Here is a 139714-nt window from a genome sequence, read left to right on the forward strand (position 1 = left end):
TGAAGAAAAACCTGACACTTACAAAGACTTCTTGTAAAGAAACCCACAAAATGGTCATGCTATGTATCCACCGATTTGCATAGACCATTTGCTATAAACAAATTGGGGTTGTAAGTAAAAAATGTGTAGTTGAAAAACAATTTTGCAAATCTCATGGAAGAGGTCATTTTCTGTCATTAAACCTCTTTCCTTGCATAAGCGGACCATTAATTAATGAGGTGATTAAGACAACATGTGGGGGACCATTAATCATGTGATGCTACATTGCTTATTTTTTACTATCTGACATTGCCTGAAAAAGCAGTTACTCAGATTGGTAACTGTTATAAAAATCACATGCTGCGTTTCTGCTTGGTGCTTTCTTTCATACAGTAATTAACATTTAGCATATTTTTCAGGGACATATCCTCACACGACCAAAAGGTTTTAATTCACAAGCTTCCAAAAAAGTTGGTCACCAAATACTCATGTTTATAGTGAGCAGATACATCCCTTGCTACAACTTTAGTCACCAAACACTCATGTTTTGCATCTCGACAATTACATGTTAGCATGTAGTTGAAACAGAGTGATGGCTGACTTCTAGTAGTACCACTTGATTAAATATTTTGTAAACACAGCAAAAACAATTATCTCAGTCAAGTTTTCAAGATCCCTTCATTAAATATTATATAGATAGATACATTATAGATAGTTCCTGTCTATAAATCAGAGATCTAAAACAGTTAGCTCCATAAACTCCCATCGCTGCTTCATTTTCCTTTCTAAAGAGAATCCAGCCAAAAAAAGAAGACAATGTTATGTCATCGTCTCATGTTGCAGCAATGAGGCTTCCCGAGTCTCTGCAGCTTATCCCACATGCAAATCATCTGGCGAGGCGACTGATAATGAGCAGTGAAGTAGTCTTCTATGCATCCAAACTGGCAGAACTTGAGGCTGTGAACCACTGCCACCGGTCTAGTCTCGTTGAACTTCTCCACCCACATTCCCATGCTCACATCTTCCATCTTGAATAACTGCAATAACCAAAAAAAAGCACCACTGACCATATCAACAGATTCTAAAAATATATATAGATAACATTTTTCATGTTTCTTGAACAACTTACTCGTAATCTCTGCTGTTCAAAATCATCGACGATGAACTTAGCTATGTCATATGACAAGCTGTAACCCGGATCATTTGCATAAAGAGGATAATACTCTTCTGGCCATTCCTTGAAAGCCAACGTAAAATGTGAGCACCGCACGTTTCCTATCATATTTACCTCGTATGTCACAGCTCCCAGTGCGCAGAAGATTATGGTAGAAATTAGTGTTTCCATTCATTGTTAGTTCTGTTTTGTTTCTAATCATTCCTATGCCCACCTGAATAATTCGCCTTTTTATTTAGTTGAGTTTCTAGCCGTAATGAAGATTTGAAAGAGTTGTAAAAGAAGGTTTAACAACACCAAAACAAGGTCATCTTAAGACAAGACAAAAGTGAAGAATGAGTAAATGCAAGTACATAGACTAAGCTTTGTTAACTGAGACTATTCATCTCCTTTTTTTATCATATCGTTGAGTTTCTAAGTCCTTGTGTTCTTTCCTTTTTCCTCCCACAGCAGGTTGCTTGATTTGCACTAGGCTTGGAACATAAGACCACACCTTTACGCTACAGTTTCTGTCTGTGCCGCCTAAACGTTCTCCGAGTTTTAGCTTCTTTAAGTATCCATCCTCTCCAACAATGTTCAATGTTTTGGAGTAGTAACTCATTGCCACTTTCTTCTCCTCGTCAATAAAGAAACTATTGCTTACACTCAGATGATAAACTCCAGTTTCCACTGTCAAGAACTTGGTCCACGACACCTTTTCAGCCTCGATCTTAGTACTAATCCATATCTCATAGTCCCTTGGATATCTGTTGTGAGTAAGTAAAACAGCAAGCTTCTCTCCTCTAACACATGACAAAGTCACATCATCCTTAGCATCAAACGGCAGACGCAGAAGAGGACCAAAACTCTCACTTGTAAAATCGAAACAGATAATGTGATCGTCAAGCAAGTCTTTTTTGCTACTTTTTGAAGCAGGCCAGTAAGTGTTTCCCTTGAGAGACACGCCAGGCTGACCAAGGAGTATACGCCAGTGTGGAGTGATATCAAGAGTCTTCCATGTACTAGAGTTGAAATCGTAAATCTCGTAACATGAATACTGGTGCGTAGGTCTATCATAATAATTATCTATAAACCTCAACAATTTGTAGCCACGAGAAGATGAGCTTTTGTCCTCGTACCCGAGAGCGTATGCGGACCTGTACCATCTGTATGAGCGGTGAGAGTATGTAGACTCTATGGACCTAGTTTGACCCAAATATGGATTCCAAAAAATATATTTGGTAACATCATCTTTCAAGACGCATAACAATAAACCATCGCAGTGGAAAACTTGAGATATCTTGTTCTGTTTGTCTAGGCAAGTAAGTCTATCTTGGCACTCTATGATTGGATCTTCATCGGTGCAGCCGAGAACGACCCTCGTGAGATAAAGATTGTAATCCATCATTGCGATCATCAGAGACTCACCTTCCTTTACAGTGCTTAGTTTATCAATATGCATCTTTAAAATGCTTCGACTTTTGGATAAAGCTTCCCACTCTTTGCAAGTTAATCTCACTGCTCCCATTGATTTCAACGGAAGCCTAGACAGAATCTCCTCTACCAGATTCACCGGAAGATCGGAGATCTTCGTCGTTGTCTCGATCTTGATTGACTTGCCGCGCGAAGAAGTAACCATCATTTAACCACTAGGGTTTTGTTAACAAGAATCGAAGCTATTTAATTAAGGTTTCGGTTCCACAATTTCGGGTCATTGTTAGGCCGGATTATACGACCCAACACTGTTTTGTATACATTGTCAACAACCAGAAAAAAAAAAAAGCCCACTGAAATATTATACTCTTAGATATTTAGTAATGATAATATTTAAAATTTTATATTATTTTAATTCAATGATAACTGTATATTTCAGTTTGCTATTGTAGTAGATTTTATAAATAATTCAATAAATAGACCTTAATCCGCAGGCTCATGCAGATGGATTTTTATTTTCAATGTATAACATTTATAAACGATCAAACGCCTTTAATTTATATTTTGTATTTGGATGTTAAGCCAATTAAAGAGATATACTTTATCTAACAAAATTTTTAGGGGGATTAGTGGGAGATAAATTTAGGCATAGTTGATTGATTTTAAGAATCAAGAAATTTGTTAAATTTATAAAAAAAGTTCTAATGATTTTTTTCATATTTTAAAAGTCTATAAAACTATTCTCCTTAAGTATATATGTGCATTATTTGAAAAGTCTTGTTTTATGAGTTGAAATGTTAAAAATCTAAATTCCAATAACAATAGATTTTGATATAATTAAAAATCTTTTTAAAAAAATTGAATAACAATAAATTTTATATGTCAATGAAGAATTATCAAACCAATTACACTTGATTTTATAAGAATAGTAGAATTTATTAGGCAATGACTATAAATTTTTTAAATTCTAACAATTATTATAAATGTAACTCCCAGTAACACTTCCTTTTGACCATTACTTTCAAAACGCATAACTATATTTAAAAAAGTATATTTTTAATAAGTTTGGTTCTATTTAGAATATTTTTTTTATAGATATGAAAGTTTGAGATGTGCTATCAGTTTTATATTTTAGTACAATGTATTAATGGATGACGGTCCACACCTTATGCGGAAGTTATTTAATTAGTTTTAAATATTAAATTAATTAAAATAGATAATTTGATTTATTTTAATACAACAAAATTTAGATAGTAGCTTATTACTTGCAAAATCTTTTCTTTCTTCAATCACCAAACCTCACAAGTAAAAAAGTCATCATGATAATAACTTAACAAGGTTCTATTAATATTTTAAAATCACATAAAAGTATAAATCTATAGAATAAAACCATAATTACCAATTCTTAGTAAAGCCTATGAAAGCAAACCCCTCTTCAACAAAAAAATAATATAGATGATTGAACTTTTTTTTTTTATAATTCCTATGAACATCAGTTTAATTGAATTTTATATAAATTTTCGGTACATAGGAGTTTGTATTAACATTTATTAATAAAATATACAAATTAAAAATATTCTTCTATTTAACTAAAGTTTTATAAACTAAAAGTAATAAATCATATATACTCCCTCCGTTTCAATATAGTTGATGTTTTAGAAAGATAATTTTGTTTCAAATTAGATGAAGTTTTGAGATTTTAAAGTTAACTTAACTTTATTGGAAAATGTTCAACCAATTAGATTTCACAGTCTCTTTTATTATTGGTTAATTGATTTTAAAATATTTTCTTAAAATAATATTTATAGAAAAATCTAATTTTCTTAATCTTTGTGCACTAAGTCAAAACATCAAGTATTATGAAATAGAGGGAGTAAAAAAACTGAATTTCTGAATTATAATGGCAAGAAATTGTATTCTTTGAACTCACTGGTTTTGATTGGTAAGTTAATGAAATTCATAACACTAGATAACTCTTCAATGATATAAAAAATAAGAAATATTGCTTTTAAAAATAATAAATAAATAAAAATATTATAAAATTTAATATTAGTAAAGTAAATATAAGATGAACATATGTATATAATTGCTGCTAAAATTTGATAATACTCATTAATAATTATTCAGAATATAATGAAAAACTATTTATTAAATAATCACTAATTTTTAAAAAAAAAATTAAAATTCAAAACATGTAAATTAAGATTAATGACTAAATTTAAAATCGCGAAAAATATGACACATAAGCCTCTAAAAACTAATAAAACATGACAAATAAGTAAAATGATATTATACGATTTAAAATTACTATAGTAAACATAAGATAAACATATCTATAAGATATTTCTTTAATTATTAATTATTGAATATAATGAAAATTTTATCAAACAATCACTATTTTGTTTAGAAAACTAACTATTCTAAAACTTATTTGTTTAAACTAATGACTAAACTTAAAACAAGGAAATTATGACACATAACCTTCTAAAAACTAACAAAAAAATATGACAATACGCAAAATAATATTATACGATTTAATATTACTAAAATAAACATAAGATGAACATATCTATAAAATTATTGCTAAAATTTGAAAATATTATTTAATAATTATCCTGAATATAAAGAAAAATATTTATTAGATGATCGCTAAAATTATTTATAAACAAAAAATTAAAAATTATTAATTGAAACAAATGAATAAATTCAAAATCATGGAAGATATGAGACACAAGCTTCTAAAGCTAATAAAAACATGAAAAATAAACAAAATAATATTATACGATTTAACATCACGAAAGTAAATATAAGATGAACATAACTATAAAATTATTGCTAACATTTGATAATATTCATTAATATTATCCTTAATATAATGAAAAATATTTATTACATAATCACTAAAACTGTTTAAAAACTAACAATTCAAAAAATTATTATTTAAAACTAATCAATAAACTTAAAATCATAGAAAATATGCACATATAAGCTTCTAAACTAATAAAAATTATAAACAAGCAAAATAATATTATATGATTTAATATTAATAAAGTAAACATAAGATGAACATATCTATAAAATTATTACTAAAATTTGAAAATATTCGTTAATAATTATCTTGAACATAATGAAAAATATTTATTAGATTAGCACTCAAATTGTTTAAAAACTAAAAATTAAAATTTTATTAATTAACACTAATGAATAAATTTAAAATCATGAAAAATATGACACATAGACTTATAAAAATAATAAAAATATGACAAATAAGCAAAATATTATTATACTATTAAATATTACAAAATTAAATAGAAGATGAATATAACTATAAAATGGTTGCTAAAATTTTAAAATATTCGTTAATAATTATCCTGAATATAATGAAAAATATTGATTAGATTATCACTAATTTTTTGAAAAACTAACAATTAAAAATTATCAATTAAAACTAATGAATAAACTTAAAATCATGGAAAATATGGCTCTTGGACTTCTAAAAATTAATAAAATGACAAATAAACAAAAAATATTATATACGATTTAATATTACGAAATTGAATATTTGAACATAACTATAAAGTTTTTGCTAAAATTTGATAATATTCGTTAATAATTATCTTATATATAATGGAAAATATTTATTAAATAATCATTAGAATTGTTTAATAACTAACAATTGGAAAAAAATTATAAATTAAAACTAATGAATAAACTTAAAATCATAGAAAATACGACACATAAGTTTCTAAAACTAATAAAAATATGACAAATAAGCAAAATAACCTAAAACTATAGAGAACATGAAAAATAAGCAAAATCACTATGACACATAAGCTTTTAAAACTAATACAAAGATAACAAATAAGAAAAATAACCTAAAACCATGAAAAACATGACAAATGAGTCATATCACTTCTTAAATAATTACATATACATAGATAGATAGTTTACTCAATTTTGACATGTTATCAGCACATACATGAAATTTGTTTTTTCTTTGTTTTCTGCTTTGTATTGAATATATTTGTCTAAATAAAAATTTGAGATGAGTTAATAGTCCTTTTTGGGTGTAGATAATAACATTAATTAATGAGGTGATTAAGACAACATGTGGGGGAGCATCAATCATGTGTTGCTCTACATACTTATTTTTTACTATCTGACATTGCCTGAAAAAGCAGTTACTCAGATTGGTAACTGTTTTAAAAATCACATGCTGCGTTTCTGCTTGGTGCTTTCTTTCATACAGTAGTTAACATTCAGCATATTATTGTTCGGGGACATATTTCTATTTATAATCATCACACAACCAAAAGGTTTTAATTTGCAAGCTTCCAAAAACGTTGGCCAATCTTCTTAACCAAATAAGCCACTAAACAGCTTTCTAGTGAGAAGAAGATATACATCCCTTGCTACAACTCTTGTCACCAAACACTCATGTTTTGCATCTCGACAGTTACATGTTATCATGTAGTTGAAACAGAGTAATGGCTGACTTCTAGTAGTACCACTTGATTAAATATTTTGTAAACAAAGCAAAAACAATTTGACCTCTCAGTCAAGTTTTCAAGATCCCTTCATTAAATATTATACAGATAAATACATTATAGATTGTTCCTGTCTATACATCAGAGATCTAAAACAGTTAGCTCCATAAACTCCCATCGCTGCTTCATTTTCCTTTCTAACAAGAATCCGGCCAACAAAAAGAAGATGTTATGTCATCATCTCATGTTGCAGCAATGAGGCTTCCCGAGTCTCTGCAGCTTATCCCACATGCAAATCATCTGGCGAGGCGACTGATAATGAGCAGTGAAGTAGTCTTCTATGCATCCAAACTGGCAGAACTTGAGGCTGTGAACCACTGCCACTGGTCTAGTCTCGTTGAACTTCTCCACCCACATTCCCATGCTCACATCTTCCATCTTGAATAACTTCAATAACAAACAAAAAAAAGCACCACTGAAATCAACAGATGCTAAAAATCCAAAATAAAGAAAACATTTTTTCATGTTCTTGCACAACTTACTCGTAATCTCTGCTGTTGAAAATCATCGACGATGAACTTAGCTATGTCATATGACAAGATGTAACCCGGACCATTTGCATAAGGAGGATAATACTCTTCTGGCCATTCCTTGAAAGCCAACGTAAAATGTGAGCACCGCACGTTTCCTATCATATTTACCTCGTATGTCACAGCTCCCAGTGCGCAGAAGATTATGGTAGAAATTAGTGTTTCCATTCATTGTTAGTTCTGTTTTGTTTCTAATCATTCCTATGCCCACCTGAATAATTCGCCTTTTTATTTAGTTGAGTTTCTAGCCGTAATGAAGATTTGAAAGAGTTGTAAAAGAAGGTTTAACAACACCAAAACAAGGTCATCTTAAGACAAGACAAAAGTGAAGAATGAGTAAATGCAAGTACATAGACTAAGCTTTGTTAACTGAGACTATTCATCTCCTTTTTTTATCATATCGTTGAGTTTCTAAGTCCTTGTGTTGTTTCCTTTTTCCTCCTACAGCAGGTTGCTTGATTTGCACTAGGCTTGGAACATAAGACCACACCTTTACGCTACAGTTTCTGTCTGTGCCGCCTAAACGTTCTCCGAGTTTTAGCTTCTTTAAGTATCCATCCTCTCCAACAATGTTCAATGTTTTGGAGTAGTAACTCATTGCCACTTTCTTCTCCTCGTCAATAAAGAAACTATTGCTTACACTCAGATGATAAACTCCAGTTTCCACTGTCAAGAACTTGGTCCACGACACCTTTTCAGCCTCGATCTTAGTACTAATCCATATCTCATAGTCCCTTGGATATCTGTTGTGAGTAAGTAAAACAGCAAGCTTCTCTCCTCTAACACATGACAAAGTCACATCATCCTTAGCATCAAACGGCAGACGCAGAAGAGGACCAAAACTCTCACTTGTAAAATCGAAACAGATAATGTGATCGTCAAGCAAGTCTTTTTTGTTACTCTTTGAAGCAGGCCAGTAAGTGTTTCCCTTGAGAGACACGCCAGGCTGACCAAGGAGTATACGCCAGTGTGGAGTGATATCAAGAGTCTTCCATGTACTAGAGTTGAAATCGTAAATCTCGTAACATGAATACTGGTGCGTAGGTCTATCATAATACTTATCTATAAACCTCAACAATTTGTAGCCACGAGAAGATGAGCTTTTGTCCTCGTACCCGAGAGCGTATGCGAACCTGTACCATCTGTATGAGCGGTGAGAGTATGTAGACTCTATGGACCTAGTTTGACCCAAATATGGATTCCAAACAATATATTTGGTAACATCATCTTTCAAGACGCATAACAATAAACCATCGCAGTGGAAAACTTGAGATATCTTGTTCTGTTTGTCTAGGCAAGTAAGTCTATCTTGGCACTCTATGATTGGATCTTCATCGATGCCGCCGAGAACGACTCTCGTGAGATAAAGATTGTAATCCATCATTGCGATCATCAGAGACTCACCTTCTTTTAGAGTACTTAGTTTATCAATACGCATCTTTAAAAAGCTTCGGCTTTTGGATAAAGCTTCCCACTCTTTGCAAGTCAATCGCACTGCTCTCGTTGATTTCAATGGAACCCTAGACAGAATCTCCTCTAACAAATTCACCGGAAGATCGGAGATCTTCGTCGTTGTCTCGATCTTGATTGACTTGCCGCGCGACGAAGTAACCATCATTTAACCACTAGGGTTTGTTAACAAGAATCGAGGCTATATAATTAAGGTTTCGGCTCCACTATTTCGGATACTCCCTCTGTTTTTTAAAGATACATATTCTACTCTTTTCACATATATTAAGAAATCACATTAAAAATGCATTGATTTTTGTGAATAACAATTTTCCATAATTTTTAACCAATAAAAATCCAATAAACACAATTAATTTTCTTGAAGTTAACAGATTTTCATTAAATAATACATTAAAAAAGTAAAAAATGTATCTTTTTAAAACAAATTTTTTCCTAGAACATAGATCTTTAAAAAACAGAGGGAATATCTTGTCAACAACTAGGAAAAAAAAAGGCCACTGAAAATATTATACTCATCCCGTTAAGATTGAGGCAGACCTCACAAAACGCCCACTGAAATTTTCTTTCTTTTATTTACTAAGATTGAGGAAATTTTCTTTCTTTTACTAAAGAAAATATTATACTCTTTTAGATATTTAGTAATGATGATATTTTAAATTTTATATTATTTTAATTCAATAATAACTGTATATTTCAGTTTGCTACTAGGAGTTTTGCGCCATGCACAGATATAAAAGTTTTAAAAATATTTTTACATAAACAAATTTTCAATTTTCAATTTTCAATATTTAAATTTAAATTTTATTAGTTAAAAAGTAAAACCATAATGTAATTTTTGTAATTTGATTTATTCAAGTTTACTTTAACTTTTTATTTTATTTAAATTGTAATAATAATAATTAAAAGTTTATAGAGTTATTTTATTCATATTATATTTTATTCAATTAAGTTTTATTTTAAATTTTTTCTAATAAATATATACATTAATATAAATAACATATACAAGTTGATAAATATATAATATAACTACACTTATTTTGATAATAAAAATATGATTCATAAATTGATGAAAAAATTAAACTTGTAATTATTATTTATATATATAGTTATATTATTTTAATAGATATAGAAAAATTATTAGTATAATCATATTTCTAAAATCTTATCAAAATTGATATTTGTAGAAAACAATATTTTTGATATAAATTTATTAGTTATTATTATATTACGAAACTTTACCAAAGACATGAATCCGTATATAGAAAATAGTCATTACCATATTTAAGAAATTTTACCAAAAACATAAATTTTAATATAAAAAATTTTACATATCAAAATTAAATCGATGTTATGTCATATTTCTTTTAAACTGTGTCTTTATTTTTGGTTAAGAGTAATTATACTGATAACACATATAGAAATCAGAAATCACTTATCAAATATAGTCTAGGGTATTGTAGTAGATTTTATAAATAATTCAATAAGTAGATTTTAATCCACTGGCTCATGCAGATGGATTTTTATTTTCAATGTATAACATTTTTAAATGATCGAAAAACTTTAATGTTATGTTGTACTATTTGGATGTTAAACCAATTAAAGTGATATACTTTATTTGACAAAAGTGTTAAGGGGATTAGTGAGAGATAAATTTAGATATAGTTGATTGATTTTAAAAATCAAGATATTTATTAAATTTATAAAATTTCTAATGAGTTTTCATATTTTAAAAGCCTATGAACTTGATAATTTATAAAAAAAATATTAATATAAATTATTTTAATTGAAAAATAATGTTTTGTTTAATAGAAATTAATGTTTCCATTCATTGTTAGTTCTGTTTTGTTTCTAAACATTCCTATGCCCACCTGAATAATTCGCCTTTTTATTTAGTTGAGTTTCTAGCGGTGATGAAAGATTTAAAAGAGTTGTAAAGAAGGTTTAATAACACCAAAACAAGGTCATCTTAAGACAAGACAAAGTGAAGACTGAGTACATAGAGTAAGCTTTGTTAACGGGGACTAATCATCTTCTTAACCAAATAAGCCACCAAACACTCATGTTTTGCATCTCGACAATTACATGTCAGCATGCAGTTGAAACAGTAATGGCTGACTTCTAGTAGTACCACTTGATTAAATATTTTGTAAGCAAAGCAAAAACAATTTGACCTCTCAGTCAAGTTTTCAAGATCCCTTCATTAAATATTATATAGATAAATACATTATAGATAGTTCCTGTCTATACATCAGAGATCTAAAACAGTTAGCTCCATAAACTCCCATCGCTTCTTCATTTTCCATTCTAACAAGAATCCGGCCAAAAAAAAAAGACAATGTTATGTCATCATCTCATGTTGCAGCAATGAGGCTTCCCGAGTCTCTGCAGCTTATCCCACATGCAAATCATCTGGCGAGGCGACTGATAATGAGCAGTGAAGTAGTCTTCTATGCATCCAAACTGGCAGAACTTGAGGCTGTGAACCACTGCCACCGGTCTAGTCTCATTGAACTTCTCCACCCACATTCCCATGCTCACATCTTCCATCTTGAATAACTTCAATAACAAAAAAAAAAAGCACCACTGAAATCAACAGATGCTAAAAATCCAATATAAAGAAAACATTTTTTCATGTTCTTGCACAACTTACTCGTAATCTCTGCTGTTCAAAATCATCGACGATGAACTTAGCTATGTCATATGACAAGATGTAACCCGGACCATTTGCATACGGAGGATAATACTCTTCTGGCCATTCCTCGTATGTTACAGCCCATTTACCGGTGCGTAGAGGCTTATGGTAGAAATTAATGTTTCCAATATAAAGGCTATCACTTTCTTTAACCTTCTCTGCTTCTTGGATCACAGCATCCACTCTCACAAACGTATCATCGTCACATTTCATTATATACTTCGCCGCCACTGTGCTAACCTATAACATACAAGATAAATTATCAGACAAGGTAATCAAAATGTACGAAAAAAACAACTTAGTAGGCTTATCACCCCATATTCGCAGATGGCAACCGTCTTGAGCACAACAAGATCATAGTGATCCATGTAAGGTACTATGACAATGTCACCAAAATACTCAGCTTCTTTCTTTAGATCCACATTGACTTCTTTTCTTCCGTGCTAACAACATGAACAAATGCTGTTAAACCAATGGCTATGTTAAAAAATGAGATTCTCTTTCAAGAAGTGTGCTTACCAATGCCACAAAGAACCGTGCGACAACTTTAGATGACCTAACTAGCTTTTGTTGCATCCATGACTTCCTCACAGCCATTCTCTCTGCAAAATGGTTACCAGCAGAGAGAATACCAATGAACAGCTCTACAGGCTTCTGAGGTAACGAAGGAGCTTTCCATCTGCTTTGCATCTCCATATGCTTTTGCGGCGCGAAACTCGGGTTCGTAGAGGGTAAAGATGAAGCATATATCGAATGCACATCAATGTTCCCCTTGACTGCTAATCCAGTAGCATCCTCTAGTACAAACCCCTGAAAGATCCATTATCACCATTACTTGCAGAACGGTTTAAGACCAAAAAAAAAAGTGAGAGAAGAACTTACGGTTCTGTAAGGGAAAGAAGTGATATGTCTTCCGTTAACGCTGATGTGGTAACCTTCCATCCCAGCTCTAAGGGTGAGAACAAAGAGCTTCCCTTCAGCAAAAGGGTATGGCCAATCATGTGTTGTTATCTTCCTCCTCCGACCCATCAGCCTGTCCAACCACCATCTCTTCTTTGATTCATCAGAATCATCACCACCATCATCCCTCTTCCACCTCTCACATTTCACCTCTCCATCAACTTCAACAAAACCCACAAACCAAATTAGAGTCTTTCCCATCAAAACTAGAATAAAAATCGAATCTTTTAAAAGTCAAAGTCAAAGTCAATTAGTCAAATACCAGAATCCTCGTCATCACTAGACTCACGACCATCACAGCGTAAAGCAGAACCCCACTGCATCCGATAACAAGTGTTCTGCTCAATCACTGGTCTCCCACTCCAATCACCTTTAATCCTCGGGTTGAAATGGAGGATCCGAGGCGGGTCTTCACCCTCCACCGCCTTCAACCCCTGAAGCTCCATCATGAACTGCGTCGCCGCACCCTTGCCATCTCTCTCCGCGTGCGCCCAGTGCGGCGTCGCCACCACAGTCACGTGAGATCCCAGCGTTAACCCGCACGGCAAAACCAAGATCCGGCTCCGGTTAACGAACTCCGACCCGGTAACCGAAACAGAGTCAGGACATTTCTCAGTCCGGTTCTTAACCGGTTTTTCATCCGGTTTGACGATTAAACCGGAATCGACCCCGTCCCACATTTTCTTCCCCGTCGAAATCGCGTGCTTCGCGGTCACGTGGAAGACCGAGAACTCGTCGGTGGATCCTCCTCCGCCGCCGCCGTCGAAAAGGCTCTCGTTGGCGAAGATCTCAGAGACGGTTTTGAACTCCCGCATTCTCCTCTCCGGTATAAGACCCGCCCGGTTTACCCGACCCGGTTCTTCTTCTTCTCCGAGCATAGCCCGGTTTGCTTCCCTACCAGCAGCGACCATTTGTCTCGGCAACGGGTCGTCGGACCCGGTTCGGAAGATGAAAGGGATCTGGAAGCTCATGCAGAGGAGGTAAAAGAGGAGAAGAGCTAATAGGAACTGAACAAGACCGAACCGGTTCAGTGAGGCGGAGCTATCGAGCTTAGGCTTCTTCATTTGCTCCTCAAAATCTCAAACTGATTTGGGAGAAGGAAAGAAAAGGAAAAGGGGCTTACGAATTTGGGTAAGCCATTAATGCAGGAATTCAAAATGTTGCTAGAAAGATTTCAAGAAAGGGGCAAAGACTTTTCTTGGAAAGTTTTCTTGATTTTGGGTTCCAACTTTAAAGCAAAACAAAAAATGGAGAAGGAAACAAAACTCTGCTTTGAAACAGCAAAATAATAATAATTTCTGTGCTTTTTTTGTGAGAGGTCGGTAACCGTACGAAGATGGCAAGGCGATTTACTGTAGAAAACTACGTCATTTGAATCGAGTTCACACACACTGGAAACTGGGAAAAAAAAAAGGTACTATTTTAATATTTTACCGTTTGTGTTTATTTGTGTGTGAATGATAAAACTCTGGTCCATTTTATAAAGCTTTGAGTAGCTTTGATATTTTGTCAAGTTTAAGTTATGATTATTGAACGTTCTTTGTGTAGGAAAACTCCAAATGCGAGTACAAAATAACCGCTAATTACGTTATTAGTAACAAGCTTCGGTTATATTTTTCTTGGTCCATGTTCCAAGTTAAGAAATTTATCACATGAAAAGTGAAATCTCAGTTTATATTTTAATGATAAAAAATAAAGACGGCCAGGTAGTTTCGAGAAGCATGCCCACCACACATTTTCAAAAACGGTAACACCAATATTTAACGTATTATTATTTGGGGAGTTTTATATTTGGTTTCACATGAAATCATTCGTCTATGCGGTTTGCAAATTTGCAAAACTAGACCACCGGTGAAAACGTACTTCAATAGCTGTCCATGTCGTCTTGTTTCGTTTTTACCGTTCATTTTTCTAATTCAAATTTGTAATAGTCACGGGACCATTTACCACAGAATATACAAAACACCTTATATACATTTTGTTTTCCACATGCTATAAAATTATGGGTGAATTTGCTGAATATTCATAAGAGGCAAAAGAATGAAGAATATAGTCATACTACGGTAATTCAAGATGGATGGGACAATTTACACAAAACATGACCAAAATCTTCTTCCAAGCGCATGCACGTAATGTTGAAATCCAAAAGATAAAATTGGCATACTATACTACACAGTATATAGTATAGTCACACGAATAATTTCACTCTAAATATACTATATTTCATTTAGAATAATATGACAATTGATGTTGGTTACCAACATAATGCAAACACAACCAAATAAACCTTAAACCTGCTACCTAAACTCAAACTCTAAATTCAAACTCTAAACTCTAAACCCAAACGGTAGACCTTTAAACCCTAAATCCAAACCGTATACCATAAACCCAAACCCTAAATCCAAATTCTTAACCCAAACCGTAAACCATAACGGAGCTACCCAAACTCTAAACCCAAACGCTAAAACTTAAACCCAAACCTTTAACACAAATTCTTAACCCAAACCGTAGATCCAAACGGAGCTACCTAAACCCTAAACCCTCTTAAGTCCAAACTCTAAACCCTAAACCCAAACCACAAACCATTAACCCAAACTCTAAACCTAAATTGTAAAACAAAACCATCGCCCATAACGGTGCTATCCAAACCCTAATCTTGAAGGTCTAAACCTTAAACTCAAACCGTAGATCCTAAACCCAAAATCTAAACCCTAAACCCTAAACCCCCATAAACCCAAACTCTAAACCCTAAACCCAAACCGTAAACCCTAAACCCAAACCGTAAATCCTTAACCCAAACTCTAAACCCAAACCATCTCCCATAACGGAGAGGAAAAATATTATAATATACTATACTATGTTTATAAATAAAATAATAATTTATAGTGTTTACAATATATTATACATGATTATTTTTATGATTAGTTGCTGGAGAAGAAAAATTAAATATCAAAGAAATTGTATATTCCTAAAAATTGTTTTAAGAAACAAGTGTTGATTATAAATTTTCAAAAATATTGTATTCATAATAAAAATATAATTTTATCACAAATATATGAATTTTGTTATAAACATGGACTATTCTATAAAGGTAATATAGAATAGAACATCCTGTTCGTTAACAATAACTTACACATTTCAAAGAAATTTTTTATATCCGTTTGAAAAAATTTAAAATATGGCATATGTAAATTAAATTATATGTTTTTATTATTATTAATATTTAGCTGAATCTAATTAATTTAAACCCCACAGATGAAACAAAATTAGAAGGGAGAGAAGAAAAGGAAAAAAAGAAAATAAGAAAACAAATTAATCAAGCTTTCTAATTGGTCAGGGACAAAAAATGTAATATTACATAAAATATACAGTATATTCTAGCTATGTTGTTATTATGTGCATTCCCTTAATTTTTTTTCTACTATGGACATGCTCCCTAGTTCCCCTAAAATTATCGACACTACAAGAAAACATGCCTATAACAAGGAAAGATTACAAGGAATTATATTCCTCGTAAATGTACGAGTAAATTACTACGACTTTACGACGAAACTGAGTTTCGTTGTAAAGTCCTAGTAAATTTACAAGGAAAAAAGTTCATCGTAATTTACATGTAAATTTACATCGAGTTTATGAGGAAAGAGAAAATTCGTTGTAAAGTCCTTGTAACTTTACAAGGCTTTTACGATGAAACATGTTAACATTATCTTTTTTGGTGAAAACATGTTTCAAGTGTGTTTTACCAAACTGATTTCGCTGTAAGGATTCTCAAGCCGATCAAGTTAACTTCATTCAATTCCCTCGGTTGGAAGATTCTAGAATAATTTGATTAATTGCTATCAAAGTTACACCTCGTGGAGGAATAACTGTTGGAATCACATTTGCAAGAAGAAACTTGTATCATTGAAGTCGAAGTATTTGAACAACAAACAGATGACATCCCTCTTATTGATTCGGATAACCATCAATATGAAAATGTTTCCGACGATATGATAAATATAGAAGGTGAGGACGAGTTCAATGCAAACAATGATGATCAATATTTTGTTGATATTGATAAAATCTCGAATGATTTAGAATGATGTAATATATGTTTTAAATATATAAATCATTTTAAGACTTAATTCATGTGTATGTTGTTTGGTTAAAATAACTATTCATTGGATTTTAAGGATTAAATTGGAGTTTAGAATTTTAAAGAAAATGGGATAAAAAGGAGGATGTGGTAAAAAAGATATAATGTTATAGGTTATAGACTTTGGGGTTTAGGGATTTGATTTTCAGGGATTCAGATATAGTCCTAGTAAATTCGTCGTAATGGAGAACACGGGACTGGTAGATTCCTCGTAATACGTGTGTCCTTGTAAATTCGTTGTAATACATTCCTTGTAAATTCGTTGTAAAAGTTTCCTTGTAAATTCGTTGCAATACTTCCTTGTAAATTCGTTGTAACTAAAAACGCGGACATGGTAAATTCGTTGTAATTCTTTCCTTGTAAATTCGTTGTAATACTTTCCTTGTAAATTTGTTATATATAAATCAGTTTTTAGTATATAAATCAGTTTAAAACTTAATGCATTTCTATGTTGTCTGATTATAATACTTATGCTTTGGGTTTTAAGGATTTAATTGGAGTTTATGGTTTATTGGATAAAGAGGATGATGTGGTAAAAGGGTGGTGTTATATAGATAACTGATTTTGGGGTTTAGGGATTTGATTTTCGGGATTTCATATATAGTCCTAGTAAATTCGTGGTAACTGAAAACACGGGCCTGGTAGATTCCTCGTAATACGCTTTTCTTGTAAATTCGTTGTAATGCTTTCCTTGTAAATTCGTTGTAAATAATTCCTTGTAAATTCGTTGTAATGTTTCCTTGTAAATTCGTTGTAACTCTAAAAACGCGGGCCTGGTAGATTCCTCGTAAGGGTAAAAGGGTAGTGTTATATAGATAACTGATTTTGGGGTTTAGGGATTTGATTTTCGGGATTTCATATATAGTCCTAGTAAATTTGTCGTAACTGAAAACACGGGCCTGGTAAATTCCTCGTAATATATTTTCCTTGTAAATCCGTTGTAATGCTTTCCTTGTAAATTTGTTGTAAATAATTCCTTGTAAATTCGTTGTAATGTTTCCTTGTAAATTCGTTATAACTGTAAAAACGCGGGCCTGGTAGATTCCTCGTAAGGGTAAAAGGGTAGTGTTATATAGATAACTGATTTTGGAGCTTAGAGATTTGATTTTCGGGATTTCATATATAGTCCTAGTAAATTCGTCGTAACTGAAAACACGGGCCTGGTAAATTCCTCGTAATATGCTTTCCTTGTAAATCCGTTGTAATGCTTTCCTTGTAAATTCGTTGTAAATAATTCCTTGTAAATTCGTTGTAATGTTTCCTTGTAAATTCGTTGTAACTCTAAAAACGCGGGCCTGGTAGATTCCTCGTAAAATTACGATGACTTTAAAAGGAATGATGTTTCTCTATATAACTCGAAACATGAATGAGGAATGCCTCATTCATTCCTCTCAAACCACTCCTCTCTTAAGCCTCTCAAGGTATGTTTCTTCTTAAAATATTAGTTTAGGTTTTAGGTAATTAGTTTAGGTGGTTAGTTTAGTTAATTAGTAGGTGATTAGTTTAGGTAATTAGTTTACGTGGTTAGTTTATGTGGTAAATTTAGGTAACAAAATTATATATAAAAATATTAGGTTGTGGTATTTAAACGACTGATTAGATTATTTTTTTAAAAAAATTAAAGTATATTTTATTTTCTAATCATTTTTATATAATTAATTAAATTACTATGATTTTTTTTTCAAAGTGACTCCTAAAAAGAAGGGATGGACGGTGGAAACAAGCTTCATCAACAAAGTCGCAAGGGAGACTTCGTCCTACTCTTCCAGACAGAACCCGTGGATGAAGTACGAGATTCTCCGGGAAAGAACGTCCCCAACAACTACTTCGACGGCGTCATTATATTTTTTTAAAAAATTGTTTCCATTATAAATTTGAATATTACTTTATGACATTTATATAATTTCTTTAAAATAATTTAATTTCCAGTATTTCATTTTATAATTTAAATTTTGAATATCTCATAACATTACAATAATACCTCAATGAGATGTAAATTCTTTGTAATGGTTACAAGAAGTTTACAAGGAAATACTTGTAAAATCCTCATAAGTTTTACAAGGAATTTACAAGAAAATACTTGTAAATTCCTTGTAAAGATTACAAGGACTTAACATGGAAGGACTTGTAAATTCGTTGTAAAATGTACAAGCATTTAAAGACGATTTTACAAGGAAACTATACTAGTCTTTTACGACGAAAGCTAACTACGAAATTACGACGAAATCCTCTCTTTTGCCTTTACGACGAATTTATTTCGTCGTAAATGTTACAAGGAAGTTACAACGAATCTTCCATTACGACGAACGTTTTACAACGAAACGCTATTCCTTGTTAATTCGTTGTAAACTTCCTATTACAACGAATTAACAAGGAATATGGCCCTTGTAATTGATATGTTTTCTTGTAGTGCGAGTGTTTGATTGTATATTTGATTAATATGATTTGTTTGCGGGAATGATGGAAACTAAATTGGGGAAAAATGATATAAACCCATGATTTGCATGTGCTTAAAGGTATTTGTGTTCAATAATATAGTTGAATTCTTCAAATACGAAGCTTGACCAGTAAATATTTGGGTCCGATCTTTCAACGCACATATGTAACAGTGAGTTTATAGGGAATTGGAATTTGTGAAACAAAATTATTTAGACTTGTTGCTTAATTCATATGAAAGTCAGGCTTGGGATTTTTTAACCACTGACAAAACAACTCCCAAAAAGTGTTAGGCATGCTAAACTTCAATAGTAATGTTGACAAAAAAAACTTCAATAGTAATAGAAACTGGGAGCTCATTGTTCTTGAAATGAGCCGATTGGTCTTGAAGTTTCAAGATAAATTTCATATGATAACATTAAAGATATTGTTATCATAAACATAACATATAAAAATCAAAATAACTGAAATATTTTATTAAAAAGATAAAATACATTTATATCATTAAGATTAATTAATTTAGGCATATAGTTTACATTTGAAAGGTGGGGTTATGATTTTTAATATATATTTAAATTTAAAATAATAATTTTAAATAGTTCCAAAAAGAATGTTTGGATTTCAAAATAAAATTCCAAAAAAGTTTTTGAAGAATCAAAAATTCAAATCGGAAATGAAAATGTTTATTTATATTTATATGTCTATAAAGCAGATATAAAAGATTGTTTTAACTCTTTTATTTTTTTACTAGATTCGATCTCCGCGCTACGCGCGGATAATTACTTTTTAAATTCTACAATTAATTTTGTTGTGTGGATATAAAATATTGCAGAATCTTTATAAACTATGTAGTATATAAGATACATAATATATGAGGGGAAACATACTCTGTTTTTGTTGTTGTTTGAATGTTGCATATATTTTTTCTCATTTTTTGTAATGATTTTTTTATTAGATTACCAAACTATCAAAACACTAAGGGCTTGATTGGTAGAGCATTAGCATTAGCATTATGCTCCTTATTATTCAATCAACATTGATAACAAAAGCATTTAGAAAAGCATTTACATGATGCTAATGCTCTCCAAATGCTCTTTGCTCAATGCTCTCATATGAAGCTTTTGGAAGAGCATTTGCATTTAGAATATATATAAATTCAAAAATAATTTTATATAATTAATTTATATATGTTTAATAATATAAAAGTTATGTTTATAATAAAAAAAATTATATTTAAAAAAAAAACTAAAAGTTGTGATTAATTATTATTATTTTTTAAATAACAATATTTCACATTTAAAATATAATAAACTTTTATATAATTACACATATCATTCATTATTTTTAATAAAAACATAACATAATATATATTTATATATTATAAAATAAAAACATTTATATTATTTTTAAATAAATAAATTATATGTCATAGATTATTTTTATGATAATATTATATATGGATCATTTATTGCTCAACCAATAAATAAATAATGATGATTTTATATAAATTATTTTTAATTTATTTATTTTATTTAATTATATCAAATTATTTTTATATCCAAAAATAAATTTTATTTTTAAATATATTTTATTTTTTAATAATATTATTTCACATTTAAAAATTAATTTAATTTATAAATTAAATAAGATTCATTATTTTTAATAACAAATATATTATTAATATATATTATAATTTAATATATATTAGTTTCAAATAAATATATTATATAATAACTTTTATGATAATTTTAAAATTGTATGATGCTACTGTTCTACCAATCACTTTATCAAAAAATTTAATGAGAGCATACAGCTTCTGCAGCATACTGATTCTACAGCATTCTGCTATTTCTTTTTCATCTGTTGTACCAATCAATACAAAGACAGCTTAGATGATGCGGGAAGTTGTTCTTAGTTGTGGTTCCTCAAATATTTTTATGAGCTGTAAATGGGAAATGTAGCTCTAACTCATGTATTGAACTTGTCTATTATCTTTCTTTAGAGTTTGACAAAGAAAAGTGATACTGGCAATAATTTTGATTTCTAGTTATGAAGTGTATTTTGTTTTGGTTTTGTTGATGAACTTCTTTAATTGGATGACGCTGAATTTTCATACTGTCATTTTGTACTGAGTTATTCTTTTTGATGATGTTAATTATGTTGTGAAATAATTTCTTTTACTGGTATTTACATGACTAATAATTTTTCCAAAAAAAATTGATAAGAAAAATAATTATAAATCATAAAACATAATAAGTATTGTTTTTTTATTTTTTATTTTATAAAATTTTTGGTTAATGATTGTTGTCAGAACGACATGATATTTTGATCAATTTTCATTAGAAACTCATAAATGTCTATAACTATATGTTTTTTATTTATATGTTTCGACTCTATTTATAAGTTTAATATGTTTTAGCAGCAATTAAACAATGATTATATGTTTAAATCACTTAAATTTGGGTATTTTCAATGTAACATATTATTCAGGCTAAATAATGTAAATTCTTATGTTTTTAACCTTGTAGTCCATATTATTTCGACTATTATCAACCGATTTCCTTTCACACCAAAAATTACTAATTCTATTTAGAGAGTTTTATTGGAAGTGGATGTTTTGTTTTCTTTGTTCCAAATGCGATGAACTAATTATATTGTTTTCAAAAGATTTACTTGTTGCATGATTTCATTGTACTCATGATTTCTAGAGCTATATATATATTCTTAGACATTCTTAACAATCATGGCTTTTTAGACATCATTGTTTGTGGAGTTCAGAGAGAACGCTTTCCACAGTGAGTTCTTAAGCTTCGACTTAGTCAACCCTTCTCCTCTATGTTATGATTTGTAGTGAACCAAATAAGATCGTTTTCAAGTGAAAGCTACCATCGTCACACTCACTCCAATGTAATGATACCTTCAGTCGGTCAGCAGAAGATCCAGTGGTTGTTGAAAGATAACAATGGCTAAATTAAATTATCTTCTCAAAAAATTCCAAGAGATGCTTCTCTATATATACGGATATACCTCATTTGAAAGGTTGCAGTTTTTTCTCTACATGCCAATACGTAACAACACTCACGTGTTTTTTTTAAAAAAAATTGGAAGCTATTTGGAATAGGCTTTACTGGACTATTCCAAAAATATGCACACTTTTGAACACTAACTTTTCTTCACCTTTTAGTTAGGCTTTACATAATCATCATAATCCCTTGAGATCATTTGATCCCCTTTCTTTAACTTAAGTGACCTTTAAAGAAAATATATATACCACTTCATCTTCCAGCTTGTATTAAAAATTGAGCTTTTGCAATTTAATTTACATTTCGCGATTTACATAACAATTGTATTGTCAAGCGATAAAAAAATGTGCAAGAACTACAACATTATCTCTGTCGTTTGTGAATCATCGCTACTGTTGTGGTAAGCGATTGTAAAAGAGAAGAGCAACACTTTTATTGACAGGAAAAACATCAGAGAGCAGCAACTCTGAAACGAATGCAACTTTAGTCTTGTATCATTGGGAAGAAGAACCTTGCAAAGTATGACCTTAATGTATTTCTACTGTCAAAGAGCTGAAAGGAATCATTGCTACATACATACCACAAATAAAATAGATGTCTGATTGAACAAAGGAGCAATCAAATTGTCATTAAGTAGATAACATGGGAAAAGAGGGTCTAACAGGCAAAATACATGAGCACTCTAATTATAATGGGAGAAGATGGTTAATAAGTCATGCCACTCTCCAGCTGGATCAACGTACTATACTACTATGATGACAACTGTGGCACTCTCACATAAGTGTTGTTTTGGAGGAAAAATCAATAAGAAAAGATAATTTCCAAGTCACAATCAAAACAAAGCGAGCGGCAGTAAAAGAAACATGTTCTCCAAGGTGATAAACCTATTCTCCACCATGAAGTCAGAAAAGATAAGAAAGTTATTTTTCATTTGATTTACGAACCTGAGATCAGATGTGATCTTCACCTTAACCTTTATTCTCTCTCTGTCACTCCATTGCAGGCAATGGTTGCCAGCAAGGCGATGAGACGCTGCTATGAAAGCATGTCACAGATTTTGCTGTTTCTAAGCTTCTCTTCATCCTGCATAAACACTTAAAAACAATCCTTTTTATAAGAAAAAAACAGAGCCTGATCTGAAGGTAAGCATCAAGGTATGGGAGTGATGTGTTGGCACCTGGCACCATACCCTTTCGGAAACAGCCTCCAGAAGGTGTTTTTCATTTAAAACTAAAAACTTTAGATTGTAAGAAATAACATATAACTATTTTATAAGGGAATATTTAAGTACCATGATATTTGTATATGTGATGAAGCTACGTCACTAACGGAAGTCGTCGGATCGATTTTGATCAAAATAACGGTATTTTGGGGATCACATCAGCATCTGTAGCCTTGATTTCGTCTGACACCGAGACAAACGAACAAAGCATCGAGATTTAGACACAACTCCCAGATTCATGTTCCAAGTTTCAAACTTCAGTAATCAAGCTTCTCCACGGTCTCCATTGTAAAAGAGTTTCTTGTTATAATGCAAAATATCCATATAGCTGTTGCCTAGAAAAATGAAATAATATATAGTCGAAAACAGAAAGAGAAAAAAAAAAGAGCAAGGTTGATTGCAAGAAACCAATACGTACAAATGGAGAAGAATCTTCTCCTTGCAGATGAGCCAAACTCCTCCCCTCCAGCTTCCTTGTACAATTGAAGCCAGTGCTCAAATAAATTAAGCTTGGTCCCATAGGGTGCATCACTCTGAGCAACCTGCAAAAAAATACGTTTTTTTTAGGAAGGCAACAACACTTTTGTGCTAGAGAAGGTTATAAGAATACATACGTCAAGAAAATTTTGTCTAGTTCCTTTCCAGCTGCAATTTGGCATGCTAATGGCAGGTGCTTTCCATTTAAAGCTCCAGACGTGTTTTATTAAAGTTTCCACTTCTTCACTTAATAAAGTATGACCAAGGTGCTCGCTAAATGCACTGGTAGATGAAGAAGCAACTACAGAAGATTGGCCATTGGTAAACTCATTCTCCTCGTCTGTCTCAGAGCACTCAGAATCTTCTTCCTCATCATCCTCTCCATCTGTAGAGCTTCTATCCTCAGAAGCACTGTTTTCCTCGTCTTCATCATCCTCATCTTCTTCTGTGTCGCTTCTAACTTGCTCCTCTCTCTGCCTGTTAAAAGATTTGGAAACCCGGATTTAGTATCTCCCTCTGAGGCAGTTCATATGCCACGAAATTTATTGCATATGAACTAATACTACAAAGATTTCCAATATTCAAGTTACCAGTTCACATTAAGCCATGGCATATATAACAAATACTACAAAGAGAGTTCCCCAATACAGAAAAGCTAAAGATTTAAATTTCTACTGTAAATGTACCTTCTTCTGTTCATGTCAGAAACAACCTTGTTAGACAAACCAAGAGATACCAGTAGATTATGGTAAGCTGTCGGTTTTCTGTAAACATTTGCTACTGATTAGTCTTCAACACGGTCTTCTTCAAATGAATCTACAATACAATACGATAACCGAAAATGTTTATTTGAGTTTCAAAAAATCCGAAAACAATTAGAGAATAGCCAAGATCTTAAGATACCTGTTGGAGTATTCGAAATACACCGTTCACACTTCTTCTTATTCAGTTTCCTATCAGCAATGGAGGTTTTCGATTAGGGTTGGACTGAATATCAAACGGAGCACTTTATATAGTAGGAGGAGGGGAGGTGGAACGAAACAATTACAATGGATTAAAGAGCATAATAGATTGATGAAGAGTAGATTACTGTAACGCTGTGACGATTGGAAGAGCCGGAAGATCGAAACTCAACACTATCATATGTCGAAGCCCAGAAACAAAATGCGGTTGAAGCCCATCAGAAAGATCGACGTGGACAAATGCTGTTCTCTGATTGGTCTGAATTAAAGTGGTGACGTGGACATGTTCTCCATTGATCTTATTAGCCTTTTAATATAGTATTGATGTGCTTTTTGGTAAAAAGAAAGTTATTTCAGTGTGTTTTGAAAGATTTACCACAGTTTCAATAACCGAAAAATGAATATGATAAAGGTCAAAAGAAGACCTCAAGAGTAAATAATGAATAGTTTTTGAAATTTTACTACGTTTTCTTGGGGACTGGGTCATGTGATCTCAAATAGATTTTTCATAGCTCTGTTTACGGGAGTAACACTACTATTCATCGAAAAGCCTAAACGACACTGGAAACTAACAGATATGGCCCCAAATGACTGAAATGTTGGTCTCATGTTATAATGCTTACGCAGCATGTTTGGGCTCATATGGAGACAGTATATGTCCAACAATTCTAACATCTTGTTTGGGCTCATATAAGAGGCAGTAAATGTCCAATCATGTTTTGCGTTCGTTGTTTGTATAAGTTTTGTGCCGGTTTAAGTCGGTTTTATATATATTTTAAAGGCTTCAAATTTTAATAATTAATTCTTCATGTAGTATGATTTGACATTTAAAAGTTGTATATATAAAGTTTATAAACTAAAGATCGTGGCAGACTGTTTGACTGATCAAGTAATGCATGTGTTTACCTTGCTTTCACATCCATTTATCTTCCTCTTCTTGTACAATTTGGACAATTCCATATTCAAACAATGTGGTATCACCTCACAGGTTCTAAATGCATAGAGTGGCTTTTGATAGTACAACTGGGCACTGGGTAAAGCTGGATACATTTCACAATCACATGTAGCGCTCCAAGGCCTCAAGTCCCGTTTAGTGTAAATTTCCATTTTGTGCAGATTTTAAAAATGAAAGCAGAAAGCTTTATCTCTTGAACTACGTGACAGTGTTTAATGAAAGTTTTCCTTCCTGAGTTATATATAATCTGGCTCAGTAAATTTAAACAGAACATCTGCTGTGAGAGAGAAGAAACAACAGTTGATGCAGAAAGCGACTCAGGTATCTTCTTGTTGATCCAAACTTATAACTATGAGGGACCTTTTAGCAAAAAAAAAAAGTATGGGGGACTTTTTGAGTTCTTTATGATATCATAGTATCCTTCTTTTTAAGTTTATTTAAATCAGCTTGCTGAACCTCTGTTTATGAAAACGGAAAAGGCAAACTACAAAGAAGCTTTAGAACGGCTCGGTAATGCATGTTCTTACATTAGTAAGATATATGTCAATTGTCAATTCGATACTTATTGGACGAAACAGAAGAAACTATACTATCTCTTTTGTGATCAAATAGGTGATTGGAGCATCGGATTTACAGGTTGATGTTTCTAATGAAATGTGGCTCAAAACGCTCTTATCAAGCATTTTTTATTTACTATGCTAACTCTTTGTTTTGAACACCAAATTACAGCGATCAAATACTGGAAAGGATGATAAAAGAGAGGGATGGCATTCCTCGCTTGTAGCATTTGCTGGTATTCTTTAAGTCATACATATGACATTTGTTGACTCATGAATGTTGCTAACATTACCTTTACCTCATGAATGTTGTTAACAGTACCTCTACCTGGAGATTGATGTTTCTTTGTTAATACGCTCTATGAAATGTTAAAGTTTTGAGGCTTAGAAGAAGAGTTACGCTTTATAAGAGAATTTCCAATCCCAATTTTCCATTCTATTTTGTTGTAAATTATGTAGTGGGATCGAAAATGCTCTAAGGCAAGTCAGAAGCTGTAATGGCATGTGAGAAAGCAAAGGCATTGGAATCTTCACATTTCAGGTTTGTTTGATTGCGCCAAAACAGCACCCGCCTTGCTATCTTCTAGATATGTTGTTGCGTGTTGTTAAAGATAGTTTGAATCATTATGGTCAATGTAAAAGTTGACCTTTCACACTCTATCTAAATTTGCGGTTTGACCAAGAAAATTAACATTCTCGGAACGTCACATTGTCCATTTTTAAGATTAAATCGATTTGTTTTAGTATTGCTTATAAATTGTGAAAGAAGTTGTAGAGCTTCTATGATCTTCGTTCCATCTTGATGCATCACCTAAAAACTTCCAAATGTATAATAGTTTTGTAATTAAAAAGACAAATAAGTCATGCTAAAGACTTGGTATACATCATAACCCTACTGAAATTTAAAGTGTCATGAGCCATATCTGGTGTGGGGAGAACAAACTAAGACCGTTTCTTCCACAGGCTGACGTGGGCAACAAAAGCAAACGATTGGTATTAAGTTATTAACCGATTAAGAAAACTTCAACTATAACATGTTGACAAAATAAGTTTAAAAAAAAAACATGTTGACAAAAAAAACAAAAAAAATGCAACTTTCTAGTATACTTTTCGCTAATGGAAGAAAAGATATGATACACACGTATTATACGGCAATGTTTGTGTCTATCTATGTATTCAACTGTGTTTAGACATGGACGAATCTTTAATATTCATAAGTCTTCTATTGACTTTGTTCGTTTTCTGGAAAATAGATACAAACATAAGCCCACGCGCACTACAGTTACCTCTCCTCATCTCCTCTCATTTTTCCATTGTTTTCCTTATTGGTTCAAAATATATAATACGAACATTATCTTCACAAGATCACAACATATAATACCGACGTTATAATAATTATCGATTCTTCTATCAATATATACTTCCAGTGAGTTCATGAGCAGTTTAAGACACTAAGTTTTCATCAATATGCCACTAGCGAACAAAACAAATCAAAACCTAATGGAGATAATAAATACCCGGTTGAACCGTTGTATACGATGATGACTTGAAGTGTATGCCGGTCTTGTGAAATCTTCACATCACGCAATTCACGCGCGTGAGGCAAAATGTACAAATACAATTACTTACGCAAAGTGGAACCTTCTGCAATATATATATTTTCTTAAATATCACATTTTCTTTCCTTTTTATTATCATCTCTTCAAATTTTCCACTCTTGTTTAATATTTTATCAATAGTTGTTTCGTCATTTGATTTGGGAAATTTCTAAATAATTTCAAGCCGAATAATACTCCGAATATTAACTTCCAACAGTTCCCTTTTATCAAATGCTCTATGTCCCATTTTAAGTCATTAATCTATATAACCATAAAACCCGTCCATTCATAATTCATCAGACATCCTTCTATCCCCAAAAAAAAAACACTTTCTCTGTTCGTTTGATCTTTTGTATCTTCTTCTCTTTTTGAGAAAAATCTTTTGTCTCTTCGAATATCAAAGAAATGGAGTTATTCACCAAAGGAGACGCCGTTAAGTTAAGAAGCCACCTGGATAAGTTTCTAGTCGCCGACGACGACCGAGAAACCATCCGTCAAAGCCGTAAAGGAGATGCCCGGCGAGCTGTATGGACGGTAGAGACCGTCGAGGCTAAACCGAATCTGATAAGATTAAGAAGCTGCCATGGCACGTACTTAACGGCGAGCAATAAACCGCTGCTGTTAGGTATGACCGGTGAGAAAGTGACTCAAACGCACTCGTCTAACAAACCTATGGATTGGCAAACGCAGTGGGAACCGATGCGCGATGGTTTCTCGGTGAAGCTGAAATCTTGGTGCGGGAAATGGATGAGGGCTAACGGCGGGACACCGCCGTGGAGAAACTCCGTTACTCACGACGAGCCTCATACGTCGAAGACCAAGAACTGGTTGGTTTGGGATGTTATTACCGTTGGTGGTTCTGATCTTGAAAACATGTCTGATGGTGATGAGAGCTCTGTTTCTTCTCCGGTTTCTTCACATATCTCCGGGTCGGGTCTCGGGTCGGAGCCTGGGTCGCCCGTTTCCGCCAGGTCAATGAAGAGTATTGATCGGTTCGCTTCTCTTGGTTTGAGTTCAATGTCTCCGAGATGGTCCTCAAAACCGGTAAGTTTGACCAAGTCTTTTATCATCAATTTTCGTTTACATTGTCCATTGAATAGTTCTTAATTAAGTGTACCATAGAAAGTTATTATGGTTAGCTGGAATTGGACAAGTTTTGGTTGGCATGCATTAGATAGAAAATAGAAAAATGGAGGAATAATTACCATATTACTAATATTTAGTGTTTATAGACACTTGGAAAATATATAGAAGTATGATTCTTTTCTCCACTAACATATATAATGCTCCACAGACACATACATCGTTCCACCAACCTAATAGCACCCAAAATCTTCATATTTCTTTATTATATCTTATATCAATTGGATGTTTAGTTTACTTAGAGCAACTTCTTATTTCATATTTCACCATGGAAACTACATCAGTTGAAAATATTACATTTTAAGTCCAGCTAGAGTTACTAACATGTAACTGACAGTAAAAGTTCTTGCAAAAGTTATACGTACCTATATAGGCCGATTAAGAAATAAATTATACCTAATCTTTTTGGCCAACATTAAAAATTATACCTAATGGTTTCAATATATAAATAAATATAATCCAGCTAACTCAAGACACGTGTAAACTAAATATGGGGAAAAAGTTGGTTTAGTAAATGATTTATTTGTGATGGTATGGACTATGGGACCAGGAAGGAAGCAGTTAGGAGAGTCCCACACACATGAATTTCCTTTTTATTGGTCTTTCTTGCGGGCAAGAGACTAGACACTTATTCTATAAGCATTCCTTCAAATCCTCTTTTTCAAATCTATACTTTTATGGCATATACAGTATTACATTTTGGGGCATAAAGGGCCACGTAATATGCTTTCATTTTGTTTTCATTGTTGACCTTTAGGTTAAATGTTTACAAGGCATGATACGTGTAAGTTCTAACCGAAATTTAATCTATATCACATGCTATATACATATATCACTGCATCGTCTTACACGAATAATGGAAGTTTAGAAGAACATACAACACTTGATATAATGGTTTTTCTACATCTAACTGCATAACTAAATATCTAATGAAAACTTAAGAGAATCAAAATGAAAAATGTTAAAAAGTATCATAAACTTTTCATATAAATGTTTATAATAATCCCCTTCTAACTGTAATTTAATTGGATTATATTATCACACCCTTTCTAACTCTAGATTCATTTGATGGTTAAACACTTTAATCAATGATTTTAGATCAACCTTTAATATTCCACGTTGACTCACTATTCTGTTTAAACTTCTCACGAAGAACCTGAATCTAACATTACGAATGATTGAAAGAATATATATAACTGAAAATGTTCGGATAAGGTTCTTCATCTATGAAAATGTTCATCGCATATGTTGTTATTGTTGTTAACTTCAACTTTAAAAGTTAAAAAGCATTAGAATAAATTTATAATCTTGGAAAGTAAAAGAAATGTTAATTCCTGATTTAGTAATGAATACAAAGCAAAAGAATAGTTGGTGTCATGAGATTCTCGTTGATTGCTGCTAATCCAGAAATGTAACTTTGTACTTTGAAATCCTCACAAAATACGAAGTAACAAAATCCCAATCACGTGAAAATTTGAAACAACACCATTGAACTGGTGCTAACGTGGGAATTAAAACGCGGTAAATCCAGTCAGCAAAGTCTGACTTTCAAATTTTCATGCATCTCTATGTAGTCCCGTGTTCTGTCCGCGTTACCACAAAAGCCAATTTAGACCAGACAAGGAAGAGAGAGAGATACACATATAAAAAAGAAACACATAAATACACACCGCATCTTCACTTCTTCGTACATATTCCCCCACTCATTGTTTCTTTTTTTACAGAAAGCAAATAGCTTCAACCCAAAGGAGAAGACGAGCAGCTTCAACCCAGACGAAACAGTATCAGCGATGGAGTTTTTCAAGAACGCTAAAGCCGTTCGAATGCGTAACAGCCACAACAAGTATCTACACGCAGACGACGACGAAGAATCCGTGACTCAGAAACGGAACGGATCAACCAAAAACGATCGATGGACCGTCGAACCGGTTCGCGACTCCTACCACGTGATCCGTCTCAAAAGCTGTTACGGTAAATACCTAACCGCTTCCAACGAGCGGTTCTTGCTCGGAGCCACGGGTAAGAAAGTGATTCAGCTTAAACCGAGTCGGCTCGACTCGGCGGTCGAGTGGGAACCGGTGAGAGAAGGATCCAAGATCAAGCTCAGGACGAGACACGGTAACTATTTACGAGGTAACGGTGGTCTTCCGCCGTGGAGAAACTCCGTCACGCACGATAATCCTCATTTGTCGGCTACTCAGGACTCCATCTCGTGGGAGGTTGATATCGTTGAGCTCTTGATTAATCCTCAAGTCACGGCGGAGACTGAGTTCACTCCGTCTCCGAAGACTCCGCTTTCGCCTCCGCCGCATAGGAGGAGGCCATCGAGGACTCCGTCTTCTCTTTCAGAGAGATCCGAAGAAGAGGTGAGTTACATTATAATTACCAAAATACCCTTAAAGTTTGTTTGAAATTACAGTCGTGACATGAATTTTTATTTTTTGACCAGTCGGTTGTGTCTCCACCGAAATCGGATGGGAGGACGATATACTACCACATCGCTGACGATGAAGGACACGTGGAAGATGAATCAGGTGTTGGATACGCTTTCACGTTTAAAGGAAACAGCGTGGCGGAGCTGACTCAGACTCTGCGAGAAGAAACGTGCATGGAAGATGCTGTGGTGTGCACTCGCAGTCCCTTAAACGGCAAGGTGTTTCCTCTTCGTTTGCAACTTCCTCCAAACAATGGAACATTGCATGTCATTCTGGTACCCTCCACTGCTAGCCTCTAGACTAGTAGTGATTGATTGTCTTCTTGTGCGGTAAGCGTTTGGTGAAGCAAAAAAATGATATGAACCTTACAAAAAGTCTATAAGATAATAAGAGTTGGTAGTTGGTACAAGATTCTTGGTGGCGTCGCATTGGATTAGTCTTTTAATACGAGTTGATGTGTAAAAATACAGTAGAGTTTTGATAATAGAAAAAAGAAATGCTTATTATACATTTATTTTTTGGGATATAGACCAAGTTGTTCGTTTTTGTTGTTGATTGTAAATAAACGATTTCTTTTTGTAAACGAGCATTTGGATTTTTTTGAGTTATTTTGTATGAGCATGCATTCGACATGAACGAGTATTATTTTGTTTTTCCTGTATACATTGTAGTTACCACTTATTGGTAAATGAAAAAGAGTAACTGAGTATGTGTAAACGTTATCATGTTACTCTATGTATACCGGAAATGTTAATTCATATCGGCTGAATTTCCAGTGAGATTCATACAACAACTCCCAAACACATAGACTAGAGAAATACAAATGCGAGCATTACTAACCTGAAAGTTCTAAATTGCACAATAAAAACAATCGAATGCTTATGAACGTATCCACTATGCATCTTTGTAATAGGCACTTAAGGCCTACTGTATGCTAATGTTTCAGCATCGGTCCGCCTTTTGTCCAGTTGCACATCACATGGTAGGATGATATAAGTTGAAAGCTGGAGACGCAAGTTTATGGCCTTCCACAATCATTCAAAAAATGCTAATGACGTTATCCACTATGCAAATATCTTATTTTCTCATATACTTGATTAAAAAATACTCTAGAAAAAAAAGAGGAAACTAAAGTGTATCTATCTTCATGTTCCTCAGAAATAAATTTTGCAACTTTCGTATGTTATTTCCAAGAACCTCCTAAAAGAAATTAATTTGTAAAAATCTAATCCGCAAACAATAGTTTTGTCAAAATCATATCTTTTTTTTTTGTCACACGTCAAAATCATAGTTTAGTCTAGAAATTAGGAGTAATTTCGGTTGATACTATTTTCCCGGATATTATCTTTAATCAATTATCAAAATATATTTAAGAACACAGAGTAAACGCTTCAGCTTATCCCCATCTCTAAAAAAACCCTAATCACTCTCTCTATCATTTCTCCACCGCCGCTGTTCAACGGTGGTCATTTTCTCATCCGATCAAAACCGATCTTCTCCTACACAAACACCAACACCATGGCTCCTACCTCTTCTGCTACTGCTACCGCGATTGCGACTGCAACATCTTCCTCAGACGCCAGCGAAGGACCAGTGATGGGACTCATCAACAAACGCATCCGCGCCCTCCGCAAGAAACTCAACCGAATCGCTCAGATGGAAGACTCGATCTCCCAGGGGAAAACCCTAAACAAGGAGCAACAAGAAGTCCTCCGCTCCAAACCCTCCGTCCTCGTCCTCATCGAAGAGCTCGACAAGCTCCGCGCTCCTCTCTCCTCCGCCGTCTCCGAAGAAATCACCCTCGCCACCACTCACCACCACCACCAAGAAGCTCCTCCTCCCTCCGATCAAAACGACGCCGCTCCCGAGGTGGAAGAAGAAGAAGGGAAGAAGTTGGAGGATTTGGTGAATCTGTTGTACTTTGGCTCCCTCTTCGACGTGAGGTCGCAGAGCGAGTTGGCTTCGATCATGCTGACGAGGACGCACGAGAGAGGTTGCTGTTTGGTTTACGATACGGTTACGGATGAGTCGACTGATCTGCTTTGTGATAAGGATCTGGATTTGATTTCGGAGCTGTGGACTATGATGGTGTCTAGGCCTGCGGATTCGTTCTTGTCTCATAAGAACGCCTTGGAGCGTTGCGTCGAGCATGCTAAGCTTTGGTTGGCTAATTCCGACCAGCCGATTGCTTCCAACTGCAATGTTTCATGTAATGAGAAAAAGAAAACCTAACTTGTTTGTTGTGGTTTTTGGTTTGGTTTTTGGTTATTGAGTTCTTTTTGTTGTGTTTTAGATGCTGGATTGAGAGAGAAGTTGAAGAAGATTATGGGTTCTAATTACTTCACTATCACTCCTGAGATGGTAGCTCCCGTTGAAGCATCTGGTGGTAACTACGGTTCTTTCCAAGTCGCTGCTGACAATGAGCAAAAGGTATTAGGTTTTGATTTGGAGAGGAAACTCTCAGTGGTTATCATTGAAATGGTTTGATTGTCTGAATTTGCGAGACTTTGGTTTAGGCTGCAATGCTGCATTGTTGTTTCCTAACACATTCTTTTTTTAAAGCTAAACTGCTTATTTTTAGTTTCTTTGTTTGTTATCGAATTGGTAGTGGATTTCATATGTGGAATGCGTGTTATTCTTTCTGTTCTGAGATGCTAAACTCTAATTTGATCCGAAGGAAGAGAGTAGTTATCCCGGATCGAGTTTCTTTTGTATAGGAGTCAGAGTTTGTCTAGGCTTTTGCTGTTATACAACAGAAGAGTGAGGTGTGGTATGTGATCTTTATGTAAGCTAAGTTGTTTGGATAGGATAGAAAAGTACATCCGTAAGTTTGTTTATTACGTTGTTGTTATGGTCTTGGAGACGTTTACCATATTAGTTGTTAATATACACTGTTCTGGCTTGATCGTGTGAGTAATGACTAAGAACTGTGACACTATTTTCCGTCACTATAGTGTGAATGCTTACGACATGTTTCAGAGTGTCTCGTTATGTGATGTAGAGAACATACATCCTTCGCTTGAGTTCTCTTTGGCAATTCATTCTGCGGTACTGATGTTCTTCTGGTTGCAGGAAGAAGACGCATCAAACTTTACAGAGCAAGAATCTGCTGTAAACGATCAATCTGAGCAACCAAAGGTAATCATCCTTTGAAATGTGGAGCTCTAAAAACATCTTTATAAATCGGTTGCTTCGAGGCTGTATCTGATGATTTTTTTTTCTTTTGGGTGTGAAGGATGAGTCAGTGACTGAAGGAGAGGTGGTCCAAGAACAGCAGGAGCAAGGCTATACTCAGGTGGAAGGAGGGAGGTCGAGGAGAGATTATCAGCAACAGTATGTGCCTCGTGGGACCCACCAGAACCAGAGAGGTCATAGAGGTGCTCGAAGAGGTCATTCCAATGGCCCCCGAGGAGGTCGAGGTGGCGGTGGTGGCGGTGGAGGCTATTCGAATGGGCGGTATGAATCTTATGATAACGCCGGTGGAAACGGTCACCAAAGGAGCTACTACAACAACAGAGGAAGGGGACGTGGTGGTGGTGGTGGAGGTGGAGGAAATGGTCATTCATACAACAACCACCAAGACTCAAATGTAACAGTTGCGTCTTAGCCTTTTTAGCTTTTGGGTTGCGTCTCTTTGTTTTCCGCTATAACTCATATAAAGCCTTATCTCGTGGTTTGGAACCTTTGTCAATTGCTCTTTTGTTATGTATGAACTTTTGTTTTCTTTTTCTTTTTCTTTTGTGGCCATCAGTCGATATGATCCTTTATTCTCTCCATGAGAGCCATTTCTGATTGTTAAAAATAATTCTTTACGTATTCAGCGAATTTGCGTAGGCTGAGAGCTATATAGGAATGATCTCAATTCTGAAGCGAGCTCAGAAACATTATGGTCAATAATAATAATCTTTGGATAGAAATAGTTTTCACCCTTTTAAAAATGGTATCTCTGAAACAACCCCAAATGAAGTAGTAACCAATTGAGAATCTAAAGAAACTTTAATGGCAACAACATTAATCAACGTCATCTTTGGAATTCCATAAACGTCCGAATAAAGCATACTCCTTTTTCTTTTTCTTTTTTTTCAGATTGAAAAGCTTTGTTTTCTGTGCGGTCACATGACTTCTTCTTCTTAGTTCTTTCTTCTTTCCCTGTACCAAGTTTCCTTATTAGAAACATAGATAAATTTGGCAAAAGCTAATCCACCTACCTACAGACAGATATGAGGAGGAACGGTTAATAGAGAAGGGCACGGAAAGTGTTCGACGAAATGCTCCAAAGATGGTCTCTCTCAACTCAGGCCCCGTTTCTTCTTTCGCTCCACGGATTTCGCTGATTGATTCCGATACCCTTTTGCCTCTTTCTTCCTTCAATCCCAATCGTTTAGCTGGTGATAGGAAAATTTGTGGGCCTGTTCAATGGTTTCTTGAGGTCAAGCTGAGGAATAAAGGTTGTTGCTTTAGGCGTAGTAGTGGGGTTCTGACGATGTGCAATAACAACAACCAAGATTTGGGTTGGGATAGCGATAAGGATCTGGAAACGGAGATTTTGGAGTTCATGACGAATTCTGATAAACCTGGCATGTTTCCGAGCAAGAAGGATCTTATCCGTTCTGGAAGATTTGATCTTGTTGAGAGAATCGTAAACCAAGGTGGATGGCTTTCCATGGGATGGGACTTGGATGAAGAGGAAGAAGAAGAAGTTAAACAAGAGGAGGTCGTGCTACACAATCTTTCCTCGAATGCTTCATCTTCAAGAGAGTGAGTCCTCTGTATTTTACATTGCTAGTTCTTGGTCTATGCCTTTTGAGAATGTTTGTTAAAGCAAAAGCTTAATGTTATTTCAGAGAGGTAGTTGGTGAGGATGAGAGTGGGATTGAAGGTATATTGACTAGGTTGGAGAAAGAGAGGAATTTGAGTCTAGGGATTAACTTGAGTGGGAAAGGAGGAGAAATCAATGGTGATGTTTCTTCAAATGGTTCAGTTCCTTGGGATTCAATGATTATGGTATGTTTTCTTGTCTATTATAAACTTTGCTGTTCACTTCACAAGAATAAACTGTTTATGTCGTGAGGTGTCGCCTACTTTTTTTTCTTTCTAAAGACAGCTAGTGAGTTTCAAGAACTCGACGGTAGTGCAAGTTCAGGTGAATACGGACAAAATAGGTATCAAGAAGCCAAGTCAGTTTCAGGGAACAGAGACTTAAACGACTTGTCTACATCAGAAACGTGGAGAACATGGAGTATGAGGAGAGCTGGGTTTACTGATGAAGATTTTGAAGGTATGGGCAGTGATTTTCTGTCTACTTCCGTATAGTGACTCCAGTAAAACAAATATTAAAGCCATAAACATTTGTACAGCTGCTGAAATTTCTTCCAGTAGCTTGGTTGGTCTGAAGAAGGATGATACGGATAAGGATTCTGGTGGAAAAGATAAAACTGCATCTTACTCCGAAGATATAAATACAACTCATATCAAAAGCCGTCTTCAAAATCTCCAGTCAGAACTTTCTTCTGTTCTTCAATCCCTTAGGTCTCCTCCTCCTGATGAAGTTGTGGCAAGAAAGGTAACGTATGTTTACATTTTTCCGTCGTATGTATGAATGGATGGGACTTAGAATCATTGCTCTCTTTGACTGATCAAAACAGTAGCGACTCTGTCCATGATTAACATTTGGCTTATTTTTTGGTTATGATTTCATTTAGGATAGTGAGACAAATTCTGAGAACTTGGAGAACCTCAATGATGATTGGGAGTTCAAAGAGAATGAAATCATATATGCCCAGAACAAGCTACGGTCTACAAGGGCAAAGCTAGCTGTTCTTGAAGGAAAGATGTCTATGGCAATAATGTATGCGTTGCTCATTGGTTATGTGCAAAATAGATAGGAGTAGGATGCTTACACTATTGTCTCTCACATTGGTTAGCTTCTTTTCTATTCTAGAGACGCACAGAGGATTGTACGGGAGAAACAGAGAAAAATAGATCATGCTAGGAGAGCTTTACGGCTACTCCGGACTGCATCCATAGTATGGCCTAACTCAGCCTCAGAAGTTCTACTAACGGGTTCATTTGACGGTTGGTCAACCCAGGTCAGTTCATATGTGGATAAAACAAGAAACGGATTAATCAAAGTGCTTCACATCTACTTAAATTTGTTTTATGATTTTGCAAACAGAGGAAAATGAAGAAAGCACAGAACGGGGTCTTCTCTTTGTCACTGAAGCTATATCCTGGAAAATACCAGGTTAGATCAATCATTCAATCAAAGCAGTATCTGCATCTAATATGTTTCCTGTTATAAACCTCGCTACATTTTCTTCACAGGTTAAGTTCATTGTTGATGGCCAGTGGAAAGTGGACCCGCTTCGACCCATTGTTACTTGTGATGGACATGAAAACAATCTGCTCATCATCTCGTGAGGTCATAGGCAACAACGTTTTAGAGCTAATCCCACCATCTATGGAGCATGAGCTGAATCAGTAGGGTTTTAGTTTCTTTTGGGATTTCATTTTCATGTAGAGTAAGGAAAGCAGTAGAGCTAGGTTTTTAAATCTTGACAAAACAAGAAATTAAGAAAAAAAAGAATCTGTATATCTCAAAATTTTCATTGTAATGACAATGTTCCTCTGACGAGAATAAAGCAAAAAATTTGACTTCCCGCATTGTACAGTGTTACACATTAGATATGATACATCCATTTCTATGATGAAGACGAAAGCTGTTGTATTCGCCTTACTGCATAGGTAAATCCACTTCCGCAATATACTTTGGTCTCTTTCGTCCGCTTGTCTACACTTCCCAGTCTCACCAGTTGAGGATTGTTCTGATCATTGGTGTTTCCAAGACCTAGCTGACCATGTTCACCCCATCCCCATGTCTGAACTTCTCCATTATCTGCAAGGCAAATTCACAGTTTTGTTTGTTAACAACTCAGAAAGTCTGAAGAACAAAGAGATGAATCTCTCCGCATTTACCTGTTACAGCAGCAGAGTGCTCTGCTCCAGCTGCAATTTGCACAGCTTTAACTCCGTCAAAGCCTGGAACTTTCTCCAAGAGAGGTTCAGAGGAATCTACTTGCAGTTGTTGCTTCTCGGATTGTTTATCAAGAGTGTTACCAAGCTTGAAAACTTGGCCATCCACTGTTCAACAAGCCCCATGAGCAGAGGAAATGAGTTTATGAGCTAACAGAAGGTTAACTGATGCATCTACACAGAAAATTACCGGTTAGTAACAGAGCATGATTCCATCCTAAAGCAACTTCTCTGAAAGAAAGAGATGAAGGCAAACACTGAGGGGTTTGAACATCAGGACTGCCGCTGAATCCTCTTCCCCAACTGAACATCTGTCCATCAGCTGGTCAAGCACGGGTTTTAACAAAACAGACACATGATTGGAGAAATTAAAAAAAGAAACTGAACATGAGAGAGACTTAAAGAGTTAAACCGGAGATAGCTGCACTATGGTCTCCATTAGCCGCTGTACGAACAACCTCAACATCTTCTAATCCAGAGACAACACATGGAAGATTTACTACTGACTTTGTTTTCTGTGATGAGATACCTAGCTGTCCGCGTTTTCCAGAACCGAATCCGCACACATGATTCCCTAAATGACACAAAATAAATCAAACGAAGAAAGATACTTTTTTTTCTTGCAGAACCGGTGAATGATATATCAGATGTTTTTACCTGCGAACAGGACAAGTGAGTGGCGCATACCACAAGCTACCATCATCACAGTCTTATCAACAAAGAAAGAGACTTTAGTTGGAGAGCAAAGTGACATGTTATCACCATGACCAAGCTGACCAAATGAGCCATTGCCACATGTGAATAGGCAACCGGAGTCTGCATACAGAACACAAAAGAGAGATCAATCTCATTTGTCTCCAAATCAAGTTACAAAGTTTCATCTGAGTTAACCTGAGACAAAACCAGAGTGGCTCCATCCAGCTGAGGCTTGAGTTACAACATAGTCTTGGAAGAAAGATACTGGTTTAGGCAAAGAAGAGTCGAGGATGTCTCCATGTCCTAATTGACCAGAGTTTCCCCTTCCCCATGTCAACACCTTACCACCTGCACAAAAAAATAAAAAAGAAGCACACTTTAAATGTTGGATCAGAAGATTACTTAATTTGGAGGGGTTACCAGAAGTCAAGGCGATGACGTGAGCGCCGCCACAGGCGAGCATCGATATGGAAGCAAGTGACTTTAGTGAGAGAAGCTGCGGGAGATGCTCGTCTTGCAACGTGGCAGTCCCTAGTTGACCGTCCGTTCCTGCCCCCCAGCTCCATACTTGTTCTTCTTTCTCATCAGCCGGAGGAGTTACACCGTGTTGGGCCATTACACCACCGTCTCTCACCACACCGTGTCACAGGCCTCCCCGCCTAGTCGCTTAGCACTTATCAGGAGTTTAGGGCTTATGATGAATGGGCCTATTATCATCGGGTCAAGGCCCATATAGTAACTCCACTTATAATCTGATGTCTTCAGCCTTCACTGTCCACATGTGTAACATAGAAGTTGGAGGGAGACAAGACAGAACGGTGGACCCCACAAAAATTTCAATGTTTGATACATATATCACCACGTATCGATCGTCTGACTTAATTATGAGTCTTGAACTATTATTAATGAAAATCTATGTGTTTGTATTAAATGGTCCCACACAGTCGTGGATGGTGGAAATATCTGGATCTGAGACATTTGATCCGCACACGTGGCCATTTTAAAAGATTGTGCTGAGTTGTGATCATCTCCATTGGTCGTGATTTCAGATAAGAAGAGTTCTGTCCATTTTCAATCTCACAACCCAAAGGAATAATAAATCAAATAGTGCTAGTCCTTTTCAAATGATAGAATCAATTACCTGATCCTTTCTACTATTTCAATCATTGACTAATTGAAAATGTAGCATATATAATGTATGTACATTTGGATAGCTGAATGATCATATCATTTAAAACCTTTGGATTCTCAAGTCATTGAAAATTATGGTCTTGTCGGTCGAATTTTATGAAAGGTCGTACTACTTTAACATAATGATTTTTTTATTAACCATCCATGAAAATATGTTTCCCATGAATATGGAACCCTAAGAAGAAAAAAAGAAGGAAATAGATAAGTTATTATCTTGGGTCACACGGGACAGTGTCACAAGCTCACAACCCTAGATTTGAAGCACACAAAGTTGGGTCATAGTAGAATCCGAGAGCTGCAAGCTCCGGGAAACTGTATTGATTATGTCCCAACCCTTCTTCTTCTTCACTGTACTGCGTATTGTTGCTTCTCACCGAACTACCTTCTTCCCCAAGCTTCTCGGTTTCTATAGACTGAGTTTCGAGTTTCTCTTGAATTTTCAGCTCCTCTTTGAGGAGAGCAACCTGTTTAAATGTTTTATCAATATGTTGAACATAGTCTCAGGATAACTGGCTGTTAATTTAAGGATAAATGTACCTTGTTTATAAGGGCTTGGTTTTGTCGAAAGAGAATGTCCCTATCAGTCTTGAGCTTAGCATAGCTAGCCTTAAGAGAGTCGCAGTCGATCTCTAGCTGTCTATTCTTGAACCTAGCCCTTCTGTTTTGGAACCATATAGCGACTTGGCTCGGCTGCAAACCCATCTTCTCGGCCAGCCAGAGTTTCCTGTCCGGTTCTAGTCGTTTGTCTTCTTCGAAACTCTCCTCTAGTAAACGCAATTGGAATGGTGTCAGCTTCCGTTTCTTGGTTGTCTCACGCGTGTTGTAGCTCTCACAGACGTCGTCTTCGTCCACAGTGTTAGTCTCCGTGTTGCTCATGGAGCTAGATCCTACAAGAGAATCACGAATCGCAATGACCCTAAAATTAAGAAGAGAGTCGGATCTATGTCACATGAGGTTGTTCAACGTTTCCACTTTTTTTTTTCTGTTAAAACTTTTAAAAACTGAAATGACATTTTTTTTTATTCGAGTCGATACAATTTGGCAATGAAGATTCCTCAAAGGTCAAAACTTTTAGATAAAAAAAAAAGAAAAAAAAAACAAAATATAGAGCAATGGAGCAGATGAATACCATAAAAAGCAGAGAGAGAGGTCGGTGGAAAGCAAGAAGAAGGAAGCTTAAGGCAATGGCTTTGGTTCTGGTTCTGAAACCAAGAGAAAACTTCTGAATCAGTGTTTGAGTTTTCCATTGGTGACTGGTGTGAATGAAAATGCTGAGTCAATTACTGCAAAAATGGATACTCTTAGGGGTCACTTTTTATAAAGAAATAAATTATGGAATTGCGAAAAACAAAAGTTACAAGAAAGAAAAAACGATTCCTTTTGCTTGTTTTAGTGTTTGGTAAGAAGAGTGAGACAAAGGTGCTGTTTTGCCATAAGAGGGATTTTATTTGTGGTTTATAATTAACTGAGTTCAAACATGGCTTTTGACTAGTACTAGAAAATAACAACAACCTAAATGTTACATTTAATAAAAAGTGACTCTATATATTAGGCGAAATGATGCCAAAAAAAAAAAATATATATATTAGGCGAAATACTGGAGCAGAAGTATGATAAACAAAAGCATAGTGATATAAACATGTTATACGACCACCATTACGTAACATGTAAAATCTCAACTCTATGTAATTATGATGATTAACCTCAAAAAGAAAAGCCAAAACCAGATCCTAGTGTGCATGAGTTCACAAGTTGGACAGGAGATGCTCTCCAATCACCTTTGTTGTCTATTTATATGCAAGTGGGTTCAATTTTCCTTATGTGGCACAAACAATCCCTGTGTACTACATTTGACGAAAATAAGGAAATTTTAAAAGTGACCCATTCTTTTGTTTTCCGTCGACATCAGATTCTTTTGGTTTGGTTTCATGAAAACTGTGAATGTCCAGTGGTGTGATAAAGGATTACCTTGCTTTTGTTTATTCACATAATAGTGTAGTGCTGTCCTTTTTGTTTGGATTATGCTATTTTCTGAATTCAGCAAATAAAAATCAAAATCTGTTTACTTTTTCTAATAGTAGTTTGGTTAAGGCTTAGGTTAAAACTTATCCAGAATACTTGATTTTAATTATCTGGATCCAAATCTGAATCAAAACACTTTCATATTTGAATATATCGGAGCATGTTGGAATGACATTGGATAATGAATTCTATCTATACTCCCAAGTTATGTAATGGCAACATTAAATAATGAATTATATAAGTTTTCACTTGCCACTTTTTTGGAGCTTGAGGGACTTAAGATGAAGGTGCAAGTGAAGTAATGTTTGAGTTTGATCTATATAAACAATGGTTTCATTGTTAAATTTGCATCTAGTAACTCTGACAAGGGACAAGGTGGAACACATGTAATCTCGTGATAATATATGGTCCAGCACAACATCAAAAGCACAAAAATGTCGAGCACATGTAATCTCGTTAAGTTGTTTCATTACATTGATAGGTCTTTAATTTCCATTTGAACAATAAGTTACAAGAGAAGACTTATTGGAGTGATTTATTTCACTCCATATTCTTTTTAATTGAAAAACAGATATGAAAATGAAACCAAAAACGTGCTTATGGGCTGACTAATTTTAAAAGTCGATTTCATATTTACGATATATTGAATTTTGTTTTTGAATGGTATAGTAAAAATGTAGTAACATGTTTTAAATCAATTGAATTTGATCTTTAATTTGTGTGTAGTTAAGATGTAGTAGTATAGATGACAGGATATGACTATATGAACAGCGGATCAAGAATATCAGTGAATAATATATGAACCCATGGAAGAGAAATGATCGGAACATCGTTCAAAAAGTAGATGAAATGTTGAAGTACGAAGAATATATATATCGTGGTTCTCCACATGGCCACTAGCCCACTAGATATTCTCGTGGACGAGTTAGGCTTAAAAGAAAACAAAAGTCATCTATATGCTGTTTGTATATAACCATAATGATGATACGAAAGAAAATGGATATGCTGTTTTGTTCAAATAGGGAGTTTCGGTGTGGTTCATGGTCATCTCTCCAAGGAATTGTTTCGCTAGGCGTCTTGTTTCTCAGCTCATCTCGTTCACCTTTACTTGATTTATTACCTTTTTATTCTTTTCTATTTTTTGTTATGTTTGTGGGAGCAGTTGATTTCTGCTTTCGTTTTTCTTGTTTATATTAAGTAATTAAAACTGTGCAGAATAATATATTAACTCTTTCAAAAGTAAAAGAACTTAAAAAGAGACGAGATTTTCCAACCAATTAGTCTACATGAACTAAGGGTAGACTCAGGATGCAATGGACTGAACCATGTGGAGAGGTGCGATTCAATGCCGGATGGATCGTCTATCTGAGGAAATAATCAAGTTTCTATTTGTGAGTGTCATACTTGCGTATGTCATCCTTCAGTATTGTTCTAGTTTTATGAGATCAATTTCACCTTAAAAGAACGACAGACTTTCTCTATGAGCAAATAAGCAGGTCTATAATCATAACTGTGGAGTCTTGCATTACATTATTTTCCCTGATTTATACTTTCTAGGTTCTTGAAAATAAAGTTATAAGATAAATATTTTATATATATTTTACTTATTAAGACGCAAAACAAGTGTTATTTCTTACTTGATGTTTGAGAGAGATATTTCTCAAGAAAAAAAGTAACAAGCCAATATGAAAAAGTGAAAAACCAAACATCACACTCAGTGACTAATATTTGATTATTGTATAGAACTAAAAATTAATCTAGAATATATTTTCTACCAGCTTTGAAAATGATAAGAAGAGAAAAAATGAAGAAGAAGAAGATGTTTAACATTATAAACTTGACCTTGTAAATCTTACATATATACCGAATTCGACTCACTTTACGGGGCATAGAAAGTAGGATTAGCTATACGATACGCCCGTAATGCCATGCAAACACTTGGGGCTTGAGCTACGTACCAAGCAAAGGCGACTCATTCTGTTTTTTTTTTCTTTTTTTTTGGTTTAATTCTGTTTTTTGTTTGGTAAAACTCATTTCTGTTTTATGTAACCTGTTAATCAACTGCTTTTCATCGGTTGTTTTTCCTTTTTCACTTATAATTCATCTGTTCATTTTATCCCCTCTATTATGCGGATATACTTTTATAACAACTTCAAGACATTAGGAATGCATTAGTCAAAGCCGTGCCTACATTATATTAAAAAGACATTCGTTTTAGGCCCCTTATTAGTATAATTTTATTTAGGGTCTTAAAATTTAAAATTATTTATACGAGAATTTGACTAACTCACCTTCTGAATTTAAGTATTTTTAATTTTCTATAATATAATTATAGTATATTTTTGTAATAATTTATTCTTTTACAATTTTAGAATTGTGTATTTGGTGAAGATAATATATTATTTTAGAAAATTATTTTCATTATAGTTGTAAATAAGTTTTTTGAAAAAACTTGCTTTAGACCTCTAAAATCATTCCAACGCACGGCACTGTCATTCGCTTACAAATGAATATTCTACAGTTTTAGACCAGGCAATTATGATTCTGCACCCGATAATCTCTTTATATGGGAGACAATAATGGAGTCTTTAGCTTTTAGAGACGATAATCTCTTTATACCAGGCAAATATTCCCTTCAAGTCGTCTCTCGGGTCCCTTCCTTTGGTGGACTGAAGATACGAGTGGTCCTTAGCGTTTTGTTTTAGTGGCAATGTTGGGTTTGTTTGTTGGTGTAGGTCTTTATGGTTATTGTCGTATGTCTAGCATCGGTTTGTATTTGGTGGGTTAAGCTTGGTTTTCGATGTCTCTATTCTTGGGGTTGACAATTGTCTTAGCAGTTTGTGTTTCAAGTGGTGCTGGGTACAGTGAGTGCTTCTCTTTGTTTCTTTTGCCGTGAGTGAGTGGCTTCGGAGAGTTCCGATGGGCAAGGCTTCGGTTTCGTGTGGTTTTAGCAGGACTTCTATTCAGGGTAAGTGGGCGCTTGTGAGTGCATCGCATCCGTATCCAAAGGTGGTGTGGACCAGTCTTTCTTGTCGGGTTTTGAAGTCTTGAGGTTCAGGGACGCTATCCTGTGATGGGCTGGTGCTGCAACGATAGGTCGCGTGTATGGGTTCTAGAGGTGGAGGTTATCGGGTGGCAATCTTTGGTATGCAGCGATAATTCCCGTTTACTGGCATCCGCTAAGGTTTTAAATCTGCTGAGTCGATTGCTTAATTTCCTAGTGTAGTTGTTAATCACTTTCCTTTTCTTAGTCGTGGATCGAATTCTTATGTCATGTTTATGTAAGTCACCCCTGCGTGGATTCTAGCTGTCGTCTTCTGTAGGCTTTCGTTTCTGGGGAATGTTCGATTTTCTGTCAGCTTTTGTACTACAACTAGTATTTTCCTATGGAATGAATTTCAATCTGAGAAAAAACAAAATGGAGTCTTCATTTTCGTGGTCGACCGACCTCTCATGATCGTTGCCGCCAGTTGCTGTGGTTTATAAAGTCATAGCGGTCGCTGGGATTAACCGCCATATTTTTGTCTACTATTCTCTCTATTTTTAAAAGATGTATGTTTTAAGCTTTTCATATTTATTAAGAAAAATATAAAATCATAATTACTGATGCTAATGTATTGTTTTTCTTAATGAATTATTATCCATAATTTTTAACCAATAAAATTTTAATAATACAATTTTTTTTTGAAATGTACAATTTGTCATTAATCAATGTATAGATTTAGAATTTAAAATTCGGGATTTAAGGTTTAGTAGGCGACATTACTATCATTTCTATTTTTAATTATTTTTATTTAGTTTAATATTTTATTTAATTATTTACGTGTCATTTTGATTGGTCAGAGAAGATAGAAATAAATTTAAAGATTGACCGTAGAGGATAAACTTTAATTTTGTTCGAATTTATCGAACAAGTGGGTCCTCTAATCACTAAGCGAACGATACCCATTCACATAAATTATTATATTTAAAATTTGGAACCACAAATACACCACAAATTGCACACCAAAACATCACCACTGTTTTCAATTATTCATCGGTAACTATAACTATCATGAGAGGTAATATAAGTTATCGTCACTTCACAAGAGAAGTAGTACAACATATAGATTTAACATGCAGATGGTCTAAAAATAGCATACGGAAAATTAAAGATACACAACACTGGCATAGTGAGCAGAACAAGACAAGCCTAGCTGGTTTTAATCTTGCGCTGTGAAACGGGTGCTTTCCATTATGTGGTAAGCGCTAGCTTGCTCGAGGCCCTCGCGTCTATGAAATTCTTTGATCTGCACCACAAGAAAAAAAGGAATAAAATGTCTAATAATATTGTAAGATGCAGTTAATGTGAATAGCTTCTTGCCTCATCACCGGGTACATCTTTGAACTCTGGAAGAACTAGACGTTGGACGAACTCAATGTATGAAGCCGTGATGGTTTCAGTTACCCCATCTGCAAACTCAACCTCGTGTTTCTCCGACATCAACGACACTTGTAATAGTAAACCATCTTCACTCACTGAAATAGAATTCATCTAATTAAATATAATGGTTATAGTATAGAAGCATTAGACTAAAAAAATCCCAAGAGAAGTGAAGAAAACCTTTGAGAACATCTCCTCCGTCTTTGTTGAGTTCGAATCCCTTTTCTTTGAAGTACTCTTCGACACATTTAATGTCACTGAAACGATGTTTAAGTCGATGGACCGCAATAGCAAGATGGTTCATTGTGTAGCCATGGAAAAGCGCCCATGCCCCATATTCACTCTCTCTTTACCATTCATGGATACAATTCAAAAATTGATCAGCTTTAACCACGAAATGTAATAACAAAAAATTATTGATTAGGATGTTATCAGATATAATACTTGGCAAGTTGATTAAAGTCGGCTGATGTTGGCTTCTCCCAAATTAAAGACCCCAACGTACTTGAAAGAATGGCTTGCTTACCACCTTCTGGTTTCAAATACTTCCTTATTATCTCCTAATTAACCATAAATTTGTATAAATGCCAAATATTAATAATATTTAATCTCAAATTAGGACCAACAAAAGACAATTACATATGTTGAAGACTCATAATGACACAAGATTATGTTTCTTGTCATTCATACCTGTGATTCTTGGCTTAGTTCGTCCACAAGAAGCTCAGCTATAACAATTCGTGGCAAGGGGCCGTTGCCTAGACCGCATCCTTCAACAGGGACGTTAATATCCGGAGGAGAAAGCCAGAGAACGTGTACATGCTTCTTTGGAAAATCAAGTCTGCCTCCAACTTGATATCCATAATCCATGAGAAAGCTCGACAGAGAATCTATTCCATAACCATCGACCTAAAATGATGCCCTCAAATTCTTAATATACTTTTGATGTCTAAATAAACACAAACTTGATGCCTAAAATACCAACTTGTTGATCAGAACATAGCATGCACACTGTTGGTTTTACCAAATCTTGGTACCTTGATTGTCCTGAAGAAGAAGTGGTCGTAGGAGATCTTTTCGTTGTCCACTGACTGAACTAGTTCCCATACCGTATTTGCCATCGGATTCTTCCTCAAATATGTTTTCAGTATACCTTCAAGCACATCCCGGAGAAAATTTTCACTTCCTCCCTGGTTACAACATATCATATATTATCTCGTGATTAATTGGCTTTGATATTTTATATTAAAAGAAAAAAAAACATTTGAGAAAGAACCTTGAATGATGAAGCTTGAGGCAAGTCGAGAGAATCCATGTAGGAAGATCTTTGAGCTCTGTCCTGATGAGAAACACAAGTTAACTTGGCTGTTCTTAAATCGTATCGAAAATTGGTAATTAATTATTACCTGACAAAGAGTGTGGAAAATAAGCGACAAAGATACCGATGGCTTGCTACGGACAATAATAAATAAGAGTGCGCGAATTCGATATTTTCGATTTTTTGGAGGTATTTGTTTCCTCAAAATAATTTATCATCCAATCTGTTTTGTCAAAATAATTAACTATCCGACTTTGATATGTACCTATCTGAATATATGATATTTCAAATATCTAAAAAGATTTAGATTTTTGACTAGATATTCGATTCAATCTACAAAAATAAATAATATAAAAAACAAATAAATATTTTAAATAAATTTATTTACCTTTTAAAATTCTAATAAATAAGTTAATAAATTTAGTAAATAAAAATACTGTAAAACTTATAAACTATACTATTTATATAACTTATATATATATATAATTCTTTAAGTATATAAGTATATATTTGTGCCAAAAAGTATATGTGTATATATATATAACGAATCAATACATGTTCTCAAAAATATTAGTATTTGTAATTTATTTTGTTTTTTTACGGATATTAAATATTAGTATTTATTTTAATTTGTAGAGTTATAGATATCTGAATTTTCAGTTTGAATCAAAACAGATAACAAATTGATACCAAAATGTATGGATATCCCATATTAATAATAATTAAATCTTTTTGAGCTAGTGGGGAATCGGTAGGTGGCCACGAAGAATTTTCTTTCCTTTCTAATATTATATAAAACAATTTCTACATAAAATTATAAATTAACGAACAGCGATGGAGAAACTTTTTGAACTCTGTTGCAACTTTTTGAACTTTAGTTGCATGTACCACGACCTATATTGTCTTTTAGCTTTTGCATTCGTGGTGAAATTTTACTTGAAGTCCGAGATATATGTTGCTTATGGGTGCGCATGAATTGAAATTGATCGAATTTGTTTCGTATTTCACGAATATTTAATTTTTTATCTGTTTTATTTCGAAAAATTACGGATATATGATTTTTTGAATATTCAAAAAAAATTATAGATATTTACGGATATTCATAAATATTTACAGATATCTTATATACTTTGTTCAAAATACAACTAAATGTAGAAAAAAACTTTTTGAAGTATATTTTACATAATATAAATATCAAATAAAAATTAATGAAACTATATATCTAATAGAATTTTAAATTTAATAACATCTTCTTATAAAACAAAAGTTTATAGAAAAATTATAGTTTTCTATAAAGATATTTATTATTTTCTTAACTTAATATTTTATAAATAAAATTAATAAAACTATATGTTAGTTATGTAAGTATATATATTTACAACTTTATATTCAATTATAGATATACATATATATGTATAGAAGTCAGAACAGATCGGATATCCATCTCTCTTCTTGTTTGCAACCGAAAAGAGACGGATATCCAACTAAACCATGAAGAGATGGTTTCCCTAACAGAGGGAAGACTATTTCTCTTCTTATTTGCAACTGAAACAAATAACAAAAACGACAAATAAAATAAAGACATACATGTTGATTACATTTATTTCCGGTTTACCATCTTGGTTCTGTTTGCTCTTCTGCAGTTTGGTTCTGCACTCTCATCAGTCTCTTCGAAGACTCTTATGCCTGGCTTCTCCTCCTCCTCCACAATTGACGGTTTCGCCAGCCGCCGCAGAAGCAAATTTTCCTGAACTAACGCTCGCTGATTTCTTTAAGCCACCAGATGCGTTCTCAGTCTATCTTCTAATATTGATGATCTATTACTTCGTCCTATTACACGACTGTCGCCGTAGGGTAGAGCAGAAACCAAAACTGAAATTGTCGAGGGAATCATGTGCTACTATGAGGTCATGTAGATGTATGATATGTCTTGAAGATTATGTGGCAGGTGACGTGGTGCGAGTGTGGCCACCATGCGGAAATGAGTTCCACGCTTTTTGCATTGACAAGTGGTTTTCAGTTAGGCTCTACTTGCCCTTCCTGCCGCATCATCCAAGTCGCACACAACACACCATTTTATTTATCACACACTTCTACATATGTTAGTCCATTCTTTTGGGTAGAAAGATATTTGAACCTTTCACCTAGCATTCAGTTTCACAAATACTTTTTACCTAGAAAACACTGATGAAAAGATTAAATACTGAAATATCGGAAAAGAAACTTTACGTTGACAGTACAAGCCTGATTGTGCTAGTGATGTTGTTCTTGAGCACTAGAGGTCCACCTTAATGGTCGATCCAGAGATCGTAGCAACTTATGAAAATAAGAGTACTCACCTGGTTTCTCTTCTTAGAGATATCAGAGAGATTCGTCGAGTTGGTTGAACTAAATGCACAGTTGCACACACAATGCCTAGACTTTTAGAAATTATTTTGGGTCCCATATCTTACTTTTCAGTGTCCTGGTTCCTTGAACTATATTAACATTTAGCTAAACAACTCTCTGAAACAATATTTTATCTTAACTCAGCTTGTGTTGCTCACTTACATCATATGCACTGATCATATGTGTGTAATATAATTCCCCACATCAACTTTATTTTAATTGCTAAGAGTTCCAAAAGCAGACGCATCACATGTCAATAAACAAACTCGATGTTCAAATAAATACCACCGAAGTACAAACTAAAATATCATTAAGACCTAAGTGCGTGCACTTGGCGAGAAGGGAAGCAAACCAAGGCCACGAATAAATAATAAGAGAGCTTTCACGAGACCATTTTGATGAGTAAGAGTTTGCTGTTATATACATCCTGCAAGCCAACCGCCATCAGGAAACTTTCCACATCAATACCTAGCTGAAGCAACCCTGCAATTCAAATTTCTTTTGTCACAACTCTATATATACATTTATATCAAAACTTCACAAGAGAGATACAGAACAATAAATTTATCAAACCTTGATAACAATGGCCTCGACTTGTCATTGGACTTAGTTATACCAATAATTTTCACCGTGGTTGCTCCTCTCTCTGTGTCATTGCTTCCAAGCAATTCTTCAGCAAAGTTTTTCAGCCCCTGAAAACGATTGAACGAAATATAGTCAATCAAGTAAAGAATAAGTTTCCCTTTTAACTCGTTTAATTTAGGTGATTTCAAGTCAAATAAGAAAAGACCACCTTGGTTTCAACATCTGCAAGTAAATTACGAGCTTTCTGGTTCACAGGAAGTTGAAGTTGCTTCTGTAAGATTGGAATTTGCATACAAAAGTTGAATACAAAAGAAGATAAAAGGGAATAATACATTAACGCAAAAAGGATATAATTAATACAGACATAGAGAGGTATCAATTCGGATTTAAGAGAATCCTACCATGTCAGGAAGTTCTGTGCTCTTGCCTCCAAAATAGTTATATAAGTGTAGCATGCAAACATTTGTGACATCCTGCCACAAGAAACAGAATCAGCAATGAGTCACCAATTCGTGGTTGGTTCAACTAAAGTAACCATAATTATGATTTGATTTTCAGGCTAATGCTGCCTGCTAATAAGACTCTTATGTGGTTCACAGGGTGGAAAAGATATATGTACCTGCTTGTATTCCAATGTGTCCAACTTCCCATCCTGCAAAAAGAAGTTACATGACAATAAATTTAGTAAAGATACTAAAAGGAGTGAGAAGCTCGAAAGGATAATTGTGAATGAATGATCATCAGCATTGCTCATGTATGACCTTGAACAAAATGGAACTTTACAACTCACCAGTCCACTAATCAAACTATTCAATGACGCCAACTCCCTCTCAAGTGAGTTGATATCCTCACGAACCAAGGTGACCTGTTCAGCATTAAACAAAAAAAAAAAACACATTTCGTTGGTCCAAGTCTAATTCAACATATTACATATACATAGCAATGGAAGGGAATAATTTCTAGAGGCAGGAACTACAAAATCGTAAATTCGTAATCAATACCTCGTTCTTGACTCCCTTGGAGAGATGAATCTGGTCTTCAACCTTATCATCCATACTCTGTATCTTTTGCGTTAAATGCCTTTTAGCAGCCTGAAAAAACAAAACGATTATCATTCAAACTTTAGGTCTACAGCTTTATAAATCGCCAGTAAGTTATAAAAAAAAAACTCACCGCTAGGGTCACGGAAACTTGCTCAAGATTCTTGGTCAAGTTAGCCACGGCAGTAGCCATGTTGGCTTTAGTCACGTACATAAGATCAGTAAACGAGAGTCCCTAACCAGTAAAAGCAAAAAAAAAAACACAAACATTTTCTAGTTCCCCCTTTAAAAAAAATTGCTCACAAGAATAAAACCTAACTTTCAATGATTCTCTCACCTTCCACCACATATAACCATACCCTAAAACTCCCAATACCGCAGCAGGAACAACAAGAGCTTGTAAGTTTGCTGCTCACACACACACAAAAAAAAACACAAAGGAATATCAAACGTGATGAACAAGAAACACTAAAAGCATACTTCAAAACGAGTTTTACATACCACCAGAAGCTCCATCCATGACTGTTATCTGCCGGGATGAAGCTAGCTGTCGAACCTCCATGGCTAACCTACGAACCTGGGAAGCTACGGCATCGGAATCATCATTATCTCCCTCAGATCTCTCCATGCCTTTCACTAAAGACTAGAAAAAAAAAAACAAAACCATTAAGTCAATATTTTCTAGAATAGTAAAAAGGAAAACAAGGTAAGATTACCTGCACTTCACCCAATATATCCGATAATTTGCGGTTCTTCATCATGATCGTACCAGTGTAACCTTGTTGTTATTCGTTACTCACATTTAGTGGTAGCAAGGAAGGGAACATTGAAGAGAGAAAAGCGAGTAATACCTGCTCCGGCTAAGATTAAGATCCTGGATAAGCCAACTCCGGCTTGCATCGCCATAGCTTCGACTGTTTGCTCCGATGCCTCCGCAGCTATCCGTCTCATATCGAATAAATATGTAGGTATTACTATTAAGAGATTTTTTTTTTCTGAGTTTACTTGCGAAACGTCGTCGTCTCGAGGTCAAATTCAACCGCCTTTATTGATTTTGAAGATTAATTTGAAACCGGATAGAAGAGTGGTTTAACCGGTTGGTCCTGCTTTCAAAACATTTTAACTAACTCAAATTATATTAACAGCCTATTTCTGTTAGTTATAGATCTTGAATTAGTAGTAGATATCAATTGTAATGTTATTAAGTTGAATTATAAGTTACATTTCAAATAGAACTCCAAACCAAAATTAAATGTAAAGTTGAAAATCTAACTGATAAAACTGAAAAAAAAAAATCACAAATGTGGTTGAGAAAATACTTTATATTCTAATGATCTTTGATGTTATTTGACGATAAACTTATATAATAATAAACTAACTATGGCTTAAATATGGTTATGGGAGCTCAAGAGTGTGACTATCTCCATCTTGCTCCTCATGATTGATGATCATCCTCTTCTTGTTGCTCTTTAGATTTTATACTTTGATTAATATCCATAAAATCTTTTTTTACATCGGTTTAAATGTTTAAAAAAACATTTATTAAACAATTCAGTATAAAAAACGAACACTCGTCTCTCTCTCTCTGAATTTTTTTGTTTTCCTAGAGATTTATTGTTTTCATCTCTGAAATAAAAAATGATTTTTTTATTATTTCGTTTTATTTGTGTGTTTTTATTATAGTATATGTTTTGAAAATCGAAGATGTACTTTGTTTGAAAGAATAACCTTGGGAACCAAGGCCTTGAGAGAGATGAATGAGATCCGCAGCTTAACCGATTGAAAAATTATTTCTGTTAATTGAAACTTGTAAGTAAATCTCTCCAGTCACTATAAACTCTCACACTCACAAAAAGTAACAAAACCTAAGAAGATTTTCATCTTCATCATGATTTACTTCTCGCTGAATCAGTTTTCTTTTTATTTGATAGATTTCTCGTGATCATGGAAGGAATTCCAAAATAAGAAGAAGATTCATGTGTTCAGTTATGTTCAGTTCTCAATTTTTCTTACTCTTGCTAGGTTTGCGTGTTTTGGTTCGCCTATGATTGATTTGTGGTTGCTTGATCTGTTTCTTGATGATGATGATATAAGCTCGTGGTTTATTTTGGTTCATCTATGGTAGTTCTGTGGTTGATTGATGCCTTTTGTTCCTTGATGATGATTGTTCTTCAAGGACAAATTTTGTTCAATCACTTTTTACAAGAATATCTGATGGTACATCTATTTTTCTCTTTTTTTTACTTTAAAATGAAAAATACTTAAAATACTTATATATTAATTTTAAAAGTTGACGAATAAATCATTTATTTATTATTTTAATTTTATAATCAAAATTTTTAGTCATAACAAAAAGGTGAACCTCTTCACTTCACTCACTTATATAATCAATCATTTGACGCTCGCCTCAAACCTTAAGAATCGAAAATCTTCCTCTCACTCACCACCATATTAGCTTCGTCAAGATAATTTTTCTCTCCTTCATCTTCATCAATGTATACTTTAAATCTCTTATTGATTCTCTATAACCTCGTTTGATATTTCTTTTCTTATATTTTAAACAATTTATGTTTCCAATCTTGCTTGATAGTTCTTCTCTTATCTTTTAAACATTTTATGATGATTATATATATAGGAAGAGTCTAGCTGCAAATCGAATGAATAAGCATGAAAAGAACACAATTGCTTATTCTGCAGATACTTGTGAGTAATTATTTACTTGGAGCATTCACTTCTTGTAAATTTCTTTTTATTAATCTTTATAAATGACTAGAGGTTTTACTGCGTTACGTGCGGTTTTTTTTCTACAAGATTTATATATTTTATATATTAAATATTACATAAAGATCAATTTTTATTCTTTCTCAAAAAATTATTATTTGGAATTTTTTTTTTGCTAACTATACTTCGATTGCTGACCACAAGATGAATGGAAACAATGAACAAAATGAAAAATAAAATTTTATTCGAGAAATTGAAAAAAAGAAGTAAAAATATGATTTTTTGTTCATTTTGTTCCTCATCAAAATTTCAAAGGAATATTTTTCTTTATAAATTTATTCAGCTTTAAGGAATTTAGAGAAAAATAGTGGGAGCTACCTGTTAATAATTAGACAAAATATTCACTCTTAACTGGTACAAATTTTGAAGAACAAAAGAATCACCATAATTTTTTTCTTCAACATGGTTACCAATTGGAGCTTATTGTGGTGTTTTACGAATATTACTTGAGGGGATGATGAATCTGATGGCTTAAATGGTTTTGAGTTATATTTTAAATAAAATTCCAAGCCAAAACTCAATAATAAGTTGAAATTCAAACTGATAAAACTGAAAAAGAATCACAAATGGTTGAGAAAACACTACATCTAGTGTAATGATCTTTGATGTTATCTGATGATAACTTATATAATTAAAAACTTTTCTTTTTGGAGCAATAATAAACTAGTGATGGCTTAAATATGGTTATGGGAGCTCAAGAGCGTGACCATCTATCCATTTTACACCTCATGATCCTCCTCTTCTTGTTAGCCTTGTTCTTCGAAGCTAACTTCAGTTTCCTCTTTGCGTTTCTCTCAGGGTTCACCACGGACATGATCTTCTCTTCTCGCCTCCTCTTCTCCCTTTTCACTTCCAAACTCTTTTTTATTTCGCTGTAGACTTGCACAAACATCTGAACGCCTAGACCCTTGTCCCTAACACAGTCTCTCACTTCTTCAGCTAGCTGTTTCAACTCATCTGTGATGACTTTCCCTGTAAACCCTTGGCAAACTTTGTACAACGGAAGCAGAATCCTGAAGGCGTATAGGCGACACTCTTCTTGATTCAAGTTTGAGGCAAACTCTTTATAGACGTTGAACACTATCCTCATCTGATGAGAGTCCACATCAAACGCAAGCTTCCCCATTCTTTTGAGCAAGCTTCCGACCAATACGTTTCTAACATCATCTTGGCCTTCCATGTTGCCTGAACTAGTAAGGCCCAGAAAAGTAGACCTTACTTTCCCTGAATCAAATACTAGAAAGGCTTCTAGGAACTTCGCTTGCTCGTCATTGTCAAGACTTGACCAGTACTCATCATCTGTTTGTCCAATCATTGAATGAAGACCAGTGACTGCGAAAACAAGATTCTCTGTGAGATAATCTTCTTCAGTGGCACCATTTTTTTTCTTGTCTTCTTTTGCACTTGCATCACTGTTCTTGTTGACGAATGTGTTGCGGTCCACCTTTAGGTTTAACTGGAAGCAAAGAGAAGCAGCTACCATGAAAAGGCTACTTGGCTTACCAAGAAGGGAGCCAGCTTCTGTAGACTCGGTTAGTTTCTTGAAATAATAGTTCAGGAGCCGGCATGTTATAGTTTGCAACCACTCATGTCGGTGCAACAACAACTCAAACACCATTATCCAAACACCCTATAAAATAATGAGAAAAATTAGATTAAACATCAAATGGTCAGCGAGATAACAAACGTCTAATAATATTACCTTAAAATATTCTTGAAAACATAAGTCAGGATCGTGCTCGAGCATCTTCTCTATCATAGCCAGAGAGTAGTATGCGTCCTTCCATAAGGGAATACTGCCTTCCTCAACAGTGTTTTGCAACTTCACAGCAGCCTCCAAAATCGTTTCAGCCTCTTGCAACACTGTCCTGCACTCAAACTTTTTATTGACTTCAATGAATAATTTCAATACCTGCACATGCATCCAAACAAATGAAGGAGAGTTATCAACTACCGTAATTAAGATGCAACGCACATATTCCAAACTAGCCAGAGTTTTGTGACAATGTTACAAGAAATAAATATTTAATAAGAAGCATGTGAGGTAATAAGTTAGTTCATATGTAATAACATGTACACCTCAGAGCAATTTACCTTTGCTGCTTTAACCCGTGAGTTCTCCTGCTTATACCAACCGATACAGAGCTCAAGATTGGAATTATAATTACTCATGCAACCTATGAGAAGTTTGATCACATCACTTATCTTGGCCAGCAATTTTTTGTCATTTTCTGTTTCCAAACGACAAGCAAGCTCAACAAACAAGATTTGAGACTGCTGGTCAAGAACTGACTGGTGGCCTAGAGAAGATCTTGACTGCTTTCCGGGATTATGGTTTGGGAATCTATCGATAAGCTTTTGAAGAACGTCAAGAACTGCTTCTCTTCCAGTTGGATGTTCATAGCTGGAGGAAGATCCACTCAGTTAATATTTAAAAAGAATAAAAAATAAAAGGGTCAAATTTCACAAAGCTACGTACCTCAGATTTTTCCACAGAAAGTGAAAACGTCCTTCTAGGCGTTTCTCAGAAAGTGCATAATTGACCAAAAACTCTACCAGTATTGTTCCACATATATTGCGGATTGATTCATCCTGATGTGTTATCATCAACCTTGAAACCTGGTCGGCAATATCATATATCTTCGGAACTTTAAGCTTCTTTTTCACAATGGCCTTGAGAAGTGAAAGAGAAGCAACAGAGGAATCCGATTCCAGATCAGAAAACATAGGGAACTGAATCAACATTTTCAACTCCTCAGATGATAATTTGAAGTTGTCATTGCTGACAAGAGCTGTTAACAGCCTAAGGCATGACTGCACAAGAGGACTACCGGAACTCACTGCAGACTGGGCAATGGCTAACACTTTGGTTTTCACTTCACCTGCTTCAGACTTGAAGGAAGGCAGTTGAAGCCTTAACAATGCAGTGAAACATCTAATAGATGAAGATATAACGTCTTCATACACAGAGCTCAAACAACCAACAAGTAGTTTGACAAACGGATCCAACTTGGACACCAGCTCTTCGTTAGTACTGTTAGGTTGGATTCTCTTCAGTCTATTGCGCAATAAGTCCAGAGCAAACACGGTAATGAGATGTGGACATGACTTTGTACCACAAGTGTTTTCAATATGTCTCAGTTTCCTTTTCTTTTTGGATGGCTGAGAAGACACTGGACCTCTAAGGCCACTCTCGTTGTCGTCAACACGGTGATATATAAAACAGAAAAGATCTCCTTGATCAACAGAAGGATTGCCTTCAAAACCAGTTGCAATATGCTTTAACATATCCTCAAGTGTTGATTTTAACTTTGAAGTCATAGGCCCCTGCCGCCGCTGCCTAGTAACCAGAGAAAGTAACTTGGATGCATGGCTTCTGAATGTTACATTTTCAGCAATCAATCTCAGAGTGTCAACTGACCTGCTTTTTCTGTTTTCTATTTTCTTCTTCTTCCTCCTCCTCATCACTGAATCTTTCTTATCCTCTTTCTGTTCATCAACATCTCCACGGATATTGGCTTCCACCACATTAAGAAGATCTTCCAAACAATGATCCAACTTCCACCCCGTAGGACTGGGCAGGCACTTCGATAACATGTAGTGGACAGTGTACCCCAGGACATGCACCTCAGCTCCTTCTAGTTTCTTAACGACAAGTTGCAAGTAATTCTCCAGGCCAAGCTCCTTCAGACAAGTAGCCAGAGCCTTTCTGGCATTCTCACGTGTGCTATCCATCGGGCTCCTCAAAAGATTGGAAAGTTTAGAGACTAAAGAATCTATTTTTGAGTCCATTATCTCTTTGGGAAGTAGCTTTAGAACCTTCACAGCAGCTACATAGGCGTTGACATTAAGGCCATCAGACTCAGAATCCAACAGCTCCAGTATCTTCGGGTACAAGGTTTTCTCAAGGCAAACCTCGTGACCCTCCTGTGCGTAACCACTACCTTTTGCAAAATGAAACTTGTCCAAAATCAAGCAGACGAGATTCAACAGACGCTTGCTCTTGTCCGTAGACTTCTTCATCTCATGGAAACACCGATCCAGTAGAGCGTCGTACGTGTTCCAACTCATATGAGCAGACAGGGATGCAAGGGCTTCTACGCATGCACCAAAGACATTTTCATCTTTACTATTTTGACCCTTTTTAACTCCACCTTTTCTATCTTGAGCTTTTCTTTCTTGTCCATCAAGCAACATGTTGAAAAAGATTGAGACCAAGAGTTTTCTCACAACTCCCTGCAACCCCAACAGAAATTGGTCATAAGTCCACTAAAACTACAAAAATAGTGATAAAAAAATCTAAGAGATCACCTCAGGCAGATCAATGCTATCTTTGATCTCTTTGGCAAAACGTTTAACTGCATTTGCTCTACGGTGTGCCTACAAGACATTCAAAAGAACAGTCATTGTAAGGTTACCACAACACAAATACAAACTGTTACATAATCCATTCTGATAAAGCGACTTACCTGAATGTTAAAGACGTTTTTAAAGAAATCAAGGTCATCGTTTTCAGAGCACAAAGGTCTGAAGGCAGCAAGATTCCCGGAATCTGGAAGGCTCATCACCATTTTGCGTATCAAAAGAATCTCCCCCTGCAGCAGAATAATTTGTTTATAAAAGTAAAATCTAAAACCATGAGTATCAGCATGGCAATAAAAATTCACTCATGCCAGACTTAGAAAGAAGGGTCTTTGTACCTTTCCACTTGAGATTCCTTTGTTTACTGCATCGCCAATGTGTTTCAGAATAAACTTATTCATAATCCACAACACGCGATCGCCTGTCCAGCTTGCAACAGATTTTGAAACCTCTTTACCAATGTCAGAGTGAGCTGAGGCCTCTTGGTCAAGTATAGAGGCTGAAAATTCAATAAAAGTGCATAAGAGGTTACATGCGCAATCCCTTAAGGTAACTTCTTTTGATGCTATGTTGTATAGACTCTGTGAGATAATGATCATCATGTGCTGCTCCGAGGATTCGTTAAAGAAATCCACATCAATCTTCGCATAAGCGTCCATTATTGTTTCATAGTCAAGGTCATCAACTTCCATGGGTGAGGTTGCATTCATATCGCTGATGCATTTCGCCTGTAAGACGACATAACCAATAGTTTGTTACAATCTCAAACGCAAAAAAAAGATCAAAACCAAAGGAAGATGGCACTTACCACTCGATCTAGAGAAACGTCGACTTTTGCAAGAGACTCAAGAAGGTTACAAATGCATAATCGGACATTAGGTTTAGCGTCAACAAGCAGATGAGAGACTGTATCTATGATTTTGTTAGTACTCTCACTCCCAAGCAACGATGTGATGTCTTGAATGGCTAGTAAAGCCTCACGATGAATATCTGCAGACAATTTCACACGTTTAACCAAGAAAGACAGAAAGATGTCCAAATACTTCATAACATGAGATTCATCTCTGATATGCTTCGACAACAGTTTAACAATCTTAATCTCTCCTTCTCCATGATACTTGAATGATTTCCTGATCATAATTCACACTTTTTTTCTTTAGAAGTAGAAACAAAGATGAAATTTAACTAAGTCTGTTGATTTAGAGAACCATTACCTTCTCAAAATATCTCCACGGAAAAGAGAATGTAAGTTGTTAATCAGTGCGTCTATGTATGGATTTAAGACATCGTCTTTCTCAAGGCTCAGCAGATTCTTTATGAAACTCAAGGCAGAGGACTTTATATGGTTTGAAGCTGTGGTGACTGTTAGAACTGAGAAAATGTCTGGAACAAGAGACTCTTCCCGACATAAGAAGGTGACGAGATTGGGGCATTTACTCATTGACAGGAAGCATGTGAACAGTGAGCTTGGTTTCTTACTGCTAGAACCCTCCTGCTTAAAACTCTTGATCAACGGATTCACCGCTGAAAAGAATAGGTCCCAGAACTCAGAGCCAAGTTCACAATCCTCGTACTTTTTAAGAACATGAGCAATAATCCTCAGACATAAGGATCTCAACTTTTTAAACTGATTTAAAGAAGTGCCAGCCTACATAAAAGAAAAACTTTCAGACAATGTTTTGTTTGGATAAACAACACCAAATAACAATTTTTTACCTGGTCGTGATTTGTTGAGACAATCTCTGTATCAATATTACTTTCTTCATTGATAGTTGGAGCGTTGTTTGCCAATAGGCGGACAACACATCCCATAAGAAAGCCTAGAAATGGTCGGACACGGAATACATCAAAGACTTCGAGTATGTGTTGGATGACATGAAGAAAACCAGATCTCATCTTCCAGGATAAGGTAGAAAGAGCATCTACGTTAATATATTTCGTGAACTTGGACTTTTGGAAATAATCCAGAGAGCTTTTGCCTGAGCTCCAAAACAAGTCCGTTGCTTCATCTGATATGATGTTCAAAGGCTTCATCAACAATGCAAAGAACAGGGAAATTTTATTAACATCCAGCCGAGAAATAAGGCGAAGAACTGCCTCTCTGTTACGGATACTTGTACCCTGACAACAACAACAACAACAACAACAAAAAATGTTAGGACCTAAGTGTAGTAAACTAAAACAGAAGGTATGTAGTAACACACGTACCTTACGCGACGCTGAGTCCTTCAAACTCCTAACTTTTGGAGTAAGTATTCTAATTACAAGAGAAACAAAATGAGATCTGTGAGCTTCTTCAATGTCCTTGGAGAAGGCCGTGAGCTCTTCTTTCAGTTTTTTACGTTTAATCAGATTCTCCAAACGATGGCGGTGTGGGAGTAAATAGTCATTCCACAACACAAGGCACTCTAGGACACTCATTTGTATTTCAGCATCATTATCATCCAAGAACCTAGTAAAAAAGTTTCCAAAGAACACAAACCCAACATGCAGAGAGACGTCAATGAAAATTTCCTTACTCCAAGATATTCAAAAGAACATTTGGTGCCAACCTGTACTGCAAAACGTCGTTTACAAATTGACTAAAACGTGACGACCTCGGGTTCTTCATCAGCTTCAGCAAAGTCAACCACTGTTTAAGCAGCCCCTTCCACTTCTCTCCTTTACAAACCCCACCGTCATATAATCCGACCCTTCAACGTAGAGAGAAAGACTAGATGATGACAACAGATGAATCAAACAGCTCTTCAAGAACAAAATATACAGAGACGTGATTACCTCATAGGATTTTCAGTGTTGTACCCCATAAATTTCAATAGCAGAGGGAGAATATCAGAGGCATGAGACTGAGCAACATTGGGAACTTTCTGTAAGGTCTTTAGCAACAGAGATGCTACATCTGCAGTAGGTGTACCATTATACGGCTGGAAGAGAAATGAATTAAACCTCTCCATCAGACCTGCAGAATGGAAAAGACAAACATCAGAACTGTAGAGAAATAAAGATATATGAAAAGAATAATATAGAGACGCAAAAATATTGGTAAATGATATATCTGAAACTGCAACCAAAAAAAAAGCTACCACTATGCTTCTGTGAAATGCTGTAGTTTTCATTCTCATCATGGCTGTGGAGTGCTTCAAGTTTTAGTTGGCACTGGCCCAAATAATGAACAAAATCATTCCACACTGCTCCCGTTTGCTTCGTCATAAGAAGAGCAAGACACTTAGATGCTGGTTCCCATATTTCAGTAGATTCCTTGTTTCTATGAAAAAGACCTATCATTCCATTGAATACAAGCGGCACATATGCATCATGTATCCTGCCAGCAGAGAGATCATTTTGTATTGTTGCCAATTCATTTCCAGTGGATAATGGGTGATGACGCTCTTCAACTATTTTCAATAACTGAAGAACCTGGTAATGATAGATATTACTGTTAGTAAACCAATCAGGATTTGAGAGTAAGGCTTTTGGAATACACAACTAAAGATATCTACTCACATTCGTTTCAGAGGAAGACTTTTGAACCACTTCAATTTTCAGCTTCTTCTTCATTGGACGATGCTCTTCAACACAAGGGTCAGGAGACAAAGGTTCAAAATGGCATAAGATCCTTAAAGTCATAACACGGACGTCTTTATGGGGGTGACGTAAATTTTCAGAAAATATGTCAAAGGCATCTTCAGCATTTTTTGCTTGGAGTTCTGTACATGGCTTAGAGTTACCATCGTTAGCTAATAGAGGTCTGCAATATAAAAACTGAATCAGTGATGGTCGAACACGGAATTTAAAAAAAAAAATAACTGAATAAATCACCAGAATATAGAAACTCGCCTATACACAAAATCCAAATAATCGGCCACAGGAGACAGAACTTGTACACATGACTTGTAACATTTAGCAAGAGACAAAGCTTCCTCTACATCACTGTGGATGAGTCTTCCAGTAGAACTGATTTTGAGACATGACCTCAAAGTAGCACCAAGTAAGCTCTGCCACATCAGTTCCTGAGAACTAGAAGCGTTCACTGAAAAAGAGATATAGCACACAAAAATATTATGATAACTTCTAAGAAATATGACCATGATCAAGAACATCAGCATAATAAAGTGGAAGTAGGCATGGCCAAAAACTTACCAACTGAGGCTGCCAACTTGTGTTTCAGAGTATTCTTGAAGCGAATCAGTAGTGATGAATCCACTTTGAAATAGGGAAAACAATTGACAGCTCCCCAAACAATAGCCAACTCAGACTCATCAGTATGAGCTAGTCCTGTATTCTCCATATTCGTTTGAATCTTCTTAATCTTGTCTTCTAAGAACTCCTGAATACTCTCAAATGATCCATATACGTTATCCACCTTGTCGTGGCTTGCTTGCTGCTTCTCACACAATAATAGTAAGAGAGGAATAACCTCCTCCGAAGACCCCGTAATCATATTGTTGATCGAACTGCAACACATAAGTTAGTCGATTAGGACATAAAGATAGGCAGGTTTTCAAGAGGTAATTAAAAAGTCTTGCCTTAATATATTACTGGTAAAGGCTTGCACTATTAATTTATCCTTCTTCTCTAGCAATCCCCGCAAGAAGCTCAGCAAACTGGGAGGATTACATGATCAGTTACAAGGTAGAAAAAATAGAATTTAGAATTGCAAAAAATGTAAACAAGATACCTTGAAGTCTTCAAGGAAAAAATGGGGGTCCATTGTGAAGCAATGGATTCCAGCTCATTGACATCACTGGGTATGTCAAGGGTGCATAACATCAGTCCCAAAGATTTACCGAGAATATCAGAGGAATCCATAAAAGTTGAGACAATCTGGCTCACAAGTCCAACCAAATATCGGTAATCTGTTACACATTGACAAGGAGTTAAAAATCGTGATAGGATCATCATGCAAACCTATGTTTTCATGCGTGCTTAATAAGAAATAACTCACCATAAACTTTGAGACCTTTCCTAACCCTAACAGCTGAAGTAAGCAGTGTCAAGAGTCGGGTCAAATGAGCTGAGTTTTTGTTTTTGATTGATCTCTTTGTTTCTTTATACAAGCAGTCCCACATAACGGTTAATTCTTCTGCTTTAGTTGCCTCGCATATTCTTTGCAAAGCTGAACTCACAGCTTCTACTGTATTACCAGAACCTGTAATGAGATGAAACATCAAACCATGACCAACTAGTTTCTAAACTAATCACAAGTACATTATTGGAAATGGATATACTAGAGAGAGATATATAGAAAACACACTAGACTTAGAAAAGAGGACTTACCCTGAGGAGAATCAACAGAAGAGGACAATGTTGAATCTTTCAGCAAGAAACTCAAAGCTTTCCCAGCTTTGGAATGGAGACTTTTCCCAGAAGCATCCCTCATCATAACATGATATAGTAGAATAGCTCCTCCACATTTTTTCAGTGGGTCAGCAAGTTCAGAAAGGATCCTCTTGATCCCTGTAACGTCCGTGAGATAAGAATCAACTAGACTGTCTCTAACATAGACAAGGAGAAAACATAAGGAAATAAATAAAAAAGCGATTCATCACCTATCTCGCGTTGCTCATCCCGTGCAGTCCTCAACAAAAGTGCCATCGAACGTGACATCAATTCGTTGATAGATTCTTGTGGGTAGTACCTCAGCTCCAGTGTATCCCTACATCAAAAGAAAAAAACAGAAATCTATAAACAACCGAAGAAACATGCAGTGTATTATTTACAGCATGTATTTTGACTTTACGGGAAGAAAACTACAATACTAATCCACTTACCTGAGAACACCTTCGATGTCGCATATGAGATACTTCTGCAGGTTCTTTACTATGTTCGACCAAGATACGAATATCTTCACGAAAGGAAACGACCAGAATATCAGCCAAAAAAATAGTATGTAACATTCAAGCATTGTTCTGAGTGTAAAACATGTTTGACAAGAGCAAAAACCTGCTTAACAATCTCTGGCTCTTTCTGAGCACCATTTTTCAGGAGTGTCACTAAGGAGTTAACAAGCCGAGGAAGGAAGCTAGACAAGAAATATACAACAAAAGGAATCGGTTAGAATATATAGACAAGTAGTGATCAAAGACACCACAAACGAAGCAAGAGAAGAAAGGGAAATACAATTTTCTATAACATTCTGTGAACTGTTTGCATCAGTTCATAGACTATGTTGTCTAGTGTTCTCTGTAGCCAGCTCAAAAAAAAATTCAATGGATTTTCCAAAGCATTAATTTCCACTAAGTTATAAACAATTACAGGCACTCTGTTTTCACTATCCAGAGTACAATATTTGGAATGCTCTAAGAATGCATAAGTGGCACTTTCAAAAACCATAAAAGAGTATGATTTTGTGCAGCTGAAAAGAATAAATAAGTTTTAATAAATACTCACGGAATAAAGCTGTCCAAGAGATCTCTGGATAAAGCATCAATCAACCTACACAGAGAGACAGAAAGGGTATGTTCTATGTTCATGCTTATCATGCTTGCATGTAACTGGATTAAAGAAAGATATGAGTGTGGGAAGATTGGCAAACCGGAGAAAGGCGTCCAGAGAGAATCTTGCTTTCATGTGTAATTCAGAGACAAGCGTTGAGAAGATTATTTCTTTCTGAGAGATAACCAACGGAAGAGTTTGAACAAAAGGCAGCATCTTTTCATAGAATGAAATAAAATATTCTGCTATATCCAGTTCCTGCATTAGACCAACCAAATTATTACATGTCTCTCTCTGAAGTCTGAAATACAATACTATAAAGACAAGCAGAAGAAAAATTAAAAAAACTTTGATCAAAAGTAACACATACCCTTAATTCTACGAGGCGATCCTTGAGAAAGGTGGAACCCTCTGAAGGCTCAGCCTTGACCTTCTCCAAGGTCTTGAAGACATTGACGACTTGTGTTTTAGTGTCTTCCATTTTCTCACCGGGACTCTTGTACTGCATGCATCCACAAGAGTAGCACGCACATAACAAAATACAAACTCAGTGAATTTTTTTCTGAAACGGTAATTACAAAGAAACAGAACGAAGAAAGACGAACCTTAAATTTATTCGTTCCCTCAGAGTTGTTGAGCGACTTGACAGCCCTAGAATCAGCTGGAGTCGCCATGATCACGGCACTACGCTTTTTTTTTTTAGGGTTTTGAAAACTCCCTGATTCTGATTCTGATTCCGAGCTCTCTAATTTCCGATTTTTACTAGGAAGTCAAAACTGGAAGAAGAGAGAGAGGAAGCCGCGCAGAGATTTTTGGGAGGACAAAGGCTTAAACCCTTCTTTCTCGAGATTTATAGTGTGTGTACTTCTATAAACAAATGATTTTTATTTCCATATATAATAATTAATTAATTAGGACTAAACGGACCGGGTAGATATCCGGTTCTGTAACCGACCGAGTTTTTCCGGTGTTAAACCAAATTTAAACCGAGTTATTAAAATTATGGTTCGATTCAATTTAGTGTTTTTCAGGGTAAAGTTATTAGGGGTCTGGTTGTAGACTCGGAGCTGGGATGTTTGGTTCTGTTGGTAGTTAAATGTTTTAATTTTCACCTTTGGTTCTCTATAATTTTATACCTTGGATGAAATTTAGTAAGGAAAGAAAGTATATGGCTTAAGAATTGTCAAGTGTTAGGGCAGAGGCTTATTAAAAACAAAAAAAAAATTAGGAATATGCTGTGCAGAGATCTAAAGAATCATTACTAAGTTCTTAAAAATAATATGAAAATTTCATATCTTGAATATAATGGAACTTATAGAACTGACTTGAAATCAACACACACTTAAAACCAAAACACACAAAATCTGTTGTTTTGCCCGCTTCATTTTCAAGATCTCTGTGTCGGTTTCTTACTAGCTAACCTCAGTTGCTACCCTTTTGTTTGAGGGTGATTTTGTCTCCAAGACTTAGCGCAATCCCTTGCGTCTTGCTCCTTATCCTTATGTAGCCACTCAATGCTCCGTCCGTTTGCTTCTCGATACTCACATTCACTAGAGCATCCTCACCAAACACACTTTTTGCGTATAAGTTTGCTGCAAGGAACCCACATTCTCCGTCTAGTTCAGATCTGCAAATAGGGAGAGACGCACTAGTTAGTAAGAAGAGTTTCGGTCTACAAGAGAAGAAAGAAGGAATAAGAATCTGAACTTACGGGGCAGTGAGACACTTCATGTTTGTGGATTTGATAATGTGGTCGAGGAACTCTCTTTCGTTCTCAATCTTGGTGTTCACAGCAACCTGACATGAAGACCACAACGGAAACGGTTAAACACCAAAACTCGAAACAAAGTGTAAAAGGTTTCGGTGTATGACCTTGTTTTCCCATTCAAACTCTGCCCACATGGTTCTGAAAGCAACATCCGAGCAAACAGCAGGGGAGATATAATCCATGATATCGATGTGAATGTCGTTTAGTACCACCACGTTTCGCTCCATAACATTTGATGTCTCATAGACGATGTTCCCGAATATGACTCCGGTCTCTGTGGACGAGACCTTGATGTTTGCTTTTATCTGCATGCTCGTTGCAGGTGCAAGGCTATAGTTTTGAGGACGCTCAACAAGCTTGAGATCACCCATGGTTGCTAACTCCAAGCACAGATTCTGAAGAGTATCCTTTGTACGGTTGATAACGGTAACCTCGAGTGCGATGTCGTAGTGATGGACTGTCACATATGCTTCAGCATAGACTGGATCACTGAATCCTGTGAGTTGAAGAATACGGTTGAGTTTGTTCGCATCGTTCTCGTCCTTGGTGAATTCTCCGGTAGCACGCTTCAGGTCATCTTGCACCTGGTCTTCCAACTCAAGTTGACTCATTCCCTGAAAAAATAAACTTATCATCAGAAATTTTATCTACTGACAGATTTTTAAAAATGACCAGCCACTATAAACTTCTGTTGTCCTTCAATTTGAGAAAATGAAAAAAAAAATCGGATATGAACTGTAAAATCGGATATGAACTGTAAAATCGGATATGAACTGATAGAACGTGTCCAGCAACCTGGTTATGATTGAAACTCTCAACTTGGGATTTGTTTCTATTATCTCTCTAACAAATGAAATCACGTCGAGTGCTGAAGCCACATTGCTATCTCCCAAGAAATCCATAAGAAGATGGACCACTGTGCTTGCAACTTCGGGGAACTTAACTGCACATGCATGGATTGCTTGAATAAGCATTTGTCTGTACTCTCCATTCTTCTCAAGCTCTCCACTCTGTGTCTTCACAACTTCTTTCTTCAACATTTGAACGACCTCATTAATGTTATGATGAGTAATCAAATCAAGAGCAATGTCAAGTGTCTTCCTGCGAATATCAAGGTTCGGGCTTGAGAGTACTCTGAGCACATCTATTATTAGCTCAACCATGATATCTCTGTGCGATGACTTAAGCTCACTCAACCGATCGAGCAAAATGAGCTTCACATTGTTGTCACTCTGAGAAAGAAGAAGTTGACAGTAGGTGTTGGCAGCAGCCCTAATAGCAGTAGGGGCAGATGAGAGAGAAACAAGCGTCCCAGCACATTCATAGATAACTGCAGAGGAAGTGGCACTCAACAGAGAAATAATAATCTTAATATATTTCCCCTTCTCCGATGGTTTAGTCTTACACACACTTCGAATCAGCTCCAGCACCACCATCTGAAGCGACTCATTCCAGTCTGAAACCTTGTCAACATTGCTCAGAAGATAATTCACAGCTCGTTCCTCAGCACAGGTAAAGAGCATCAGAAACGCATTTCTCTTGGCAGACGGATCTTGTTCTGATGACAAAGCTTTCTCGATCATTTCAGGTGCATCCACGAAGAGCTGCTCACCATGTGGAAGCTTATAGATCGACATGACGGCCAGAATTGCATTCCTACGAACAAACGGATGACGGTGCTCCAGATTCTGCAACACTGATGGAGTCAAAGGCTCCACGATCTCAGTCTCCTTCAACCGGCAGAGAAACCTCAGCGTCACTCCGCGAATGTACTCATTAGGATGCATAAGGTTGTTCCGAAGATTCTGGCAAATCAAAATCATCTCAGGCAGCACCTTCCCTCTGGAATCTGTTTTCTCGATCAGCTCCAGGTACAGCAGCAGAAGCTTTTGGATCGTGTGGTCCTCGGAAGGCAGCACGTATCGAATAATAGTTATGAAAAGCTGAGGAATGGTTTCGCCGTTCAGCAAAAGCATAACCGCCTTCTTCATGGCATCAACTTTTGCTTCCACATCGTTTCCTTCTAGAGCTTCTTTAATCTCCTTGGCAACTGCTGGAGTCCCTTTGTCATAGTGTACGAGCAAGGTACTAGATTTGTCCATCTTTTAGAGCTCTGCAAAGAACGTGAAACACAAACCAAATTGAAAAAAATAAAAAAGACTTCTGAGCTCAAATGAAAAAGAAAATCATGCAAGGAGCACTACTGATAAATAAAGGTGCAGATCACATAGTAACAAACAAGATAAGCAAAATGTTAATGTTTTTTGCGGTTTCGAGTTTTAGTTACTGAGCATAAGAACATTACTAGCTTCATCATCACTGCTCAAGTAAACTTTATACAAGAAATTTTAATGACTACACAGCAATCATCTACACCTCTCTGCTTAAAATTCCAAACAGTGAATGAAGCATGTCTCCGTATTCGACCTTCAATTTTTTTTTAAAAGGACTGAATAGAATCAACACCTCTGTTCTCCAATCCATGGTTTAATGAGCAAACATCACAATTAAAGAAGATAATTCGAAAATGTCGTAAAAAAAACTTGAAATCCTCAGATCCAGCAATGAACATTATTATACTACAAACACAATCAAATCATTAACATAAATCATAGTTTCGGATCCACTAAGATCCAAAACGAATGCAATCTCTTAACTCCTACGATTTGAAGAGAAGCGATCAAATCTACTCAGCTGCATAAACAGGAAAATGGTGTTCCTAGAGGAGTCGGATCGAGATCAAACAGACGACGTCCGAGAAAACCGACACAATGTAGATTTACACAAGAGAAAAGGCATAAGGAGATGGATCTAACTTGGAATATGCTGTGTTAGGGCATAAGGAGAATTGTCAAGTGTTAGGGCAGAGGCTTATTAAAAACAAAAAAAAAAAATTAGGAATATGCTGTGCAGAGATCTAAGAATCATCACTAATAAGTTCTTAAAAATAATATGAAAATTTCATATCTTGAATATAATGGAACTTATAGAGCTGACTTGAAATCAACACACACTTAAAAACCAAAACACACAAAATCTGTTGTTTTGCCGGCTTCATTTTTAAGATTTCTGCAGATTCACGATCATATCATAATAGAGAAAACCAGCTCTGGCAGCTCTTTCCGGTTGCTCTGCAACTTCAGAAAGGATCATCTTGATCCCTGTAAAATGTTGGCGAGATAAAGATTCAACTGCACTGTCCTCCTCTACAACAATACGATGAGCATAACGAAGTGACACAGCAATTCATTACCTTTTTGAAGCTGACTGGGCCGAGCTAGATCAACCACACATGACATCGATTTTGATACTTTTTCATTGATAATGTCACTGGGGTAGTAACAAAAAATGCAACAAGAACAAAAAAGGAATACAAAAGCACCTACAATATTCCATCCATATAACAAGAAAAGAAGAAACTAATCAACATTTGTATTGGGCCAAGTAACAGAGACCTACCTATTCATGAACTGTATGAATCCACAACGCAGTAAAAACATACGTTGCCTGGGCTAGGCTGAAGTTGTGTATTTTACCTGAGAGCAAATTGGATGTCGCGTGCGAAACAAAACCTTAGGCTTTCTATTATTTTAGACCAGGATGTGAATATCTGCAAGAAATAAAAGGAGCCAAAATTCAATACTATATATATAACAATAAAAGAACAAAAAGCAATGTCCTGAGTGTGAAAATGCAAGAGGGAAAACCTGCTCAACAGTCTCTGCATTTTCCAGACCACCATTATTCAAGAGAATTAATAATGTGTAGACAACCTGTGGAAGGAAGCTAGACAAGAGAAGAAAAAAAAAACATACAAAGGGAAAAACGGTTGGAAACATAGATTAAGGACTGGTCAAAAGACTATATAATTACTCACGGAACAAATTTCTCCTTGAGATCTTCTGATAAAGCAGCAATCAAACTGTTGGAAAGAGAAAGATAGGATAAGAAAAAAAAAAGAAAAATGATTAGAATGTGATTCCAAAGTTGTGTGGTGGTTGGATTGAACCAAACAAAGGATCCAGATGCAGATAGTGGTCCCATGACCAAAGAATGAGCTAGAAAATAGAAAACCTGAGGACGTAATCAAGAGAGAATCTTGCTTCCCTTTGTTGCAATTCAGAGACAAGTGTTGAGAAGATGAATTCTGAATCCAGCTTAATTGACTGCAGAGTTTGAAAGCACGGCAGCAGTCGATCAAAAAACACGATAAAACCTATTGATGCGTTCTGGTCCTGCATTTAACACCAAACCAAAACTCAGCAAACTTAAATTTGCAGATAAAAACTTGATGATTACAAACTAAAGTAGCCAAATCTTAATAAAAGTCACAACTTTGAAACTTCCAGGTTCACAAAAATCATTAAAATTCTCCTATGGTACTAGTAAAGACAGAGAGAAACAAGAAGAAGAAAGATTAAAACTTTTTGATCAAAACACATACCCTCAATTCTACGATGCAATCCTTGAAAAACGTGGATCCCTTTGAAGGCTTGTGCATGTGCTTCTCCAACAAATGGGCACACAATTCGTCCACAGTCGGACCGGGTATCTAATAAAAAAGACATAACGACCATAGTAGATAGTTATAGAGAGAGAGCAAACAGCAGTCCAGTGAATGAAAATTTAGTTACAAGAAAGAACATCGAGAAGACGCACTCTTAATCTTCTCCTTAGCATATCAGGATTCCGACAATCTCCACGGCCGAGACTACAAGGATTCCGACAACTACGAGACAGAGAGACAGAGAGACAGAGAGAAAGAGAGGCTGCCGCCTGATTATATTTACGAAAGAAGTGATCCTGAGGGTAAAAGGAACTATAAAGTTCTTGTTTGACCTACCGATCCCGCGGTTAATAATCTTTTTTTACAATGTTACTTAGTAAAAAAAACAAGAATTAAAATTTTTTGGTCAAATATAATTCTTTTTTTAATTTCTTTTTATCCCTATTTTCCTTTTATCAAAGAGTGCTTTACTCATTTAGACACATTCTCTACTTTCTTTACAAAAAAAAACACAATCCACTTGAGAGGCACATTGTGTAGGAGAGAGAAGAAAATTTTGACGTTAAAGCCCTTTCTTCTATAGAGAAAGAGAATAACGAAATTGTAAGGACAAGAGATTGAGGAGGTCTCGTTAGGATCCAGCTGGCATTTGTAAATCCTCTTACTTTAGCTTCATATTTTGAATAAATAAAAATTTACCAATATATATGCATAAAATAAAATATTTTTTTCTTTTTATTTTGATATCCATATATCTACATGTAACTTTTAATTAAATTTTATTAATTTAGTGGACACCTTTTCTGTGGATGTGGATGCATGTTTTGGTAGACAAAAGTAATATAGATGTGTTCGTGGTGGACAATGGGGTTGTGGTCAAGATGAGAGTTTAGTTGTGGATGTGGACACGGCGACATGAGGTTGTAGTTATCATGATATTTAGCTTCTTAATGACCATTTCTGTCAAGCTTAGTTTGGTATGAACAAGCACGATGATAGGAGGTCGATGGATGGCACAAAGAACTTAACAATAATTAAGAAAACTTTACTAATAAATTTTATAAAGCTAGGAAAATATATTACAAAAAGGTTTATAAAGCCAATTTAAGACGAGCTAACAAGTGCGAGTAAGATGATACAAGGAACCAAAACTCCATTTCCGACGAACACAGTGTATAACAAATCCTGATGTCCCCGCAGCTTCACGCCGACCGGCATGTTCGAAACCGGCCACAAATCCACCAACATTTAATCTTCAAAGCCAGAGCCAACTCTCAAATCCTCCTCCGCCAAGCTCTGCTGCTGCCTCACCGCCATACTCGCAGCCACAAATCCACCAATATTTAATCTTCAAAGCCAGAGCTAACTCTTAAATCCTCCTCCGCTAAGCTCTGCTGCTGCCTCACCGCCATACTCGCCTTTGAGTACCGCACACACAGCATTATATATTACAAAGAACATAGAAGATGCCGGAGGAATCTTCACTATTATCCATATCTCATCTGATCGCCTCTTATCTGACCACTTCACACTTGCCACAACTCTCATGTCCACACCGACCACATCCACACAACCGCTTTCCACACCGACCACATCCACACAACAGCTGTCCACATCTTTGTCTCAAGCTCTGCAACTAGAGATCCACTCAATTTCCAAGAAATACAGAGATCTTTGTTGCAGAAAGCTTGTCATTTGTTATGTTTCTTCCTCTTGGTAGTTGATGTTATAGCAACTTCTTCGTTATCTTTCTTGCTCTTGGAAATTTTTTTTCTTCCAGTTGTCTAACAAAAGAAACACGATATGTTAACTTTTTTCCTCATAAACACAAAACAATAGCATTGCCGTGTACATATTTAAATCCAAATAAGAAATACCATTGAGAATTGAAAGTGACGTACAAAAGAAGGTAACTTTGAGTAGGTAAAAGGAAAAAAAATCAACAGAAACTAATTATGAATCTCAAAATAAATCGAATTTCACAATAAAAACTCAGAGAAAAGAGAGATGTTACTGTCAGCTGCATAGTTCTTGAGTTTCAAGAACAGAGATGCTTGCAGAATCAGATGGCGAAAGCTCACAACATCATCTCTGCATGAGACTATGCTTGACTGTGTTGTTCCCCGCAAGAGAACGAACACCGGCGGCCATCCACGAAGATCTTAAACACGAAATACATGGTGTGGACCACTGGCAGTCGAGGAAGAGGAGGTGGAGCACGGCTACGCGAGTGGACAGCTTGGAGAGGCTAACTCCGCGAAGCAGTCTCAGATCGAGCAAAAATTTAGAGGTCGACACAGAGAGCTTTAACGAAGTGACGACTCCGGCGCTTCGCCATAGACACCACGACAGAGATCGTTTTACAGAGGATAGGACGCGGGCGAGAGGAATTCGTGTAGTGGTGGAATGACACATCGTGAACGGTGATGAAGGCATCGAAGGGCTGAAATCATGCGCTGTTACTCTCATCCGCTAATACCCAAGAAGGAAATCGCAGTTGACGAACACAGCCCAGCCTTGGTAATCAGACATTAATTAGGGTTCTATACCTTCATCGCGGAGAAGAAGGAGAACGAAAGAGAATTATGATTAGGGATTATTGACAAGAACTGGGAAAGTGATTTTTATTTTTATGATTAGGGATTATCCAGTTGACGAACACAATTGGATTGTGTTTTTTTTTTTTTTCGTTTTTAAAATTTAAACAGTTAATCAATAAACAACGATCGTTTTAGTTGAGAAAGGAGTGAGAGTAAGGAAGAGTAAATGTCGCGCAAAAAAAAAAAAGTAAGGAAGAGTAAATAGTGTTCGAGGGCATATATGACAATCAATACCAATAAAGTGTGTGGCAAGTCGATTGTGTTCTTTCATGTAATTAGAAACACGAAAAGTGTCTGAGGGAGTAAATATTTCTTTATCAAAACCTTTATTTACAGAAGTATTCTTTTAGAATAATGGTGTGTAAATTTAAAAATATGGTATGTTTATCTTATTTGACTCAATATATTTTCCATTATACTTTTATGTGGAGATTCATAATTCTTTCTCTATATATGTTGCTTGTCCAAGATAAATTATCCATTTTGCTTTCTCTAGATCATAGTTGTTACTTATTCCAAAAGAAAAGGATGAAGGCTAGAATCAAAAATACTAGACAGAGGGGCCAAAGACCCATGTCATAGAAACATCTTAAAGTATTGCTGTATATTATAATTTACACTACGCAAACGTCCTGCGTAACAGAATTTTCCCATGCATCAATGAAATTAAAGATGAGCAACATTAACACAAATTAGACTTTAAAAACTATTGGGATTCGAGACTACTTCAGAGACTACCTCAGGAATTACGTCAGCGAATCCATCAGGGACTTCGTCATGATTTGGTGACGTCATATTAGGGAAAGAAAATATCACTTTTATGAGGGTGATAGGTTCCTGAAAATATTACTTTCATGGAATTATAGAAGTTACAAGTATTTTGGAATATTTCTTAATAGGTTTATGGAAAGGGGCGAATGCCCTAATCCAACTAGATTGATGTAATTAACTCCTACTATATAAGAGGAGCTCGTGTGCATTCTTCTCTCTAAGAACTTGGCAAGCCGAAATAAGGTGACAAGAAAGACCTAGCTTGGTTGTAAGCTTTGGTTGAGAGATAGAGAGAGAGAAAGGTACTATATCTTTGTTATTGAGATTATAGTGAATTGCCTTATTGCCATGTTCCAGGGACGTAACCACGTTTAGGTGAACCCTGGGATATCAATTTATTATGTCTATCTTCTATAATTCCGTGTTCTTCTTCTGATCTCCATAGATCTACAAACTCATACTTTCTAACGTAGTACGACAAGTGTGTCAGAGAGTGGTTCAGCGAGTTTGTGTGGTGAGTTTTTCCAACAAAAACAATGCAATCCTAGTACCATTTATCCTCAGAGCAACTTATCGGATAAAATCCTTACCACAGTTTCTTACCATTTTATATTATTATTTGTAGTTTAATTAATTATGCAATTGTTTTTTTCTCTTTTTTAAAAAAAAGTATAGCTATTAAAAACATGAAACTTGTAAAGTTAGCATCTCCAGAGGTTCTATAAACCTATCAATGAGAACTAGGGATGGCAATCAAAGACCTGGACCGCGCCCGTAAAGGCTTGCTGGGGGACGGGATTGGGCCTCTATTTGAAAAGCCCGCAAATTGCGGGCCTCGCGGAACGGACTCAAAGCGGGACAGGTTCAAAACGGGACGGGCCTAAAGCGGGATGGGTTAAACCGCGGGATTTTGAAGACCCGCAATCCTAAGTCAACATTTCTGCTTTCATCTGAGAGAGAGAGAGAGAGAGAGAGAGAGAGAGAGAGAGAGAGAGAGAGAGAGAAAGAGAGAGAGAGAGAGAGAGAGAGAGAGAGAGAGAAGGGGATTAGACATTGTGGAGCTCCGTTGATGGTGGTTTCAGGGTCGATGATGCTTCCGGTCTCCCAAGCGCCTCTGATCTGCACTGGTAGAGCTTCTTCAAGCCATCATAAATGATAATAAAAACATTTTTTGTATAAGCTTAATGTATTGATCTTTTAGGAGTATGCTCGATCATGTGCAAGATGAAACTCAATTCTTGTCTATGTTTGTTTGTGCATGTAGAAACAAGCAATGTAATATTCGATGTCCTGCGGGACGGCCGCAAAAACCTACATATTTTGCGGTACGGGATTGGGCAGCTAGTTTGAGGACCGCATCCCGCGCGGGACAGTTCCGTCGTGTACCGCCAGAAGCCAAACCCGCAGCGGTTCGGGACGGGACGGGACGGGACGGGAGAGCCCAATTACCATCCACTTGGCCCCAGTAGCAGAAACAATCTGTTTATCCAAAAAAAAATCCATAAACGCCAAAATAGGCAGTAGAAATCAACTTACAGCAGCGAGAGTTTTTTCCTTGGAACGTTTCTCCTTCACGTAAGGCTCCATGAAATGCTCCCTGTAGATGAATAATAAGAGATTATAGATAGTCTACCGGAAAACAGCAAATGTTAGAAATTAAAAGGATTACATGAACACTAGAAAGGAGCTGGCAGTAATGAACTATTCTTCAAGAAGATTTGATTTGCATTGCCTTCAAATGTAAAAGACTGGCTGAAATAGATGATGCCCATAAAAGTTGTCTATATTAGAAGACATTAAAGTAATTCTCTTACTTAAATGTTGTCTATATTAGAAGACAAAAAGTTCAGGTTTTGTACAATAATCCGGTTTGATCTAACTATCCCAAATTTGCTATCTTCAAATGTTTTCCTTACTCATGATTTATATCCTCACGTGGAGCCCACGCTACAGTGATGAACCTCAGGAGAGAGGGGTTCACCGGGAAGAACTTTGCAACAAAGAGGTTCACAAGATTTGCTTATTTTAATATATTTTTTTTTGGAAAATGTGTGAACCCTCCTTAAGAGTTCTCAATGGAGATGCTCTAAGTCTTGAGACTTAGTCTTCTCTTTTTTTATTTTTGTTTTATGCAAATAATTAGATCACTACTTCACTTCCTATTTGATAGGAACAAAGTAACGTGAATCACTTTCCCATTATCTTTTCCATTATGCATTTGCTTCCAAGTTTGTAGGAATGTGTAGTTCCAATTTGTTTTCTATATAAATCAAAAAGCCAAAAAGAAAAGGCAGAGAAATTTGCCTGAAAGTTACCTGTGTCTTAAGTTCTATTTTGCAAGTGTTTGTGATCAACAATTATATCCTGTGGCAAAGGTTTATCATTAAGGCAAACAGACAGACCATGTTTTGCCAAACCATCTGCGACTATGTTTCTCTCTCGTAAGATCGAAGAGAAAGAGATGGTTTCAAAAAAAGATGCAGTGGAGATAATATCAGCAACAGTTTCATAAAGTATAACAAAAGAAGATTCAGAGTGTAAAGCCTTGATGAGTTGGGCACAATCAGATTCAAAACGGATATGAGGCAGTCCAAGATTACTGCATTTCATCACAGCTTCACTAAAAGTGAGTCCTCAGGCGCAGCGTGCAGTTCAATACGTGAGCCTCGATTACATCAAGTTAAAGCTATGGTTAGTATCTGGAGACCACTTAATCTTTCAATGCAACTACAGCTGGGAAGTTTGGTCTCAGACTGCAGCGAGATGCCAGATCACTTCTCCACGGGATTGGCCCTTACTGATCGCCTATCTGAATGGCTTAGCTGTACCGAAAAAATCACAAGACACTCATCCTCCTAGCTTGGCAGTGCGCCAATCTTCCTTATCTGGTCTGAACGGAATGCGCGCCTGCATCGAGGTTGTTTCAGAACGGCACAATCTATTCTAGGCTCCCTCGCTCGATCTTACTGTCCGGAACCGATGCTTCAGCTTTAGAGACACGAACCATTCCTCCTCCTCCGCCATGCTTCAACTCTGGCTGTAGTATCGTCACAAATCTCCACTAATCACTCTCTTCTCCATCTCTTCTTTTTCACCTTCTTCTCCGATCGTTATTGTGGAGAGGCGTTTCTGATTGCATGTATCCTCCTCATTGGTGCAAGCTATTATGGGCTTTTGTTTGGACTACCTTCACTTCTTTTGGGCTATTAAGTTACTCCTAATTTTTTGGGTTCTAATTATGTTTATCTTTAACTAGAAAAACACTAAGGCCTAGAAGCCTGTATTTGTTTTCTTTCATGCAATTTTAATAGAAAATATCAGTTCAAAAAAAAACATGAGTTTTTCTCTATAGTAGGTAAACTAGATCATGACCCGCGCGGACGCGCGGGTTTATTTGATTCACATATTTTATATACACGTTGTATATTATTTAAGATTATAATATAAAAAATTAAAATAATCCGGATCCAAAAAAATCAACCCGGACCAAAAAATTTTAAATACCTATTTAGATCCAAATGTTGTGGACTCGAAGAACTCATACCTAAAATGAACAGATTTATATCCGATCCAATAAGCTAAATTCCAAACATAATATATTTTATTATATTTTTAATTCATTTTGTTGGGTTGGTGAGATATACTATTTATTCGGAAGATTTTTGGCTAACTTAATGGTATACATTTGTAGGTTTCTTTTTTTCTGAACAGGAAAAAATTGGTTTTTGATTAAATTTATCTTATATAACAAATTGTTGCTATAAATAATTTTTATAAAAACTAATTTGTAACAGTAATATCATTTTTGTTATAAATTAGAATATTATGGTTTATAGATTCAAAGTATAATGTTAGTCGTCTTCATAGTATTTTTAATATTGATAGATGTAAGTTAATGAATACAGACAATATATGTGTTATTAGTAATTTGTCGTATAGTATTATATGTTAGTAGATGTATTATTAATAATTTATCTTATAGTATAATATGTTAGTGGATGTATCTAGCTTATAGTAAAATGTATGCAATATAATGAAACATGCATAGTGGATATAATAATAAGGTAAGAAGTGAAAAATCATAGTAATTGTTGATATTAGTTATTTATAAAAAGGAATGTCTAATGTATGCAATATAAGGAAACATGCGCAGGAGATATAACAATAAGATAAGAAGTAAAAAACTATGGTAATAATTGATATTAATTATTTATAAAAAACATGTCTAATAATAAGTAGATTAATATAACATTAATTACATAAGGTTCAATTTTAAAATCCACATACGATAAGTTGTAATGTTTCTGTTTTAATAAGATAGATAAATTAGTTGCTCAAAAAAAATATATAAATAAACTTTGGCGTTGTTCCAAAAAGAACAAGAATGGTAAATAGACTTTCGGGAAAACAAGAGCTCCATCACTACAGATCGCGTTTCACAAAAGCCATTTATATGAGAGGATGGTTTTATTTTCTCTCGGATCCAGTTATGAACCTTTGTTTTATAGGCCCAACTACAATATACTATTTATTTTTGGTACAATACAGTATACTATTTTTACAGTGAAAATAGTGTTGAGAGAAATAAAACATGTTTTTTTTTCTCCCAACTGAAACTATATTAATAAAGGGCAAAGCCCACCGAAAGAACAACATAACAACAGATGGCCCAAACAGACAGCACAAATAGAAAACAAAACAAACAAACTGGGCCTAAGTTTCAAAGCCCAAAAAACGAAAACTCTAGCCTCCATTATCACACCGACGCCCCATACCGACGCGGCACCAAACTTTCACCAGACAACGCGACCTTCACCGCCTGAGAAACTTCCAACGGAGAGCATCCATCAAACACATCGAGATCTCCTCCGATTCTCAAGCCAGCAGATCCACCACAAACCACCACAGATCTACGAGAACACCCGAACAATTAAACGCCTACAATCGATCCTTCATCTTCGACATACATGAAACGGTTTCAGATGATAGATCGAGAGGCAGAAAAGCTTTTGAAGCGCAGACTCATAGATCGAGAAGAACAAGAAGAACAGAAACCCAAAGAACCAAAACCGAAAATAGTGGTACTAAAAGAGCTACCACCTCCCAAGAACAAGAGCCGACGATAGCAGTGCTGAATAAGCCACCGCTTCTCGGAAACAAGAACCGACGATGGCAGAACTGTAGAAACTTCCATCTCCCGGAGTCAAAGCCGGCGGCGACGGAGCTGTGGAAGCCTCCACCTCCCAGAATCGAAGAAACGAAAGAGAGAACATGCAAACTTAAGAAGAGAAAAGCTAAACGGAAAAAAAAACGGACTGACGGTGGCTGTGGAAGCCTACTCCATCGGCCGGCGACTCTTTTCACGGTGGAGATCTAGTGAGAAGACAGAGCTTTCTCTCTCTTCCTCTTTAAATAAAACATGTTAAAAACAAGTATTTATTCAGTCAACAAAAAAAAACTAGCAATTTGATGACATGGAGAAACTGAGGCAATAATTTGAATCCATTGTGAGGCCAACTTTAGAGATAAAGACTCCATCTCCTTAAAGCAGTGCTTCATCATCCAATACCCCTAAGCCAGAAGTAGTAGCATGGGTGCTCCAATCGAATCTAGTACTACTGTGACCCAAAAGCCAGAGGTGAGCGAGAGACAGCACCGACTACTACTACTGCTGATTCCACTCAAGATCGAGTTTAACCATGAAGCAAAGCTAGCGAAGCTTTAATCTGAATTTGATAGGGTCGCTCGTGATTAAACTGCAGATGAGGTTGATGGATGGGAATTCGATGAACTAGAGAAAGAACTGCAGTAGTAGTAGAAGCTCAGCAACTCAGAATAATAATATGATCATCACATGCATACTCACATACTACATTGATATCTCTTTACCTTCTTCTTTGGACATAACTCCCAATTAAGTTCCTTTGCCTATCTGTACGGTAATTTATGGAAACTGCGTGTTGTATGTCTACTTGGAACAAATGAAAAAGCACTTCGTGAAAAAAAAACAAGTATTTCTTTAGCTCACAAATTATGTTCATGATAGTTTATAATAGATCGACAGCTGAAGCTAAGGTATCAAGTTTGAGAAGAGATTGCCAAGATAACTCTTGAGGAGCTGGAGAACTCTCGGCAGTTTCAATATTTGGTTTAGCCCCTTGGAATACGAATAGGCATTGAAGAGTACACTTAAGTCATTTGCAAACAAAAAACCTTAAAATATATAAAGTTTTCTATTTGAGATTTAGTGATCTTGAATAGCAAGAATAAAATACAGAAAACCACATAGGTGTGGTCGGGTGGCGCATGCCATCCCAAGCAAAGCCGGTCCTACGGGTAGGCACTTTACATGATATCCGAAGTGGTACTCAAACCTGATCCGAAAAATCCGAACCGAAATCCAAACCAAAGTTGCAAAATACCCGAACGGGTATTAAGTTAGGAGAGATTGGATATTCGAACCCGAACGGGTAATACCCGAACCCGAATGGATATCCGAAGATAACCGAACATATGTATACTCACCCTTATATTTCTAGTTTACATCTCTCATTTTATTTAAAATATTTATATTGATGTTACACATACTTCAAAATCATATATTATATATATAATTAAAGAGAAAATAATATAATATTCATTTAAAATGCATGTCAAAATTTTTGTTTTATGTATTAACAAAAGTTACATCCAAAGTTTAAAAATAATAGCCAAATTAATATTTTTATTTTTAAAATGTTATCTCCAAATCTATTAATCATTCAATCTATGAAAAGTAAAAAAAAATCAGTTAAGTGAAATCTATATTTTTAAATACAAAAAACTTAAAAAATGAAAAAATTATTTTATTTCTTTTTAAAATCTAAATATCTGAACCCGATCAAAAAAACTGAACCCGAACTAAAAATACCCGAACCCGACCCAAAGTATAGAAATACCCGAACGGATTCTATATCCCTATACCGAAATACCCGAAAATCCGAAATACCCGACCCGAACTCGAACGGGTATCCAAATGCCCACCCCAAACCGGTCCTATAAATATTTGGGCTAGAAACTAAAAAAATTTTGGCCTGTTAAATATTCAAAATAAAAAAAAATGTGAAAAATTTTGGCCTGTTAAATATCATGACCTTATTAAGCCAACAATAGTATAACCACCAAGTTGGCTGAACAAACTTTTGACAAAAAGTGTGACCGGATTCTCATTTAATATTTCACGGCCGGAAGCATGTTCTTCACCCGCTTCCGTTAAGAGCCGGTTCTGGTCCCGAGTGTTCCTAAAGAACCTAAGTTCGAATCCGCATTAATTCAGGTTTACCCATTCAGATGGTCACACATCAGGGGTATCTAACACCTTTTACGAACAACCGGGTCTTACTGACGCGATTGTCAGACCTTCGAATGATTAGTCAGTTATATCTCGACATGCGGGATACCTCCGAATTATAAAAAAAAAATGAAATACAGAAGATTAGATAGATACTAAATATGACAGAATATTACACTTTTACGTTTAGAATACGGCTTGTTTTATAGTAATATTAAATTTCCAATTAATCAAACATAGAAACGTATTCTTTAAGCGCAATAAAAAAAGAACAATCGGAACCTACTTTAGGTAGAACATGGTATTTTTTACTAACGTGCATTCGCCAGTTACCCCTAGATTTAGATGTGCATGGTCCATGACTCCATGCAGAATGACGTTATCAGTGGGCTCGATCGTAGTGTGTGATCGAAAGTCTAGCCAGGAATATGTGGCGTGCGATTGATCTAAAGTCGAGCTTTTCCTTAATTATCGGACTCATAAACTCAGCGTCTTATCATATTGTGCCATTTCTTTTGTATATTCCTTTAGATGTTTTCGGATTTCTAATAAGATTGGAGGAAATAAGATAAAGAGATAAATATATATTTAGCCAGGAAACAGTCCAAAGCTCTTCTTAACATCTTCGGTCCACGGCTCATTTACTTGATAATTATAGGGGCTGGTCGTAAACGTCGGTTCTAGATTTTTTTTTTTCATTTTAAGCTATCAGAATATCAGATAGATCGTAGGTTACAATTTATGTAAATGTCTTATAATATTTTAAGAAAGAAAAATAGAGATTATCATTAAACACGTGATATACCCATCCGATGAACGTGTTTCACATTATCACATTTCTTAAAGCCAATTTAAAATTTTCTTCGTGCTTTTAACGCTTCTAAGAAAAAATATGCACACCAAGCTGACCATCGTAGTCTTTTGTGCTCATATATAGAAATAACCAGTGACCAAAACAAAATAGAACTGATACATGAGTAACATAACTATATTCAACTTTCAGGCACAATAACTTCTGCATGTACGTATCGAATATTTATGAACTTCTTGCATTCCATGGTCTTTTAAGTATTAACTAGAACTTGATCCGCACCCCCGTGCAAATGTTTGGTTTAATTTATTTTCAACATAAATTCATAAATCGTTGGTTTTATAGAAAAAAATTCATATATATTTTTTATGTTTTGTAATTTATATGTAGAGTATAATATATTATTTTATAATATAATTTTTTGATAATATTTTTTTATTTGTACATACTATTATATTAAAAAATTTATAACTTGATGCAATTTGATATAATTGTACTATTCATATATTAACTTGTTATTTTATTAATTTATTTTAAAATGAAGTAACGTTCTAGAATTTCTAATTGTTTGCATTAGTTTTCTATGAATTATTATTATTTTGTGATATTTTGTTTTCTTCAAAATTTAATTTTAGAAATTTTTATAATTGACTAAACCAAATAAGGTAATACTGTATTTAAAATTTGTTTTATATAATATATAAAATATATATTTCAGTTATTGCTTTTAATTTCACCATAAAAAACAACAACCATCGTAATTAATTGATTTGAATTTATTTTAAATGTATTGATAGAATCTATAAATAAAAAGAAATACAAAAGAAATATTCAATTTATTGTAAATACAAAAGCTAAATATGCAAATAAAAAAATACGTAATATGCTATCAATGTTTCCAAACAATTCTCATTTTATTCTCCTATTCATGTTTCCAAACAGTACTAAAAGATATTTCAGTTTTAATAATATATATACATATATATACAAGAATATGATAAATTGATTTACACATGTCCGTATATGTTTATATCTTTCAGGGCCGTTTCAAACTTTATAGAGACCCTGTTCAGATTTTTTTTAATACATTTTAATAATCAGGAATAGTTTATATGCCTCTTGACATATCATTACCGTATAAAATAAATACAAAAATCTAGTTATTTTTTAAAAAATCTAATAATGATATTTTCGAATTTTTGATGCAAAATTATCAATCGAATGAACTTGATCATTTGAATTTTTTAATGTAAAATCATCGACTAAATCACCAAGTTTGATATTCTTTTAGTCATTCTTCTAGCTTTTTCAGTTTTTTTCTGATGTTCATTATATTCATAATCAGAAATTATAATCTATAGATATAATAGTATAAAATATGGATAATGGTTAGATAAAAAGTTGTAGGCTCTAGCCTTTAAAAAAAAAGTTGTAGACTCTTCTTTTTTTCTTGTCGACAGAAAATGTAAACTCTTTTCTCCGTGTTTGCAATCTCTTTTGTAAAACAAAATAGGTGAAAATATATATTTTGCTTTTTCTATTTACAATTCACTAAATAATAATAGTTTCCTAAACAAAATCAAATTAAAATATTAACTTTCTATAATACCATATTAAAAGACACACCAACAACTATTTTTTACTTTCCATAATATAGAATTGATATAAATGTTAATTACTATCTAATTTATTGCATTTTTAGTTGGTTATGTATAAGAAAAGTGGTATTTTTATATTTATTGGTTAAAAACGAAAATTAAATTTAAAATATAGTTATTCTATTTTTTATAAATATAGGATTTTAAATTTATAAATATTACAAAAATAAAAACAAAAAGTTATGCATTCTCTAAAATTTTGGACCGTATTCGATCATTTCAGTTGCACATGTTAAAAGACAACCCTTATACATCAAAAAAAAAAAAAAAAAAAAAGACAACCCTTGATCTTAAATAAGGTTTTTATTATTGCGCTAATTACCGTAACTATTATATTACTCCCTCTGTTTTTTAAAGATACATATTCTAGATTTTTCACATATATTAAGAAATCACATTAAAAATGCATTGATTTTTGTGAATAACAATTTTCCATAACTTTTAACCAATAAAAGTCCAATAAACACAATTAATTTTCTTGAAATTAACAGATTTTCATTAAATAATACATTGAAAAAGTAAAAAATGTATCTTTTTAAAACAATTTTTTTTCCTAAAACATGGATCTTTAAAAAACAGAGGGAGTATAACAATACACGACGAAGATCACACATTAATGATCACATGCAAGAGGATCTAAAGAAAGTGGCACGACCATAGCATGCGTACCATAGATAAGTAATATTTAAAATGGGATAATCCAAACTAAACAACCTCGAAAACATCGAGGTCGTCGTCGGTTTTCTATCATATTTTAAACAATTTAAATTTAGTTGCAACTTCTCAAGGTTTTTTATACTGTATATTTACAGACGTCCAAGCAGAAATATATTAATTTGCAACAAAATTCAAACATACACATATATAGATATTTTATAAATAAACTTACAAAAATTATAAATATATAAACTTGTCAAGTGATCCTTTTTTCTGATTTTCTCCACCATAAAACTTCGCAAACTAACAGTCGCCTATCTCCGGTGTGTCTGTGCACGTGCGGCTGCCGGAGGACCTCCTCCTCTTGTTTCTCATTTTCTCTTTGTTGTTCGTCTGATCCTTCGTCCTCTCTGATATGCTTGTGATCATGCCCTCCGGTTTTTTTACTAATGCGAGGTCGCGCACCATATCTTCAAATCAGGAGACGTTTCTTCTTCTGGTGGTTTCACATTGAGGATATGAGGCAGTTATTACGGCGGATGGTCGGTTCTTAGGACTTCGTGGGGTAGATCGGTTTTACCTTTTAGATCTCCCCGGAATCGTCGCAATTGCAGTTGGTTAAGGTCGGTCTCATCTCGAGAGTCTTCGACTTGTTCGCGGCTTTAAAGTGTTTTCGTTCGATTATAGTGGTTGGTTTCTCGGGTTACTTTGGCGTCGGCATGGTCCAGCACCCTTTTCCCGTAGTCAGGTGAGCTCTGGTGCTTCTTCAGATCGGAGGTGGGCCTTGGGGCAGATGTACGCAGTAGGAGATGGTGCTTTGTCTCAACTCTGGCCCGTGTGGATGATCTTGATGCCTGTTTCAATCCAGTCATCCATGGCTGCTTGTGGGCAGCTTGTTCGGCCCTTCACTTCGGATACCTTCTTCACGGCTTCCATTCTAGTTTTAATTTGCTTGGGCATATGGCTTTGTTCGGTCTTGTCTCGTGTTGCATCGTCATCACAGTTTTGGTTATTGCTCTTTGGTTTTCAAAAGCCTCAGAAGGAGAGGCGGTGCTCGGGTATGTCATTCCGCCTTGGTGTCTCCTTTTGGTCTTGATCACTTCCCAGAATCACTTTAGCTTTCAGAGTTCTTGTCGTGGTGCTTTAGACATTCCATTTTGGTGTTTAGTCTGGCTAGGAGGAGACTGGCGGCGCTTCCGGTCCTTTTTATTTTTTTCAGGTTACTAGGTGATGTAGCTAGAGCTTGCTCGAGTTGGGATTGAGTTAGAGCATTGGATGGCTATTGTGGCAATCGCAAGGCTTCTTGGTAAGTATTGATTCTTCCCTATGGTCTTCTTGTGCTTTATAGACAGAAAGTTACAAGTTTTTTGGAGTTCATTGGGAACTAGTTACTCCGGAGACGTCAAGGAAAATCCCGGCATCCAAGACAACAAGGAGAGCCTCACTTTTCTGAGAGCCACGTCGAAAGTTGAGAACGGCAACCAATATCAAGGAATATCAAAAACAAACTAGTGGAACGTGTCGAGTTTATTAGGTGGACGAAACTAGGATTGTAATAGTTAGATTTTGATGCTTTTGTTCAAAACGAGCTTGTAACCGAACCTGATTTCCAACTTTTTATATGGATTAATTTATTTTATATTTAAAAAACTTTTAAAAGTTGATCACTAGTAAACTTAAGGGCATACCGAAATTCTTAATTCATGATTTGATATTTTTTTATTTTTTAAACTTTGCAGCTAAGAAACGGTTTTTATATATCTTATTTAAGAGACGGTTCTTAACTTTTCTTAGTTAAAAACTAAGAAAAACTAAAAACCGTCTCTTATCCGAAGTTAAGAATCCCAGTTAAGAGACCAGGGTTAATCATGGTAAGGAAACACATTGTGTCATAAATCATAAATATAAGAAGATCTCATGATACACAGGCTACTATACAGCCAGGTCTGGACCTCGCATAGAATTAAGATACATACATACATAAACCATGTATTATAAATAGTATATGAGTTCGCCTAACAAATGACCCGAAACCCTAGCTATAACATAATATTTAAAGTGATGTAAAAAAACATAATATTTAAAGTAGATGGAGCGAATACTCATAATCATAATAAGACAAATTTGATGGCAGCAATAGATGATTCATAATAGAATTCTCAGATTAATTAATGAGAATTTATTAATTAAGCAAGCTCCTAATGATGGCTGCTTCCGCGCTGTTGTCGTCCGTTGAAGCCAAGAGTTCCGACAAACGGTCACTTAGATCATCAACCTCTCTGTGCAAGTTCCTGATGTAGCTGCAAGTCTCTTGTAGTACCGTGGATGCTGACACCTGTCCATTAAATTTTATTAGGACATTGTCAATTAGAGTAGAAAGTAACGATTATTTGGATCCACAAAGAGTAGTACACGACAACATGATTTTTATCCTATATGAAGCATCTTGATTGCTTTAAAATCTTAAAGAGCTATGAATACGAAGTTTTTTCCAAAGAAGAAAAAGACAGTCAAAAACTTCTCTTATTGTGGGATAGATACCCATATAAGAAACTTTTATAATGGAGTTCTCTAACAATTTCGAATATCTTGAAAAATTAACAAGTACAAAGATGTTCTCATGATTAACCACTTCAATGTGCACAACGGTATAAACGGCCACTATTTAATAAATCCTATTTATCATCTATATGTAGAACTATAGTGACTATTTACGTAAAAGAAAAATGAGGAGACATGGAGTTAAGGTACTCGGAAGTAGGAAGGGAACAAATTGAGTCCCACACCAACAACTTGTGAATTTAAATTCATAAAATAAAACATTCAAGGAACAAAAGAGATAGTATATATCTGCATAAATGAGGCTGTGAATTACTTTATCTTCGGATAGATAATTGTAGGCCACATGTATTTTACCCCAAGACGCCAATGGAATTCACCATGCATATCAATTACTTATATACAACATATACAGGTTTCAGTCAATTTGAACTATCTAAGTCCATGCATGTGCTAACTTAATTATATATCCATACAAATAAGGAGCATATGTTTGTTTGTATTTGCAAGAAAGATAGATTACACAAATGGATGTTTGAAGTGTATATACCTTGCCAGAACGGCGGCGGCGGAGTTCAGGGATAAGGTGTTGGAGCTTTGTTACAAGATCAGAAATCTGATCGTCAGAGATTCTTGAGCTCCCTGACTGTCTTGATCTTCTGCTAGACATCTTCTTTCTCAATGTATACTATATGTCGTTGTTTGTGTGTGTGTGTGTGTGTGGAGGGAGGAGAAGAACGCAAGAAGGATAAGTAGTAAATGTGTCAGAGAGAGAAAGGGAATGAGAGTGGAGAAGATGAAGATTGTGTTGAAGAGGGAGGAGCAAAGTGGATGTGATTTATAATGCAAATTTATGAAGAGAGAGAGAGAGAGAGAAGATGAAGAAGAAGAGACAGTTGCATGGAGGGAGGGTGTGGGTTATGTTTTTTCTTTTTCTTTTAGTAAGAGAGTATTCTTTAGCTTCAACTATTTTTTGTACAGTTTTTTTTTTAATTATTGCTTGGTACAAAAAGATACTGTTTATTTGGGTAAGCTTCTAAACATACTTTCTCACAAGACCAGCGACTTGAGTGTTACATGTGTAAAACTCAACTACGTCGGGTTTATATTCTTTTCTTAATTCCCTTGTTCCTGTATCTTGTTCGCCTTCACGTTTTTTTTTCTATCAAGCTATTCACATGGTGTAGTATCAACCAACTTAACAACTATTATTGGAATTTCAAAGCTACTTGTTTTCATTTTCTCAATATGATGAACATATGAGTAACCAATATGCAGATAAGGGTTGATACACTTAGATGTGGTTCCATATTATGTGCAAGCATTTATTATTCCAGGCCACCGGTCTTATTGAGTGTTTGGGATAAAAAAAATTACCAAATATTTTTGTTGTCTACCTGAATATATGGTTGTGATAAATTTGTTTTACCAAGATAGCCCAACTTTCATTTTGTTTAATGAAAATTTCAAAAAAGAACTGTTTACACTAGACCCCATATCATGTTAGTTCTGCCGGCGATCCAAATATCTAGTCCATATAGAGATCGATGTTGTAGCAGAGCAAAATTTCGCGAGCAGATTCATGATGGTGAGTTAGTAACTTAGAATCAGAAGGACTTTTAACATTATTCTTTACAAACAAACCTTTCAGTCATCTTTTATCCACTGAAAAAAAGGCATCCTTGTTTAATAAACATTGGACCAAATCAGCTGAGACCTGTTGGGATCGTGAAACCACATTTCCAACTCTATATTATTCGATTAGTATAATATTATCTATTTTGGATCTAAAAAAATAGCCAATATAAATTTAATTTAGACTTTTTCTCAAAAAGTGTCGTAGTAATTAGAATTGAACTTCTATTATCTAATTTTCCAATAGATTTAGTTTGATATCTCACAAGAACGAAACGAAAAAAACTGTCTATGGTTAAATTGTAGGAAAAACTTGAGAATGCTAAAACAATTTCTCTTAGGTTCGAGTCTCTACTAAAACAATACAACTATGTGGGAAGTTTGGCTTGAGCTTGGGCCAAAAAAATTTATTGATAGTCCGGCAATATGTAATTCAGTTACTTCAAACATTAGTTAGAAAACATTCTAAATATGGGTCAGACCGGATCAACCGATTGAACCGCTCACAGTTTTTTTTTTGTTTTTGTGGTTAACGTTTAAAATGCACGGATTTGCACTCTGTATAAATTCAAAACCAGTTAACGTTTAAAACGCACTGATTTGCACTCTGTATAAATTCAAAACCAAACCAAAGTCACTCCACGGTTCTACAGATCCCTCCAAAATCGGGCCAATTGGTAGAATTAACTCATTGCACTAATTTTGGATCTACACACCCGAGTGGCACAAACAAATTAGAACAAAACAAGGAATTATATAATAATCGAAAGTGACGTAGAAAGGGAGAGAGGGCCAGGGGGAGGAGAAGAGGGATCAAGTGGGGTTTAAAATGGCAAAATATGTGTTTATCGCCAAACTACACTGTCCCGCTTGGCCTTCACTCTCTGTCAGCTTCACCATTGCATCCCCACGTTACATGTAATTACTTCCTTGTCTTTTTTGGTTACTATTCTCTATTCTTCCCTTTCTACCATTTTATATGGGTCTGGATCACGTATAACCGTCTTCATACATACATGTTTGATGAAACATATCCATACACCAGAATAAAATGTGTTTTTCCGTTTTGTTTTTTAATGTATAACAAAAAAAGGTAATTTATAAGGTTAGTTAATATATATAGTTTCTTTAGTTTTCCTTACGGTGGCCGATAATCAAAGGAGCGTAGGACATATGGTACAAGAGAACACCAAAGAAGTTGAAGCCAACATAGGGATTAAGTCGGACGTTACATTTGGCAACTCTGAATTATTTTAAAATATCATCCGTAGAAATTTAATTTTATGTAGCATTTGGTAGACCGTAGATGTAGCGTTAGGTGTTAATTATCAATTGGATTCAGTTTGATGATTTTGCGGTTGATAAAGTGGTAGCTGTGTATATGGGTTGTTACGGTTTTGGGCCATATATATATGTTGCATATGTATGTATATTATACTTTTAGCTAAACAATGGATTTATGTACTTTGTTCAATTAATTAGACTTATATTGGCTTCATTTTAGGTTTTTGATATTCCAGTCTGAAATTAGTATGTACATGTGACAATAACCCCAAACCTACCGGACAGATTACTTGTACCAAAGACTGAATCAATATCTTGGATTACTATGTAAAGAAACATCCAATTAGAAGCGACCATTTTGGTTCAAATTCGAATATACATTGATACACGCATGTAAACCTAAAATGCATTGTTGGAACACACATTTAAAGCTCTAAAAGTCACTATAGAAGATTAGACTATTTTGATTCGTCCGAGTCAAAAATTGGAACGAGACTTGAGGGTCTGATTGGAAGAGGAAGCTGAAAGAATAATGCGGTTAATTCCGGCGGAGTTAATACAACATGCATATACATGCTTTAATGACGTAGACCTACCCTTACACATCATCTCTTAATCTTATGCCGTGTATTCTGACTTTAATCACATCATTAATACCCACAATTTTTTTCTGATGAAAGAGTTTGTGATATGTTGTGACTTGTTACCCAAAAAATTTTAGTCTTCTATACAATATTTTTCAAAAGAAGAGAAAATTTATAGATTGAACATCGAATAAATATGAACTAAAGAAGTTAATTAACTGGCTACCTACTAGCTAGGAGTAGTATATCTTAAAACATGTGTTGTGTTTCTAAACTAGTAAGTAACTAGATTATGATCTGTCTTTTAAATGACAGATATATCTTTTGTTTTAATTTTAAAAAGTGATTATTTAGAAAGTAGATATATATATTTAGTTATAAAATAATTAACAGATATTAGTTGGTTATAACTCTAATTTAATAGAATATATACAGTTTGTATGGTAGCAATGGCAACCTAAACCGACCAATGTCAAGATTTTGATGAGAAGATGCTCATCACATCACAAGTAAATAGTTGCGGACATTTCATAGTATGGGTTAAAAGGTTAAAACCGATTCGAGGAGCCACACATTGTTGACGGTCAAATACATATAACGATAAAACTAACCCATCCCCGAGATTTTAAAAACATGACATGTTGTCTCGCAATCTTTGTGTTTTACCCTTCATTTACAAACAAAATATACTCATATATTTAAACGCACATATATATATATATATATATATTGATAAAAGCATATATACATATATTCAATTACTTGTGGAACAGTGCAAGGACGATTATCCAGAGATTTTCTGATTACTATTAGTACTAAACAACGTTCTTGGAATTTGGATGACGCAGAGAATCTCCCTAATTTTGTTTAAATATTATTAATAAACCATTAGTTTATGTTTGAATACATGTGTTTATGTGTGGCATCTTCCTGTCTCACATAACTAATTTGGATGTAGGTAGGATCAGGATCCCTCGAGATCGAATCCCATTGTGCTCTACTTCTTAGTATGATATATTTGTTTAAATAATATAGTCGATCTATCAAAAGGAAATGATTTGCCACGAAGTTGACTCTACGCCAACCATATCTGAAAATAAAAAGAAGAAGCACTTAACATAGATTCATAAATCATATAAGTGACTATTAGTGCTACTTTTTTGTCAAACTGCTTTTATTGAATCAAACTTGGATAAGAACAAATACAAGCAGAGGCAAACTCTTTGCCGGTAAGTAGAAGCTATTAGTAACTATTACTATAACACAATTAGTTTAAGAGGGTACATAGGTATTCTGTCCGCATGTCGTCTCACTCTATATTACTTTATTTTTTGAACAATCAAATTATCAATACATGATACTTCAGTCTAGTACAAAATAAGTGAGCTATTACATAAGGCGATCCTTGCAAGAGAATCGGCTAGAGTGTTGAACTCTCTAGGGATAAAAGAGAAAAAGAAAAAGAGAAGTAAAAATGGAGATAGAATCTTGATATACATGAAAACTTCAAAAAGATCTACCCAATATACTTTCGAGTTTATTGCTCTATTGAGCTTCTGTAAATTGAAACGAAGCCAGACGTTTTAGAAGAGATTGCTTAGCTGCCTTCCCTCATAGCTAAAGATTGTAAAAGATTGATGAGAGTGTATATTAGAAAAAAACTATATCTATATCTCCCTCTGTTTCATAATAAGTGTCATTCTGAGCTCATTTTCTTGTTACACAAAGAGTGTCACTTTACAATTCCAATGTAAATTATACTAACTTTCAGCTGAAAATTAATTGCAAACTGCATTGATTTTATAAATAATTTTATTTATCTAAAATACTATTGGTCAAAGAAGTATAATTAATTACAACTTACCTATATTTCAACAACTTTCTTAATTTGTATGAAAAATGTCACAACGACACTCTTTAAGAAACGGAGGGAGTATTTATTATCATGAGAACAACGACTACAGTACCTACAATCATGTAAGTGATTTTGTAACCTGTTTAAATTATTAATAATAATACAATAAATCCATAGAAATCACTCAAATGTATCTCATATAGTACTTATAGATGTTTTGAAATCTTCAAGATTCTATAGGATCCGTGTACATTCACTACATTTGTGAAAGACTTGCCCTAGAGGTATTAAATAGGTTTGTGGTATGATTTTCTCTTGGTTCAAAGATATATCTCAAATCTTAAGCTTTTATAATAGTGTAGGAAATCAAATATAAATAAATAAAATTATATAGCATCGAAATAAGTTAGTATCTTATTATTTTTCATATTTCTAAATAGATATAAACTGTAGAATTACTTTTATTATAAATTGACCAGTATATGATATAAGAGCACACACCCAACAGGTTTCTTTTTGGTTATCTAGTAATTAAAGAAAAATCAAAAGCATAAAAAGTTAGAAAAAAAAACAAGAAAAGGTTCCTATTCTACTACCCACAAAAACATATCTGAACCCCTTCTTCCACTTAAAGTATGAATAGCTTAGACATTTCATTTAAATTTAATTAGTTAAAAAGATTAATTAAAATAATAATATTTTGTTATTTAGAAATTTGTTTTAGAAGCCAATCGATGAGGTTGCTTGATACAAGTAAGCAGAGAAAGGTCTTGGAATTTTTTTGTTAAAGGAAGAAAACAACTTAATTGTTCATATTATATATTACTTTACATAAATGTGATGCAGCAAAGCATTTGAAGTGAAGAGTACACTTGAACCTGAGCAAGTTCAGGTATTCTCATACCAAATTTTAACATTTGGTGATTTGTACAAATATAAGCATGTTTACAAATGTATCTACCTGATATAAACATGAACATTTGTCCAAAATCCACAAGGCTCTTATGAGGTAGGGTGTATGAGGCCTCATGTGATGTTCTGCAACTGTTGTCCTCTCATAAAATCCAATTTATGTACGATTTTTTTCGATACGTTGATGTGTACACATTGCAATGAAATATTCATTGTTGGAATTTATCTACTGTATATCTAATAAATCATTTTACATAACCGGCCAGATAATATCTGAAGAGGTATAACTATAACACTATTTGGTCATTACAAAATACGTTTGAAAACAAAAACAAAATATAAAAACTTGTAGCTATTCAAACACTTGGAAACAAACAAGATAGTTTTAACCCATTGATACAAAACAAGCGAGTGATATTCATCTTATGACTTTCACTTGCAAATTGCAATGCCCCACAAAACAAAATTAAGATAATCCATTCAGTCCCCAACACAAATGCATGATAGAAAAAAAAAAGATAACATCTCTGGGTTAGCTGGAGCTTGAAATAAAAGAAAAAAAAATCATAAGTTCGAATGGTAGAGTAAAAGAAGTAAAAACAAGAAAGAAGATGAAAACTAGGGAAATAGCAATGTTTCGAGGACAAATTGTATATACTCTCTCCATTTCCATATAAGTGTCATTTGAAATTTTTGTGTACGAATTAGAAAAAAATTCTATTTCAAATCTAATAGTTCTACATTATTTTGTTTGATTTTATTAGTTAATGGACTAAAAGTTAAAGTAAAAACTGAAAAATATTTAACTTTTGCATTGAAAATGTAAAACAAAATTAATAATGAAACAAATTTTAAAAATTAAAAAAATATTTAATATGAAAAGGAAGAAATATTATTTTTTGGAACACTTTTCTGGAACCCGAGGGCAATTTGTATTTTCTTAGATTAATTGTCATCAAATCAAAATAAGATGTATAGCAAGAAAAGATGTGAACTAAAACAAATTCACTCATAGAACTTGACACTGCAAATACATTGGTAATGGAATTGAAAACGATGTGATTCTGATCTATAAAGTGGATACATGAATCAGACCACGTGTCAGATTTGATTATTTTGGTAATAGACTATTAAATTGTATAAACCCTGGAATTTTTTTTTTTCTAGTAGTTGCAAGTTTACCAATGGGCTAAACAAGTACTGTTGTGGGTCACCTAAAGTTGTCACACCAATATAGAGCCGCCCGATACACCACTTGTGTTTAAACCTATTGGCTATAAACGTCTAGTTAACCATCATATGACCTCTTCCTAAGTTTTTGGGTATAATTTTTCCTAAGAACCCTAAACAACAGACATAACAAGCCACCTCCTTTAATGCATAAGAGGTAGCAATGTTTGGATTTTCAGACAAAAACAAAACAGGGTTTGATGAAAATTAAGAGGAAATGGACAAAAATGAGGAAAAAGGAAGAGACAAAAGTCAACGAAAGGGAAAGACCTGAGAGCCCATGCCTTGTTTTTCAAGAGAGAGAAGGAGAAGAGCTACAAAAGCAGAGCACATGTGTTGTTGCTATTCTCCTCAGGAGCTATTCACACTAGATCAGAATTGACTATTTAGTGCTCAGAACCTGGGATTTTGTCCCGGTTGAATCAGTTTTTGCAGACCAAGAATGACAAACCATGATCAAATGTTTCTCAACCGTTTTTTCACACTGTGAATTGAAGTTATTCTTTGTTTAAACAAAAAAAAAATTCCTGGTAAAACTGAAAAAAATCATATTTTTCGTAATCAGAAACTAATTTAAAACTTATTTATTTATGATATAGTAAGCATAAAATTTAAAATAAAATTAAGACAAAAAAAATATATAAATTATTTAGATAGAAATAGAGATGATCAAACAAATAGAAATAGTCAAAATAATATTCAGATAGATCTATTGGATGGATCAGAAGATAAAAAGATCATCTACAGCGAGATGACCAAATGGACAAACGGACAGCGGCTTAGATCAAAAACTAATGAATATGTGTCTTAGCATCGTGAGTTACACCAAATGAAACAAAGATGTCGGCTTTAACTTTGTTTTAGGCTCTGTTATGAACAGTTCTTTACTTAGAAAAAAAGTCATTAACACAGATTCACGGGAAGCACTTCATTCTCTGTCAAAAAAAAAAAAACAAGGGACCATAAGATGTTACGGTTTCACCGAAAGTGTCGAGCTTTCTCATCAAAAAAAACATGATCTATAAGACATTTCAAATCACCTGTCTTTCGACCTCAACAAAAGATGCTTCAAGCCTTCTTTTCAGGACAGATCTCTCCTCTTCACAGCTCTCCATCTTAGTGTCTTAAAAGAACAAGATTATAACGAAAATAACCCGTGAGTTCCATGTAGCATCATTTGACTATGATCCAAAACATCATCAATCGTTCAAAAGGCTATCTATATCCAGAGTCTTATCTACTAGTAGTGGTACACATGAATGACCTGATTTAAAGTAAAATACAGGCTACAGTCACATCTCTCTTTTATGGACTGTAGTTAAACCATAATTGAAGTGTTGTCCCATGTCAGCATCAAACGTCAGGAGACGAAGTTATCAAAAAATATATTTAAGCTAACAAACAGACAAACTGGATTTTGACTGCATTTACCGTAATAGTATGTCGACAAAATTGTGATCCTCTCCGTCGGCTGCAAAAGGGAAAGTAAAAAAAGGCAACTATATACTAGACGCACCAACCAACAAAAAAAAAATAAGACTAATAGTGTTGGAGACGTACCATTACAAAGATCCCCTCACGGCGAGTAGGAACTTCTTCTAGCTTCCTCAATGTTTCATCACCTTTAGTTACTTTGCCGAACACTGCGTACTGTCGAATACCACTAATATCATTACTAGACAAGATAAACGTATAGCTCAAGTTTGAATTAGCTATAGCTGACCTGACGATCAAGATGAGGAGCGTCACCAAGAAGCATTGAAAATGAAGACTGTGCACTGTTTGGATCTTCATATCTAAAAACAAAGACCATAGAGATATGAGCACACAACAAATAAGGAACACTCATAGTCTCATAGACACAAACCAATTGCATAAAATACCTTCCCATGGAAAGAGTACCTCTGACATGCTTGACATCACTGAACTCTCCAACAATAGTCTTCTCAGCTTCTTTCCTTTGCTCCTCGTTCATCGGGGCTGATCTTCCACTCGCCACGTCAGCAACTTGAGCAACAAAGCCTTTATCCACCTGCAAAATGACTTCAAACACTTAAACACCAGTCTTGGCCAAGAGAATGCAAAATCAAACCCAAAGCTTGAGCCTTTTTTAAGTCGTATACCCTGAAGAAATGATTAGTGTTGTATCCACCTAAACGAACGAGCTTGAAGATGTGATCCACCGTCTTTGGCGCAACCGTGGGATAGAACCCAAACTCGATATCCCCATAACTAGTCTGCACATCATATTAAATATTCAAAGTTGAGATTTTGATCATAGAATCTAGAAACCCAGAACAGATGATGCAACTTCTCACAAGAGAAATCCGAAATAGAGCGATCTAATTTTGGTAAGCAGAGAAGGAGGAATGAACCTGGAAGACGACACGAGCTGAGCCAAGTTCTGGTTCGGGAGAAAGAGCTTTGACTAAGGAGAGTAAGGTTACACACGCCAATATGAAGATGGAGATTCTCGTGTTTCCCATTTTCGTCGCCGATCTGATCAAAGTCAACACCGGCAATGAAAATTCTGTTCGTCGGGGTGTTTCCCGTTGAAGACGATATTTGAGCTGGGCCTATTGTTTGTTTAACTAAAGGCCCAAAATGTTTTAGTATGGCCCCTAATGTTTTGTATGTAGCTTACCTTATAGCAAGCCCTTCAACTAGAAAATTTAGAGGTGTGGTTGATTGAATCCAGAAAAAAAAAATTGGGTTTTGTTAAATCATAAGGATCGTATAAATGTCATCACTTGTCAATGTGGGATTTATATATGGTTTGATAGTTTGCTATTCAATAAATCAATAATACGATAAAATAATAAATTTATTTGGTTTAGAGTTAAATAATAAATTTATTTGGTTTGAATTGGATCGGTTCACGCAAATAGATTTATGTAAATATATGGTCTTACTAATCATATTTAATAATTTAAATACATTTTTATATAAGTACAGAAAAAACCATGTATTGTTTTTTAATATTCATAATAAAATTAATATATTTTTAACATTTCTTTTAATAATATTTAGTAAAATTATATCTAAAATTATTTCTATTTTAAGAAACATATTTTATATATACCCAAATAATATAACAAACCAATATGAAAAGTGAAAATTTTCAAATTTAATTGATGTACATACTGTATGATTAATATTTTTCTTATCTTGTAAAAACTATTTTTAAACATAAAATTTAGAAATTGAATTGTTATAAATTAATGATTCCATAAATTAATAAAATATAATGTAGCCTCAATATTATTAATTTATAGATTTGTCACTTTTGTTTTCGGATCTAAGCCCAGTTATCTTGTTGTTTAGTAATAATATAACTCAAGATGCTAACAAACAATTTCAGTATAATTGATATCAATATGACAAAACTCACAGCCAAAATGATAAGATAAATTCTATTATGAATATCTCGATCCCATGAAATCGATGAAATCAGTGAATGTTAATTTAAAGAAAACTTATACAAACATATGAACATTGCGAATCCTCTCAACTATGATGAATCTGACAATTATGATGATTTTGATGAACCATAAAAAGATTGGCGAACCATGACAATCCCAAAGAAGTAGATGATTCTCATTAACCATCGAACTAGACATCACTGAGGTATAACTATAATCTAAAAATAATTTATACAAATAACTTGAAATATTTTCAGTTTTTTTTTTACCTTTCCCGGCAATTAGTCGCAATTGGGTGTTTAAAACAATGAGCAAAACTTCAAGTGACGGCGTGTGGGTATTGGATGAGTTGAATTCTGAACAAAAGCATTTGTTCGTCTTCCTTTTTTCGTGTGTTTGGAATTTGGGTTGGCCCAGATTCATACTTTGAGAGATTTTAGGTTTCAGTTACATCAATCAACATCTATAGTTAATGCACGCCTCGAAGAACATGATTCCCGCACATCCATGGTGCAACGGAAACATATCCATTTCTAAAAGCGAAAAACTGCTAATTGTTTTCAAAAAATTGTAAAATATCCAATTGTTTTCTTTATATATTCAATTCGATGCAACCAGCAACCTTATATTTCAATTTATAAGATGCATACATGCACACGGTTAGAAATATATCTACAATAAAAGGATGCTTCTATTAGGAAAGATCTGTTTATCACCGCACGTATACAATCACTGCAAGTCTGCAACACGTCTTTCTAAAATTCGATTTTATAAATAAACACCATTTAGCGTTTGAGTATTTCCATTTACTTGTAAACCATAAGATAAAACGCGGTTTATGAAAATGACGTCTAACTAATACTGAGACAAGTTTTCGGATATATTAATAGATTCTATACACTTGTTAATCAGCATGCATGGACTTGATAGTTTTTTTTTTTTTTGTAAACTTGGTTTTGATAGTTGATATGCGCCATTAGGGAAAACTAAATATAGTTTGTCTATAAAGATGATTAATAAAGTGTGTCTAAATTTGTCTATAAAGATGCGCACTCCCTTTCTTCTCCTCAGTGGGGTTGCCACTCATCCTCCAAAGAATTCTGATTTTCTATAAACCGATACACGTCACCACATTATGCTTTTTAGGCTATAAAATCACATGATGCTTGCTTCTTACATTCTTTTTTGTAACTGGCTTTCTGCTTCTTACATTCTTGCTATCTTGTATGTGTGTACATGCTTGTACGTGTGCGTATTTATGTGTATCAGTGTGTGGTGACAATGATTTTCTGTTTCTGACTTTCTGTGTTAAGCGAAAGAACATATATATACATGTGAGTTTGTGAGGTGCATAACATGTGAGTTGAATAACTATAAGTTGTAAAGATACATAAACCAAAGTCGTGACGTGTAACATTACTCACACAGTTATCTACATCGTTATTTTTACAAATCCGATCGTGTAAACATTTGGTTACCTTTAATTATCCCATAGTTATAAACAATATGAACGATTAGTCAAATTATACATAAAACATGTTTAGAATAATTTGACTCTCAGACTAAACTCGATTGACAAACTTATATGTTTCGTTAAATTGGTTCTTTTTGAACACTTGTATATCTTTCGATTTTGTTATTAATTGTATAGTCAATCGAGTTTAGTCTTATGTGTACTATAATTGGTTCTAAATTCTAATACTACTTTTTCACTCCTATATTTTGGCTTGGGTGCGAAGCTATTAAGAACTCGGATCAACTAGTCTCCTTCTTTTTGTATGAAATAAAGATGAGATATTATCCATCATCTATCTTTTACACTACTTTTTCTACTTCTGTAAGAAATGTTAGTGCTTTATTTCCTTGCATTTTTTCCAAACTTAAGCGGGTAGAATGAGATGGGGCCATTACCAACTTAAGCGTCGAGAGTCAGATGCTGAGTCAGACATGTGACTAAAACCAAGAGTCTCATTTTTATTATCTTTGACCTTTTCTTCATTTTGGACAACTTTTACTTAACTTCGTATTCATTTTCTCTGCATACTGCTTCCTATTAGGCTAATACCATTAATATTGTTCAAATTTGTCATTATACTTGCTCACTCTCATGCGTGTTGAAAGAGTAAGCCATTTCTGTATGTTCTAAGAAAACGTTGAATTATATTCACGTACAGAATTCCATCCATTATTTTGTATTCAACGATCAACAGTCGAGTAGTGATACACTTTTATTTGTGAAAATTGAGCAAGTTAATTCTCAAAAAAAAAAAATATATATACAGAGCAAGTCTTTGCTTGTCGAAGAAAAATTCTCATTTTCTCTTTGTCTACATCATAGTTGTTACTTGTTCCAAAAAAAAGTTGAAGGTTAAAATCAAAAATACTAGACGGAGGCTGAAGACTCAAATCAGAAAACATCTTAAGGCATGTGTTTGAATAGAAATCATAACGAGTTTTCAAACAAACAAATCGTAGTATTTTAGTACAAATTAGTCATATAGTTTATTTTTAACAAAATGTTTATAAAAGGACAAATGTTTCATAATTTTATGTTTTCATTTAAGAAATTATATATTTACCTTTTTATTCATTTTCTTGTGATATACCACTATAAATATTTTTAATAAAAAATTGCATGTTGAATATAACTAATATTATATATAATAGTAGTTAACAAAATCTAATATCAGAAAAGTAGAAACTTTAGTCTATATATATATAATATATATATATATATATATATATATATATATATATATATCAAAGTTACCTAAACGAATTCAATTTATTCCGGTATAATTTAGAATGAAACATGTTTAAAAGAAGCAAACAGCATACAATAATTTTACCACTTGGTTTTATAATTTTATTATAAACAAGAAAATAGAAAGTATGAAAAATAATAACATCATTGAGAATTTAGTTTGTTTCCAAACTGAATTTCTTAAAATTTGTTACTGATACTAAGAAAATAAATTTTTTTTTACAAGAAATTTTGTAGAACAATTCATGACATAAAAACTTAACTTAAACATATATTGTTTGATATGGTTAAAGAACTTTTTTCCAATATCCCAATTCGATTTAATAAATGGTGTTACTCTCGTCCTGTCACAGCTGGCACTTATGTTTTCATGATCCATAATCAACGGTATAAAGACTATCAACTACATTAAACTTCAAAACTCTTTAAAAACTGTTGGAAAGCTTTCAATCATGCAATGTGCTACATCGTCAATTTAACTTCACCAAAAGTTTCCCACGGACGAAAAGTAGGTTGCTAAAGTCACTGTTAGAGAACATGATATCATATATAACCTAAACGTTTACCATACAAAGTGGTGCTAGCAAGATAGCAAGAAGAAAACTTGGGGTAAAGTGCAAACATGTCGATTTTAAATTTGAATTCTACAAGAAATTAAATTGTCATTTTCTTAGCTGAAACTGTATCTTAGGCTTTCTAACAAAAAACTATATCTTAGGCTTCGTTAAAAAAAACTAAGACTGGAGTAGTTGTCAGTACTATCTTCCTTGGAGAATTAGTTGAGTTTCGGCCAGGAGACCTTCAAGTTAAACAAAAAAAAAGCATATACCATACATAAGTGTGTGTGTGGGCAGGGGGATGTCTCTTTATTATATAATTTGGAATGCGAAATTTGGAATGTGAATTCTGTCAACTATGCAATAGCTTGTTCTGTCAACTATGCAATAGCTTGCTTGTCTGGACAATATTCGTGTTTGTTGAAAAACTGCTCTACCTTATATTAAGCATGAGTACATATAAAATTAGTCAAATCATCGAAAGATTTCAACATGAAAATAGTGTTTCACTTCCTTTATATCTATCTTTAAATCAGAATCCAACCATGGATCTATGTTCTGAGTTTCCAACAGAAAGTCAAATGGTTAGGTGTAAAACCGATCATCGTCATGACTCACGTGACCAAACGTTAACTAATAGGGGTCCATTCAATAACATCATACATTACATCCCGCTGTATTCAAATAACGTTAACGTCCATTAAGTTTCGAGTGTCTTATACATGTGGGACCCAGCAGCATCAGGTGTATGTATCGTACTCTCGCCCGTAGGCTATTCGAGTTTGTTCCTAGCCAGCTGTTTAACTAATGCAGCCAAAAGTATAAGCTAAAAATAACTGATGAAGTCAGGCTTCTGGAGGGGGGATGACACGTGTCGAACCAGGTCTTTATTTGACCGCAAAACTTGGGGGCTCCGTCGCATAATCGCCGGGAAAACAGCAACCGGCCGGTGTTACGTTATATTCGTCCTTATCCAACTTTAATCTAAAAAAAAAAAAAAAAAAAAAAAAAAAAAAAAAACTTTAATCTATTGATTTTCTTAACAGCAACTAATTGAATAAACAATTCATCCACATTCTGGCACCACCATGTCCCAAGGAAAGAGTGCGATCGCAATTTATAAACTGTTTCTTGATAATAAAGTATTGATGAAATCGAAAGTAAAAAATGTTGGAACTATTTTTTTTAGGCAATGTATTCATATGCTAAAAATAGATTTAGTGTGAATGAGAAATGGAGGTCTAATGTGTGTGATTTGAGAAACTTGTATAAAGTTACAAATATACACATTAGATATTTGGATTTGGGTTTTGATTTGTTAGTTGGACTTCATGTTCATTAACTTAATCTTATAAACCAAATATATGTGATTTTTTATATTGATAAAATATAAAAAAGAAATCCATTTAAAGTATATTATTTTGTTTGAATGAGTCAAATAGTAATAATTATACTCTTTAATTTCTTGGTCAAAATGTGAAATGAATTCACATAATAATGACAAGAAATAAAGACTCCATTAGTGCACCATGGGAGGTTTCATTTTATGTTAAAAAATGAAACTTGTGCTTCTCATTGTTTTCTATATAAAGCCTCATGGCAATGTAGAAAAAGACATATCCAACACCAAAAAGAAAAACCACATTCTCCTATATTGAATAGTCATGTTAGTATTTTTATTTCTTGAGTCTGAGAGTGCAACACAAAACTAGGGTCGATAGATTCTGTTTTCGGTGATGGTAAACAGAAACAATGCTGCAGTTGTATCCTGGGAATCTGAGCGCTATGCAACCGTCACACTACGGGACGTTTAAAGATTTAAGGAAAGAGATTAACCATCTCGACTCTGCAATTTTTTCTTCATTCGTTTGTTTCGGTATTGTATTTTTTGATTTTTGTTCTTATTATTTTTATAAATATCAGTTGTCTCTATCGCAGTGAAATAAGGTTCCTACAAAAAAAAGTAATGAGAGTTTTGTACTTCATTAGTTTTGTACTTAGTTTATAAAACAGTGTTGTACGATTGAAGCAATAGCATGGTTAGATTCAAGGTATTGGATTACACTTCTGTTCAGTAGCGAAGAACCTGAATTTTATGAAAATCCTATATCAGAAAAAACAAAAACCTGAGTTTAATTACTAAATATTTATTCTTTAGCTTACAAGCTTAAAACAGTAAAACAGTACAGAATAATTAGATAAATATTATTAAAACAGATTAAAAAGTTTGTACAAGACTAAAGATTTTTTCCTCTACAAATCACATTTGCTTCTTCTGATTTGCAGAGGAGCTTAAGCCTTTAGGTACGTGAAAGGTAGACAAATGAAAAAGAAAAAAACAGAGAGATAGAGAGAGAATATTAGTTAATTAAGTTTTAATTTTTTTTTTCTCATCGTCCGACCAATCAGCAACATCTCCTTCTTCTTCTTCTATTACAATTCTCTTGTTCTTACGAGAATGTTATATTGTGCTAATGTAATCAGCTTTGTGTTTGTTCTTGGTTAAAAGGTGGACGGTGGACCCAATCTAAAGAAGAAACCAGTTTCTTGATTTTCAGACAAAGATGTTCGAAGGTCGACCACGAGATTCTTGTCTGGTTTCAACGCTTTTCGCCATGCCAAGCCATAACGAAACCCAATGGAGCTTTTCACTTTCTGGCAAACGCCGTTTTCTCAACAGCGACGAGACTGATCTTCGTAACCGCAAGAAAAAGACTCATGGTGAGCTCTCGATTCTTGACGGAGGGGAAGATGATGAATGCTCAGCCAGCAACAACAACAACAGCAACGGAGGAGAAAACGGATCTTCGGACTCTGATTCGCTAATCCCAGGGATGAACAAAGACGACTCCATCAGCATTTTGCTTCGTTGCTCACGAGCTGACTACTGCTCCATTGCTTCAGTGAGTCGAAGCTTGCGCAATCTCATTCGAACCGGAGAGATTTACAGACTCAGGAGGGTACAAGGGACGCTCGAGCACTGGGTGTACTTCTCGTGCCATCTCAACGAGTGGGAAGCTTTCGACCCGAGGTCGAAACGGTGGATGCGTTTGCCGAGCATGCCGCAGAACGAATGTTTTAGGTACGCAGACAAAGAGTCCCTCGCTGTCGGAACTGATTTGCTTGTGTTTGGTTGGGAAGTGGGCTCTTACGTAATCTATAGATACAGTCTTTTGACTAACTCTTGGTCTACCGGGAAGAGTATGAACATGCCGAGATGCTTGTTCGCCTCCGCTAGCTACGGAGAGATTGCGGTTTTAGCCGGAGGTTGTGATTCCAACGGTAGGATTCTTGATACGGCGGAGATGTATAACTACGAGGATCAGACTTGGTCGGTGTTGCCGGAGATGAACAAGCGGAGGAAAATGTGTTCGGGTGTGTTTATGGATGGGAAGTTTTATGTGTTTGGTGGGATTGGTGTTGGGGAAGGGAACGAGCTGAAGGTTTTGACTTGTGGTGAAGAGTTTGATTTGAAGACGAGGAAGTGGAGAGAGATTCCTGATTTGTCTCCACCGAGGTCTAACCAGGGGAACGGATTGTCCGCGGCTGCTGGGATGGCTCCACCGCTTGTAGCGGTTGTGAACGATCAGCTGTACGCGGCTGATCATGCCGGTATGGCGGTTAGGAAGTATGATAAGGAGAACCGGGTTTGGGTAAAAGTTGGGAGTTTACCTAAGCAAGCCGGTTCGATGAACGGTTGGGGTCTAGCGTTTAGAGCTTGTGGGGATCAGGTTATAGTGATTGGTGGACCCAAAGCTCCAGGTGAAGGATTCATTGAGCTTAACTCATGGGTTACAAGTGATGGTACACCACAGTGGCATTTACTTGGGAAGAAACAGTCGGTTAATTTCGTTTACAACTGCACCGTTATGAGCTGTTGAAAGAAGAGAAAAACATAGAGAGTTTTACCGGGAGATATGGTGGAGTTAGCCAGGGTATAAACACACAAGTCTTATTAGTTATGATAAATATATAAAGTTCAAGGAGATTGTTGTTCTGTTACTTGTTGTAATTGTCTAGTTTTCATGTTTCCTGCTGAGTTCTATGATCTTTACACTTCAATGGATGTTTCTTAGGAGCCCATGTTTCTTCTTTTCGTTTGTTGCAGTACAAAGAGGGTAGATCACTAAGATTTGCTAGTAGTTTTGTCGTTTTATGCCTTGATTGATCGTTGATTGGCCATTTACTAATTAGGAGAGTAAGAAAGAGAAAAGAAGAAAAAGTTATTGATTTAATCGAATACTTTACGTCCAAAGTCTGAAGAATTTATTCACATTAAGTAGCAGCTGCATCGACTCTAAAAGCATTAATATGCGGGTCGAATATTCAACTATTTGATTATGCTAAAGTACCAATGTATAAAAAGATGAATTTTCCTTTTAAACATTTAATATATTACTAGATTTTGACCCGCCCTTTTTAAGGGCGAGTATATTTTTTGTTGGAAAATTATTTTACTTAATAAAAATTATGATTTTTGATAAATTATATATTTTAAATTTTTATGAAATTTATCTTCAATTTACTTATATGACTTATTTTTTCTTTTCAATATGACTAAATTTTAGAAGACTCTAAATAATTATAACCCGTAATATGATTTTATATATTTAAACCAAAGTTAAACTTATTTTACACTGATTTTTTAGTTTAAATAAAATATTTGATATCTTCAACACTCTTGTATTGAAAAATTCATTTGTGCGTTTCAAAACATTTTCTATAGTTTTATTAAATTTAGTTTATTTGATTTAGTTTTTATTTTAAATGAAACTATTTTTAAGGAGTTAAGATAATTTAGACTCGTATTATGATTTTGTTGATTTAATCATTTGTTATTTCAACTTCATTTTATTTTGAAGTTTCATTTAATAAATGCTTTCAAATAATTAATAATTAGATTTTGATCCGCGCTTTGTGAATTAGAATTAGTTGATTGTTGAACATTATTGTAAATATTAAAGCATATAATTTTTTACAATTATATAAATTATAAATTAGTTTATTTCAAATTTCTCATGTATATCTTTTATGTAAATCTTTAGGTCTGTGCATTTTATTTGAATCCAAAACACGAACCGAAACCAGAAATATAGATACGGTTTGGATCCACTAAAATACTTATTGGTTATTTTAAGACCCGTAAATTTTGGGTCTGGTTCGGATCATACGTGAGACCCATTAGATACCCAAAGTACTCATCTTTTTACAAAAGTTAGAATATTATCCCTTATATATTAATTGAGGAACATTACAACATTTGAATGTAGTCACGTATCATCACCACGATGATTTTCGGAATTCTAAGAAAAATATGTTGGTACATCTAAATATATATTATTATTTTTATAAAATTAAATATCAAATTGATTAATAATGCATAAAAAATATTCTTCGTTCTTTTTCTTAAATAGAAGCTACAGAATTATTTAATATGAGTAACATATATATATATATATATGACAATTAATAATTTTGAATAATAAATATTTGATAATAATTTTGCATTCTCCATCTTTTTGTTTAATTTGTGATGTTAAAAAATTTAAACAATCACATTAAATATATAGTAAAAATATAGTTTTTTCTTATATGTTATATTTTGAATTTTTAAAACAACTATAAATTACTAAAACTGTTAAAATCTTTTTTTTTTGTTCACAAACTGTTAAAACTGTTAAAAATATTACAATGAAAATTTTGTTGGTTTACTTTTTTTTGTTATAAAAAATACAAATGATCATAAAATCATATGAATATGAAATATCATAGTGTATATATTCAGATTATATTTTTTTTTATTTTTTCAGTAAACAATATATTATTATACGATTTACTATTGAGATGGAGATGCACAAATGATATATATCAGAGGTCCTGGCCATGAATTTTACGCCGTAGACAAATATTATATTACATTGATTTTCTTTCAATATTTCATTTTTGTAAATATTTGTAATATTTAACATATATTATAGTGTGTTGTGCACACATAATTTTAAATCGAGCATGTATGCAAATATATTAAAAACAATTATCTTTAAATTCAATACGATTAGGGAAATATATGGTAGCAACACGAACGTTATACTATGTTATAAATATGTTTACTGTACAATTAATAATATGTTAAGTTTTAGACTTATTGGTTCGTCAATAGGCACGTATAATATGTTAAACATCACTTTTATAATTAGACATGTAAATATTAATCCTCTTTTATGGGCCTAATAATAAAAACTAATGCCAGTTAAATATAAGGTAATATATTTAGTTAGAGAAATATTAGGTAAAACCATAAATATTGTTAGTTAAATGAAAAGGTCCAAAACAACTTGTATAAATCAATTTTTCAAGACTGCTTCCCTTTTAATACTATAGATCTTTCAGTTTTTATGAGATGAATTGTTTTGGCAAGAGGATCATATTCGAGAAGAACTTTGATTTGATAAAATGACATTTTTTAATTGACCACTGCGAAAAAAAAAGACAGCCCATGATTGAGGCATAAAAATTTAAAGCAAGGTTAGTGTTGGTGGAGGCTTAGTATAGTAGCCCATTTTGGCATTTTTATCATGCTTAAATCTGTTAGTTTGTCGTCTAATACAACTGTAAACTCTGATAAAAATGAGATTACTTTTGTTGATTCCGTAATATTTCTTCCACTAATGCAACATCAGCTTAAAAACTGAGATGAAATAGCAAAGAATATTGATTTGCTCGTTGTTTGTAATATTATTCTTAATGCCATTGCCTCCACTGACCAGTGGCCACTACTCTAAAGTAAACACACAATTTCTAGATGCGAAACTTTACACAGATACATAATTTGAGCTGCAAAAATAACAGTTTAAATATGAAATTTGATGAAATAGAAGAACAAGAAAAGTTGACAAAAGAAACGAACAGCAAGAAAAATCATGGGGGAGTTCTTGGAAGGGAACATGATTATGTCTAGGGTTCGAATCTTATCAACAGTGGAAATGAGACTAATACACCTAGTTTTGATCTTCGATTCAGATGACCATGGGTTTGAGCCTTTGAGGTTAAGAATTTATCGGCTACAAAAACAAAATTAAAAATACAAGAGCAAGAGTCCTATAGTCTATTGTTTCTTGAGATTACATATCCGCTCTCAGGCCATATGATATCGTTATGGGTTAGTAGTTTTTTTTCTGATGAACATATCTGCCCTTAGGTGAGGGAGGTAACTTGTGATCACTTGATATATTATTCATATACTACGATACGAGTCTACGACTAGTATGCTTTTATATTCTCTCATAGAGCAGATTCAGTTGGCCCATTCTTCTTATTTAGCTCATTCAAAGTAAAATTTGCATTATTTTGTGGGCATTTCGTATTTGTCTAAATATTGGCTTTTGTGATCAATCATTTTTCAACTTCAACTCTGTATCTTCCACTTTGGATATTTTCTATTAACCATTCGAAATTTTGAAAATGATAAAGTTCAGAATACATTATTATGATTGAAACTTTTAAATCTATATATGTACATCATATTATTTAATTTTAAAATTCAAATTTGTTGGCCAAGGATTCTAGTTCTTTTAATCTATCTTATCAAAGAGAAAAAATAAAACATAACCTAAGATTTACAATTTATTTAAAGGTAATAATGCCAAGTAAATAATCATCCTAACTTTTTAGTTTTTTTTTGTTTTTTTCCTGATTTATTAGTCCTAATGTTTCATTATAAGTATCATTCTAGTATTTTTTGGCTATTTGCAAAATTGACTCAAAATTCAAAGTCAAACACAAAACTAACCTATGATTTTTTTGGAAATTTCATTTGCTCTATTCACCTCAAAAATTCGGATTATTCACAAAAATACCATTAATTTTTTTATTTTTAAATGACTTTTTACTTTCTCAGTCTCATCATCCTCAAATATTTACAAGATTATCATTGTCATCAATACACTAAACACCATGAACAACCAATTTGATACTCTTAATGCATATAAAATCAATTTACACTTATTACTTCTCATTTCTTATGAACTAAAAACAATATCTATTTCACTTTCTCTATATTTATCCAAAAAAAATCAAGATTTTAATTATAATTTTTATTGCTTATAGAGCCATTCAAACTTATGATTCTTGGTGAGTCACTTTCATATGAGTTTTTGTGTGCTTCGAGAAGACTTATGTGTGCTAACGAAATTATCTCACTTCAGAGTTTGAAGATATTTTTTTGTAACCGAAGAGTTTGAAGATATTGTTACATAGATAAGTTCACCCAAGCGTAATGTTATACATAAGCTCCTCTTACAAGATGTTGCTTATTATTTGTGAAAAGAAAGAAATGCGAGGCTTCGATCACAAAAAAAAAAGAAATGCGAGGCTTCATTCGGCAACCTCCAGATCCGCTGAGGCTAGAATTAAACAATACAACTTACAGTCAGAAGTAGCTAGCCGGCCTTGATCATTTTAAATCTGTTAAGTCATGTATGTAATAATATTAGTACAAATTTACAACCTTGTCTAAATTTTCTTTTATATCTAATATAAATAATTAAAATATCTTATATAAATATATAACATATCTAAAATAAATCAGTAGTTTTACATTTTAGACTTTGGTTAGTCTTTTACAAAATACGCAATTACCGACTAACGGTTTTTTTAGAAAAGGAACTGCGTATCAATAGCATATATAAATTATTTATAAATATGATCATATTTAAGGAACTTACGTACGTGATAAACTCTTAAATAATATTTTCCTTGTTTTATAATAAGTGTCATTTTAACAATTTTTTCTTGTTACAAAAAGTGTCATGTTATCATTTCAATACAAATTATATTTATTTTCAGCTGAAAATTAACTACAACATACATTGATTTTATAAATAATTTTACTTAACTCAAATATTATTGGTCAGTAAAATATAATTAATAACAGATTACATATATTTCTGTCATTTTTTTAATCTGTGTAGAAAAAGACATTTATTTAGAAATGGATAGAGTATAAACATTAGTTGCTTAAACATACTACTCCCTCTGTTTTTTTAAGATATATGTTTTGGTGTTTTCACACATATTAAGAAAACACATTAACTATACATCATTTTTTAAAATTATCAAATTTCAATGCATTTTAACCAATAGTCTTTCAATAAATTCAATCTATTTTATTGAAATTTACAATTTTGTATAGGAAACATAAAAAATACATCTTTATGAAACAATTTATTTTTCTAAAACATCTATCTTTAAAAAACAGAGGGAGTATTAGGTAAGAAATATCTGAAGCACCTAGGATGCATCTTAGAATAAAATGATTTGTGGAAACAAAATAATTGTATTCGTTATACTTTTGGTGCAAATAATTCGATCCCCACATGGGATTGAAACTACTGTATGCCTAACCAACACATTGTTTGGCTGGTCCACTCACTAGAACATCGTCATTATTGTTGGGAAAAGTCTATTAGTATAATGCAAATGCATCATTACTTGATCCATTTAATTTGACGTGCCAAAGCTCATTACTGCTCGGTTTCTGTTACATTAATTTAAATGTTTTATATATCCTATCATTATACTGGTGATTCAAACATATACATATATTGTTAATTTGGGTAAGATTCGGTTAATTTTGGAGGTCAGGAAACAAACAATGTAAATACTTCATGTTCTTATACAGGTGCAGCTTCTCTGAGTGACAGATTTCGACTCAAACATTACGCGTCTTTCTAAATTTGTCGTGCTACCCGACCACACCCGAGTGGACCAATTATTATATTTATATAAGATATGTTTTGTGGCAAGAAATATTTATATAAGATATATTTAGTACAAGTATAAATCCAGCTCCATTAAAATGTTCCCGTAAAATGTTATGTCCCACACTAATAGTTTAATCATAACCTAATATATGATTTGAGACTGACAGAAGTAAACCGTTTTAACGTAACAATATTTTATCGTAAGAAACATTATAATTATGAGGGATTTAAAAGGTATGCGTTTATTTTCTAAAAATATCAGAATTTATATCTAAAATGTAAAAATAAGACATAGTAGTACACATGAAAAATATATTAACGTTTGAGCAATTTTCGTAAATGCCTTAGACCCTTGTAAACATCTAAGGTTCACGGTTTTATGGTGTTTTAGAAAAAAAAAAATTGAAAATTATGATGTTTCTGTGAAACAAAAATGAAAGATTAGCAGTGTATGAATATCTTTAAATGTTATTTTATACGTTATAAAGAATGTGAAATCATAAGGTAAGATATAAAATTTTGCAACTAGCCAGTTTCAAAGCGAATGTAGCTAGTAGTTGCAATTAAACATTATCAATCGTTTGAGTAAAACCAAAGAAAAATTTAAATTATTTCTAAAAAATGTATATTATTTATAAAAAGTTATTTTTTTCTTTCTTTTAGAATATAGCTCAAAATTATTCTCTCAAAAAACTTGGGAATGAATAACAATCTCGAATGGACCAGCCAAACAATGTGTTGGTTATTTCCTATTTATTTATAGTGTCTTATAATGATTCTTTATATATTATTTGAAAACATTATAACATTTTAACTATCTCATGTGTCAATATTAAAATATTTTTAAAGTCTTTAGAAAAATAAATTGGTTCATCTAAATATATATTTTATTATACTTCTCACTAAACTAAACATAAAATTAACTAATAATCTAAAATTAATTGTTTTCTTCATTTTCTCAAATAAAAGTTACCAATTATCTATTGTGACTAAAATATACATATATAATTAATGCTTTTAATAATATATTTTATAACAATTTGTGTATCCTCATATTTTTTTAGTTTTATACTATTAAAATAAATTATACAATCACATTAACCATATAATAAAAATTTAGATTTTTGTATATATTATAATTTGAATTTTAAAATTAAATATAAATTACTAAAAGTGTTAAAATTTTACATTGAAAATTTTGCTATCAGTAATTTAAATTTTGTTATAACAAGATACAATCAAAACCATTGAATAGAAACTCATTTAATAAATATTCAGATATATATAACTATATACTCGATAAAATAACATGAATATTTTAATTTCAAAATTTAAACTGAACAAGTATTGAAAATTTAATATTTAATTTTAATTTGCATTAAATTTTTAAGGATGAATATAAATTATTAAAACAATTTATCTTGCGCTATAATTTTTGCTACCAATGATTCAAAATTTGTTATAAAATGTACAAATGATCATAAAATTATATGAATAGAAAATCTAATTTAATAGATAACCATATTAAAAATATATTATATATGCTAATATCATTTAAATTTAATTATACCATAAAATATATAAAATGATTGTTTAGATTTATTTACTATAAAATGATTTTATTAATAAAATAGTGATTATTTTAATTATGTGCTTGTACCAGTTTTAATTATATATGTAATAGTCTACGATTTTTAAATTATTCAAAATATATTTATCATGTTGTTGTTTTATACTCTCTCTGTTTTTTAAAGATGTATGTTTTGGTGTTTTCACACATATTAAGAAAACACATTAACTATACATCATTTTTAGAAATTATCAACTTCCAATGCATTTTAACCAATAGTCTTTTAATAAATTAAATCAATTTTATTGAAATTTGAAATTTTTGTATAGGAAACATAAAAAATACATCTTTGTGAAACAATTTATTTTTCTAAAACATCTATCTTTGAAAAACAGAAGGAGTAATATGTAAAGTAACATCTATCTTATTAAAATAGAAACACAAAGTTGGACCTAACTTATTTCTAGGTAAAAAATTTAAAAATAACTATACAATATAATTAAGTCAACTAAATCAAATTATATCATATAATTAAGTCTAATACATTTACTAATAATAACAAAAAGCCTAACATCTAGCCTATTTATATGGTAAGAATATATATCGTGATTATTAATGCTAAGATTTCCAAAATAATTTTTATGGTAAGTAGTTTATGAGTATCCACATAAGTAATATTCATGGCTATAATACTAGATTTTCTGAAAATTAAGAAATGATAAAAACGAAATCCCTAATTTCATGGAAACTATATAATCTAAGTCGGTGTTCAAAAAATAGGTATCTATCTTATTAAAACACAAACATTCTGTTGGACCTAACATTTATTTTGTAAGTTTTTAAATTAAATACACATTTATACTTTATAGTTAAACCTACATTAAATCACTAATATTCATTTCTTTATACTACTATCCATGTTTCCAAACAATATATTTATTTCTTTATACTACTATCAATGTTTCCAAACAATATATTTTTATACTACTATCAATGTTTCCAAACAATACAATAATTAATCTTAGTTATTTTATATCTATCATTTTCTCTTTAAATTTTGTAGAAACGTTATAATTTCATAAATTGCAAAATAATGAACTTTAAAATTTGGATTATAAGACTACAAAATATGAAACTATTACAATTTAAATCCAATTAGATTACATATCGGTCATCCATCAGTTCAATCGGTTAGTCTCGGGTTTTAGTGATTTTTTTAATATGAATATTTTAAAAACCTGAATTGAATTGTCAGATCTCCGGATTAACTGGTATAATCACAATCGGGTTGAATTTAAAAACACTGATTTAAATGCAAAAATATTTTAAATACACACTCTTTAAAAATTACCAAAATATTTGTTAAGTTATTAGTGAAATTTTTCATCATAAAATATTCCGCGCTTCCAAAGCGCGGGTCAAAATCTAGTATATATTATATATAATGTTTATTCCGCGTAAGATGCGCGCTTTTAAATTAGTTACCAATTAAATGCATAAAGAGTATTTGCATTTATAACTACAAAAAACCTATAAGTTGACAACTGGTGGCTAAAATATTGTGTATGTATTATATAATATTATTATTTTTGCCCCTAATTCATTTTAACAATTTATCTTTATTTTGCTCTTTTTTTTGTTTTCACTTCATTTGATTTATACTAATATAACTAAATCAAACAATTATTTTAGAAGAACATATAGCATTTACAATGAAACTTAGTGAATATTAAAATACAAAAACCAATGGGTACTTTACGAATTACGATGATGAGTTAATTTGGGCAGTTTACAAAAAAAAAGTTAATTTGGGCAACTTGAAACCTCTTTTTTTTGTTTCGCTTTGATTAATTGCACGAGAAACAATTCGGGTTCTTTAGTCAAGTTTACCGTTGTTTTATTATATCAACTAGATTCTTTGTCCGCGCGGATAGTGTACAATACATTTTTCATTTTATCTTTCTAATATTTTGAATTATTTGTCACTATGATTTTTTAGATATTATCATATTAGTTTAACTTGTTACTCATAGTTTGCATATTTGCATGGATGTGTATGACAAAAAAAAACTGAATACTTATATTTAATGGTTAGTATTTGATAATTTATTTTAAATAAATTAACTGTTTTCTAAATATACATAATTTTTAACTTTTATTATTATGTTTTGGTCCCTATTTTTCTTTTTAATGTTAAAGATTAATCAATTCGAACCTAATATGTTTCCTTATAAAATCTTTATCATATGGAAAAGTTATTTAAATAATTTTTTTATTTAGTTAATCAGATTATATATATATATTCACTAAAGACTATAACATGTAAAGAGTATATCATCTAATTTTATGCCACCAAAATATAATTCTAAATATAATTTTATGAACCTAAGATAATTTTCGCATTCATTTTTTTAATATTTATCTTCAAAATATAATTTATAACTATTTAGAGGATAAAATCTGTTAGCAATATATTTAGACTTATTATACGAACCAATAGGATTTTTCAAAGTATATTATGTTGTTAAAATAAAGAGGTAAAAAAATAAATAAAAACAATTGTATTGGGAAAAAGAAATTCTATTAATATTTTAACGTCGTCAACAACTATACCTTTGAATAATCCCTAAACCCTTGGATAAATCTTAAACCCTAAATAATAAATACTAAACATAAAATCTTAAAAAATAAACCGTTAACCCTAACTCCTAGACGCTTGGATATTTAAGGTTTAGATTTTATTATTTAAGATTTAGTGATTACTGTTTAAGATTTAATGTATTTTGTTAGGTTTAATGTGTTTTGTGACCGCGTTTAAAATATTTAAAAATTCTTTTTTAATAATTATTACTACTTTTTATTAATTTTAATCCAAAGGATTAGGGGTCAATATTTAGAGTTCAGTATTTTTAAGATTTAGTGTTTTTATTTAGCGTTTATGATTTTTCCAAAGTTTAAATTTTAACCAAAAGTTTACGGTTTAGGGTTTAGTATTTTTCCGACGACGTTAAAAATACTTAGAAAATTCTTTTTATTGTAACTGCTACTAATTTTTATTTATTTATTTATCTTTTTATTACAAAAACATAATATAATTTTTTTTAAAAAAATTCTTTGTTAAAAGTTATTGAATATAAAATAACAAAATTCTATGCATTGGTTCACCCTAGGTTCACAGAAGATTAATTAATATTTTTATTATTCAACTGGTTTAGCACAATTGCCTTTTAATCTCAAACTAGATTCTGACCCGTCCTTAAAAGGACGGGTATATTTTTTTGCTTTAAATTTAGTTTTCATATTTATGTTTTCTTTGTGATTGTATTCGTATTTTTTTGTAATAATATTTGTGTGTAAATCTTAATCAATATATATTTAATTAAATAATGGCAATTTAAAAATTGATCTGGTATATATACGTTTGGTTAGGGATGGGTCGTGGGTCGAACCCGGCCCGCTGACCCGTCAACCCGCAGGTTTCAGTTTTGTTTTGGTCAAAAATTTGACCCGTACAACCCGCAAACAAATAATTTTGTACCCGTTCTACTTAATTTTGCGGTTATCCGCGGGTTATATTTTTTAAACCATAATTCTTTAATTTAGTTATGATAAAAATATATAAAATATATTTATAATAAACTTTTTATATATTATCAAAATTCATATACAGTTATATATTTTAATTTGAATCAAATAATATTTGAAACTTAAATAAAATATATGGTTTGAAAGTTGAGGTAGGATTATAATTTTAATTTGTTATTTTTCATTTTAGTCAAAACAAACCAATAATTTAAATATGTAATTTCAGTGCCAATCAAAAATATTTATCATAATTATCAAAATTATATTAAATTAAATTAATATTAAAATAATATGTTTACAAAAAACTTCATATATAAAAATTAAATTCTTCAAAATAGTAATTTAAACAAAAATTATTACTACCTTTTAAAGGACGGGTCAAAATCTTTAATTAGTCGATTATTATCAATTAATTATAATAGCATAATTAATCGATAATAATCGATTCAGACGTTCAAAAAAAAAAGACGGGTCAAAATCTATAAGATACCATGTAAAGTAAAGATACCAAAATCGTTTGAAAATTCTATAAGAAATTATAAAAGATATTAGTATACCAAGTATGATACCAATCTCGTTTGAAAACATTGGGTACCAAATTTAAAACTTTTATCTACGGTAATAATTATTGAATACACATCATATATATACGTTGATAATCTTTACATAAAATATATAGACGAACATTAACTATTTCTAATTTATTAAAAAGTAAAATATTTTAAGATACTTTATAGTTTGATATGGATACTTTAATATATTGTGTTTCTATTATATTAACTGTTAAAAGTAATTTCCACACAATATATTCGGATATGATTAGAATAGCATAGAATAAAAATTATGCAAACAGCTATAGAGCCAACAAATCAATAAGAAAATTAAGGGATAGTTCAAATATGATATTTCGTTATGGATTTGCGGTACATAAAAAGATAATTTTGTTGCTTTTTGAAATTTTTATTTTTCTGCAAACAGTTAGAAAACCAACAAATCAATACTAAAATTAAGAGTTAGTTCAAATATGAGAATCTTTTGTTGTAGATTTGCAACCAGAAACATAATTCTGTTGTTTTTTTTAAAAAACTATTATTTTACTTATTACGTCAATATATTTTCACCAAAAATAGACATATTTGTAATGCTGAAAAATGAAAGTGGAATTTTATTTAACTTGATGATAGAAATTCAGAAAACTAATTTTGCTGCTTGAGAAAAAAAAACTTTGTTGCTTGAGACCGTGTATGAACTTTTGTAGGTTACGCTGAAAATTACATCAGTTGCCATGGTTATTACGATTATTTATATATATTAAAAGCTTTATATAACTAAAGTTATGTCATGAGAGTTGTGAAGGTATGTAAAAAGAAAACTTACATATATGGTCTGGGGAAGATCAAAGGGGGCACAGTAAAAAACCATCAAGCATATCGTTGCTAGAGCCAAAACCAATCGTAGCTAAAGAGGTCTCGAACCCACTCTGTATCAAGTTTCATCTTTTAACCTAACCCACCATAAGCATTGAAAGCTCTTAATTGAAACTAAAAAAAAAGCTAATCTATCATGAGATCAATCAAAACCAGTTGTCAATAAAAAAGCTTTACTCTCAAAAACTCATCAAATATAACTGAGATATGCACACTGCGTTTGTATGAACACAGACAACCGTTTAGACACACCTTCCCCATCCTCTCCTCTCGTATTCATCCAATTCAGCTCGAGAGCTACCACTGCCACTCTCAAAGTTCCTAGCTCCTTGACTCCAAATAAGGGCTGCATCCTGAGCAGAATGTGAACCAGACCTATCATCAGCAACCGGTAACTCGTTAACCGATGACAACGCAGCAGAAGGAGCAGCCAGTTGGACTGGTTTCTTGGCCTGACCATCGTTCTTGCCTTTAACCTCCTGTGGAAAAACCACATCAGTGACTGACGTTCTTGAAAAACCACATCAGTGACTGACGATCTTCTCAGACAACTCACCCCTAGTCGCCTCCGAGGGATACTTTTCCTCTGTTTGAAACAGAAACAAAATCAAAATCATATTCTAACAACAAAGAAACAAACAAAACTAAACCTGCATAAACTTCCGTAGAGCTGTTGCCTGCATTGATCTACGCTTTAATAGCAATTTAATTGGTCAAATTGAAATATTTAGATACTGTTTTTGTTATAACAAAATCGCAGAAATGCCTCCAAAGAATCAGCAGGCGAGATTTTTTTTGTTAACTATAGATTTTTTGAGAGGTTTTGCGGAAAATAAAAAAATATTTAATCAAAAGCTTAGTCTAAAAATAATTCAGTGGCATAAAATAGTAATTACTATTGAAACAGAAGGGCACCTCAAAAAAGGGCCTTCTGTTTTAATAGTATAGATTGTGCTTATTAGCGAAAGGAATATTCTTTTTTATATAATATGTTTTGATTTCCTAAATGGCTAAGCCAGAGAGTTAACGACGTTGGAGGATGTCTGGTTTTGGAGTATAATACGCAAGGGGTTTTATAACGATGGTGGAGTTGATTACTTTTTTTTTTTGGTGTAAAAGGAGTTGATTACTTATGTTAGGGGTAGGTTATTTATTTTCCAACGCCATTTATGCGGAAAAAGCTCAGGTTAGCAGCAGACCTTGCATGATCATTTGATCAACACGAAAGAACCTATGGTTTCAAGTCTCAACTAAGTTTTTGTTAAACCTTGTGCACAGCTGACGACTCACAAATAACTCAACAGACCAGATCACGATCAACAATTCAAAGGGCAATCAAGTCGTCTTTGTAACAACGTAACAGTGAGAAACAAAATCATTTAACAAAATAAAAATTTATAGAAATACAAAGTTAAACAAAAAAACTTATATAATAAATTCAATAAAACTAAACTTGGAAGTTTTCCAGCCTCAAACAAAATTAATAACATACCTGATAACAAAAACATTGAAAAACTTTTACTATATTAGCTTGTTTTTCCTAACAACAATAATAAACCAAATTTCGTACAAAGCTTGTAACACTCCAATTCTCCTTGTGGAATCAGTTGGATTAGAAATGATAAGATCTTCAGAGGTACATACATTTTTCCGGGACAAAGCTCCAAGGTGAAGCCTAGGTTGCCTTGATTTTCTCTACATGAACGACCACTCTGTGATAGAGAGTTGTGACTTGTTCTCATCTCTAACCTTCTTCCCTCGGACTAAAACTCCAATGTGTATTCCATAACTGAGTAAGGAAGTGACAGCCGCCATCACCGTACTCTGAAACAAAAATTGTTCAATATAATGACTAATGTCATTAAATACCACTTCATTTATATTGCGGAACCAAATCATATCTAGAAACGACATGTAAAGAGATTCACTCGGATCCTTAAGTTAGCCTATATTTTCTGTTTCAGGAACTTCAATAAAAATCTCTGGAATCCTAAGGACTTGTTGCTGAACTTTAATGCAAACAATGAAACTAACATGAGAACCACATAACATACCTGGCTCAAAAAGGCTGTGTGATTTATCAACAGGTCCAGTACCACGTGACTCCTTTGAGTGAAGACCAACTGCAGCAGAGGAAACACCATTTACTGCATTTTAAGACGAACCAAAAAACTATGAAATCAAAACCGGCCAAGCCAGATAATGAATCATCTTCATATAGACTGATACATACCTTATCTGTTCCAAGCAATAAATAACCTATACACAGTCTACAGAGAGAGTCCAAAACAGTTCTTTACTGATACAAACATCCACCCAAAATATAAAACTAAACATGTGGTTGTTGTGCATGACCTTGTACTCAAGATCTACCATTAGGAGCGATGGCTGACTTCTCAGATCTGAGGCTGGAACTTGCTTCTGAAGTGTTCTCATTAGAGGTTGTATCCTCCTCCTCCTCATCCTTACGGCGCCTCCATTCTTCTTCTTGGCATTGAGAAACCGGCCTCCACATCCTCTTAGCCGGTTTATCGCATGCAAATGCCGAGATTCATGCATATATGGCTGAAACACAAGTAAGATAAGAACAAATATCAGGGAAGGAACCAACCAAACTAATCACAGGTTTTACATCACCTTCTTTGACTTCACGGCTCTGTTCCGAGTATACCGTGGTATTGCTTACGCCTGAGTATACCGTGGTATTGCTTTGCGTTAACAAAAACAGGCTCCTCGACTGCATCATATTATAATGGAACCACTTGTTGATGCATTCCCATTAACTGCATTTGAACCTGAAGACAAAAAAAGCCTTACAAAAGTAAAACAAAATCTTTAGAAGGCAAGACATCGAGGCTGAGTGATAGTAATACATACCCCAGGAAATGGATGTAGAAGATAGGCTTGCTGTGCAAAGACGCTTCTGTAGCATCTCAAAATTCTTAACCAGAGAAAAGTTGAAAAGCTAAGTATTACTTGAAGTTAGCTCAATCTTTTCTTTTTGACACTGTAAGTATCAAAGCAAAAGCTTGTAGCATGGAGATAAAGAGAGATGTTATATGACAAAACCAAACCAAACATCAATAACAAAAGCAAAATATCACACAAAACTAAATCCAACAGCACATAACAGAAAGCAAGATCACACGAAACTAAATCAAACATCACATAACAGAATGCAAGATCACAAAAAACTAAACCAAACATCACATAGCAGAAGCAAGATCACTTAGCCGGCACAAGTACTCGAGGCTTAGAAGCATAAAACAAATAATCATCTATCATCTCTAATTTGGGGCCGATTAAAATTATTTAGCTAAGAGATCTAAAGTAAGTTAAATTACAGATTACATATTCTTTTTGTTCTCTGAGCCAATACTATACTCAGCTAATCAGAGTATTACAAATTCTTCTGCTGATTATATCAATTTATAAGCTATTGAATTAGAGAAGCAATTGGAAATTTACCTGAGATGGTGGAGGAACGACGAAGTAACCAAGATCGGAGATGATGTAGAGAACTTGTGCCTTGGAAGTAACAGATATCAAACGGTGTGAGGAACCTTTCGTTATTGAAAGGTTGCAATGGACTTATATAGTGAAGATATGGGGAGGGAAAGATGAAGAGTTTTCTATTTGGCTGAGGTTGGAGAAAAAAATCGACTACAGAATGAAAGGAATAAAGAAGGAAATTTAATGAATAAGAGTGGATCGAGTATCTAATCTATTAATTTAGGGTTCTATTTTTATCTACTATTAACAAGTCATAGTAGGACCACTTAAAGAATTAGTCAAAAAATTAAAATGGTATATATAATGTTTATATACAAAAAATATAATATTAGTATATAATAGTATATTTAACGATATGTATATTTAACGCGGGAACACACAAAAAAATAACCTTAAAAATGTTTATATACAAAAATATAATAGTATATAATAACCTTTAGTTCATATACTATTTAAAAATATGTTATTAGTAAAATATGAAATTTCAGTAATTCATTTAAAATATTAGTGACAAAAATCAAATTTTAATTATAAATTTTGTTTTATTTTAATTGTAACAAAATTTGTTGATAAAAGAATTAAAAATATCACCAAAAATTCAAATATTTTATAAAATGATACAGTAATGTACTACCAAAACAAATTCAAAATTCATGTATTATTCCAAACTCAAATAGTTGTGTAATTTTCCAAAGTTGTCTCGAAAAAATATATTATTTTGAAAATAAATATTCAAACTCAAAATGATAATATTTCAAATTTTACAAAAGACAAAATCATGGATAATAAAGATTAACTTTTTGAAATGTACCTGAAAAAAACTAACTATATATGTTGTAAAAATTTAAAGTAACCTAATGTTTTGACGTCTTAATTTAAAAAAAAAAATAGAACTTAATATCATAACATCCAAAACAAATATCCTATATAATAAATTTAATAAAATAGTATGATAGATACTACTATGTATAAAGTTTACTAAAACAATAGGATTATATTATTTAAAATAAATAAATCCCGTAAAATACTAAAATGAGATATGTTAAAGTATATTTTCTTAAACACAACATGTAAATATAATTATTTTAGTCATATTTATTTTCTATAATATAAATAAATAAAATTTAAAAATGTATTATATGCAAAATGTTTAAATTAAAGAAAACAACATAATTTGAATGGGGTTCTCTATTTGAGTATTTCATATTTTTATTTTATTTTACCTAACTCGAAAATATATTAGTAAGTAATAAAAATCAATAACAAAGTAATTTTTTTTTAAAAAACCATTATATATTAATAATACTTAATAAGAAATATAAACAATAATATGATATAGTAATACAATATATAACACTAAAATAGAAATTATATATTTAAAACATTTTTAATAATATAAAATATATTTTAAAAATATAAATATATCCGCACGAACGTGCGGGTTAAAATCTAGTTGATTGATTAGAATAGGCTCCGTCTCTATGTTTTTCTATCGGAGAAGACGAAGTGGTAGAGGGGAAGATGATCGTGCAATGATTCGTCGGGTTAATATTAGATTGAGAAAATGATTTTAATTAAGGCCCAAAAGTGAAAGTCCATTTTGACATATAAACATTCAAGCCCAGACGGAGAAGCGTCTGATGTGGCCAAAAAAATGATTCTGATTGGTCCGAATTAATTGGGTGACGTGGACACAGTTTCCTTTGAAGTTATTTACCTTTTAATATAGTATTGATATGCCACTTTCTAGTATTCACAAAAAATTATATTAAAAGCATTTAAAACTCATTTTATCTTTCATTTTAAAATAGCTTGTAATACTATATTTCAACTCTACTTCATTTATCATTTTGTAATAGAATAAAAACTAAACCTAAATTTACTTTACAAACAGAAAATTTTATTCATTGGAGTATCATTCTATGTTTCATTCTTAAATAAAAGTATTGGAGTAAAATTCATTTCCATTATAAAGTCACTTTATTTTTAAGAAAAAAATAGAAAGATCTATTGAATATGGTCTATCTATTGAATATGGTCTAAAACTCCAAAACACATAGGTAGTAATACTTTGCGATGATCTTTCGATGCAGCAAACAGCAGGGAGAGTAAGGAAAATATAGTAAATATAGTAATTAATACAATAAATAAAGGAAAGAGCATCTTTTTTTTGTTCCGCCCAAACAAAAGAAGTGTGCCTTAAAAATGAAATAAATATCCATATAAAAAACGACCCACTCTTCTCATAATTGGCCTTTTCTTCAAGATTTACTTGCCCCAGATATACCATGAGGCTTTCTACAAGAACAACTCAGATTGCAGCAACGTATAATAATTAGCAGCAAAATCTTCAAGCTCCCAAAACGCATCACCGAATCCATCTAACAAACTATTTCCATATACGTAATCCTGATTAATATCATTCTTAATCATGTCATAATTATTCTCTCCAAAACCGGTGTTAGGGATCCCGAGTTCGTCGTCAGAAGCTTCCAAAAGATGCTGCATCACTTTCTCATTGTTCTCATCATCGACATCGTCTTCCTCCGAAGAAACGGACGAAGTCGACGAGGCTTCAACGTTGGAAGCTCCAGAAACGGTAGCGTTTTTGTCATTTGATGAGATTTCTTGCTGGAGAGCGTTTATGAAGGAAGTTAGGTCATTGTTGGGTTGGTTAATTTCGTCTGAATCGTCGAGGAGACGGAGAATCTGGTCATTGTTAGAGGAAGAAGATGAAGAAGAAGGCTTTTGTCGCTTAATCGTTTCTTCTTCGGGTAGGGTTTCTTCTTCTCGGTGGCGCTTGATTGGAGCTGTTTCAGCCATCGTATTCTAGAGAGAGAGAGAGAGAGAAAAAAGCTTTTTAAAATCTTTAGAGAGAAAAAGTTATGAAGGTGATAATCAATCTGGAGAGTCTGAAATGTATATATAGAGATTATTGGTCAAATAGATATTTTTTAACTATTTAAATAATGATGCAATTTAGTCTCAAATAATATTTTCAAAATGTAAAATTATTATACTGCTCCTTGCATGTCAGAAGGGAGAAACATGTGAATGCTTTTTCAAGTTTTCGCATTGCCCGCAAAGAAATCTCGAAGTTTGATCCAGTATTAAAAAACTCTACATTGTAAATGGATCTTAGCTTTTAGTTTAATATAGGAACAGTTTCTTAATTCTTAACTAAAAAAAATAAAAACTGTTTTTTAAAATAAAATATTTAAAAGATGGTTCTTAATTTTTTTTCTTTAAAATTAATAAACGATTTTTATGTTACGCTATCTCAATCTAAAAAATCTGCAATAAACATGGTCTTGAATATTTTCCTCGCTGGGATCGAGAAGTGTTTTTAAGCACTAAATTAAAAATGTAAAACAGTGATAAAAGATAAATATACAAGTTCGAAAAGCGTGAAGTATTCGATAGTTTCTTTCCAGATGGCTACCTAGATTAGTTTTTATTTTCTTTTTATCTTAAAAACTGCAAAATAAAAAGTTAATTAAAATATTAATAGAAAATTTATGGACAAGACTTAGGTTCACCCCCTATGGTGAACCTTTAAATTCACCACTCTCCTTAAAACCAATCAAAATATCATGTAGATAATTAAATAAAAAATATTAAATTATAAGAAAATAGTTTAAAAAGGAAATAACGTTAATTTTAATAACGTTAACTAAATACTAAACCCTAAATTTAAATTCTAAAGCAAAACCTATATCCTAAACCCAAATCTTATACCCTAAACTCAAACCATATATCCAAAACTCAAATTCTAAACCCTAAATCCAAACGCTATATCCTAAACCCATTCTATGTCTTATACCCTAAACCCAAATCCTATACCCTAAACCCAAATTATATACCCTAAACCCAAACCATATACCCTAAACCCAAATCTTATTCCCTAAACCCAAATCGTAAATCCTAAAGCCAAATTCTTAAGTTTAGGGTTTGGGTTTAAAGTGTAGAATTTAGGTTTAAGATATACGTTTTGAGTTTAGGGTATAGGATTTGGGTTTAGGGTATAGGATATATGATCGATTTAGAGTATAGGGTTTGTATTTAAGGTTTATGGTTTGGGTTTAAAGTTTAGAATTTGAGTTTAGGGTATATAGTTTGGGTTTAGGGTATAAAATTTGGGTTTAGGATATATATTTGGGTTTAGAATTTATGATTTAGGGTTTAGGGTTTAGTTTGCATCATTAAAATTGAGTTTATTTTTATTTTTAACTATTTTTTTAATAATTTAATATTTTTTATTTAATTATCTACATGGCATTTTGATTGGATTTAAGGGGAGTGGTGAATTTAAAGGTTCACCATAGGGGGTGAACCTAACTCTTTTCCAAAATTTATTACAAACCTGGACAATGGTTTCAACCGTTAAAGTTGCTCTGAGAGGCATGCAATGATGCAAGCTTTGATATTATATAACGCATGAATCGGACGGCTGTCAGTTAAACATTTGTGACGGTTTAAATTAACAAAAATATTGTACTTCATAATAGTTTTCTTTTCTGAAACACAATTTTATATAATAATATGTAACTCAAAATATACACTGAACTCACATAAAAATTACTAGGACTGAAAAATAAATTTGATTTGATTAATTTTTTGTTAGATTAATAGAAGGTTCAAGCATGAACTTACACACAAAATCAGCAAAGGTATTACCTTTTCTAAGTTCATGAGCCGGTATAAATACAAGTTACCACCCATAAACAAGGATTGAAGTAAACACTTCCCACAACAAACTAGCTTAAACTAAAAGGAACAAGATATCCAGCACTTGAAGCAGGATTGATCGAAAAAGCGTAGCAGGCCCATATTATTGGGGTTGAAGGAGGAACCACGAACAAACACCACACTTACCTTTGCTTCATCTCAAAGAAGCCAAGAACCATCAAATTCCAACCTGAGCAGCCAACGAAGACACAAGTTTGGCGATCAACTATTCCAAGACCTCAAGCGATTGAGCATAAGTTCCACAGTCCTTTACCAAGTAATCCGGAAGAACCCATCGATTGCAGACCAAGGGACAACACAACTTCACAACACTGACACTTCACCCACTAAATCATAAACAAACGACCAAAGTAAAACATCGAGACGAAAGACAACCACAAAAAGTCACTATACGCTCCAAGGAAAAGATTCATCATATATATAATATTATATAACTTTTATATTTTATACAATTTTAATGAAGAAAAATATTTATTAAATTGTTATTTTAGTTATTAAAGTGTTAATAAGTAAAAAGATTTTTATTTTTGTAATAAAAGATAAATATTTTATACTATTTTATATTTATTTATTTAAATCTTTTAGATTCTATTTTATTTTGTAGAGATCAAATATGATATATTGTTATCAAATAAATAATTGGATATGTGAAATACTAAATTTTCAAATAACTATGAAATAGACTGAATTGAATAATCAATTATTCAAATAAATAGATTAAATTACGAATATATTTTTAAATCAGGTATTATGTGCCTACCCTTACAAATTACAGAATGTGAATTGCGTGTCCAAAAAATCTAGATTCTAAAGTAGTTATAATAACTTTTTTGTCAACAAAGTAGTTATAATAACTTAAGTATGAAAAAAAGAAGTTATTTATTTCTTTTCTCTAGAAAAAGCTCTCTCCTCTCACTAAAAGAAGTTTAAAACGTGGTCTTCGGTGGTTGGTGGGCTTACGCCGCCGGTTACCATCCCTTCATGTATAGTTCTTTTCTTTTCTTAGATATATATTGGCGGTTCTATGATCGAGCTCTTTTCCGACATCAATAGTTAGTCGGTTTATGTTCTGTTCTTGTTTGATTCTGGAGCTGCGACGTCTTCTTCAGGCAGTGGTCGCCGGCTTTTGACTTCAGTGGGTAGAGGCTTTCTCAGCCGAGTCTCGTCGACTTTTGGTAAAAGATTTGGGGGCTTTGATGATGATTGAGGATTGTCATCGTTATGGTCTTTTGTTGGTTTCGATGCTATGCTTCGATGTCGGGCTCGTTTACTCGGCGGATGAGATCTCCATCTGTTGTTTGATGAAGCTCTCCGGTGATGGGTCTGCAGCGGAGAAGAAACAAGAGAAAGCGCGTGATTTATTGTCGCAAGAGATGGTATCATAGGATCCGATGAGATCTCAAGACAGGCTTGATGAAGCTCTTCGGTGGTAAGTATTGGCGACATCGATGGGTGCGGTGGTTTGTCGACGGTGTTCCGGCGGAACAAGTTTGTTTCGTCGTTTCCGGAGACTCCCCACCGTCGGATCACGCAAGGAGAAGCTGACGCGTGTCTCGAGTTTTCAATGGAAGACAACACGTAGGCGGGCTTGGGTTAGTCTACGGACACATGGCTTGGACATGCCACGTAGATTTTGGTTTGGGCTGAAGGTCCGTTTGGTTTGTCTTATGTCGGGCTAGTGGTCTTGTTTTGATGTAATCGGATCTTGTTTGGTCTTGTAATTTCGGATGGGCTTGGTCCGTTTGGACTAAGACCCTTTAATAAAATATAATACTAGATGGTAAAATAAAAAAAAGTATGAAAAAAAAGAAAAATAATAACTTAAGTATGGACTTCAAACGGTGTAGATATTTAAATAATATTATTTCAAATAAAAGTAACGTTTCCTTGGATTCGAATAACAGTGTGGTTAAGAATGCTTATATTTTCGTTTTCATCTTTTTAATAAATATTGTAAAGAGAGAGAGACAGAAGAAAAAAAACTAGTTGCTGTCAAAGGAGATTTGGCAATATCTTGTTGTTGTATCGACCGTAGGATAAGCCTTCCAAAACGAGTTGTAGATTACGAGGGGAAATCGAACGTCTGCAATTTCACGTCATTGGATTGATTGCACATTGAAAGAGACAACTTCTCGTTGCTGGCGTCTTACATGAATAGCATTTTGGCAAAACTAGTGCTATTAGACCATCTCTAATAGCACTTTATAATCTCCTCTATATTTTACATTAAAATGGAATAATTTTATTATACAGTTGGATTTACTCTAATGGTTCACTCTATAATAGAATTATTCTAGAAATAAAACGAATTATAGAGTTATGTTGCTTTTCTACTCCAAATATAGAGTAAAAATTAACATAACTCTATAATTCACTCTATTTATAGAGTAACTCTATTATAGATCTATTGAACCATTGAAGCAAATTCAACTCATAATAGAGGTACTCCATTTTAGTGTAAAATTTAGAGGAGATTATAGAGTGCCATTGGAGATGCCTTAGGTACACGAAGTGTTTTGAAACATATTTGTAACTAATTATACTCACCGTTTCATTTAGACCATCTCCAATGGTTTATACTATTTTAGAGTAGATTTCACTCTAATGATTCACTCTATATTTGATACTAAAAATGAATATTCTTAAATATATTCTTTCCTAATTTTATTACTAATAGCTTTTACTTACAAAATTTACAAATTGATCATTTATATTTAATTTTTCACAAAGTTTTCATAAATTATATATCTATATCAAACATATTATATTAATAATTATATTGCATTATACTAATAACATAATACATTTTAACTTAAACATCCCCATTAATATATCTTTTTCACAAATGATCATTAACGAATTTCAAATTGTGAAATGAGTTTTTTATCTTATAAAATTATTTTAAATTTTAGTGCTTGTTTTCTTTGGCTAATAATAATAAATTTTAAATATATATATATATATATATATATATATATATATATATATATATATTGTTTTAAACATAATTACGTGTTGTTAGCATAATTAAACTAAATAAATAGTTACAAAATAAAAAGATTGAAAAATAAAAAAATGACTAAAATATAAATAAAAAAATTTCACTCTATAATAGAGTAAGAAATAGAGTTACTCCAAATATAGAGTAAGAAATAGAGTTACACTATTTTAAAATGAGATATAAAGTGGGGTTGAAGAAGATTTTACTCTATAATAGAGTTTAGCGTAGAAAATAGAGTGGGGATTAGAGATGCTCCTATATGGTTAGGATTGGTTTTTTCTATTGGTAACCATGCGTGTTTAAGAAAAATAATCAAAATATCTTCTTGATTATCATCAGCTGTACAATGCCTAAAATATCAACTATACCAATTGTAAACTATTCGTCTAATAAATTATGCGGTTAGTCGTCAAAAAAAAATTATGCGGTTATTATGAAAAAAAGAAAGACTTTAACAAAAAAAGGTTATGCGGTTACAAGAAGATAGAAGACAAATGAAATAGTAAAAGAAATAGACAGATATTTTGAGTTTTTCGGAAACGCATGGTTACCATTCAAATATTCATCTATTAAATTATGCGGTTACAATAAGATAGGATACAAAAAAACAGTAAGACAAATAGACAAATATGGCGGTAACGATGAGATAGAATAGAAGCTAAGAAAATGTCAATGGCAAGAAGAGAACAAAGAAATGAAGTTCGAGTATGCAACCGATGCCTCTAGTGGAAAATTATTAGTTTTATACGTGAACACATTGAGGGTATTGCTTACGGCCCATTTAAATATTCTAAAGAAAATATATCTGTAGGTTGCATCTTTTATTTGATGTTAGATCTGTACTTTTAATAAATTCAAATTTATTCTTTTATTTATAAAAAAAACTGGTGCATGGAGGTGAAGAATTAACCACGTTCTAGAAAAACAAATTATGGCCCTAAAATCCAAACCTTTTTATTTTATTTTTAATCAAAAATGAACGAGATTGCACAAAAAGAAAAATCAAAAATGAACGAGATGAGGTGATGAATGCATGGTTCGAGGTAGGGATACACAAGTGGATTTCTGTACTCTTTCTTTCAGATCTTCACTTTCATTTTTTTAACTTTACTTTATTGGCCTGCTTGCCATCGTCTTTTTAATAATATTCACCTCAGTTAAATTATGTATTTACGGTTACCGACATGAAAAAGAGAGATAAATTAAATTAATAACCAATGCTTTTGTTTTTCTTAACTTTTCCTTTTAATATAAGTAAAATAATCAATTGGGTTACATCTACCAATTCTCATGCATCAAGGATAATATTAGTGGAAATCGATAACTAGATTACGTGGAGGCCTCTTTAGGTTTTGCTAAGCCTTTTATTTGTGATTTTTTTACTCTCTAAGACACATTTTGTCTTTCATATTACACACATTTTACCCATGTGACACACTTTATCTTGTTATAATGTCACGTATACCCTCAATCCTAACCTAACCACACTTGTCTTTAACTATACTGAGTTAACCAAAATATTTACGTGTCTCGTTGGCCAAAAATTAAAAGAGAAAGAAAAATAGAAAGATAAACCCACTTTCGAATGTAGATCTTTTTCTTCCAATTCTCAAGCCCTAATTTCTTTCCATTCTTAGTATCTGCCTCATCCTCTCCGCGTCATCTTCTCCGTCTCGAATTCGCCGCAGTCGTAACACTCTCACTCGAACCCCGCCGCGAACCATGAGGAAACTGAAGACCAAGCGTCTCAACACCAAGAGCGGGAGCAGTTACATCCGACTTAGTAGATTCAGCGCCGATGGTCAATAAGTCTCGTCCATCATCTTGGTGAAGCTGCAGTCGTCCGATATCGGAGTCGCCATTGAAGAAAGCTCGATTGCATCTGCAATCAAGAATTATGCATTTGCATATTTGATCTTTGTATTTATGTAAGTTTTTGAGTTTGCCTCTAAAGTTTCCAAATTTTCAGATTTCTCTTTTAATTAGTCCCAAACTTTATAATTATACATTTCAATCCTGTTTTATGTTCCTCGGGTACAAAAAAAATACAAAATCAATGTTTGTGGATACCAAAAATGTGGATAAAGATTTTATGATTCAAAATATGTGGATTGTGTACAATGAATTGTCTCGAATCTTACATCTTTTATGTCCACACTTTTATCGACTGTCTATGTCTACTCGTTCTTATAGGTCTTACATCTTTCCACATATTCACATAAACATGTTCATGTCTTTTTGGTTTGCACATTTTTCATCAGTGTTCACATTCTTTACATCCACAATTCATAGTCCATATCCACACATTTTATATAAATATTAAAATATTAAAAAATATCATGAGTGGATATTGAAATATAAAGAAAAAAAATATTATTTAATGTAATAAATAAAACATTTTATCTATTAATCCACAATCTTAATACCTCAAAAGATTAATAAAAAATTCTTAAAAAGACTCATTTAAAATACAAACGATCCTTCACAATAACACACTAACATTTATCCTTTGTGCTAGAGTTTCTAAAATTATTTTTCTTTTACCTTATTCATTCATTTTTGTTCATATTTTTTGTTTATGATTTTTTGTATATGTCCAGATTTTTCTCATCCACACTTTTTATGTCCATGCTTATTATTATATAATTGCTAAAATAATTAAAATATATATATATATATAAATGGATCTTAAAAGATAGAGAAAAAGAAATTTCAATTTGTTGTAACATTTATATTTGTTTTGTATATCTTAAAATCTGAGAAAAAACAAACCAAAAACAAAAATAGAATGAGTAATAATAAAAAGTAAGCAACCTGTTAAAATAAAAAAAAAATTAACCACGCTTCTTTCCTTTAACCAAACGAGAGGGGTACATGTGCAAAAATACATAAAGAAAAAGATGACATTGTGTGTCTCCAGCGGAAAGTGCCATATCATGTTAAAAAAGAGAACAATGTGTCTTAAAAGGTAATTCACTCTTTATTTGTCAAGTGATATGTAACAACTATGTAAAATATAAAACAAACACAAAAAGTTGCGTATGTTCGAGCTTCATCGATGGCTAAGTATATGACGGTGAGGAGTGGAGACAGCGGTCTCCCGCCTGATTAATCAGTGACATGGAAATTGGGTCCGAAGTCATGATAAGCGGCTCGGTTAGTCGGTTGGTATCTTTCTTTGTGTTAGGTCTAGAGCTTGCGAAGTGATTTGTCTGTGTATCTGGCAGAAGTGTAATCGGGTAATTTAGATCGTACGGACTTTATTGAAATCATGTTGTATTCTGATACCTTAAACCCATTTTCAGGATGATTAATAAAGTAAATATTTATCTTTAAAAAAAGTTGCATATGTTTATGTCAGCCGCTCAAAATAACGTCAGGATTCAAGAGAATGGTGCTTGATGCTAGACCTGCTGCCAACGAATCGCTGATTGGGACGGAGTGGGGCATTTTGAAAGTCTTACGTACATCTCACCACATATATATATATATAAGTAATCATAAAAAATAGCTTATTTGATTTTAATTAGCATCTCAATTTGAAATTTATCGTGAGCCGGTATTTGTTTGGATTGATACTTTCATTTTTCATAGCATGTATAGTATGTAGATTTTGTAAAATTAACTTGATATTTGGCTACGTTAATGTCACAGATTTTATCATATAATCAATTAGTAATGAGTAAACTAATTGCAAGTATATATTGCACAATAAACGTTTTAATTAACTACAGTGAAATTTCTATAAATTAATAATGTTGGAATTATACCAAAATTATAATTTTTTATTAATTTATAGAGATTATTAATTTATCGAGATCCTAATTGAACTAAAAAATCAATTTGAAACTATGGAATTATATTAATTTATAGAAATATTAATTTATAAATTATTAATTTAAAGAGGTTATACTTTAAAATAAATAATCGCTTGAATATTATAACTAGCGAAACCCAAAAATGAATCATTACGTTCACAGGACATACTAGCCCAAACGGTTTCCACTGAGTAGTTTTCTAGTCATAACTCAACATCACCGTGCATTGTCATGACATCTCCGGATGACCCTCTGCAACGTCAAATATAGAATTTTTGCTTTCCAAAAAAAAAATTCAAATTTAAAAATTTAAGAAATAAAATTTTATATTTAAAGTTTTACAATATAAAGCTTCAAATTTAAAGTTTCTTCTTCTTATTTACATTTTGGTCTTACAATTACAAATTATATTTATGATTCTCCAATATTTTCTCATTTTAATCTTTAAAAAAATTATATCTCATAAATCTCAGACTAATTTTTATAAAATTAATTTCTACACATAAAATTAAATAAAAAACTAAAGCAAGCTTTATATTATTTTAAAAGTAAAATTAGACAACAAGAATATTACAAAACAAACTTAATAAAAAACTTTTTAAAAAGGTACATAAAGACATAATTATTATAGAAATTTAAATATTACAACAATACTAATAATAATCAACAACTTTTAACTCGTAATCTACAAATTAAAAATAAAAGAGTCATTTCTTACTTCGAAATGCACTAGTTGATCACATATGGGAGCATTATAGAAATAATTTGTGAAATAATATGGTATTTTGCTTGTAGTTTAATATTTAATTATGTATTTCTATTTCTATTTTTATATTTTAATGAAAGTTTTTATTAATTAATATTTCTATAATATTTTTATTTATGTGTTAGTTATTTATAAAAAGATATGAATTTATGTTAGTTATAACAAATTAAGGATTATAGTGTGAAATAAAAATATTTTTTAAAGTTAGTTTTGAAGTTTTAGGTGACGATTGTTTATTTGGTTTCTAGATTTTGGATTTTAGTTTTTGGTTTTTAGATTTTGGTTTTTGGATTTTAGATTTTGATTTTTAGCTTTTGATTTTGCAGTAAATTTTAGTTTTTGAAAAATCATGAATGGTGATTTAGATTTTGGTTTCTGGTTTTTGAATTTTTTTACAATAAGAAAATATTTTTTATTAATAATAAAATATTTATTATAGAAATAATAGAATATAAATATTATTATCAAGACACACGTAATCTTGTTTTAAATATAAAAAACACAAAATAATATAATTGTATGTTTAAACATAAACTTAAAATTTATTTGTTTTGTTGAAACACACACACACACATATATATATATCCGTATATATTAAAAGTAAAATGCACATGCATAATTTTAAATAAAATTTTCCATAATTATAATATATATTCATTAGCGGTTAAGTACAAAATATTAATTATATGCGTAGAATTTAACTATATATGCACTAACTTTATGTAAAATTTAGAATTAAATAATTCTTGATAACATTTATTTACAGATATAAATTTAAAAGTTAACAAAGATTTCTGAAATTGGAAAAAAGTCTATAAATATGGTATAGTACACAATAATAGTTATATTTTTCATAAACTAAAAATTAATTTTATTGGGTAGAAAATTGATTTTGATAAATATCATTAATAGTGAAATATTTACTCTATAAAAATAAAAAAATAAAATATCATTGTAATAACACACATAAAATTATTTAATAGTTTTGATGTTTATGTTTACTTTGGGTGTGTGTTCGTTGAGCGGATATTATATATTACTAGTTAATAAAATTAACAATTTTATTAAAAAAGAAGAAAAGCATTTTTTTTTGGTGTTGGTCCTAGGTTATTTTAAGAAGAAACTAATAGAATAGAGATTTTGGTTTCTAAGAAGAAACTAATAAGTAATAACATAAAGCAAAAAATTAGTTTCTTAAAAAATAGAGAATTTATTTAACCAAAATCATGATTGGGTAAAAAATAATTTATGAAAATCAATACCTAAAAACTAGTTTAGAATCTACAAAACAATAAACATTTTACTTTTAGAAAAAAACATTTTAAAACTTCAAATATAGAATTTAGAAAAATTCAAAACAGAAAATGCTTTTGGAGATAATAAAAGGTTCATTAATGGAGGGGGCGGATATATTGAATATCAATATTTAAGGTTCAAATTAAACATCCAAACTTTATTTTTATAAATTGAATTAATAAACTGTAATATACATGTGTGTGTGTGGTTAACATTCTCTAAAATGGACATTTCCAGACGTTTATTATATAATTTTCTCAGCTGCGATACATGTTAAACTTTCAAGCGTAGACACATACACGTACCCACAAGTGTATTGGTACCGTACATGGATTGTGCATACGTACACGGTATATCTCACCTTTTCAGTTTCAGCACCTTAGTTTTTTATTATTATATATAATGTAATCTGAGGTATGTATGTCTGAAATAGTATTAAACTAGCGAGATTGAGGACAAAAAAATGAGTAATAATATTCTCTCTTTTTTGGTAAAATAGAGTAATAATATTTTTTTTAGTAATACTATTCTTCTCTCGCAATTTTTAGTTTTTTATATAATATTGACTATAATGATATATTTCAATAAATACTTGGAAAAAAATGAATCAGATACTAAAACAGAAATGAAAAAAAAGTTTGATTCCTTTGCCAATTTGATGAACATAATTTATAAAGTCTTTTGGAATATGGGATTAGTAAGAAACAGAGTATTTACGCATCCATTTATTTACGTTACGTATCTTTTTTCTTCTCGTTTCTTTTTTTTTGGTCAAAAAATAATACTCATTTTTTTGGGTCAAATTCTTTTTCTTTTCATTTACCACGCTAAGTGCAGCTGTTTTTTTTTTTTGGGCTATCATTAAATTACTAAGATGCAATTTCTATTCTATCTGGCGAGCACGCACCTCACGAATGTATGGTAAAGGTATCTAAGCCTGGATATATATATCTGTAAATTCAATTTAAGATCATCAAAGAAAATATCATAACAAAACTAGTGGTACAGAATTAATGGATTTATCAATGCGAGAAACAAATGCAGTTAATACGAACTGAATAGAAAGTATAGAAAAAGCGGTGCGATAGAAACGAAACAAAGGTTGAACGAAGACCATATATATATATATATATATACTTGTATTGTATTTGATATTTTATAATTATCAAAACTCTAGCATTTCTAATTTTCCATAGTTATCTTTATTAATAATTAAATGAAAACCATATATTAATAAGTGCATTTTCACTGTCACCTTTATAATCGTACTATAAGATTACATGTTACAATAGAATAATATTAGTCTAAGATATTAATAGCTGGTTGAAATTTATCTATATATTTATCGCTAATCGAGCGTAAACTTTCCATAATTATAATTAAATCAATTTTTGGCCATTCAGCAGGTCTACCATGGTGGGAGGCGCCATGTGCATAGTGGTGGAAATGGTTTGATACCGCTATTATTATAATCATATAACGCCCAATATGATTATATTGGCCTAGCTTGGATCTTCATGGATGCCTCCGCAAGAGAGATATCCCGCGACTCCTCAAAGCAATCGTCAGTCTCCTCACCTTGCATGGGAGAAGCTCTGGCAATCAGAGAAGCTCTACTCCACGCAGCTTCTCGAAACTACACCTCTATCTGTCTTCGCACAGATTCACAAGTGCTTGTCCAAGCAATCAACTCTCGCCGGCGCACGACGGAGCTCTACGGAGTTCTCTCCGACATCGACGACCTATCTTTTTCTATCTCTTCACCGTTTGTTTCCTATCGTTTCATCTTTGTTCCAAGGGCCAGTAATGGGCTTGCCGATGGTTTGGCTAAGGCCTGCCTCGCAACCCATGTAGTTGCTGACCCAAACTCTATTTAAGTTTTTAATGAAATCTTTAGTTGTTCAAAAAAAAAAATAACGCCCAATATATATCCATTATTAATGTTGTAGCGCCCACCGTCGATCTAAATTATTGAAGTGGTCGGTCCACTCATTCGATGTTCCACCCGTTCGTGACATTGATAATTCATATGTTAGTCATTTCCCTTGAGGAGATCTAATAAATACTTCTGTTTCTAATTAATATGTGACATGTTAATGGTGGCGTCGACAAGTTTCGAATAAACCCACCTGGACAACTTGCATAACATAAATCTATGTCAAACTTATTCGTTAATTTTAGTCAGCAAAAAGGTTAATGTAATTAAGCAAGTAATAAAAGTCGGAGATCAAATTTTCATTAGATATATGCATTTATAAGGTAGAAAACTCAGACAACATCTAAAAGTTTTTTTTGTAATTCAAGAATTTCTGAGCTGATGTCCATTTTTTTTGATACAGCAATAAAAATCGGTTGTTAGATTTCTTCAAAGCAGTTGTTTAGACTTAAAACTGAAAACTTTATTTTTAGCAAAAAAAAAAAGATTTTACTAGTAGGACTAGCAGCTTCGATATCTATAAATCAATTTACAGCAATAAAAAATTATTCAGGAAATCGAATTATATATGATAAAACTGATTCATGCTAATATGTTACGTATTAATCTATTAATATTCTCATATTCTGATTAACATGATATACAAAGTTGGTAAAATGATCAAGGTCATGAGTTTTGTTGAGCACTAACAGTTATAGATTCTTTTCTTCGTCCGACATTGTTGTGTTGTTATGAAGGAATATCAAGTTGATATAAATATACAAAACAGTGGGATGATAACAACAAGTCATGATTAAGACAGTCTGATTATGTTTGATTGATGAAAGTTGGGCCAAATTAAACATAAAAATGCTTACAATCTTTTTATCATATTCTTTCGGGGTCTATATGAATAAAAGAGAAAAAAACGACAATCAAAGGTAAAGTATCATATTCATGTAATCATGGCCGTCTTAAACAATATAATAGTTTTCGAAGATTCATTTAATATAGCCAGCATTTTAATTAGTAAAATACCCATTTCCTTTTCTCAAAAAAAAAACCTTTTAATATATACCTTTTCATCAATATTTTTGTTTACTTTTCATTATATTTTTAAGTTGAACCAAACAAAATTATTCGGAAAAATTAGAAAAAAGTGAAGCATACAGATTATTTAGGTTTTGTGTTATTGACATGTGAATAAGTTTTTAGTTAATTATAAGCCATTTATTATAATTTCACCAAGTACTTGGTTCTTTGACAATTTAAAATGAAGATTGTTTGATTAACTTAAATATTTTTTTAACTAGTAAAATAACATTAAAAGAAAATTTGTAGACCCATGGATTCAAGGCAACCACCCCTCTCGTCAGGGTTAAGAGCCGGGACTGCATGTCATGTCTGCTATCCTCCAGCTCCCTCAAT

The 139714-nt window shown here is 33.2% G+C and overlaps 21 protein-coding genes and 2 long non-coding RNA genes across 50 annotated transcripts; 6 read left to right on the forward strand and 17 right to left on the reverse strand.

The window, feature by feature from the left end:
* Positions 1-756: 756 nt before the first annotated feature.
* LOC130508178 (hydroxyproline O-galactosyltransferase GALT4-like) lies at positions 757-1324 on the reverse strand. Its single transcript, XM_057003489.1, has 2 exons — positions 1109-1324; positions 757-1016 (listed from the first exon to the last, which is right to left on the reverse strand). Exons 1-2 carry the CDS (start codon positions 1322-1324, stop codon positions 804-806), a joined length of 429 nt encoding a protein of 142 aa, XP_056859469.1. The 3' UTR covers positions 757-803.
* Positions 1325-1410: 86 nt separating this feature from the next.
* On the reverse strand, positions 1411-2774 carry LOC108814627 (F-box protein At2g38590-like). Its single transcript, XM_018587242.2, has one exon. It carries the CDS (start codon positions 2772-2774, stop codon positions 1536-1538), a length of 1239 nt encoding a protein of 412 aa, XP_018442744.2. The 3' UTR covers positions 1411-1535.
* Positions 2775-7039: 4265 nt separating this feature from the next.
* LOC130512513 (hydroxyproline O-galactosyltransferase GALT4-like) lies at positions 7040-7811 on the reverse strand. The gene is made up of 2 exons (XM_057010575.1): positions 7596-7811; positions 7040-7500 (listed from the first exon to the last, which is right to left on the reverse strand). Exons 1-2 carry the CDS (start codon positions 7809-7811, stop codon positions 7291-7293), a joined length of 426 nt encoding a protein of 141 aa, XP_056866555.1. The 3' UTR covers positions 7040-7290.
* An 86-nt stretch (positions 7812-7897) lies between these two features.
* LOC130512511 (F-box protein At2g38590-like) lies at positions 7898-9322 on the reverse strand. The gene has a single exon (XM_057010572.1). The coding sequence runs from the start codon at positions 9259-9261 to the stop codon at positions 8023-8025; it is 1239 nt and encodes a 412-aa protein (XP_056866552.1). The 5' UTR covers positions 9262-9322; the 3' UTR covers positions 7898-8022.
* A 1899-nt stretch (positions 9323-11221) lies between these two features.
* LOC108814611 (hydroxyproline O-galactosyltransferase GALT4) lies at positions 11222-14011 on the reverse strand. The gene is made up of 6 exons (XM_018587222.2): positions 13028-14011; positions 12688-12926; positions 12325-12615; positions 12120-12248; positions 11764-12045; positions 11222-11669 (listed from the first exon to the last, which is right to left on the reverse strand). Exons 1-6 carry the CDS (start codon positions 13827-13829, stop codon positions 11460-11462), a joined length of 1953 nt encoding a protein of 650 aa, XP_018442724.2. The 5' UTR covers positions 13830-14011; the 3' UTR covers positions 11222-11459.
* An 8934-nt stretch (positions 14012-22945) lies between these two features.
* LOC108854428 (protein NUCLEOLAR FACTOR 1) lies at positions 22946-25238 on the reverse strand. Of its 17 annotated transcripts, none has more exons than XR_008946068.1 (7): positions 24962-25190; positions 24745-24874; positions 24196-24535; positions 24000-24123; positions 23651-23916; positions 23537-23563; positions 22946-23442 (listed from the first exon to the last, which is right to left on the reverse strand). XR_008946068.1 is itself a non-coding variant. In XM_018628000.2 (6 exons), the coding sequence occupies exons 3-6, from the start codon at positions 24756-24758 to the stop codon at positions 23846-23848; spliced, it is 549 nt and encodes a 182-aa protein (XP_018483502.2). In that variant the 5' UTR covers positions 24759-24874; positions 24962-25011; positions 25107-25238; the 3' UTR covers positions 22946-23845. The 17 variants fall into 17 exon arrangements, 5 of the variants coding, with proteins under 5 accessions (XP_018483502.2, XP_056866563.1, XP_056866573.1 ...); XR_008946065.1 differs by having other exon boundaries at positions 22946-23453; XR_008946071.1 differs by having other exon boundaries at positions 23537-23589.
* A 1028-nt stretch (positions 25239-26266) lies between these two features.
* Positions 26267-27192, forward strand: LOC108856540 (uncharacterized). Its single transcript, XR_001950216.2, has 2 exons — positions 26267-26611; positions 26705-27192. It is a non-coding gene; the product is annotated as an uncharacterized LOC108856540 (long non-coding RNA).
* A 1107-nt stretch (positions 27193-28299) lies between these two features.
* LOC108810658 (uncharacterized) lies at positions 28300-32369 on the forward strand. The gene is made up of 3 exons (XM_018582767.2): positions 28300-29174; positions 30998-31639; positions 31723-32369. Exons 1-3 carry the CDS (start codon positions 28536-28538, stop codon positions 32005-32007), a joined length of 1566 nt encoding a protein of 521 aa, XP_018438269.1. The 5' UTR covers positions 28300-28535; the 3' UTR covers positions 32008-32369.
* Positions 32370-33086: 717 nt separating this feature from the next.
* On the forward strand, positions 33087-35436 carry LOC108813709 (uncharacterized). Its single transcript, XM_018586342.2, has 4 exons — positions 33087-33917; positions 34002-34138; positions 34781-34846; positions 34944-35436. Exons 1-4 carry the CDS (start codon positions 33227-33229, stop codon positions 35313-35315), a joined length of 1266 nt encoding a protein of 421 aa, XP_018441844.2. The 5' UTR covers positions 33087-33226; the 3' UTR covers positions 35316-35436.
* A 392-nt stretch (positions 35437-35828) lies between these two features.
* Positions 35829-38364, forward strand: LOC108861848 (protein PTST homolog 2, chloroplastic). Its single transcript, XM_018636190.2, has 8 exons — positions 35829-36466; positions 36553-36712; positions 36809-36986; positions 37066-37271; positions 37411-37556; positions 37650-37797; positions 37884-37952; positions 38033-38364. Exons 1-8 carry the CDS (start codon positions 35988-35990, stop codon positions 38126-38128), a joined length of 1482 nt encoding a protein of 493 aa, XP_018491692.1. The 5' UTR covers positions 35829-35987; the 3' UTR covers positions 38129-38364.
* On the reverse strand, positions 38279-40103 carry LOC108862731 (ultraviolet-B receptor UVR8). The gene is made up of 7 exons (XM_018637332.2): positions 39857-40103; positions 39632-39784; positions 39398-39556; positions 39153-39314; positions 38931-39062; positions 38684-38848; positions 38279-38603 (listed from the first exon to the last, which is right to left on the reverse strand). The coding sequence occupies exons 1-7, from the start codon at positions 40050-40052 to the stop codon at positions 38410-38412; spliced, it is 1161 nt and encodes a 386-aa protein (XP_018492834.2). The 5' UTR covers positions 40053-40103; the 3' UTR covers positions 38279-38409.
* Positions 40104-40740: 637 nt separating this feature from the next.
* On the reverse strand, positions 40741-42106 carry LOC108855797 (homeobox-leucine zipper protein ATHB-54). Its single transcript, XM_018629707.2, has 3 exons — positions 41757-42106; positions 41165-41514; positions 40741-41091 (listed from the first exon to the last, which is right to left on the reverse strand). The coding sequence occupies exons 1-3, from the start codon at positions 41872-41874 to the stop codon at positions 40870-40872; spliced, it is 690 nt and encodes a 229-aa protein (XP_018485209.1). The 5' UTR covers positions 41875-42106; the 3' UTR covers positions 40741-40869.
* Positions 42107-46597: 4491 nt separating this feature from the next.
* LOC108853562 (uncharacterized) lies at positions 46598-48541 on the reverse strand. Of its 3 annotated transcripts, none has more exons than XM_057003671.1 (8): positions 48479-48541; positions 48349-48411; positions 48110-48262; positions 47763-47981; positions 47599-47632; positions 47253-47417; positions 47013-47167; positions 46598-46938 (listed from the first exon to the last, which is right to left on the reverse strand). In XM_057003671.1, exons 2-8 carry the CDS (start codon positions 48385-48387, stop codon positions 46852-46854), a joined length of 852 nt encoding a protein of 283 aa, XP_056859651.1. In that variant the 5' UTR covers positions 48388-48411; positions 48479-48541; the 3' UTR covers positions 46598-46851. The 3 variants fall into 3 exon arrangements, with proteins under 3 accessions (XP_056859651.1, XP_018482477.1, XP_018482483.1); XM_018626975.2 differs by having other exon boundaries at positions 47253-47419; positions 47517-47632; positions 48479-48537; XM_018626981.2 differs by having other exon boundaries at positions 47253-47419; positions 47517-47632; positions 48349-48406; positions 48479-48532.
* Positions 48542-50946: 2405 nt separating this feature from the next.
* On the reverse strand, positions 50947-53404 carry LOC108845117 (uncharacterized). Of its 2 annotated transcripts, none has more exons than XM_018618384.2 (12): positions 53255-53404; positions 53120-53181; positions 52905-53046; positions 52741-52811; positions 52537-52638; positions 52365-52454; positions 52154-52228; positions 51983-52015; positions 51765-51836; positions 51572-51634; positions 51352-51470; positions 50947-51261 (listed from the first exon to the last, which is right to left on the reverse strand). In XM_018618384.2, exons 1-12 carry the CDS (start codon positions 53352-53354, stop codon positions 51240-51242), a joined length of 951 nt encoding a protein of 316 aa, XP_018473886.2. In that variant the 5' UTR covers positions 53355-53404; the 3' UTR covers positions 50947-51239. The 2 variants fall into 2 exon arrangements, with proteins under 2 accessions (XP_018473886.2, XP_056860122.1); XM_057004142.1 differs by having other exon boundaries at positions 53120-53155; positions 53255-53345.
* A 2304-nt stretch (positions 53405-55708) lies between these two features.
* Positions 55709-66820, reverse strand: LOC108811361 (uncharacterized). The gene is made up of 28 exons (XM_018583414.2): positions 66587-66820; positions 66352-66483; positions 66082-66239; positions 65937-65981; positions 65490-65568; positions 65318-65391; positions 65096-65202; positions 64824-65003; positions 64492-64695; positions 64225-64402; positions 64073-64150; positions 63687-64000; positions 63384-63576; positions 63051-63294; positions 62630-62963; positions 62325-62505; positions 62099-62239; positions 61755-61998; positions 61263-61667; positions 60761-61194; positions 60355-60676; positions 59885-60274; positions 59654-59779; positions 59496-59564; positions 57664-59420; positions 57279-57588; positions 56887-57096; positions 55709-56814 (listed from the first exon to the last, which is right to left on the reverse strand). The coding sequence occupies exons 1-28, from the start codon at positions 66653-66655 to the stop codon at positions 55879-55881; spliced, it is 7914 nt and encodes a 2637-aa protein (XP_018438916.1). The 5' UTR covers positions 66656-66820; the 3' UTR covers positions 55709-55878.
* Positions 66821-67225: 405 nt separating this feature from the next.
* Positions 67226-71966, reverse strand: LOC108845127 (coatomer subunit beta-1). The gene is made up of 7 exons (XM_056989592.1): positions 71457-71966; positions 71003-71359; positions 70566-70910; positions 68505-69862; positions 67854-68363; positions 67693-67778; positions 67226-67608 (listed from the first exon to the last, which is right to left on the reverse strand). The coding sequence occupies exons 4-7, from the start codon at positions 69849-69851 to the stop codon at positions 67404-67406; spliced, it is 2148 nt and encodes a 715-aa protein (XP_056845572.1). The 5' UTR covers positions 69852-69862; positions 70566-70910; positions 71003-71359; positions 71457-71966; the 3' UTR covers positions 67226-67403.
* Positions 71967-86217: 14251 nt separating this feature from the next.
* Positions 86218-87591, forward strand: LOC108855850 (uncharacterized). Its single transcript, XR_001950134.2, has 2 exons — positions 86218-87389; positions 87472-87591. It is a non-coding gene; the product is annotated as an uncharacterized LOC108855850 (long non-coding RNA).
* A 376-nt stretch (positions 87592-87967) lies between these two features.
* On the reverse strand, positions 87968-89539 carry LOC108855101 (transcription factor PRE6). The gene is made up of 2 exons (XM_018628818.2): positions 89193-89539; positions 87968-88418 (listed from the first exon to the last, which is right to left on the reverse strand). Exons 1-2 carry the CDS (start codon positions 89310-89312, stop codon positions 88266-88268), a joined length of 273 nt encoding a protein of 90 aa, XP_018484320.1. The 5' UTR covers positions 89313-89539; the 3' UTR covers positions 87968-88265.
* A 7382-nt stretch (positions 89540-96921) lies between these two features.
* LOC108809211 (peptidyl-prolyl cis-trans isomerase CYP23) lies at positions 96922-98701 on the reverse strand. 2 transcript variants are annotated; one of them, XM_018581358.2, is made up of 8 exons: positions 98518-98698; positions 98266-98379; positions 98026-98174; positions 97866-97938; positions 97703-97792; positions 97574-97613; positions 97183-97265; positions 96922-97077 (listed from the first exon to the last, which is right to left on the reverse strand). In XM_018581358.2, the coding sequence occupies exons 1-8, from the start codon at positions 98626-98628 to the stop codon at positions 97057-97059; spliced, it is 681 nt and encodes a 226-aa protein (XP_018436860.1). In that variant the 5' UTR covers positions 98629-98698; the 3' UTR covers positions 96922-97056. The 2 variants fall into 2 exon arrangements, with proteins under 2 accessions (XP_018436860.1, XP_018436870.1); XM_018581368.2 differs by lacking the exon at positions 97574-97613 and having other exon boundaries at positions 98518-98701.
* Positions 98702-104473: 5772 nt separating this feature from the next.
* Positions 104474-107027, forward strand: LOC108809231 (F-box/kelch-repeat protein At1g26930-like). 3 transcript variants are annotated; one of them, XM_057010627.1, is made up of 2 exons: positions 104474-104761; positions 105395-107027. In XM_057010627.1, the coding sequence occupies exon 2, from the start codon at positions 105450-105452 to the stop codon at positions 106764-106766; it is 1317 nt and encodes a 438-aa protein (XP_056866607.1). In that variant the 5' UTR covers positions 104474-104761; positions 105395-105449; the 3' UTR covers positions 106767-107027. The 3 variants fall into 3 exon arrangements, with proteins under 3 accessions (XP_056866607.1, XP_056866612.1, XP_018436879.1); XM_057010632.1 differs by lacking the exon at positions 104474-104761 and adding an exon at positions 104768-104936; XM_018581377.2 differs by lacking the exon at positions 104474-104761 and adding an exon at positions 104978-105189.
* A 10430-nt stretch (positions 107028-117457) lies between these two features.
* LOC130510789 (homeobox-DDT domain protein RLT1-like) lies at positions 117458-120173 on the reverse strand. The gene is made up of 4 exons (XM_057007459.1): positions 119879-120173; positions 119785-119814; positions 119481-119707; positions 117458-119305 (listed from the first exon to the last, which is right to left on the reverse strand). Exons 1-4 carry the CDS (start codon positions 119909-119911, stop codon positions 119287-119289), a joined length of 309 nt encoding a protein of 102 aa, XP_056863439.1. The 5' UTR covers positions 119912-120173; the 3' UTR covers positions 117458-119286.
* Positions 120174-120639: 466 nt separating this feature from the next.
* LOC130512540 (uncharacterized) lies at positions 120640-122960 on the reverse strand. Of its 6 annotated transcripts, none has more exons than XR_008946095.1 (5): positions 122697-122960; positions 122106-122169; positions 121866-122023; positions 121283-121793; positions 120640-121052 (listed from the first exon to the last, which is right to left on the reverse strand). XR_008946095.1 is itself a non-coding variant. In XM_057010637.1 (5 exons), the coding sequence occupies exons 3-5, from the start codon at positions 121785-121787 to the stop codon at positions 120924-120926; spliced, it is 402 nt and encodes a 133-aa protein (XP_056866617.1). In that variant the 5' UTR covers positions 121788-121793; positions 121866-122023; positions 122106-122690; the 3' UTR covers positions 120640-120923. The 6 variants fall into 6 exon arrangements, 1 of the variants encoding a protein (XP_056866617.1); XR_008946093.1 differs by having other exon boundaries at positions 122106-122235; XR_008946096.1 differs by having other exon boundaries at positions 122106-122256.
* A 1888-nt stretch (positions 122961-124848) lies between these two features.
* Positions 124849-125722, reverse strand: LOC108838345 (uncharacterized). The gene has a single exon (XM_018611297.2). The coding sequence runs from the start codon at positions 125562-125564 to the stop codon at positions 125040-125042; it is 525 nt and encodes a 174-aa protein (XP_018466799.1). The 5' UTR covers positions 125565-125722; the 3' UTR covers positions 124849-125039.
* Between the last annotated feature and the right edge of the window lie 13992 nt (positions 125723-139714).

This window comes from Raphanus sativus, chromosome 1 (assembly GCF_000801105.2).
Source record: "Raphanus sativus cultivar WK10039 chromosome 1, ASM80110v3, whole genome shotgun sequence".
NCBI lineage: Eukaryota > Viridiplantae > Streptophyta > Magnoliopsida > Brassicales > Brassicaceae > Raphanus > Raphanus sativus.

Bases quoted from the DNA above. Each gene is read 5' to 3' on its own strand.
- LOC130512540 (XM_057010637.1), bottom strand. From the start codon at position 121,787: ATGCATGAATCTCGGCATTTGCATGCGATAAACCGGCTAAGAGGATGT. The intron at 121,352-121,583 runs GTCATGCACAAC...CCTCTGCTGCAG, and splicing joins TGGTAGATCTTGAGTACAAG to TTGGTCTTCACTCAAAGGAG. The intron at 121,053-121,282 runs GTATGTTATGTG...TTTTTGTTTCAG, and splicing joins ACACAGCCTTTTTGAGCCAG to AGTACGGTGATGGCGGCTGT.
- LOC108811361 (XM_018583414.2), bottom strand. From the start codon at position 66,655: ATGGCGACTCCAGCTGATTCTAGGGCTGTCAAGTCGCTCAACAACTCT. The intron at 66,484-66,586 runs GTTCGTCTTTCT...GGATGCATGCAG, and splicing joins AGGGAACGAATAAATTTAAG to TACAAGAGTCCCGGTGAGAA. The intron at 62,506-62,629 runs GTAGCTTTTTTT...TCCATTCTGCAG, and splicing joins CATTTCACAGAAGCATAGTG to GTCTGATGGAGAGGTTTAAT.
- LOC108813709 (XM_018586342.2), top strand. From the start codon at position 33,227: ATGGCTCCTACCTCTTCTGCTACTGCTACCGCGATTGCGACTGCAACA. The intron at 33,918-34,001 runs GTAATGAGAAAA...GTTGTGTTTTAG, and splicing joins TTCCAACTGCAATGTTTCAT to ATGCTGGATTGAGAGAGAAG. The intron at 34,139-34,780 runs GTATTAGGTTTT...TTCTGGTTGCAG, and splicing joins CTGCTGACAATGAGCAAAAG to GAAGAAGACGCATCAAACTT.
- LOC108814627 (XM_018587242.2), bottom strand. From the start codon at position 2,774: ATGATGGTTACTTCTTCGCGCGGCAAGTCAATCAAGATCGAGACAACG.
- LOC108855797 (XM_018629707.2), bottom strand. From the start codon at position 41,874: ATGGAAAACTCAAACACTGATTCAGAAGTTTTCTCTTGGTTTCAGAAC. The intron at 41,515-41,756 runs GTATTCATCTGC...ATTCTCTTGTAG, and splicing joins CTCTCTCTCTGCTTTTTATG to GATCTAGCTCCATGAGCAAC. The intron at 41,092-41,164 runs GTACATTTATCC...ACATTTAAACAG, and splicing joins ACCAAGCCCTTATAAACAAG to GTTGCTCTCCTCAAAGAGGA.
- LOC108809211 (XM_018581358.2), bottom strand. From the start codon at position 98,628: ATGGGAAACACGAGAATCTCCATCTTCATATTGGCGTGTGTAACCTTA. The intron at 97,614-97,702 runs GTACGTCTCCAA...TCCCTTTTGCAG, and splicing joins GTGAGGGGATCTTTGTAATG to CCGACGGAGAGGATCACAAT. The intron at 97,266-97,573 runs GTAAATGCAGTC...TGTTCTTTTAAG, and splicing joins TTTGTCGACATACTATTACG to ACACTAAGATGGAGAGCTGT.
- LOC108845127 (XM_056989592.1), bottom strand. From the start codon at position 69,851: ATGGACAAATCTAGTACCTTGCTCGTACACTATGACAAAGGGACTCCA. The intron at 67,779-67,853 runs GTCATACACCGA...TCTTCATGTCAG, and splicing joins AGTTTGAATGGGAAAACAAG to GTTGCTGTGAACACCAAGAT. The intron at 67,609-67,692 runs GTAAGTTCAGAT...CCCTATTTGCAG, and splicing joins ATGAAGTGTCTCACTGCCCC to ATCTGAACTAGACGGAGAAT.
- LOC108838345 (XM_018611297.2), bottom strand. From the start codon at position 125,564: ATGGCTGAAACAGCTCCAATCAAGCGCCACCGAGAAGAAGAAACCCTA.
- LOC108845117 (XM_018618384.2), bottom strand. From the start codon at position 53,354: ATGAGACGGATAGCTGCGGAGGCATCGGAGCAAACAGTCGAAGCTATG. The intron at 53,047-53,119 runs GTAATCTTACCT...TTTTTTTTCTAG, and splicing joins ATATATTGGGTGAAGTGCAG to TCTTTAGTGAAAGGCATGGA. The intron at 52,016-52,153 runs GTGAGTTGTAAA...TTCTTTTTGCAG, and splicing joins ATAGTTTGATTAGTGGACTG to GATGGGAAGTTGGACACATT.
- LOC108861848 (XM_018636190.2), top strand. From the start codon at position 35,988: ATGGTCTCTCTCAACTCAGGCCCCGTTTCTTCTTTCGCTCCACGGATT. The intron at 36,713-36,808 runs GTATGTTTTCTT...TTCTTTCTAAAG, and splicing joins CTTGGGATTCAATGATTATG to ACAGCTAGTGAGTTTCAAGA. The intron at 37,953-38,032 runs GTTAGATCAATC...TTTTCTTCACAG, and splicing joins TATATCCTGGAAAATACCAG to GTTAAGTTCATTGTTGATGG.
- LOC130512511 (XM_057010572.1), bottom strand. From the start codon at position 9,261: ATGATGGTTACTTCGTCGCGCGGCAAGTCAATCAAGATCGAGACAACG.
- LOC130510789 (XM_057007459.1), bottom strand. From the start codon at position 119,911: ATGCAGGCAACAGCTCTACGGAAGTTTATGCAG. The intron at 119,815-119,878 runs GTTTAGTTTTGT...TGTTTCAAACAG, and splicing joins CTCTACGGAAGTTTATGCAG to AGGAAAAGTATCCCTCGGAG. The intron at 119,708-119,784 runs GTGAGTTGTCTG...GTTTTTCCACAG, and splicing joins TCCCTCGGAGGCGACTAGGG to GAGGTTAAAGGCAAGAACGA.
- LOC130508178 (XM_057003489.1), bottom strand. From the start codon at position 1,324: ATGGAAACACTAATTTCTACCATAATCTTCTGCGCACTGGGAGCTGTG. The intron at 1,017-1,108 runs GTAAGTTGTTCA...TGGTTATTGCAG, and splicing joins TTGAACAGCAGAGATTACGA to TTATTCAAGATGGAAGATGT.
- LOC108854428 (XM_018628000.2), bottom strand. The intron at 24,124-24,195 runs GTATGTATTCTT...ATTTTTTTGCAG, and splicing joins CTAGACAAAATTTTCTTGAC to GTTGCTCAGAGTGATGCACC. The intron at 23,917-23,999 runs GTACGTATTGGT...TCATTTTTCTAG, and splicing joins GAGAAGATTCTTCTCCATTT to GCAACAGCTATATGGATATT.
- LOC108853562 (XM_018626975.2), bottom strand. From the start codon at position 48,387: ATGGATTCTCTCGACTTGCCTCAAGCTTCATCATTCAAG. The intron at 47,633-47,762 runs GTATGAATGACA...ATGGTTAATTAG, and splicing joins AACTAAGCCAAGAATCACAG to GAGATAATAAGGAAGTATTT. The intron at 47,168-47,252 runs GTTTTCTTCACT...ATTCTATTTCAG, and splicing joins CGGAGGAGATGTTCTCAAAG to TGAGTGAAGATGGTTTACTA.
- LOC108814611 (XM_018587222.2), bottom strand. From the start codon at position 13,829: ATGAAGAAGCCTAAGCTCGATAGCTCCGCCTCACTGAACCGGTTCGGT. The intron at 12,616-12,687 runs GTAAGTTCTTCT...TGGATCTTTCAG, and splicing joins CTTCTTTCCCTTACAGAACC to GGGTTTGTACTAGAGGATGC. The intron at 12,249-12,324 runs GTAAGCACACTT...TCATGTTGTTAG, and splicing joins CACGGTTCTTTGTGGCATTG to CACGGAAGAAAAGAAGTCAA.
- LOC130512513 (XM_057010575.1), bottom strand. From the start codon at position 7,811: ATGGAAACACTAATTTCTACCATAATCTTCTGCGCACTGGGAGCTGTG. The intron at 7,501-7,595 runs GTAAGTTGTGCA...TTGTTATTGAAG, and splicing joins TTCAACAGCAGAGATTACGA to TTATTCAAGATGGAAGATGT.
- LOC108810658 (XM_018582767.2), top strand. From the start codon at position 28,536: ATGGAGTTATTCACCAAAGGAGACGCCGTTAAGTTAAGAAGCCACCTG. The intron at 29,175-30,997 runs GTAAGTTTGACC...CTTTTTTTACAG, and splicing joins CGAGATGGTCCTCAAAACCG to AAAGCAAATAGCTTCAACCC. The intron at 31,640-31,722 runs GTGAGTTACATT...TTTTTTGACCAG, and splicing joins CAGAGAGATCCGAAGAAGAG to TCGGTTGTGTCTCCACCGAA.
- LOC108862731 (XM_018637332.2), bottom strand. From the start codon at position 40,052: ATGGCCCAACACGGTGTAACTCCTCCGGCTGATGAGAAAGAAGAACAA. The intron at 38,849-38,930 runs GTAATTTTCTGT...CTTGTTGAACAG, and splicing joins TCATGCTCTGTTACTAACCG to TGGATGGCCAAGTTTTCAAG. The intron at 38,604-38,683 runs GTAAATGCGGAG...TTTGCCTTGCAG, and splicing joins GCACTCTGCTGCTGTAACAG to ATAATGGAGAAGTTCAGACA.
- LOC108855101 (XM_018628818.2), bottom strand. From the start codon at position 89,312: ATGTCTAGCAGAAGATCAAGACAGTCAGGGAGCTCAAGAATCTCTGAC. The intron at 88,419-89,192 runs GTATATACACTT...TTTAATGGACAG, and splicing joins GCCGCCGCCGTTCTGGCAAG to GTGTCAGCATCCACGGTACT.
- LOC108809231 (XM_057010627.1), top strand. From the start codon at position 105,450: ATGTTCGAAGGTCGACCACGAGATTCTTGTCTGGTTTCAACGCTTTTC.